The sequence below is a fragment of the Psittacula echo genome (genome assembly GCF_963264785.1).
Source record: "Psittacula echo genome assembly, chromosome: 6".
NCBI classification, from domain to species: domain Eukaryota; kingdom Metazoa; phylum Chordata; class Aves; order Psittaciformes; family Psittacidae; genus Psittacula; species Psittacula echo.
In genome coordinates this window covers 17970392-18114570 of record NC_137743.1, presented here as the reverse complement: position 1 = coordinate 18114570, position 144179 = coordinate 17970392, and the positions used below count along the sequence as shown (strand labels likewise).

At 38.7% G+C, this 144179-nt stretch overlaps 3 protein-coding genes across 6 annotated transcripts; all 3 read right to left on the bottom strand.

Moving 5' to 3' along the window:
* Positions 1 to 24475: 24475 nt before the first annotated feature.
* Positions 24476 to 27505, bottom strand: CYP26A1 (cytochrome P450 family 26 subfamily A member 1; the record flags this gene model as incomplete). The annotated part of the gene is made up of 7 exons (XM_080621720.1): positions 24476 to 25270; positions 25455 to 25607; positions 25808 to 25942; positions 26255 to 26404; positions 26523 to 26810; positions 26909 to 27133; positions 27317 to 27505. The coding sequence occupies 7 exons, from the start codon at positions 27503 to 27505 to the stop codon at positions 24929 to 24931; spliced, it is 1482 nt and encodes a 493-aa protein (XP_080477846.1). The 3' UTR covers positions 24476 to 24928.
* Positions 27506 to 28901: 1396 nt separating this feature from the next.
* CYP26C1 (cytochrome P450 family 26 subfamily C member 1) lies at positions 28902 to 36975 on the bottom strand (the record flags this gene model as incomplete). Its single annotated transcript, XM_080621960.1, has 8 exons — positions 28902 to 29281; positions 30380 to 30540; positions 31341 to 31699; positions 31982 to 32488; positions 34276 to 34431; positions 36079 to 36354; positions 36484 to 36708; positions 36784 to 36975. 8 exons carry the CDS (start codon positions 36973 to 36975, stop codon positions 28902 to 28904), a joined length of 2256 nt encoding a protein of 751 aa, XP_080478086.1.
* A 782-nt stretch (positions 36976 to 37757) lies between these two features.
* Positions 37758 to 128749, bottom strand: EXOC6 (exocyst complex component 6; the record flags this gene model as incomplete). Of its 4 annotated transcripts, XM_080620257.1 has the most annotated exons (22): positions 37758 to 38872; positions 39733 to 39845; positions 63415 to 63488; positions 70888 to 71029; positions 79973 to 80152; positions 85357 to 85491; positions 86961 to 87072; positions 88114 to 88223; positions 91713 to 91818; positions 93022 to 93119; positions 93788 to 93859; positions 95781 to 95901; positions 96277 to 96323; positions 96416 to 96499; positions 98175 to 98243; positions 98911 to 99066; positions 100237 to 100441; positions 108671 to 108716; positions 109675 to 109765; positions 109891 to 109938; positions 111228 to 111399; positions 128667 to 128749. In XM_080620257.1, 22 exons carry the CDS (start codon positions 128747 to 128749, stop codon positions 38740 to 38742), a joined length of 2397 nt encoding a protein of 798 aa, XP_080476383.1. In that variant the 3' UTR covers positions 37758 to 38739. The 4 variants fall into 4 exon arrangements, 3 of the variants coding, with proteins under 3 accessions (XP_080476383.1, XP_080476381.1, XP_080476382.1); XM_080620255.1 differs by having other exon boundaries at positions 38743 to 39845; XR_013957107.1 differs by lacking the exons at positions 37758 to 38872; positions 39733 to 39845; positions 63415 to 63488 and adding an exon at positions 76838 to 76915 and having other exon boundaries at positions 70978 to 71029.
* Between the last annotated feature and the right edge of the window lie 15430 nt (positions 128750 to 144179).

Genomic DNA, 144179 nt, shown 5'->3' with positions numbered 1-144179 from the left:
GTAAATTTGGAACTGTGCAGTTTGCCTCAGAGGAAACAAAACTTTGGTAATACAGATGAAAAGATCACAAAGCACAAAAACATTACAAGACCAGCTTACATAGGAAGGCAAAAGCCTATTCACTCATCATAAAACAGGAAATCAGAAAAATTATAGAGCAACCTTCAAATTTGAGGAATTTGATTTCAGTTGGGTACCTTTAGGCAAAAAATATGGAAGTATCGTTCATTTATTTGAAAGTCCTGTCCCATGTATGTTTTCATTCCTTACTATTAAAATGTATGTAATACGTTTTCTATGATATACGCATTATAATATAATGAGTATATAATATAAAAACTAATACACTCATGCTTCTCCAGCAGGAAATGATACCTGGATTATGTTTTAATTTTTAGAGAACAGCTCAAAACAAAATAAATGTGCCTGCACTTGATGGCAGCAACTTTACGTATTGGATATACAAACATAGGTTTAGAGATGTACATTGATTTTTCATTCTTCAGGTTCCCCACTTCAGCATGACCTTCAAAACCACAAGCCTTACACAGAGTACAATGGCAGATGATTTTACACTTTATGGAAAAGAAGCAAAAGATAAAAAGAGATGACCAGGTATGCTTTGGTATTTAATGAAAATACCTATGTATATCTTTTAATTAAAAGTGAAGAATAAGTCTTATAACAGGTGCCCAGGAATTTCTGTGAAAGACATTCATATGAAAAACTGGCCAGCTTTCAGTAGGAAATCTGGTTCTATTTTGTCAATGTTTTTAGATGCATTATGATTTATTTAGCAGCAGCTGGAGATATCATTGCTAACATGTGTGCCCCTTCCAGGGTAAGCGTCGGAAACGCTCAGCAGGCACCTCAGATACAATATTAATGTTTTGGGATGTCACTACAATAGACAGAGAAAGTCCATACTTGTAAAGCAAGAGAAGAAAGAACCCTGCACCTGTGTAGGTAGAAAATATCACAAAGCAGGAGGACTCAAATTTGTACAATTCATGAGCATTTTTCATCCAAAACCTCAGGAATTTCAGACTGTGTAGAACACTTTGTCTTCAAAGAGTTTTTGTTTAGAAGGCTGAGATTGAAAACAATCGTAAAGCCCAGTAACCACACTAAAAATCTAGTAGTTAGGTCATGAGCAGTTGAAAATCTGTGCAGGAGTATGTAATTCATCAGAAGACTGTGGTAGTTACAAAGTGAAGTATGCTGAACTATACATGAAATGGGAATAGTAACACTTTCCTCATCAAAATGCAAAGAAAATGCATTCAGACTGCAATATTCAGGTATTACATTCACAGTGACTACACACAGGACAGATCAATTTTAAAATACATCTTAGATGGTGCTGTTCAGAAACCTTAGTAGTTTGCAAGTGAAAATTGCAGAAGAATGGTTGAGCTCTATAGAGTCATGGTACAGAAGCACAGCCATGCTCACTGAATTAATACATCTCCTCCGGGTACAGATGGCAAATATTGAGGAGTTGCAAACCTCTCAAGAACCTATAAAAATATTTAACTTTAGACAGGTACCAAAACAAATTACCCAAACCCTGGAAAAAAGCCACCCTTTGTGCCAGAATGACATGAATAAAAGAGTTAACAGAATCAGTGAGCTCTTGGTAAAATCTTTTAAAAAAATAAGGAGTAATGAGAGAACAGGTACAAGGAAATATGGCACCACTTCTTAATTTTTTAAAATTAAAGTTAAAGATCCAAGAAAGAAGGAAGACCAATTATCACTTAGATATTTACTTCAGGGAACTCAGAATATATGATAGAAAAATACAATCATTTCAGTTAATGAAGAGTAGAAGAAAAGACCAATGAGACGGATAATTTTTCACATATATAAAACCACAAAGAACTAGGACATACTGTCAACACTGTTTAAAGGAAAACTCAGAAAACTTTTCCATTCAAAATTAGAATGGGGGGGACACACATTTTTTTCCAGCATTGTTCTAAACAACACAAGGACTGTCAAAAATAACCAATAACTAATCATTGTGGAAAAAGAAATTATTTCTTTCCCTCTCCCGCTTTCTCATTAGGCTAAAAGAAATTGGAGACCTGGAGATTTCTGTAAGAAAGCAGGGCTAAGAAACACCTTCCCAGTGCAGAAGGAGAAGCAGTGTAGCCTGTTGTGTTTGCTGCTGTGTGTTTGGATGCATGTGCCTTGTGGAAAGTTGACTACTATCCTTGGTTATATCTGAACATAACTTGAGTGTTGAATAGCAGCTGCTGCATGAGTGGTTTCAAAACTTTAGAGGCAACTTTGAGAAATTCCAGAAAAGGAGTAGGTTTCCTCCTCCAGCACACCTAGACTGACATGAATGTACTGTTAAATTGTGCTTTAGTCTTATATGGGATAGAGAAGCTCTTCAGAAATGATACGAGACCAACCAGCTCAAACTTTTTTTTGGTGGGGAGATGACCATGAGTTGTTTTCTTCTTTTTCTCTTGGACTTACTGGTTAACACCAGTCTTTCTCCTTTTCACTTGTGAATGAACTGTTCATTGCTGGAAATGTATGAGAAGCAGATTTTTTTCTATGCTGCTCAGAAGACCCCATTCAACACACCACTGCCTTTCTGTAGTCTTCAATAAGCATCATGTCACTAACATGGCTAAAATGAAGAGCATAGAACAATCACAGCTGAACTGTAATCTGGTTAGATTTGACAGGTTTCAATAACATACTCCTTTTCCCCCTCCTCCCATCCCTTCCCCCCCGCAATTCTGCCTTCCCAAAGCCATGTACTGGAATATGTAAAAAATTAATTGGAACAAATTTTGACTGCAGGTAGATTTTACCTTCAGTTTTGTGAAGTGATTAGAGCTATGAGCTTGGAATAGTATCTATGTTTTAGGAAGTCAGCCTCTCCCTTCCTGTGTAGCCAGTCTACAATTCAGATTTGAATTAGATGTTTGGTGTGATATAGCTGATGAGAGCTATTACCTTCCTTTGTTTCCCACCATTTAAAAAGACGTATGATAGCAAAGGAAATATTTTTAACTACATAACCTTGTTTTATCATGGTTTCAAAACAGCAATCTTTAAAATGTAGCTGGAATATCATTATTTCTGGCATTTATTCCTTATTACAGATCTCATTATAGATTATATACCACTCTGTAGACTGAAGAATACGTCATGTAGACACAAAATATACCTATACCTTTTTCATAACTATATTTTAATATTAATATGTCGTGAGGTGTCCCTGCTCATGGCAGGGGGATTGAAACTGGATGATCTTAAGGTCCTTTCCAACCCTAACTATTCTATGATTCTGTCTAAAAACCACATTTTTACCAGAATCAAATACTTTGCTCATGTAATAAAAATATTTCTCAGATCACCAGCATTTTATTACTGAACAAAGCATAAAATACAAAAGGAGAAAATTTTTTCACTTAAATGCAAAACCCCAAGTGGAAATATGCTTTCTGCCATTTTAAAGAAGGAGCTGCAGCATTACAAAAGGAACACAAATGTGTGAACTTTTTTCTTCCCTTGTCTTGCAGCTGATCTACTTAGATGGGTCATTTTGACATCCCTCTGAGAGGTATGAAACTCCTGCATCAAGGAAATTGCCTATGATTAAGGGATAATGTGAAAGGATGTTTAATCTTTTTTTTCTAGCTCACCTAACACATGTTAATGACCATCAAGATTTTGTATCCTTTCTTGTTAAATAAAAGACAAGACTTTCTACTGTCTTCTAAAAAAAAATTACCTTATCCATTGTTCCTCATGCATTTGACTTGAAACACAAATGCAAACACAAACACTAGAAAAAATACATAGTTTATCTGTTCATGCTACATGAAATTACTAACTAGTTAGAAAATATTTAGCTAGCAGTGATTTGAATTTTACTGAAGTAATATATGTGCAAAATTAAATTACACACCTTCTAAACATGAAATACGTACACAGTAGAGGCAAAAATTCTTACTGCTGTATATCTGTTTTAAGAAATAATTTGGCATTTATTTATTTTTTCATTTCTGATTTTTACTACAAAATATTAATACAAAATTAATATCTTGTAGAATGGAATATGCTAGTTTACTAGGGGGTCTAGTAAAAAAAAGGTGGAGTATTTCTTCACGTTTTGCAAGTATCCTCACTATCACTGAAACTCCTCTAATTTTGAATTAATTCTATTGAATTTACCCTAGTGTGGAATGAGTTTATATAGGTTCCCTTATTGTGTGATTAGTGAACATGGTGTGTATATGTTTATGCGTCTGATTTAATTTCGTATACCTATCACAGATCCAATTGCTTTACACTTTGAAATTAATTACAGGGAAAAATACCTTGTAAGATTTGAAGACATGAGGTAAGAGAACAGTAGCTCAGACTGAACTTCTAGGAATCCCTATAAAATTATTTTCCTAACAAATTTTGATGTTAAATTCTTGAATTCTAAAACATGGTAATGACTGGTTGTGAATGATGACTTATAAGGCACATTCAGCAACACGTAACAGGAAAAGATCAATTTTCCTTTGTCAAATGCCAAAGAAGAAAGCTGACGCTTTCCACTCACTCTGGAAATGGATTATGTAGTTAATCCATTAAAGAAATACGGAAAATGAGAACTATTGCAGGACCTGAGGAATACAGATATTAAAGATTAGTAGTAAACAATATGCTGGTACACAAATATTTATTTTCTTAAGTCAGTCAGTTGTTTAGCAGTGCTATTACAGCATCAGCATACTTCAGAAATTTGTCTCCCTCCTTCGAGAGAAAATATTCAGATTAAACAAAACATCTCCAAAAGCCCTTAGATGTGTTTTTAAATTATTTACATTCTGATTGGCTGTGTTATTAATTGTACTGTTTTCTATAGCAAATGAAGTAGGGCAAGGCAGGTATAAAACCTAATGATTGCTGTTTCATACGCTTGGTTTTAAATGTCCCTGAGTTTTAAAAGCAGGACATTCTAAAGAGAATCACTCATTAACTCCGTACTGAAGGCGTAAGACTAATATTTTGAAAACCTCTAATTCAAAGACCTGTTATCTTTGCTTGACCTTATTTCCTGTCATTGGCAAGAAGTAAGTTGCTTCTATTCACTCTAATAGCCATATAGTATAACCCTTGCTGTGAACAACTGCTATTTATGCATCCCTTTGTAGAATGCTCCAGTCATATGCCTGCCTCAGAAGGGTCATTTACAAACAGCCTCTTGTTTGACCTAAGGGATACATCACATTGCCTTGCCCTGTACTTTTTACTGTGTACACTGTACTTCCTTCCTCTCATGTTTAACACGGCACAGGTGGTTCTGTGGTTCAAAACCAGGTGTCTGAAGTCATCTGCAGAAACATTTACCATCTTATAATTTTTAGCTGGATTTCAGAAGTTATAAAAATGCAGTTATTTTTCTTTGAGGAAGAAAAAACTATTTATCAGGGCTTCTCTCCATTTTTGTAAAGAAAAGATTTTGGTGCCTTACAAGACACACTTGTCATCTGACCAAACATGAATTCAAACTACATGCTCCCTTGTCCAGAAAATCATTAATAGGTCATTGATTAAAAAATATATAGGAACAAACAAGTACTAGGAGTCTGTATTTGAAGAATTATAAACCACCTTTTCCACTATTAAAAGAATGGCTAATATACAAATTACAGAAGGTATTTTACAAAACAGTCCAAGCATGAAAATGTTTTGAAGCCTCTCTACTTTTCTATTTTTTTAGTTCAGTAGTACACAGATAGCTAAAAATGGATGGATAGAGTGGAGTTCTAAATCCGTGTGAAGACTGACTCATAGGCATGTTAGAATTCAGAGGTACCACTACACTGTTGACAAGGAGAGCATTCCAGTAGAAAGTAATCTCAGTACCTGAGTAAGGAGTGCACACAGTTTTGTGAAGTGGGATGGCCTATAATCACATGGCCATCACATCCAGTTACAATTGTCCAGTTGTAATTACTTAGCTGTTCTTGACTGTTCAGTTCTCACAGGAGATGTTTTTCCCCTTTGCAACAAGTCATTTTCAACTTATGCTAGTTTCTTTGCCAGTTCCTTTACTAACTGAGAGAAAAGAAGTTAATATAGCAGCCTTCCAGTATCTGAAGGGGGCCTATAAGGATGCTGGGGAAGGACTATTCATTAGGGACTGTAGTGATAGAACAAGGGGTAACAGGTTAAAACTTAAACAGGGGAAGTTTAGATTGGATATAATGAAGTTCTTTACTGTAAGGGTGGTAAGGAACTGGAATGGGAACTTTGGCCAGGGAAGTTGTGAATGCTCCATCCCTGGTGGTGTTCAAAGCCATGTTGGACAGAGCCTTGGGTGACATGGTTTAGTGTGAGGTGTCCCTGCCCATGGCAGGGGGGTTGGAACTAGGTGATCTTAAGGTTCTTTCCAACTCTAACTATTCTATGATTCTATGATTCTATAAGTAATTGTATCTGCTTGAGGCTGTCCAAAGAAGAAAAAGAGAAAATTCCTCTTTTCGTTTCTCAATTCTGTTGTGCTTATAAATATCTAGATCTCAAAAGAACATAGAATAATAAAATGATACAGAAATAAGGCATTAGTGTATACATGAAGGCATTAGAGTATACATCATCTCTGTGTAATTAGAAGAATACTATTATTTCTTGAAGCATGTATTTCTATAGGATAGATCAACTGTGCCAGGTCCCCATTACAAAGATTTAATCAGTCAATAAATAAAGTTATTTTGCACAACTGTCGTCATGAGAATTTTTTAATGGGCTGTGAAAAAAATTCATCATTTTGATTCTGAGTGGAGAAAAAAACAGACAAAAAAGGTAAGTCAGACAAGCATATAAAAAGAATTATCCTGCTACTGCATTTTATCCCTCTGTTATAAGAATTAGCTATTGAATAATAGATTGATGTACCACAAAGCTGCACCTGTTAACAATGCCACCATCCATGTTTGAAATGCATGTATTTTGAATTTTTCCAGACAAGTTAATGATTGGTTCATAGGAAATTGTACAGACGTAACACATGAAGTTCATCTCTACCAGTGAGAATTCATAGCACATATATATTAAAGTGGCTGAGACATTTTATGATGGCTCATTTTGAGAAAATAACAGAATTTCTGAGCACAGAAAACTGATGAAGTGGAGCACTTGATGCTATGCTTCATAGGTGGTTGTTAGTTAAGATAGGGAAGAACGAGTTGAAAGAATTGTGAGATGCATGATAATTTTGCTGGGGGGAGGTGCCAAAAAGAGGACTATTTGGTCAGAGGTGGTTAAAGGAGAAATTACTACTGTAATTTCTCAATGATCAATTTTTTGACCGTCTCTTTTCATAAGATGACAAGAAAGCAGAGAATGATGGTGTTCAGAAGATACTGATCAGAACAGCACATAAGAGAAACATGCTCTTGAAGACTACAGTAGCAAAAGTAAGATGAAAAGTAATAGATAAAGTACAAGTATGTATTTAACAACTAATAACAATAATAGACAAAGGGTCTCATTAGCTGGAAACAACAGAAGAAAAAAAAGAAGTTTCAAGAGGCATTACCTGATCTTGGAAGGACTGAGTTGTCAACATGTTATGGCTGTGAAAAGCCAAAAGGGATCCTGGAATATAAGGCAAGGTATTTCCAGTTGCAATAGTCAAATATTCGTAACAGTGGAGAAGGTGTTGTTCAAGCCTCATCTGGAATACTGTTCACATTAGTCCATTAGTCCACATTTTAAATAACTCTTTGTTCAGAATTGAATGACCAAAGAGAAGATTGCTGCATTAGTAAGATGCTGGAAGGCAGAATGAAAAGGATCATGTGGTACAATAGACTGAAGTCTGCTACGTTAGTTCTTTATAAATAAAAGAAATTCTCAATATAGGAAAAATCTTATTTAATTTTAAAACCAAATCAGCGCAAGAATAAATAGATATAATCTAGCTCTAAGCAATTTTTTTCCGGATTTCAAAGGAAGCTATAACTATTAGAAACAAGAGTTTTCTCTTAAGAATAGAAATATGTAAAATAATTCCTGCAAGGTATTGATTTATTAATATAGTTTCTCCCAAAATTAAAATCTAGAAACAACAGTCTTTCTTTCCTCCCTTACTCCCACCTCTTGCATCAGCAGATACTAAACTTGGCAAGAACCACTTCATCGAGCAATAGTGATGGTAGGACTATGTTACAAAAAAATGTTGACCTGTTATATTGAAAGTTTGGTATATGGTTACTTCCAAAAGAAAACATACCTTAGGATGTGATAAAGTGTAGAAAGATCTTTTTACAGTCAGCGTGAATACTTTAGTTTCCAGTTTTTGTGGTACATGATGATATTATGGTAAGGAGTTATCAGTATGTAGTGTATGACTTACTGCCCAGTCCTGCTGGTTTAACTCAGACCTATCATGACTCCTTTTCAGACAAGGCAATTCTTTTACATTAATTGTGCATTTGAGTAAGGAATGCAAAATTGAATCCCCATTTACTACATTGAAATAACATGAACAAACCATACAGGGTATATGAGAGAACAAAGAATTTATATTTTGCATTGATTCAGTCTGTAACACAGCTGTTTTCCAGATTTATCCCTCATACTCCAAATTTTCCTTCTACTTGATAAATCATTCAGAAAGGTTCAGGTTTATGAACATCTTTTGTTCAAATCCTCTTTCTGTCTAGAGATAATAAAGTGGACAATGTTCACATTCAGGCACAGAAATATTGATAGCCTGTTAGGAAATCTGAGCATTTCTGCAGTAAGCCGGTGTTGCTGCTTCTTGCCTCACTCTTGCCAGTTCTAACTACTATTGCCAGGATCACAATGAGCAAATACACTCTCTAGTGCATTGGTGTATACTGTCATCCCAGGAAACAATTGAACTAAATTACAGAGCGTAAGACTTGAGACTTCATGCTTAGGGTTCCCAGGAGCTTAGTTTTCATCCTTTGAAGTATTCTCCTTTCAAAAATCAAACTCAGTCATCATTAAAAAGGTTGGGTGTTTCTTATCCAATGCTTTGGCCACAGATGGCAATGTGAAAAGTGGATAGAGCTGAACACATCAACTCCACACTCATCTAGCCATTTCACCACCGCAGCAGCCAGAATGACAACACAAACTCACCCTCAGCCTAATCAACCTTTTTTCAAAATATATACAATTTCACAAAAGATATAGCCAAGCCCCCCACTTTCAGACAAGCACCCACTCCTTTGTTAAAACCCTACTTCCTGGCCAGACCAGTGAATACTTATAATCTTCCTCTGGCACAATTGTTCCAGACAAAGTCGAATTTCTCCCCTGGAGTTGAGGACTCCACCATACCGCTGGAGACTCTGAGGTTAGAAATGTTTTCTCAGCAAGGAGAGAAGCATGCCACTCAGCTAAGGTGTGACTTATGTTTCCTAAGTCTTGGATGGCAACTTTCACTAGTAGGCAATTAGATGAAGAGGAGACAGCATTGCTATTTTTCCCTTTTTCAGGTGATATCTGAACATATCTAGAATAAAAACAATGTAGCTAGGTCCCTGAAGACCTGTAGATTATTGAGCACAAAGATGGGGCAGATAATACCCTTTTAGACTCCAAGTCCATACTTCAGAGTCCTAAATGCTATGACAAAATTTTAAATATAAAATTAATAATTTATTAAAATAATAATAAAAAAATAAAAAATAAAAAATAATAAAAAAAATTATAAATATAAATTTAAAAATAAACAAGGCTAGTCTCGTTATAAGACTCCTGGATAAAGACCAGATTGTTAGAGAAGTCCTGCAATAAATTCTGGCTTTATATAGCCTGGCTTTTCAAATTCAAGTGGAGTTTTATTATCAACTCAAATGAGGTTCTCTACATATTATACCTTACTTTTTTTACATAAGATCACATGGCCCGTGTGTTAGACAATGCCATCTTGACATCATATAATTATTAATTATCAATTAATTTGATTTGACTGTTTTAGCAATTTCTGATCATGTCATCAGTTTAGAATAAAACACGTAACAGGGATTGTTTTGTTTTGTTGTTTTGTAAAAGTTGGTTAATTCAGCAAAAACATAAAAAAAATGCAGCTGCCTACATATGCTGACAAGAGCCCAGTTCAGATTCACTTCTGAATCTCCACCTAAAATTGCAATCCATCAAAAATCAAATTTTTCTTCCACTGTCTTCTGTATACTAACATGCATCTTTAATCTTTCTGGTAATTGAGCCAGCACCTAAATATATCAGAATCTAGAGTTGTAATATTTCCGTTTTCCAGCTTTTTTCATATAAGCTGTTGGATAGGGTACCATGACTTTCAGTTGTATCACATTAGATGGTGTCAACACAGTAGCTGTTACTGCCTTCACCTGAATGTTACCTATTTCTGAAGGATTCAGAAATGAAACAACTGGGTAACAGTTTTTCATCAGTAGAACTAGGCAAGCTTTTGATCTCATTATGATCTCCAGAAGCTGCTCCTTAAAGTACACTGGATGTGAAAACCATCCAGAAATTTACTTCCCTGCTTTTGAAGTGACATAGTTAGCTCCTTAGCTTCAACTTCTTCTGCAAAAGCCTTCTGCATGGTGGAGCTAATGTGCAGAAGCTGGTCAGGAGAAAGATGCAACACCATCTTTGTTCCTCAGCCTGCAGTTCTCACAGAGCCAATGTGTTTGGATGAATGACCTTGGTTTCTTATAGAAACTGCCAGCCTGGGGAATAGAAGCCATGCACTTCCCAAGAACTTGGAAAACGACCATCCTCTCTGAGGGAAAGGTTTTGGTGATCAAAAATGCTTCCTATGAATTTAGCACTGTTATCAGAATGCTGAGCAGATACCATAATCATGTAAAATTAGAGGGTGTGTTTAGTGCCTAATATCCCCCAAAGAAAAAAAGTGTCCTGAATGAAAAATAATCCTTAATCACTCTCACATACCTACAGGTGCAGGGAGAACACACCACTTGTTTAATATGAACATAAAATTCTTCTATCAAGTGCTTAGTCACCCATAATCCTGAACATATCAATCTATGTCATAACTGGCACACACCAACCAGAATGTTCATCTGGAAGAGATATATGCCACCAATTACCCATTACATGCTGACATTTTCCTTACTTCACATGCACTTTCAATTGAAAATGAATAGCCAGCTAAACTACTTATAATGTTGGCCCAATACTGTGTATCTTACTGGTTGCATAAAAGCTGTGAAAACATTCAGCCTTTTCTCTGAAACACCTGACCCACCAATCACTTTCTGCTACCATAAAATGCCTCTGTTCTGGAATTACAAGCTGAAGTCAGATCCTGTGCCTCCACAGTCAGCAGGCAGAGCAGAGCCCCTCTCCATGGGATGGAAAGAAGGGATATGTAATAATTCTTACACAGCTCCCCTTACAACAAGCTGACAGTTTGCGCAAGCCTAGGAACCATCCCTTCAATGAATCCTATCTATTATTCTTCTCACAGTTTAATGGACAGCTGTTATTGATACTATAATTTTACATTCAAATTAAAATATGTGTAAACAGAGTTCTGGTTTGTGACTCTATTTTTTTTTTTCTTGTGAATATGCATGTAAAAGACTAACAGAAGCAAAAATTTCACCTTCTCCAGGACAACTCAATACCTCCACTTCTCTGCCTGGTGATATGAAAACCTACACTAATCCATGATGGATGCTAGTATCATTGCTCAGTGCATTTCTGGAAGATGCTCAAAATGACAAGCACAGCAAGAGAACCTACACAGAACATAACAGATGAAAATCTAGCACAGAAAATAAACAGAGCTTTGGACTCAAGCAGCTAACATGAAAGAGTTGTTTGTAGAGGTTTACCTACAACAGTATTTTGGGCACTAGCTTGGCCTGTAAGCCCCAGTGTGACAGGCAATCTCCTCTTCCTAGTGCCAGGACATTCTGATAATAATTTTGAACAGAGTGGTCAGGGGCATCTGAACAATGTTTAAGCCAACTTTTTGGTCACATTACTTCATTATACACCAATGATTATAATGTCCACCATCCAGTTATGTGTCTTTATAGCTCTTATGATAAAAAACATAGTTCAAAGATTCAAAACTCTTCCTGCAGGGGCAGAGAGAGACAAAAAGACATAGTAAAGGTGACAAGTGAGGAATCAGCAATGCCAGGACAGGAACTCAAGCCCCGTCTGAGCAGTCTGGGACCTACTCAGAATATGTGGAAATCTCTTTTCTCTGCCGTAAAGAGCGGTGAAAAGGGCACACACATTTGTCAATAGGTAGTGCTGCACTCCATGTCAAAGTGGTGCTATAATTGGCATCCAGCAGCCTCCGCATAAGGCCACATAGTTAGAAGAAATTGCTAAATTATTTGACTTGTAAACCCAGTTTGAAATGCTAACTGCAGAGTATTTGTCTGAGTGATAAACTCTTTAAGGAGAAACCTTTGATCTCCAGTCAAGTAAAGACCCTTAAAAGTCCTGAAGTCTGGAGTAGCCAGCCCTAAAGACCTTTGTTTGCAGCCATCACTGGAAGAGGGGGAGGGAAAAAACGTTTTGCACAGTGATTGCCCAAAAGTTTGGCTTTGCTTGTAAAGCTGGAAGGTGAAAGGCCGTGCTGCTCCCTTCCCTCTCCCCAACAAAAAAAAAAGTTTATCCAGCTTTATGGTATAAGGCAGACCTTAACTTCAAACTAATGACTTGGGCTTAGCAAAGATTGCAATCTGAAAAAACAAAACCAAAACAAAACAAAAATGTGGTGTCCCTTAACTACCTTGCAATAAATTATTGGTTTCTAGCACTGAAATGGGAGAGTTCAATCTGCATGCTAGTTCTGGGACAAACACTTACTCACTTTATCACCGAGTTCAGATCAACAGGGCCGAAGTTTGCACGTGTGCTAACTGTCATTCTTCAGCATCACACAAACTAAAAGCAGAATGTTGGGCTGCCACTACAGCTGCCTCAGCAAAGAGGACAGTTGAACCATATGTGAACTCTCTCCCACCACCGCTCAGGCAATCTCTAGGGAAGACAGACAGCGTTACTAACCTTTTCTGCCTCCTGAGTTTATTCATGGATAATATTAATTTCCAAAATTCCTTCTGCAACAAGGAACTACAGTTAAAATAAAAATAATTTTTAAAAATCCACCAGGGATTGGTAATTCCCAAGTGCCACTCTTTCTACTTCCTCCTGTGTCCTTTCACCACCACCATTCCCTGGACAAAAGTTCACAGCTCACTAGCAATGTCTGTAAATCGCAGATCTTTTACTGCTAGCTTCAGCCTCTGCTGAGCTCCCAAAAGGAATAGTGTTGCCTGATGGGGTCATCTGTTTACTTAAAACAGGACTGGGATCAAAAGTTCATTTTCATAGACTGTTACAGGACAGTGATATGCTAACAACTTCAGCCACTGCTGAGTTGGGCTGGATGTGACTTATAGGTGAATGACACCACATGCCAGCCACCCTGTTTCTTACAATATTTGTTTCAAGTACCTTCCCTATACCTCTCAGGGAATATGGAAACAGCCATCTTCCATACCAATCTAAGAGGTGTACCTGTAGGCAATCTCTGACACATTATCTTCCCCTTAGAGGTCACTAGTGATTCATTACAGCATATTCACAGACATCCCACCAGCCACTTGGATTTGTTTCGATGAATCAGTAACACTCCATTTCTGAACAGCAAAGTCTTACTCATTTTCCACGTTTTGGTCACAAGGAAAATTCTGAGAGACTTACTGCTTGGAGAGCATTACATATTAAAGTCAGCACTTGTGATCCAATCAGAGGGTGAAAGAGAAAGAAAAAAAAATAATTAGAAAAGGTGAAAATTTAATTAATTTTCAAGTCTTTGGGCAGCAGAACTTAAAAAGTGAGCAACAATGCACATTGCTTCCAACAGGCAGGCCCCTGGAAAGGGGAAGAAATATCACAGTGAATGATTTTTGGTTTAAAAGCCTGAATTATTTACACTTTTAAATTATTTGATAGTGGGTTTTGCCTATTAGCCATAAAAACTCCAGTCCAATCGAGAGTTAAGGCAAATTTCTACAGAAGCAGAAAGGAAGACTTCCTTAATCAAAGAGGGACACTAAAAGCATGCAGCTGAGACATCTGCTGAAGGCCCAGCATCTGCCTGTAATAAAAAGCATTTTCTCCTAGAAAAGTGTGAATTTCTCTTCTTGTTTTAACTCTCATGGCACATTTAAACGTTCAAGAGGAAGTGAGGGCCCAGGTCACCAAATCCCACCCTCCTCCACACAGTCACCCAGTGCACAGCTAACTCCAACAAGACGTGGAGCCCTGTCTGCAACTTCAGCTGTCAGTCCTTCTCACGCAGGACAGGTCCTGCCCAGCTCTCCAAACTCCACTCCAAAAAGCCAAAGACTCAGGTCTTTAATGACATGTCATAAGGCCTTTGCATGGCATGTTTTGACTACTTCAGCAAATCCGTTAGAAAATGCTAAGGAATGGTGTAGACCCGTATCAGACCCTTCTTCAACTGGAGGAAAACCAGAAAACTTGGAAAGGAGAAGTGGGAAACCCTAGTGCCCTGGGCAGTACCTTCACAGCTTAAGGGAATTCTGCAGTCTGTAGAAGTGTGTCTGGTAGCACCCTTTAACTGCTCTCAGCATAACAATAGCTCCTTCTCATCTCTGCCCATCCTCCCTGTCTCAGTTAAATGAGCTATTTCCCAGACAAATAAAGACTGGAGAGACTGCCTTCACTAGGGGTAGGAGACTGGGGAAGGGAATTCAGATGGGAGCCTCCTGATAGACATGGGGATTTTGGGCCACCCTGAGCACTGCTATGGGAGATGAGGGGAAAGGGAGAAGCCCACCAGTAGGAAAGCTCGGTGTGGGGAGCATGAGGGGACATGAAACCACAATTTGCCCTCTGTGCAGGGATCTGCAGGAGGGAAAGGAAGCCACAGGGGCAGATATTAAGGATCAGGACATGCAGGAGATTAAAGGAGGATGGGGAAGGAGGAGATTGACGGGGAGGTGGCCTTGGTGCCTGCACTGGCTCAGTCTTCAGGAGCTGCAAAGTGCACAAGTGTTCAGTAAAATCAGCAGACATAGGGCTAGGTTTCTGCTCTCCTCACAGTTTTCTTAGCATACTGATATCCTCTCCATAAGAAGTTGAGTAAGCAGAATGGCAGCCACACTGGCCTTGTCCCAGGCTGGTGCCTCATCCCACTGTTACCCCTTTTCAGCTTTTGACTGCAAAGGCAATGTGTCTGATTCAGAAGCTTCTTCTGAAATCCTTATACTTCCTCCAGCCTTTGGGAAAAGCACTGTGCTTTAGAGATGACAGGGCAAACTTCAGCTCCACAGTGTATCTGTTTCTTTGCCTAGTGTAGGTAATGTGAAGATAAACAAATATTTTACATATTTGCACCTGACTTTGTATAGCTAGATGTATAATTATATGCATTTGTATAGTGTGTGTAAATAGTTCTATTGTCTAATCTGACTGTGGATTTCATGCTGTCAGAAAAAATAAGCTGTCACTTTTAAAGAATTCAGAAATGTTTTTTGCTACTTCTGCTGAAAACAACTGTTCCAAAACCACAATCAGCCACAGTGATATAGAGTAGGACTTTGGGAAGCAGAAGTTCAGTATATGAAGAAAGAATAATAAGACAAAGTCTTAATTTGTTAAAAGACATTGGGCCAAAAGTTTTTCTACAGCAATGTTAATTTTAAGAAAATTCAAACAAAACCACTTGGAGTCTGCATCACTGTAAGTCAGCCCAAGTCTGAAAGCTGTAAAGTAAAAAGCTTTGGGACCATCATTACCAGGGTATCTAACATCTGTAACTCAACAGTGACCTCCTAAGAACCTTTCCCATGGCAGCCACGCTGGGGATTGAACTTACTATTTTCTCCTGTAAGAGTTTTGTTTACAACCCTGCTCTCCTTTCGTGGGAGTGAGAAACAAACTTCTCTGTAAAGTGTAAGGTTGCACCTTTCTTGAAACACTCCAAGTGGCATGAGATGAGGAGAGAAACCCCTTTCATACTGCATGGCTACTTGCTTGGCTGGCAGAGCTGCATTAGGGGTGAGTCCTGCAGAGGAGACTCATCTTCAGGCTCTTTTCTAATGCAAGGGGAGGTTCTCTGGGAAGCAGCTGTCAGTGAGAACACTGTAGTGAAGGCACCTTTTTAGCCATCCAGAGGGCAGGGCTAGGACACATGGCGGCAGTCTGGCATGTTCTGAGAAGGGCTCTGGTTTAGTAACACCAATTGTGAGGTCTGCCCTGTTTTGCAGAAGATGATCTGTAATGTTGCATCCTGCCCAAATCTTTCCCACCAATCCCTTCCCTACTTGTGCCTTTCCTAAACCTACCATTGTCCTGCATTCACAGTCAAACTACAAAGTAGGATCTTTTGGTGTGACAGAGAGCCTGATGCTGAAAGTGTGACCTCATGAGCCACTGCAACAAAAATCCTGTTTTATCAGAAATTGTTCATTGCCATCAATATTCAGGAACTAGAAGATTAATTCACCACTATATTGTCACAACCCAAAGAGGGCAGAGAGCCTTCGGGATGACAAGGAAAGCATATTTGGGAACATTTTGATGTTAAGACCTCCTCAAAGATAATTCTCTGCTGAAAGGATGAAGCTGATCAGCACTGCAATCAGAGCACTACTGGCAGGAGCTGACTCAGACATCTCCTGATATCTCCTTCCCAATCCAGCCACTCCTGAACTCCCTATTACACATGTACTGATGCTTCTGTGTGCAGGACAAGCTTGCTTGTACACGCAGCTTTGCCTGTCCTTTCCACAGGCTGCAAGAGCAAGGAAGTTAGCTGAGGGTGTACTCACAGGAACACTTGCAGGAGAGAGTTTGCAGCTCAGTTTCCCCCTTTTCTCTTCCAAGTACACTCTCTCTTCAACAAGCCCCTTCTTAACATAGCTGCAATTTTCTTTTCCCCTTCATGGTGTAATATGTGCTGAATTTTGATGAGACAAAACCAGGTGCAGCTCATGGCATTTATTTATTTATTTTAAAGCAAATGCAACATTTCAGTAAGTATTTTGGAGTTACAGAGAAGAGTGTTAGGTCAGCTGTTTCTCTCAATCCAGATTGAGTTCTCATATTTTTATGTGATCAATTTAAGCAAATACTTGCCTTGAATACACAATTGTGGGTTTTTTTGCAAGATATTCCAGACACTTTTGGTCTTGTGTTAAAATTAATGTTAGGTCTTCATGTAATTCATACAGTAGCCACAGACACACACACACAAAAAGTTAATTTCTTAACTGTAGCTTTCCTCTTTTTATGTTTGCAATTTCAATTAACTGTTCTAAATAACTGACAACATGGAATATAAAACATTCCCACAACAATGTAGATCTAACAGCAATTACGTTGATTTACTCTGGACCATGTTAAGTTCAGGGAGTAGGATAAAGAGACAAGAGTTTAAAACTTCTTTCACACTGATGTAATAAATTCAGTACATTGCTTTAAAGTTAGGGCAAAATAGCTGGTAACTGAAAGTCAAAAAAACCCTTGTTTTGTTTTCCACTGTGATAGAAAACAATAGATTATGGGAAAGTTCTTCAGAAGGTGATCAGAGGAAAAGTTCACCAGCATCTATCATGGACTGTGTCTCTGTGGCCTGCTGGGATAGGAGGGAGGGACATAAAGGTGTCAGCAGTTGAACTGATACGGTAAATCACAGTAGGGCTAGTAAAGCGCAATGGCAGCCTAGTGTAAATGCCTTCAGACTTCTATTTCTTCCCCGAGGTTGCACTAGGGACACGTCCCCTCTTTGTGACCTTATCTCTCGGGCAGTGGGTTGTGCACTGGTTTCTCCTCTTTAGTTCAGGAGGACTAATCCATTTGCAGGTTAATAAAAGGTGAAAAGAACAATCACCAAGGAGCCACCAAAATAAACAAGTAGTACCTTTGACTGCTTAAGGATTCCCAGTTTTCCTCATCAGCTTGCTCAGCTTGTCTCCCCCCTTTCTTTCTAAATACTTCAGTAACAAATACATCTGTAAACTATTGACTAAAAAAAAGAAAAAAGTACTAACAGTATGCAAAATAAGAGAACAACAAGACTATTCCTTAAGAAGCAGATGGTTCCACTTTGCAGGCATGCAACTTGTCTCCATAAAATATACTTTCATGTGTACATCACCACGGTTAAATCTGTGATTTTTTTCTAGAAATTCTGACCGACAATAAGTGCATTTCAGTGACCAGCATGCTCTCAGTCCCAGTTAGAGGAAAGAGTCCCTCAGAAATGTCACAAATCTGAGCCATTTCATACAATGAGCAAAAAGGTCATGACATGCCATTACTTCAAGCAATCTGTTGATAAGATTGATGAACTTTTCTCTTTAACTGCTAGATTTATAATACATGTGCTAACTTGCTGCAGTGCTATAGGCAGCATTATTAACATCAATAATGTATATTTAATATAACGACACCAATGAGCAAGAGAAGTCGGGACAAGAAGGATGACACTACGTGGAAAATCACCTGTGTGTTATGCAGCCAGGGCAGTGGAGCAGCGCCAGAGCAGTGGGGCTGTTTGCCTCCTTGGTGGTTTCCCTTTGTTCCTGCCCTATCTCCTCTTCTTGTCAAAGTTAAGGACAATTCACAAAAGAGGAGGCTATTGCCAGCTTAGGGAGCAGTTTCCGTTTACTCTGTAGTCCCTAGACTTCCAAGGGAAGCCTCAGAGAGAATCTGGGTGGTTTATGAGTAAGTGTATGATGTAAACTTGTGAGTAAGTGGAAAAAACCCCGATTCATGCAGGCTGGCACTACTATACTGAGCAGGGCACTATCCAGTTCCCTCCTTCTTTTCCCATTAGATACGGCAGGTTGCTAATTCACAGGGGCCTAAATATAAAATAAAGGCTATTAGGTAAAGCATACCACAGCCCATTTCTTCTATCAGTCAATTAAGTCAGCAAGCCAAGAAACCCAAGGTCTACCATCATTCCACTGCAGATTTGGATCTAATCCTGAAAAGATGTTTGTTCTGTCGACATTTTACTCAGAAAAGCAGTATATTTCTGACATAGATAAAGATACATTTAATTAATGTTTAAATTTAAAATTTATAACACCTAAAGAAGAAGGGGAAGAAAAAAAAACCAAACAAACCCAAACACAACCAAAAAAAACGCTAATTTGGTGCTCTTCCCTCAAAATACTAATTCCTGGAGGAAGCTGTTTCATTTAAAGCAGCGTTAACTAAGATGACTTAACACAGTCTTGGTAAACCTGTGCCTGGGCACATCTCTTCCTTAAACTGTCTCAGCTGTACCTAGACCATGGCTCAGGACCCAGATCTTCATATTGACACTGAAAGTTACAGCTTTCAACCACCTCAAAGTTACTGACCTGCCTCCTACCTGAAAGAGTGCAAATGGGACTGCCTTCTGGTTAGTTTTATCTCTGGAGAGATCCTTTGAGGGGCCCTCAGCTCTGGAATTTATTCCCCCTTTGCTCAAAGACAGTCTCTAACAATCTTTGACCTTCTGGGTAAGCTGTGAGGCCCAAATCCAAGGATTTTTTCTGGGAGAGGCATAAGAAAGGTTGGCATTTGAGGGTGTGGTAGGAAAGCATGTTGTCAATAGATGATTTAGTCTTTGTTTTATAATTTTCTTGTGTTGTGGCAGTTATCCTGTAAACTCAACCCATAGAGACTTCAGCTTTTCTAAATGGTCATAAATTCGGAGGAAAAAACGCATTGAAATCAACCAGTGTACGAATGATTGCGTGTTTGTGAACAAAATGACCTAGCAAACAAGTACATCATAAGTCATTTGCTAAAATGATCCTTCTAGCCTTGCAAATCACACAAGTTCTGCATGTGTCTCTGGGGCACTAACAGCATACACAAGTAAGACAGTGTTGTTGGGACTGCTGACAAAGGCACAAATAACACTTTAATTAACTGAGAATACTTAATATGTTGCCCTGTCCATGTTGCAACCGAAAGGCAAGCTGTAAACACTTACTAAAACATCACTATTTTGTCCTACTACCAAAATTCTCATTGTCACCTTTTAAATATTTTAATCTGAAATTCTTTAAAAGCTGTCTCTACTGTTCTTACTTTTTGGATGTAAACAGATTTGTTAAATATTTTATTTTTAACCCACCCACAAAGTTTCATTCATTTACATAACTTAATGAAGGCTGCATTATTCATTGAGCTTCTCATATAACATTTTTCATAAGACATTATTAAACAAGTGAAGCAAGCCAGTCTAGTAATGAATCTTCTCTAAACTTGCTGCCAGTTATGTTTCCTTTCTCCTAATCTATCACTCTAATGGTAGCAACTAACAAACTTTTAAATCTTTGCTGCTGATCTGTATATGCTTTGCAATGCATGCTGGATGTATAACTTGACAGAGAATTTACAATACAAACCACCTGGCAAACAAAACTATCCAGATTTAACAAATGCTTAACAAAGCTACCCACTCTTTTTTGTTATAAAAGAGAAGACAATTACATGTAACATAGTACCTTTAAACCATAAATAAAGTAACTTCTTTGGGTCTGGAACATACCCTACTGAGCAGTATGTCCCAAACACAAAATTTGTGATCGCCTTTCATAGGTTCAAAAACATTGCCAAAAGTCCATAGATTGAAGTTTGGTTTATGTGAATGTTCAGCAGAGACACAGACTTCATGGGATCCTATAGCCCTGCACAGGATCCTGTTGGACTGTTAAAGATGATGTGTAGTAATTTTAAAGTAAAGAAATTCTGCAGTGGGTTGCTTGCACTTGGGCTATTTAATCTGTACTTGGGACTAAGTCAAAGTAGCTGGATTTTCAGGGAGCCTAAGCAGTGCAGCTCGATTTGAGACAGACAGAAAAAGTTGAGAATTTATACCTCATAAAAACAAATTTCAATGCTTAAAACAAAAAGAGAGAGGGATGGATCTTGGGGTCTAACTTTACGCACATTCATTTTAAATGACCAGGGCGTATTCTTTTATCAGCATCCACCCTGAACACTTCTGCCAATGTGTAGAATTAAACCAACACAGCCGTGTTCTGTTGTCAAAGATGACTAGATGCAGATTTGTAAAAACAGTTCTAAAAACTTCCTATAACACTTAGGAAAGTACCACTTGAAAGCCAAAAATTGAATATTGTACATATTACTAGTATTCTTCCTGGTACCTCTCCAAAGGTTATTCTAAATCACTGACCAGAATAAAATAAAAAACCATAATAGATTGTAATGGGGTAGAAAGAAGGACAACCTTTTTGTCAGCCTCTCATTTTGCAAGGTCCAGGAAGAGACTCAAGTAAAAAAGAAAACGTCAGAAAAGTAAATGCAAAACCTTAAGCATGCAAGACTTCAAATTACACTGTCCCTTCAATAAGTGCTTTCACGAATCAAAAAAAAAAAAAACCAGCCCTTTCCTAGCGCAAACATGAAAGTAACATGCTCTCATTTCACTAGGACAAAACAAATAAAACTGATTGAATTATCTTTGATCAAACAATTTTTTTTTTTCCAGGGAGTTTTTAGCATTCATTTGCACATTTTTTCTTACTCATATAACCATTACCAAAATTCACTATTACCTCTTCTGACCTTATGTAGAAATACTATTCCCTTTCAATCAAGAATTGATTTATCAAGCAGCATTCCTCAATGTCAACTTATACCAATATGGTTCCTTACTGTTATTTTTATTCAAGAATGAATGCATGTTGTTAAGAACCACACATTTGCATACATTCACGTGGGTGTAGGAGAAGTGTGGGTTCCAGTAACCCACCTTACTCTCAGAGAAAAAACAGCATGCTGCATATAAATAATCAGGGCTTATTCCAGGATCAAAGGATAGCACCTACTGAACTGTGTTCATTTTTCCAGAGAGAGAACTTGTCAAACACTTTTCTTTTAAATGAAAGGTCAACTATGAGGAAGAATATGAAATACCCGAAAAAGGCCCAATTAAAAGGAGTGAGCGCTCCTCACCAGATCTTGCCCTTTAATGTGTTTCAGCTTGTGAGCCTTGGAGCACAAGTGACTTTCAGCAGCACATGGTAACACTTGCAAAAGGAGAGCTAGAGCATGGCTCTAGGAGCTACCTGTTAGCAGTGGAGCAGGCTGGTGTGGCTGCTTCTTCTTCTTGCCTCTTTCATCTCTGCTGCAGCACCCCAGCACTAATAAATAGCATTTATGCAGAGAGCTAGAGAGATGGATGACCTGGTCTGCCCAAAAAGCAACTATTTTTTGGTAGACAATTTTTCAGCAAGATGAGTTCATGGGTCCATCATAACAAAAGGGATAGAAGCCAAAGGTGCAGGAGCCAGGCAGACCCTAAATAGCAGCCACAGTCCCAGTATGTGCCCACACCAGCTGCTGCTGAGCGGGCAAAGCTACATAATCATACCAGAGCTCACCTGAAACTGGTCTGCAGCCAGCATCTAAGCTGTCAAAATAACAGCTGCGTAGAGGAGATTAGCAGGGGTTGTAAAACCTGCTCAAGAAATTGGGCAAATATTTTAGCAATTAACCCACACTGAGCTCCATATTACTGCAGCTATGCTGCTACCATTTATTGGGATGGCTTGTTTAAAGCTAGCTCCAAGATGCCTAAATTACACAGCAGTGACAGACCATTTAACTACAGAGATAAATTATACAGAGGCAGTGCCTAACATCGGTTACGTTGTCATGATTTACAACAGCTGAGGATGTGCCCCCAGATGTCCAGACAATATAAAATTAAATATATGATTTTTTTTCTCTAAACACAAAAGACTTATGAAGTTGACTCAAAAATAAAAAAGGAAACAGATAAATGCATGTATGACCTTAGACTTGCACTATGAAAGAGTGTTCATATTCTCCATATTATCCGGACAGCACTTAGGTACCCATTCTTTATAAAAACAAAATGTAAACTAAAAAAGTTCCCACATATAAGACTTCAATTAAAAATAATAAAAAACAATTTAATATAAATTAAAGAATACCAGCATCTATTTGGATTTGTAGAATGTTGTAATGTTAAGGCATAAAATGTTAATGAAGGATATCAAGGCAAGAGTCTTGCTAGTCTCTAGACTTCAGGTCACCTCCAAATCAGGAACAAGGTTTGCAGTTTTATGCTACTATATTTGTAATAAGGCATCTTAAACTGAGATCATTTATCAAATCCCTGGAAAACATAATGGTACAAGAAGTCTGCATAGTAAAAATTATTTAAGATTTTAAACATTGCCAAGAAGACTCAAGCATGATCTAAAAATATCTTTTGTATTTTAAGACTACAAAAATTGAATATGAACATGTCTTGATAGTCATGCTCATACATAGGCTGTACCTAAGGTCTTTCATTAAAAGCTTATGTATTTTAAATGCTAGCTGGAAACACATCAGATGTATTCTAAAAACATTCATTTAAAAAAAAAAAAAAAAATCCAAAACCTCATATATGCTATTAAACACTTGCAGTGATTTTGACCAACTTAACTCCATCCTTAATTTTGACCTTGGGAGAACATAATGAAAAAGGTACTATTTTCCAGAAGCAAACAGAAAATTAAATTAGTCTATACAGTGCTATAAGTACGCATGACACTGAATTACATTGGTTTACTTTGTAGATGTTTATAAAACTAGCCTATGTTGTTTGACTTTTAAGGGAAGACTAATATGTGTAGTAATGGGGGGGAAGACCTTATGGTTAAGCCAAAACAGAGGTCATGCCTAGGGCATTTTATCTGCCATGCTTACACACCCCCGGGGAATTGCATCTCAACAGTTGATTCCCTGTTAATCAATTCACATTAGTGCCTCCCTTTTAGTTTTCACTTTGCTGAATTCCAGGGAAGAAGTTCTTAAACCAAATGCATGCTCTATCTGTGACCTAGTCAGAGCTGTTGCTTTTCAGGAAGAAATCAGCAGATTTTATTTGCTCTACCAACTGATAAGAGACACCTTCATAAGTAAAGATTCATAGCCAGCAGACTCAACACAGAACAAGATCCAGCGATCTGTTTACAGAGGTCAGCACTAATATGAGAGGAAAGGACATTTATAGGGTGTTTTTACTCAATGTATTTTCTGTAGCTACAGAGAAAGACTCCTGTAATACATTAGTCTTCTGCTTCTCTTTACTTTCATATTTACTATGGCTCAAGATTATGCACTCGATAAGGAGACCTGTAACACTTGCTATCACTCCATACTCTCTTCAGTGAATGCACATATGTTTTTGCATTACTCTTGCCACTTACAGGCTAAAACTTAAAAGAATTTACTATTCAGAAGTGAGAACCACACTAGGAGTGGGAGGCAGAGGAGAGTTACAAGCACAGAAATAGCAAATAGCACATTCACAAAAGCAGATCAGACTTTACAACCAAACCCTTTAGAACCATTGGTTAAGCTACTATTTAGAATACACACAGATCTTCATACAGAGGATCATCAAAAATAAACTTTATTATCAAACTCAAAATTCACACATTAAACATAAGATCTAGACACAAATAATACTGAAAACATTCTGAAACAGTAACCATTTTAGATAATTCAGATGAGTGGCCAGTTACCATTGTTTCAAATGTCTTTAAGAATATTTAATACATACACCGTTGTGAAACATCTTCAAATGCTTAGCTGGCCAGCTTTCAATAAAAAAAAAATAATAAAATTAAATAGAGAAAACTTATTTCTATAGAAATAACATTATCTAATTATGAATCAGAGACCCATAATTGTAGTGCTTGGGGAAAAAAATATCATAGCCTTTTGAAATATTTGAAGTCATAAATAACTATTGTACATTTACAAATTTAAATAGTTAAAGGCCTTCGTTACTATAAAAAGTTACTATGTACACATTAGATGCTATGGAGAAATCCAGCCAGAGGCAAGTGTTGAGCTCTCAGATTTGGCCACTGAAACCTATGAATTTGGTAGGCAGATTGTCCACAGGGTACACTGTGGGGCCAGTTTTCATTGTAGGAGGTCCATTCAGCAGCTGCCAGTCACAGCTCCGTGCCAACTCCACTGTAAATATTTTCAGAAGGACTTTTGCAAACTCTTTGCCCACGCAGCTCCTCAAGCCACCACCAAAAGGAATGAAACTGAACCTAGAGGAATCCTCTGGAGATGGAGACATGAAACGATCCGGGTTAAATTCCTCCTTGTTGGTATAGAGATCTGCCACATCATGAGTATCGCAGATACTGTAAATAACATTCCAACCTTTAGGGATCTGGTAACCCTACGAAAAGAAGGGAAAGGAGACATGAAGTGCATACTGTGTTAAATAAGGTGAAGTGTCAGTACAGGACTCGTTGGTGCACCCCACCTCTCCTCCTAGCTTCCTGCACATCGTCCAAAGGCAGATAGGCTACATGAATGCACTAGTACTTTGCTCTGAGGAGTTAAGCCCAAGCCCTGCTTACATTTAGCTCAAGGGTCTTGAGTGCAATTCGAAATCCTCCAGGAACAGGTGGGCTCAGCCGAAGGGTCTCTTTGATGACACAGCCTGTGTACTTCAGCTGCTCCAAGACCTCCATGTCCAGCTGCTTCTCTTGGTTGTGACTGCACAGTAACCCCTAGAAAGGAAGATGCTGCCATGACATTTACTGAGCAGGCAGGTAACGCTACTGGCACCCCTCAGAAAATGGTGTTTACCTGCCTCCCCCCAAAAGCAGGGCATCAGCTGGGTCAGAGGGAGCCCAGTCTGGGCCACCTTTCCTGGAGGCACCTCCCCACTGCCCCCATTCTGTGAAATGGCTCTGAGGGAGGCACGCACCTTCACCTGCAGCTCTTTCCTCACTTTCTGCAGGACATCATGATGGAGCCCTAGGAAGGCAATCAGTGAAGTGGCAGCACTAGCAGTGGTTTCGTGGCCTCCAAATAGCAGCTCTGTAGCAGACTCCTTCAGCTCCTGACACAGAGGAGTAGTAAAACAGGGCTTGAACATAGTATCTCTATCAGGCCCATTCTGCCACTTGTACAACACTGTGCATCACTCACAGACTGCAGCAGACACCCAGGGATCAGGATGCGGGTGATGCTTATGCTCCCTGTGGATATGGCTCCCTATCCAGCAGTTTGGTTGCAGCCTCTGCACACCAGTGCACTACGCAAGCTGGGAAAGCGAACACCTCCTGCCCTCTCATTTTGGCCCCAAAAGATAAGTGTAATGCTGACAGAAGGGCTGGAGGAAAGGGACAGATCTGGCCTTGGGGAACCTCACCTGCATGTTGAGCTGCCCCCCATTGCCCTGTGTGTGCTCTATAAGCAGCTGCAGGGCATCCTTGTAGCCACTCTCAGGCTCCTTGCGGGCCATCTTGGCACGGATATTCTCCTCAATCTTGGCATGGATGATGTTGCGTGCCCGCAAGCCCTGTCCAAGCAGCAAGGAGAGCAACATGGGACTTGAGCTGTACTGCCATCCCTCCCGGCCATTCTCAGCCACCCTGCTTGCAGAGGCACCACTCTTCTCCCCACCCCCCAAACCTTACCCTGTAGAGCCCGCTGAAAGGCACATCTATGGGGAGGGAAAAGAGGTTGCGGATCATCTCCTCAAAGGCAGCCACCAGCTGCTGCTCGCCGTCGGGGCTGGCCTGAGAGGGCTGGAAGCCCAGCAGGATCCTCATAGCGATGCGAAACATGAGGCGCTTCACCTCGGGGTACACCAGCAGGCAGGGCCCGGTGGCACCCAGCCACCGCACCAGGCAGGCACTCACCTCCTCCTGGATGACGGGCACGTAGTGCTGCAGGGCTTCCCGGGAGAAGGCCTGCATGATCACCTGCCCGGCGGGACAAGGAGGAAAAGGAAAGGGACACAGGCTCAGCCGCTGCGCCCGGGGCGGCCGCGCCCGCTCCCCGTCCGCCATCGGGGCCGTACCTTTTTGCGGTGCTTGTGCTGCCCGTTGTGGAGGTTGGAGAGGCAGCCCGAGCCCAGAATGGTGCGCACCGACGAGGGCCACTGCACGGACACGAGCCGATGCTCGCCCAGCAAGATATGCCGCACGTTCTCGGCTCCCATCACCCGCACGGTGGGCCGCCCGAATAGGTGAGTCTTGTAGATGAAGCCGTATTTCCTGCGCTTCATCTGCAGAAATTTACGCCTCTGTCCGGGAGAAGGGGGGGAATAACAAAATAAATGTTAAACGAAGAAAAGAAAAGAGCATGAAAAGCACCTCTTTCCCACCTGGGCACGGGAGCCCGGCGAAGCTGCTGGTCTTCCCCCTCCCTTGCAGCCAGAGGAGAAGCCGAGGACTTCTCCGATTCCCGCGGCATCACCTCGCCTTACCTGGAGCACCATCTGCAGCGTCTCCCCGAAGAAGGGGAGCCCCATGGTGCCCGGGGGCAGCGGGAGCGGGCAGCTGGGGTCGCGGCCGCTCACGCAGTACAGGTCCCAGAGCTTGACAGCGGCCAGAAAGAGCAACAGGGGCAGCAGGAAGGTGCACAGGACGCTGGCAACCAGGGCGGAGAAGCCCATGGCTAGGGAGCGAGTCCAGCCTGGCCCCCCGGGAGCTCGGAGTGCGCGGGCTGGGCTCTCCGCTGGCCGCCTTTTATACCCTTCCCAGGTTGCTGCCCACCCTACCTTGGTCGATATACTAGTTCACCCAAAGTTCATCTTTAATTGCGGATTGTGGCCTGGCTCCTCCCCCCGAAATCTTTAACTATTTGCTTTGCGCGGCTCATCCCGCCCGCCGCAGACAGCCGAGGGGAGAAAAGGTGCTCCCGGGCGCGCCGGCCTCCGCTCCGGGCTCGTTCCAGCAGCACCTCTCCCAGCGAGCGGGCAGCGGATGCAGCCGACAACTGGGGAGCGGCCACCTCCTCGGATTTATCGCTGATGCTCGCTACAGACCAGCAGGCTGCATCGAGCAGTGTCCTGCTCCAGCACCCGGGGACCCTGCTGCCCGGGGATACCTACCTCCGGAGGACACTCCCCGGCCGGTGCCGCTGCGCTCCGCAAGCTACGGAGCTCCTTCGCCCACCCGCTCTTGTCGCCGGCTGGGAGCGGCGAGCCAGCGGCCCAAGCAGCGGTCCAGTCCTGGGGACCGGACGGAGCGGGCAGTCCCCCATGCTGGGAGAGGCCGGCGGGCCACCGGACAGAGCCGCAGATGTGCCGCCACGTCGGTGGAGGAAGCTCCGCTGTCCTCTCGTTCACCTCGAAGGGCCCGGCTTGTATTTCTGCCTGCAGCGGAGGAAGGAGCCGCGGGCTGCAGTCCGTCTCAGCCTCACGAGGCAGGTTCAAGCGCGGGTCACTGAGGGAAAGGGAGGTGAGCGCGGAAAGAAAACACCGAACCCTCCGTGCCCGGCTCTTTTCCCCGGGACCTGCTGCCCGCCCTTTTCTGGGGCTCGCCGATATTCCGGGGCCGTCGGATCTGCAGCGGCCGGAAAGAGGAGCTCTGCACCGGACGGGCACCCTGCCGGCTGCCGCATGGCGGAGTCGGCGGGCAGGCACCGATGGCTGCTCTCCGGAGAGGAGCGGCGTCCGCTGGCAGGGGTGGCCGGCGGGGCCGCAGGAAGGCTGCTTTCGCTGGGACTGCCTCTGCGTCCCTGCGCAAAAGGCGCCGTCCGGGGGAAGCAGCAACTAGCGAAGAGGCGCCTGGCGCAGACCACAGCTGCAGGGTCGCGGAGGGAAGTACGGGGCCGCGGAGCTCTCCGCCGGGCACTGTTGTTAGCAATAGACTGTCGTGCTCGGTTTGTTGTTGGGGACATTTTATTTGGTTTTTTTTTTTTTCCTCTTAACTTACTTTTTTCTCCTTTTGCTTCCCTGTTACTTTTGTTTTCTTGCTCCCAGACAAGCTCAATAAAAGCTGGAAGCTGTGTGCGCGTTTGTGTAGCGGAGGGGGTGATGTCACTTTTAATTATTATTTTCCTGACAATCAACGCATCACTCGGGACCCTACCTCCTCTTTCGACGCCTTGCAGGAGCGAGTCTGCGCGCCTCCGTCGCCCCTTGCCGAAGACTGGGGTACATCCTCGCCCCCGGCAGCGCGCAGTTCCTCGGGGTCCGGTGCGGCTCCGCGGGGCCCGGTCGGCGTTGGCCGGGAGCGGCGGCCGGGCCCTGACCCGGCGCTCTCCCCTTGCCGGGCGCTGACCTGCTTGTGACCTACAACACGGACCGTGACATCTGCGTGAACCCGGCCGGCAACCGCGCCAAGTTCACTGTCTATCAAAATAACGAGATACGGTGGCCTGAGCACCGATAATTGCCACAGGAAGGCTTTATTATCTCCCCAGCTGTGTATTCCCCAGCCATCGGCTCGAAAAGAATCAAATGGTAAAGAGTGAAAGGGATAATTAAAAACATCTTGGAAGGCGGTCAAGAAATTAACAGCCTAATATGAACAAACTTGGATTACAAGTAACAATCATTACACGTCGTTTGTAAATGCTCTTGTTTATCTGCAAACAAAATCAGTTTCAAGTCCTTTTTTTTTTTTTTTTTTAACTAGATTCGTGTTACATTTTCCAGCGGGTGGCTACGGGGCTCGTTAGCGCTCGGGGTAATTGTTAAGCCCTCCCTTGGCCGGTGCTGGGCGCTGCAGGCCCTGCTCTGCCCCGCAGTCCTGCCCGCGGTGGGAGCCTGCGTCGCCCGCGGGTCACAGCCACGCCAGCAGCTCCTGCTAATTAAAGTTAGTCATTGCCACTTGCAGCCACCACCTACTGATTTCACCTCTGATAGCCAGAAAGATTCACCTTTCAGGACAAGGTTAGGAGGGGCAGAGGCTTTGGTTCACTACGGGGTCGACCTGCCAACAGCACTTAACTCAGCCCTGCAGTTCAACCTCTTCCAGATTTGACCTGTCACATTTGGGAGCCACATTTCTGCCCCAGGTAGCGTTGTGCTGGCTGCGCAGCCCTCTGACAGCTAACAGCAGCACATGCCTCGCTGCAGAGCTCCAGCATGGATGTACAAGGGGGACTGGCCAGGGCAAGATCATTTGTAGCCTGATATTGAAGCAGAACAATAACAGAGCAGCTCTCCAGAGCATTTCCAGAGGGATCCTGTCCTCATACCAGTTTTCTGCCCTAACAGGTTGAGCTGCTGCTGGCTTTTCACACAATGCACACTGTGCCACCAAGCCCAAAACACACAGGAAGGACAAGGTGGATGTTTTCCTCCGCTGCTTCCACACAGGATGTGTGACAGTGGGGAGCAGAGGTGAAGCTGAAAGGAGCTTATTAACACATTGCAGTGTAGCAAGGACCTGAGCCCAGCTCTATTCTCAGCGCAAGCAGCAGGACTCACTTCATTTTACATGGGAGAGAAATACCCCGTGTCTCAGCAAAGCAGGTGGTACTCAAAAGCCACTCTAGAAAGGTGCCTTCAGCATCCAGGCTTAGCCTCAGGTATTACCCCTGGATGGACCCACAGAGCTGCTGTCTTGGCACTTTCCCCGGCAGAGGCAGGCTGCAGAAGGTGATACAGTCAGTCTGGCCAGCCAGGCAGCATGGGGCCTATGCCACTTTGCAGATGCCCCCTCTGCAGTGTGAACACCATCAGGAACAGAGGACTTTCTGCCACAAATCAGACACATTCAGAAACGTCCCTTTCCAAGTGTTTATTCCCCAAAGCCCCATTCCCTGCTTCAGGCTGACCCCCAGGCCGGCTGCGGCTTGAGAGTCCACCCTGCAGGGACCCCAGAAGGAGGCTTCACAGCAGATCCCTAGCAGCAGCACAGTGCTGATGCACAACACACATGACTACCACTACTGGGTAAACGAGACATATCTGCTTTGTGCCAGCTGTAATGGGAAGTGCAGGAATGAGATAGATTAAATATTTACAGTAAAATACACTTTTCACCCTATTATTCTAGCTAGAGCTGGTGCTCTGGATTGGGCAGCCCTGACTTGTGTTTTTCAGCAAAGCCTCCTCATCTTCCTTCCTTTTACACCTAAAAAGCTACACTGTGCAGGATGTTGGTCCTGCCTCTACTATAACACACCCAGGAGATAACCACATGATAGAAAAGCTCTGTGAGCCTTGGCTGTGGGGCTAGGAATTTTGCACGCTCACCCCAGTGGCTGGAGATCTGCATGAGGAAGGGGTCGGCTGAGCACCTATGGAGGATGCTCCCTGCCAGCATCTTCATTGGGTTTTGCCCCTGGGCTGAGGCTGAGTCCCCACCTGATGCTCAGGGGCAGGACTCTGCAGGGCCTTCCCTACTGGCTTGCACACCAGAAGGGGAAAAATAAGACCTTTGGGGTGTTGCTCTGCAGTGACCCAGTGCCATGGGCACAGCAGAGACTGCCCCTGGCAGCCATGGAGGGACGTCAACACCAGGGCTGAGGGGGGCAGCATACCCCTGTCTCACCCCTCTCTGCCCTGGCCAGGCTGCAAGAGGTGGAAGTAGAGCTGCAGCCCATCATCAACAGGATGCACGATGGGCACAGTCTGCATGGCAGGGTAGCTGGGGGTGGCCAGCTCCCAGCGGGCTGTGCTGACCAGCTCAATGGCCAGCAGCTTAAGAATGGCCTGTGCCAGCTCCTTGCCGATGCAGCTCCGCACCCCGCCACCAAAGGGGATGTAGTGGAAGCGGCCCACAGCCTCTGTCTGGGTGACACTGAAGCGGTCTGGATCAAAGCCACCAGGGGGGCTTGGGTAGACGGCAGCTGTCTCATGTGTGTCACGGATGCTGTACATGACACTCCAGCCTTTGGGGATCTGGTAGCCCTGTCAAAAAAAATAGCGAAGAACAGGAGCATTAAATACTTGTGCAGCCAGCTGTGCTAGTGGAGAGTGAGCAGAGGGTGCCAGGGAACAGCCCCACCACATTACCCATCTGCTCCACAGCTTCTTTTCTCCCCAGCCCAGCTGAGACCCACAGAGGTTGCCAAGTGCCACCTTCCTCTGTGCTACACTTGCCAAGCATCACCACTGTGCTGGATACAGGGAGCTTGCAGGCAGCGGCAGACAGCAGCTCCCTAGCAGCCCGCTAGCGTGCGAGGCACTTACATCTAGCTCGAAAGTCTGCAGTGCCGTCCTGTAGCCTCCGGAGACTGGGGGCAGCACCCGCAGCACCTCCTTAATCACACAGTCTAGGTAGCGCAGGCGGCTCAGCTTCTCCAGGCTGATATCCGAAGGACGGCGACAGCTCTGCTCTGATGGTGCCTGGAGCTGGGGACCAGTGCAGGGACTTTTGTGGGGGAAGGTGGGCTCTGGACAGGCATTGGGCTGACGGGAACCTGCCTCTTCTGAGCCTGGTGGCTGGCTCTGGTTTTCATGAGCATCTTTGGCCATGGGGCAGGTAAGCGGTCTCTTGCTGTCCCTGCCCTGGGTGGTCAGGGTGTCCAGGCAGTGTTTCACAGGGCAGCTCTCACACTGCTGGTACATCTCATTGGACAGCAGCTCCTGCCTTATTTTTTCAATCACTGAGGGATGCTTCAGTAGCAGGAGGATCAGAGAGGTGCTGGCACTAGCCGTGGTGAAAAAAGCAGCAAATATGAGCTCAATTGCTGACTCCTGGGAGAGGAAAGAATGTTTTGACAAGTTTGAATGCCATTTTAAACTGGTTGTGATTCAGACTGTTCTCACCTTTTGCAGGTTTTGTCCCTGTGCAGGGGGCTTCAGCCTCCCCTTGGCTCTCCACAAACCTGCACCCAACCTGGGTTGGCAGAGACCAAAACAAGACACCCTTCTTCCATTTCTGTACAAACTGGACATACATTTGCCAAGTGACTAAAGCAGAAACACAGCTGAGATGAGTAGACATCACCTTAATTCAGCTCTTCTGAGCTTTCCTCCCAAATAGGTAGGGTCAGGGGTAATGTAACAAGGATTGCTCTTTTCTATGGTCCCCAGCACTATATACCGGCTGGACTAGAGGCTTTTGCCAAGTTGCAACTCTCAAGGGCATCTTTCAGCTGAAATAAAACCTCTGAAATAACAGATCCCCGTGGACTCCTATCACACCTCCTGCAGGCGTTAGCAGGAATTTTTACATTCACAAGGTAGCAGACCCAGATGAAAAGAAATCTCTCCATTCTACCACTTGCAATTAAAACCCAAGACATTTCAGTAACATGGAATAAATTTAAGGCAGGCTCTGTGATTTGAAATAACAGCCTATATGCCTCCCTGTATCAGCCTCTGACAGTGTGGCTACATAAACTGTGACATAATGAGAGATCATGTAATTATTCATGTGTAATATGCATGTGAATACTAATAGAAATTAATCAATCTTAATCACATTTTGAATTTGGCAATTATTTTTTAAAAATAATTATAATAAAAACATTCTATTAGAATAAATAATATAATAAATAATTACAATAAGATTACTTTCAGAATATACACTGGTTCTAATTGTAGCTAATAACAACAGTAAAGTCTTTCAAATATTTTCAATTTAGATGTTACACTGTTACAAAATATTTATAAAACATTAATCTTTAGAGAATTTTCCTTAGATACCTAAATAAATGGTAAAACTACTTTTAAACTATATTCAACTGCTGTACCCATGCAAAATTGCTTCAGACCTTGTTATATAAAAGCAGCGTGTCACCCACTGACACCAAGTGACATGGTGCTATGAATGATACGGTACAATTTTCTCCCAGGGTCTTTGGCAAAATACTATTCATATTCAGTTGGTAGTTTTGGCTTAGTAAGGACTACTTGGTTCATCCCTAAATCACAGTTATGTGTCATGTTGCATCATAGCAATCCACAAGCTAATGACCTAATTAATGATAAGGTGATAAGGTATGTCCTGGAATCCATCATTACATCCCTGGACCCATTTTGGTACATCATCTCAGAGATTTCTGGGCTTGCAGCCCCAAGGAATGCAGTGGCATGAACTACATGTTGCGCTATGCCAGATGCCGGGAGATGTTTGGGAAGCACACAACTAGCTCTAAAGATTTCCAGCACAGTATTTTGGTGGTTACCAAATACGCATTGACACACAGAGCCTTGGAGCTGCCATATAACCCTACCAGCATCCTAAGGCAGGCTGAAGCCTGGTGGCCATGAAGAGGAAAGGTAGAAGAGGCATTAATTCCTTTTTTAAATACCAGCTGTCTTCTAATGCAGAGGCACAATCCCACCAGAGCTTGTGGGCCTGCCAAGGCCAGGCTTTCTCAGTTGCACTGGAGATGGTGTCCTCAGAGATGGTAAGAGAAGGGCAGGAGCCAGCGGCTGATGTTGGGTTCCCAACAATCCCACTCTTCCCCCTAAGCCCAGGTCTCTCAAACAGCCACCAAGTCAGAAGGGACGCTGCAAGGTGGGGATCTCCTTACCTTTAGCTCCTGTATGGTGAATTCTTTGCCATGCTCCTTGGCACTGTTTATTATGAAATCCAGAGCATCGCTGTGATCTTCTGGGTTGTTTCTCTGCAGTTTTTCCTGTATAGCCTTCTCCATAAACTCATGGAGCATGTTCCGTGCTTTAATTCCCTGTGGGAAGCACATATAGTTCAGTAGAGCCTGAGGAACCAGCCCCCTCTACCAAGAGACAGGAGGACCCCAAGTATGGCAATCTTTAATCCCCGGATCTGTAAGAGCAAGAACTGTTTAAGCAGCCCCAGTGCCTTGCAAGAGGCAGAAGTTTAGGGGAAATTGCTGCAGATTCTGTTGCCTTGCTGTTGTGAATCAAATACAAGTCCCAGGATAACTCTGAGAAAAGGCAGCAGTAAACTCGTGGTACTGAGTCCAGAGGCATTTGTGCCGAACAAACCTACAGTTGTGTAAGGTCCAAAAGAAGTTCATCCAAAGGGACAAGAGGCAACTAAATAAAACTGAGTCCAAGCAGAAAGGCACATCTGAGACAGGAGCAAATGGGCTGCTTTACCAAGGTATAGTAGATAAAGACACATCAGTCACACCCAGCTCATCTCTAGTTGTGTTCCACTCTCAGCAAATCAAGAGATTGGCAATCATTTTGCAAAGTGGGATGGATGGAGTCAGGGTGTCTGGCTCTGTATCAAGATGCCTTCTGAAGAAGCCAGAAGGACCAGAGATTTGGGATGAAAAATGGCCACGACCAGATGTTGAGAATAAGATACAAAGGCTGAGAATTGAGGTGGGAAGGACTGGACAAAGGAAATAGGGCAGGGAGCAAGGGGAAAGACAAGGGAACCTAAATGCAAGGTGGTCTAGGGCCAGGCAAGCTGTGGCTGCCCTGAGAGAGGACAGGGAGGGATGGGGGATGAAAGCTCACATTGGTGACAACCTGCAAAAGGAAACTGGACAGAGGAAACAAGAGCTTTGAGCTGGTGGAGAAGAGCAGCAGGGAGGCTGGGGAGAACTGGAACTGGCGCGGTAAGGTGAGCTGGTGAGGCAGGGCTCACAGTGGAAAATGGAACATTGGGCAAGATCTGGCTAAAAGGGACAGGAGTCTTGAGCTGTGGCAAGGGTGGAGAGCCCAAAGCCAGAGGAGGGAATGCAGACTGAAATGGGAGAAGAGGGGTGGGACACAGGACTGATACCTAGAGCAGGATTGTGGGGAGGCAGGTAAGGAGGGGCAGGGCAGCAGGGGAGAAACTGCAGGCTGAAAGAGGCACAGGAGACTGTTCCTCTGCCATGATTCCCTCCAGGACCCTATCGCTGTCTTGCTGTTGCTAGGGGACAAGGAATCAAGGACCATAAGAGGGCCTCAAGTCCTCAGCCTGCTCTACGTGCACAGGGAGCACTAAATTGAAGTGCACTGTGCCCACCTGCCTTTGTGCCCATGCTCCCTGACCCCTTTGTCATGGGCTGACATGAGTCCAGGCAGGATGAGATGGAGCAGGACCAGACATGACAAACTAACCAGAGCCAACAGAGGCAACACATGGGGTGAGCGAGAAGAGGAACCCTGTGCTCTACAGTGAGCTGGAGCCAGTGCCCAGAGGTGCTGAAAGCCAATCAGGAGCAGGTGAGAAGTACAAAGAGAAGGGGAGACAGCTGGGATGGGCAAGACACCAGGCTCTCAGATCCAGAACATGCTGCAGATGTCCTGGTCCATCAGAAGTACACCTTGGTGGGCCTGGGGAAAGAGGATCTGTGCCGCTAGGTCCCAGGCCCCTGCCCCCAGGCAGAGGGAGCAGGGGCAGGCGGCAGTACCTTGCGCAGCCCACTGAAGGGTATGTTGAGGGGCAGGGAGAAGAGGTTCTCCACCAGCTGTTCAAAAGTTTTGGCCAGGTCCTTGAACTGCTTTTCCTCCAGGCGGAGCCCCAGCAGAATCCGAGCTGCAATGCGGAAAGTTAAGGTTTTAGCGGAGGAATAAACTGCGATGGAGCCTGGCTCCATGCACCAGCCCCGCAGCTCCCAGCTCACAACCTTCTGGATCCGTGGCAGATAGCATTCCAGGGCAGTGCGGCTGAACACTCTGGCCAGGATCTAGGAGGAAAAGGGATGGAACAGAGGCACGTGGTTAAACTGAGGGGTCCCATGTTCCACCGATGCTCATGCCTGGGCAGGAGGTGCTGCCTGGGCTGTGTGTGCTGTCGGGGCTGCTGTGAGGCTCACCTTGCGGCGCTGGCGGTGCAGGTCACCAATGGAGCCGAGCAGGGTGTGGGAGCCCAGGATGATCTGGGTGCTCTGAGGCCACTGTGTGCTGACTAGAGTGTGCTCACCCAGCAGGATCTTGCGGATGTTCTCAGCACCAGTCACGCGCACCACAGGCCGGCCCAGGAGGTGGGTCTTGAAGACGTTCCCGTACTTCTCCCTCCGGGAGCTGTGGAAGTGGGAGCCCTGGGGGCAAGCTGCAGGTCAGCCCAGGGCTCCCGTCAGTCCCTTCCCATCCGGCCCCGTCTCCCTGCGCCTTACCTGGAGCAGCCAGTGCAGGGTCTCTCCGAAGAAGGGCCAGCCCATGGAGCCCCTGGGCAGAGGCAGGGCGCTGCCGCGGTCCCGGCTGAGGCTCCAGCGCAGCGCCCACAGGTACCGGCACAGGATGACCATTAGCGCCAGGGCCAGCAGCGCCAGCGCCGCCGCCTCGGGCCAGGACAGCCCCACCGGCATCCTCCTCGAGGGCGGCAGCAGACGGGGCGGGCGCGGAGCGGCGGCGGGTCCCCTCCCCGGGGGCAAGGGCGGCCCGGGAGAGCGGCCCCGGCGGCTGTCAAGCTCCGGTGCCGGCGACGGGAGCTCCGCGGCTGGCCCTGGCGGGTGCTGCCCTCCCGGCCCCGCTCGCCTCCTGCTGCCGGTTCGCCCCTCGGCCACATTTATATAGATATTGGCCACTTACGCCCGATCCACCTTCGGAGATGACGTATCCGCTGCATATTTAAGCAGCGCGGCGAAGTGCGATGATTGGAGCGGGAGAACCGGGGAGAACGACTGAGGGGCGCAGGGCGAGCGGGGCCGGTCAAGGCAGCCCTCCTCTCCTCGGGGCGAGGGGCCTGGTGCCCCCCCGAAGCCACGGAGCTAGCGGCCACAGCGCCAGCCTCGCGGCGGGACGGCGGTCCCTCGGCGCAGGGTTTCCCCTCCGCCCCGCGTCCCACGGAGAGCCCACTCGGGCCGGCTCCTCCCGCCGCCCGGCGGAGGCACCGAGTCCCGTCTCGGGCTCCCCCGACCGGGGAGCGTCCCAGCCCCACTCCACCGGCGCCGTTGCCGCCCCGCACCGGCAGCAGGGGGAATCCTGCAGCCCGTTCTCCCCCGGCTCACACACCGCCGTCGGGGCTGCCTCGCCCGACTGTCGTGGGGGTACATCACCAAAGAGCCGGGACCTGTACAGGTCCCAACGAATCGGCTCAGAGGTGTGTTCCAGAAATTAAACAGGAGTACGGGTGAGGTTTATATTACTGTATTTAGACAGTCAATAACTTAAAAATACAGCGAAAATGGACATTATTGTTACATGTTCCATTTGGTTTATATTTGTCAGACATTCTCTTGTTGTCTAAAATAGCCAGGAGGGGACAGTGCAAAGAGACCGGCGGTGGGACGAAACGCTGATCAGTGGGATGGGTCTGGCGATAGAATGTACGTACTGACAAACAGATGCAGCACGAAACCAGCAGTGGCAAATCTATTCCTTACTGCAACCTGGGGAAATAACCCGGGATCTTACAAAAGTACAGTTAGAAATAGTATAACCCTGAGGAACAAACCCAAACCAAAATGTCACATACTAAAGAACTCAAATGGTTATTTACATTCACAACCTCAAGATTAAACCCTTTTGGAGAACAAAGCCTGTAAGTGCTAATGCTAAATAAATATTAGTTTAGTTCTCAGGTAGTTTTCAAAGGTACTAAAAATCAGATGATTTTTTCATACCTCCAGACTACAAAACCTGGTATACAAAATTATGTCCAATCACTTTAAGGCTAATATACATTTAATGCAGGGAAACGATAGGCAGCATCTGAAATGCAAGTATCTCAAGGCTTAAAAAAACATTAAATTAGGATTCATCCAGAAAACAGCAACTAAGAGATCGTTTCTCAAATAATTCCTACTCAGAGCAAAATTTTGGACACTATGTCTGTGGATATTTAAATAATGTATTTACAGTTCAGCTGTTCCATGTACAATACAATTGAGCTGGGGTTTATTGTACAGTCTCATTTGTCACCATTTGTTTACAATATACAAAATAGTATTTGATCCAGTAAAAATACGTACAAAGATTGTTTGCTGAAGACTCCATGTACAAGCAATTGACTGCATTTTTCCTTTACTTGGGCAAACTAATGTATATCAACTGATATAGTTATTTGCTTGGTAGAAACAGTGGCTAAGAAATACGTCTTGGCATGATGAGAAACAGTCGATGTAACAGGCCTATGTGTGCTGGGACATACTATTCACTAAACTCCTAAGTTGCTTTACTACAGTCTCTATTAGCTTCTGCTTGTCACGATCGTTCTTCCTGAACTGAGCAAAAATATTGTTCTTTTTGCTAGAGTCTTTCATTCTGCAGAAATAAAAAAGCAAACAACACAGAGACGTTGGAAACATAATTTGAAAAGGAAAATTCCCGCTATTTAAATAGATATATTTTTGTTCCTCTTTTGATCTTTCTGCTAATAAGAACCAAAAGATTACAAAATCTGTTATCTATGTGTTTTTAAATTAAACTTCCACAATGCCGAATTCGTTTTAATAAATATTACTTCACAAGTATTAAGCAAATACAACTTCGGCAGGAAACGGCCCCTACCAACTGCGTTCAGAGAAAAGCAAACCCGTGAGTCTCATCTGATTCCACGGTAAGTTCAGACTCAGCAAACGGCATGTTTTGTTCACCGACAAATTACCCGATATTGGCGTTGCTGACCTCCCGCACCGATGGATTTTAAAACGAAATTCGGGAAATAGAATAAATTGAGGCAACAATATTTGTGTAACAGGATAGGCGATACGTACCCTCTGTGAACTCTGCAAAACACATCCACCGCAGGCAGGACAGGAGAGAAAACACCGTTAGAAAACGCCCTTAAACCACTCCGTATCTGGATGCAGGTTTTAAAGGCAGGTAGACACTCGGCCGGCGGAAACGCGCCTTCCTTACCCTGTCCCCCGGCCCGAGCCAGCCGAAAACGCTCACACCGGCTTTACCACCGCGAACCTCCTGCGCTCCCGTTCCCCGAAGCGGCAACTCGGGCAGCCGCGAGCTGCTACCAGAGCCCCGGCACCGGGACAGCGACGCACTGCCGCCGGGCTCTGGTCGCAGCTCCCTGGAGGCGGGCAGGCGGCCCCGGTCCGGAGGGCTGCGGCGCTCGGCCCGGCCCCGCGCCCGCCGCGCCGCCACTAGTACCCACGCCAGGCACTTACTTCTCCAAGAGCGTGAGGGCCGTGCTGGGGTTGACCCGCAGGTATTTGGAGGTGGCCTGCCCGTAGTCAGCCAGGTAGGTGGACCAGTCCCACACCATGAAGAGGTCCAGGAGCTGCGGGGGGAGAGGCGAGTAAGGGCGCGCCGAGCGGCTGTGCGGGAAGGAGGCTCCAGCCCGGCCCGGGCCCGGCCGACAGCCACTTCACCTGCCCGTTTCCTTCTTTAACGCCTTCCCGCCTCCCTCCGTGAGCTGGGAGGCAGTTGTGCAGGTCCGGCCCCAGGCAGGGATGCTAATGGCTTCAGGCTTGGGTGTTTCAGAAGCTTGCTTTACCGTGGGGAGCAAGATGGGGATGCTCGTGTCTATTGCTGCTCATAGTAATTTAAACCAGAGGTGCAGGTAGTCTCAGCTAAGTAAATTAAACAGCTTCTGCTGCACTCTCCATGGTGACTGATCCTCATGACTCAGCCCAAACCCATGGCACACCTGGCATAAACAAACCTCAAACGCTTAAATGGGGAAACAAAAAGCCTCCAATCACAGCGCTGCGGTTTTGAATCAGGCCTTTAACTCACCCTCTCAGAGCTGCTGTTCAATAGAACAGCCTGCTTGTACAAGTGGATGTGATGCCTAACCTCCAGCAGTCAGCACCCTCACAGCCCTCAATGCCTAATTCCCCCTTGCCATCACAGGGTGCAGGCCAGGCACCAATGGGCACCCTCCTCAGGTTGCCTGGGGCACATACAGGCAGCTCTGCTTGGTGGGAGCCCAGGCTGGCAGGCCCAACTCCCATTGACATTAATGGTGGGTGTCCCAGCTTCCCTCCTATCTGATGCCTGGCATTGTCCTGCTGCCGAGAGCTAATGTGGGCTTGTTCTCAGGCTGTGCTGTCTTAGCTAGACATACTGTTAAGGTAAGCATGTGGAACCATTAGCAACACTTTGCCACAGCTCACAGTGTCCCTGGCTGCTCTGCTGAGCTGGGTCCTCAGCGTAATTCAAAGCCCCTGCTTACCCAGAGGCCTTGCTGCATTAGTAATGCTACATCACTTGGAAAAGTGGGGTGGAACAGGATTTTCCAAAATAAAACTACTTCAAGGAAGATAACAGACTGATGTACCATTTTTCTGTTTAAATAAGGAATCCTGTCCATTTCATTTGCTTCTGCTAAGCCAGAGCACAGCTGTTACAGCCAGGACACAACAGGCAGGCACAGCTGCAGCAAGCACCCACTTCTCTGACTACTCAGGCTACGCTAAGAAAAGGACTGAATCTCTGAGAGCCTTGCCTTCCTCAGACTCCTCAGCCTGGGAAAATGTCACAGCTCTCCAGTAATGCTCATCCCCAAAATTGTAACACCAACTTAATTACAAAATAAAAGTATATATCTGGTCTTCACAGCTTCAAATTGATATGCCTGTCCTTCAATTTTTCCATTTCCTAACCCTGTTCTTAAGTTATTTTCAAATAAAGTGTCTAATTTAAATAAATTATTTTCTAATTAATTACTCTTTCCATATTTGTAGTATAGCCTTTTATGAATACACAGTAACATTTCCTGGCTTTATAACAGACCTTTGAGAGTTACTGCTCTGTCATTCCAAAATCCCCAGGGACCATTACAAACCTCAGTGATGTCTAGATTTTATATTTAACTATCTCGTATGGGAAAAAGGTGTGTAAAAAGCAAGGAGGCTATTGCACTTTCTACTGACTGCATATTCACGATAGCCATCAAGGTCAAATGCAAATGATTTTTTCTCACAAAGCATTTTCTCAGGATGGGCACCATCAATTCTCCTACTGGGCTGAAGACTACATTCATTTAGTCAGTAAGCAAACAGACTTGAGAAGGCTCTGATAACTCAGGAATTGGTGGCATCTGTGAAACCCACAGTCTTAGTTGCTACTGCATGTTACCATCACTTCTTATTATCTGTGTTACAACAGTGGGTAGTGCCCTATCCTCATAGAAGCTGTATGATATATTCAAAAGTGTGATCAAAAGAGTGGGAAGATAGGCCAGGCAGATGCACAACACAAAGTGAATCCAAACTATATAATCTGGAGAATTCATGCTCCCTCTGTCTTACAGAGAAGCAAATAGAATGTATTCATAAATTACTACTAATTATAATGCCACTTGTCAGGAGCTCCATGTGGAAGAAGGCACTTAAGGAAGGACCATGTCAATGCTTCTGCAGCAGCTGTCCTCAGCGAACCAAAGGCAAAAGATTTTATTTCTTATCCCTATTGTAACACTGAAATTGAGGATTCTGGGTAAATCCTAAACAACTCCAAAGCTCTGTACCCTGTTAACAATGTGCGGCCCCAAGCCATTGATGTCTGATACAATTACAGTGCTGACAAGTTTAAAGGAACTTTCTTGCCAATATCATATGAGGAATTTTCATACCATACTTCCAATGCTTGAATCAACCATCTGATTGTGTCATGGTTCTGGGACATCTCAATGATAGTGATGGCTGGGGTGGAAGATTACACCTCATTTGTCACCTGACCAAGCACAGGTAGTTATGCAGGGCTCTAAACAAACCATGGACTCTGTTGCTTTTCAACACAGTGTCCCAAGAGAACATGAAGTATATTCTGTGCATTTCAATACAATCCTGGCTCTGAAGACTGAACACCCTGAGGGACATTACTGGCAAGCAAGATGCACCCAGAGCCTCTTCCCTGCTCCACACTTGGTCAAAGAGCTGCACACAACCAGCCTCCTGCCAATAAATCTAAGTTAAAGCAGACATCATGACGTGATGCACGTAAAACAAAGGACAAGAGACATGCAATCAAGTGACACATGCCACTCAATTATAGCTCCCTTCCCTCCTTTTGCACACATGTTGAGGAGCTGCAGTGTGACAAACATGCCCTGCTGCTGCAGTAAATGGGACAGGGAGCTGCAGACACTGCTGGAGACTGGACTGCTGCTGTGCACAATTACACATTCTATGTTTTGTCCTCCTCACAGCTGCAGTTCTGCACTGTCACATATTACTGCATGTAATGGGCTTTGACAGCACATACTGTATGCTGTGGGTGGGCAAGAGCTGCCTGGTGTGCAGCTCTTCGGATCTGTGTCCTGGCCATTCATACCACCTGCATCTGACTTGGCACTTGACAGACATACAGTCAGTGCAGGCACTTTGCAAGAGGAGCAGGCTGGTGAGCAGTCAGCAAGGACAGCCTAGCAGAAATGATCTACTGGTCCAAGGACCATCACACATGTATGGGAAATAACCTCCATTTACCCATGCAAAGCTTCCCAGGAGCATAACACCAAATTCACCTTCATTGATCTGCAGTCTGCTTCGACTGCTGTTATTCTGTTTCTTTCTGATTTTTGCTACAAACAGGTGTGCCTTACTGAAATGAAGCACTTGAATTTCTCTTCCTTATATAAAAAGAACTCTACTAAAGTGTCCTGGCCATAGTCATAGAGTCAGGAAGAGAGCCCATCCCTTCAAAGATGCAGAAAAATATTAGGGCTTCTTCATGTGATCTGAACATACTGTTGGAAAGACAAAGCTGATAATGAAGCACTGGCCTACCTAATCATTTAGTAAATGCTTTTCAGTAAAGGATAAAGTTATCCTGAAATTTATCCGTAAAGATTATTGAAAAAAGAGAAGAACATGAAGATGCAAAATGTCTGGGTTTCTAATTAATGGAAACAGATAGCTATATGAACTTCATAATGAAAACTTGGCCAACTCTTTAATAGAGAAGAAAAGAAAATTAAACAACATTTTCCTTATATTTTTGCTGTATTTTAATTCAAAATAGATACATATTAAAATGATCTTATAATGTGACAGGGACTAGGTGTGTGCAAAACCACAAGAAGAGGGAACAGCCTTTGGTAACTTTACACGGTACTCAAAGTGAAGATATAATGAAAATACTTTGTGGATTTGGCTTGACATGCTGAGGTGACTCATACTGCAGCGATGTAATATGTGGGATATGTTAAGTTCCACTGAAATAAAAGAAGGTTGCAAATCTCTGCAGTTTTAAATACTATGATTACTACTAACGTGGAAAAAGAGAAATTGTATCAAGGGCAAGTCTAGTCATAAATGCATTCATTTTGCCAAAAAACCTATCAGCTACAATTAAAACCCAAACAAAAAAATATTTAGGAGATTTAAGTTCATGTGAGCTTGCCCCATGGCTTCTCAGTTGTGAAGCACGAAGTACAGGAGAATTTGCTGGTTCTGTGACAGCAGTTCATGTTGTGGCAACTAAAATCAACTTATGAAAGGCCAAATTAAAGTAACATTTCCATACTACTATTGTTTCCACTAAAACTGTTGCTAGTACTGAGACAGTAACTGAGAATGAGATGCATTGTCTAGCAAGGAATGATCCACACTAACATGCACTGTAGCAAGAGAAATAAATGCACAGAGTATGTACTGGCAATAAATATTTTCCTGCCTGTAAAATCAGTCAAAATCCATTCAGTGTAGCCCTCATGCTGGAGCTGCTGGCTGGGAATTCTTCAAGGTTAGAAATGTTCATTGTTTGCCTTGAAATCACAATAGGAAAAAATTCTTTTGCACATACATCTTTCCAAAGTTAACATGTATGTGAAATACCTCAAACCAGCCAGAAAGGCAATTTCTCCTGCTACTCTCAGAGTCTGGAGGCAGTGCAGACTCTTAGTTAGCCCCTCAGCCCCACCTAAGGAGACACCCGAGTGTGCTTTGTCAGAACCAGCTTATCATGCAGCTAAAATACTGTGAAACACCTAATAAAGTAGATATGTACTCTACTATGCAAGAACAATGGCACTGTTGTACTCTCTTTATCCCATAACAACCGTGAAAAATAAGAATAAGTAAAGACAGGCAATGCTATACCTGCAAATTTTATAATGAAGCACAAAATGCTTCTCTAGGAGCAAGGGTAACCTTTCTGACGAGGAATAATTTGCAAAGAAGTGTGTGTACCTGTGTATGAGTCATTAAAAAAACAAAACAAAACAAAAAACCACCTAAAAAGGAATAAGCTTTATTCTTTCTAGTACACCAGATAGAGAGTCCAATAGACTGCCCACTTACAATTACAGGAGAGATAGGATAGACAGGATAGACACTTCTGCTTTATTTAGAGGATTTTCCTCTTCTAAAGGTGTGATAGAAGGGGAACTTTTATCCAGCATCTTTGAACCACCAGTGCTGATGATCAGAGCACTGCAGATTCCTTTTACTGTACATGAAATACTGTTGCCTTTTCAAATCATCACATTATTAGTCACAGACATACTTGTAACATTATAGATAACAAGTTACTAGTTGCTGTTCTGCACTTGTATTTTGAATTATGCCCTACAATACTTTGGCTTTCTAACTTTTTGTTCAATTCCATGCATTTTCTAAATGCCTTTTATGTCTATGTCTCTTTTTATGTCTATGTCTCTTTTTATGTCTATGCTCTTTCTACTAAAAAAAACACTACTTGGAAAAAAAAAAGGTTTTATATATATTTACATAAAAGGCTATAGTAATCTCTTCCATTATGCAGATAACTGTTATTTTTAATTAGAAGACTTTAATTTTAGATACAATAATTTTATTGTAAAATATACTGTGTTATTTTTTGGTTAAAAGGACCTACTTTAAGACCTTAATAGCTAATAGCTTTGGATAACACAAAACATTACAATATTGATGCTACAGGGAGGAAAAAGTTCTTAAGATTTTACGAACCAAATTCCAGTTTCAAATAGGACACTTGCACCTATTCTTCAACATCAGTATTCTTGCTTTTTCCCAATATATAGGCAGTAGAGCCATGGTTGGGTAGAAAATACTGATAATTATTGCTCAGTAAAGCTTTGTCTTATATTACCTAAAGTCCTGAGCAGCTCAGCCGTAGTCCGGATGTATTTAGGCCATCTTGTAATTACGTGAGAATTTTGTGCACTGGGAACTGCTGGAATAGACCATCCGGCCCTGTCAATACTGTTTGAGCCTCTTGTCACATCCTCAAATATCCTACAGATGCCTCTTCTTTTCTACTTTTGGGCAACTGTCAGGAATAATCTTGGAAGAGAACAGAACTTTGGGAATTAGCTATGCACAGAGTCAACAGCAGCAGAGACAGAAGGAGATGAGGACTTTGAAGATGGAAATGGGGGCAGTGTCCATTAGACAATACCAATTCTGTTAGTTATACTACAAAAATCCTAATTGTAAATTGTCAAGGTAGCTTAGTGCAAATTGGAATGGTGCCATTATCTCTTCTGAAGTAGCAAGAGTGTCAGCAAATAGCTTTGGTTGTACAACAGGCACCAGTGATTCAGGAACTGGAGCTAAAAACCAGGAGTTGTACACTTGATATCCTGCTTGCCTTTCTGCAAAGTTAAATATTCCATCAAAAGGAAGGTAACTCTTTAAATGTATGGCTGTTGGTTATGTCCTTCTGGCCCACTCTCCTTACTCACAAGCTGAATATTTCTGATGCTAAACAGTTTATTAACCCCTAATCACCCAGTTACTTCTGGACTTGATTGCATGTGTAATTACCTTTTGTCAGGTACAATTTGCCTGATAAACATGTCAGAACACTTGCTGCTTAGTCTGTTGAAACAGATAAATGCTGTCTTTCCACAGCCTTGAGGCATAATTAACAGGGAAAAAAAAAAGACAGTTATAAAAACACACAGAAGCTGATTCAGTAAGTCAGGAGTTCACAGTATGCAGCCCGCCAAAGCCCATTGCCTGGTCCGCTATGCTTGCCTGAGTGCTTATTGAGTTCCAGCCTGCTGTGATAGGGCAACAGGGGCAGCTCTCAAAAACTGAGATTTAAAGTAGGTTTCTACGTGAACTTCAAAAAAGAGTGGGATGATGCCTGCTTGGAAAGAACAAAACAAAACAAGGAGCAAACCATCAAAGTGAAGCAGCAGATATTGAAACTGGTAGAGCCCCTGTCACCGTTATGTGTTACATGCTCAAGCAGAATCTCTGTGATGGGACCAGGAAACAAAAAATTAAAATAAAGCAGAGAAAAAAAAAAATCAGGAAAAGCAAAAAGGGAAAGATTAAAAAAAATTAAAAAAGGAAAGAAAAAAAGTTTTGAGGCATTCTTGGGCTCACTTGCTTCTGATTTCTGCTCTGTAGTGTTTGCAGGTTATGTACCTATGCACTACAGGGAGTGCAAAAAGAGAAATCCTTACCTGACCTCTGGATAACCCAAACAGGAGATTAGCCCATTTCCAAGCAAAGCAGGTTGTCACACTGTTAGGCCAATTGCTTCTATTGACACTTTGCATAAACATCTTACACAGAGTGATCAGAAAGGACTGTTATGCCATTAACGCTCTTTTTACTTTTTTATACCTAAGCCTTACAGAATAAAGGCCTTTCTGACTAAGGGATAACAAAAGGGTCAAAAGGTCACAAACATTCTTTTAAGTAGGCAAAAATCAAGGAAGTTTAGATTCATTGAAAAGTGCAAATTGGAACTTCTTTCCATCTTGCAACATTCCAACATACTCAGCTTTTTCTAATTTCACTTCTAGCAAATTCATTAATCTACTTAATTGTGCATTTTTACTTTTATTTTTAAATAAGAAAATGCTACAATCTTCATTTTAGGAAATAGCAAACTGTCTAATCTTCTCAGATAATCAGTAATCTAAACAGATCTAGACATTACTATTAAAATCCTCATGAGGAACAGTGCAAAATACATACCATTTTTTATTGAAGTGGCATGACAGTCTGTCACGTGCAATTTTCACCTATAATTTACACAGCATGTGGCTTGCACTGTGTACACCAAAATATTCTATATTTTTCTTTGTTTTGCTTTTGCTTTGATCAGACATGGAAACAATCTCCCTTTAATAGTATAAAAGCCACCTGCTGGGCATCGCAGACTACAGCTAATTGGTAAATTCTTTGAAATTTTGATATAATGGATTTTGACCTCTTTAATTAAAAAAATCCCAAAGCTTAGAATACTGGTGAACTCTTCTGGGAAATGAACAGTGCTAAGCATATACAACTGCAAGTTACACCCAATCTTTTCTTAGGAGAGTACAGAAGAAACATTACAATTTTTCCATTGAGGATGTGTGGCTTTTGACCAAGAAAAAAGTGCCTGTGACTGTTGTTAGCTATGTATCAGTTAAGTAATTAAGATAAAAGAATAGCAAATATATTACTGTTTCAATTATTGCTATTTTTATTGGTGTTTCTGGAGCAAAAATCTCCAAAGATAGAAGGGACTCTTTAATTTTAAACAGTGTTTGTTAGACACTTATGTGAGTAAACTCACATAAGCCACTCACAATCTTCAACTCTTCAGCATTTCCCGGCCCAAGGAGCACACACTGTACCTATACACCACACCTCCTATTCAGAACAATTGGGTTCGATAACCTAAGAGGAAGCCTGTCAACCAGAATCATTGTTGTTTCGTAATTCCTGACATAATGTTAACCTTTCAATGGAGCTATAATTTCATCGGTTTGTGAAATCTGAGGCAGCACTGTCTTCCTTTTGTTAAAACACGTATTTATACTCTGCCCAACATAATTGGGCCATGATCCACAACTGGGACTTGTAAGCGCTGCAGTAACACAGCTACACAACGACGACACTTTTTTACCCACTTTCTTTTTAGTCTCTGCTTATGCTTCATGCACAAGTACACATGCATATACATTGCACAGGTATACATTACTTCCAACACACACACCCCCCCTCACACACCCTGGCATTAACATGAAGTTAACACCCTCATGAGTTCACCAAATGTTACATTATCTCCCTATTTATTAAAGCATGCACAACATGAAAGCACTTACTAGATTGGAACTAAAACAAGAAGGACCAGAATCAGAACTGGATAAAGACAAGTCTTGTTCACTCTAAACATTTCCTGGTCCCAGAGTAACAGCAGTATTTAAAATATAGATATGCAAGTCCAGCTTACAAGGTAAAAAAAATAAGTCATTTGCTCTGACTGTAGAATAACACTGTACCAACTAAATGCAATTATCACTTAATCAGTAGGTGTTTGTTACTGCTGACAAATATCTTGTTAGCCTAGTTAGCAAGTCTGCCTGCCACTTGCCAAAATATTTTGTTTTATTTACTCCTGGTGATTTATTTTGTGAATGTGGTGAATTTTAAAATCCCCCCTACTGATCACATGACTGGAATAACACACATTGGTCTCGTATTTCGAAGTGTAAATTGATCTCTTGATCTGTGAATGCCTCCCTATAGCTTACGCTACCCTTTTTCTGGATTGGTACAACAAATACGTTTCCGAAGTAATGTTATGGAGACTTAGCTATGCAATTCCCACTAGTGTCAATGGGGGTCGCAGGCTAAATTCCTAGGCAATGCTTTGAAAACTGAGCCCTGGATTTTCAAACGAAGGATAGTTTGTGTTGGAAAGGCAGTATCTTTCAGTTTTTAAGCCACTGCATTAAAACACGCTTTTTTTTTTCTTTTTTTTTTTTTTTTTTTAAGGCAGTATGCATTTAGAAATTGTGCCTAAATTTGGGACATTTACATGTTCACAGGAATGAAACAGTTTTATATGTAGATGCTTCCATCTGTTTCAAATTTATAAGTGAAAACCATATCTGTCACTATCTTGAACACCGGGATACAATCTTTAACACATTCATAAAAGTACAATGTGTAAACTCAAAGGTTATGACAGCTGAACCACTGGGAATTATTGTTATGCTAAGAAAAAACAGAAGTTATTTGTATTCAAATAAATTCTTTATAACCTAAATTCTTCCAAAAGGCAGAATTCTTTCCTAAAATCCAGACCTTGAGGTACACTCTGAGAGATGCCTTGTCTTGTTATATTCATAAGCAAGCCCAAATCCTTTTTTTATTATTATTCTTTGCACTTCAAATAAACTTAGGCCTGCCTACAAACTAAAATGCTTGCTGTTGAAGTCATATGAGCAAGCTTGTTGCTGTTACCATAACCAGAAAACCACTCCCAACATATAAATTTTACAAATACCATTAAAACTTCAAGCAGCCCAAGATGTAACATCTAAGAAAGTCACTGAAAAACAGTCACTGAAGCAAAACATAAATAGCTAGACCCTGTGCAATACACAATATAGCAACAAGTAATACCTCTTCAAAGAAGGTTTAATTACAGTGCAAATGTTTATTATGAAGTGCATTGCTCTTCATCATTAAAGAATAAGCTGGACTAGTAGCAAAAGAACTGTCTTTTCGGTCTAGGAACAGGGAAGAGTTTGAAAAGCTGGAGCCTGGCAGACAGTCAGGCTCCAGAGGGCACGGGCTCCGGCCAAATTGTTCCTGTCAAGCCCGTTAGCCTGTACACAAAGTCCCTTTAGACAAAGCATAAAACTATGTCAATGGTAAAACTTGTGTGGATTAAAAATTGTGTATTATGCAATGGCCAGGTCATTCACCTTTATTTTTTCTGGTTTTGAGGTTGTGATGCAAAGGCATACACATTCAAACGGCTTGCAGGATTGACAAGTGCAGCCCCCCAAAACAGGGCATCTGCCTGTAACCTGAATAAGACTTTGAAAATACAATTTTCAGCTGTTAAGATTATGAAGCATTTAAGATAGTACAGTTAAATTTGTCATTTTCATTTGACTTCTGGTTTTGTTTTGGTTTGTTTTTTTAGACACAGGTTTGCCAGTAGTCCTTAAACACTGACATTTACCCAAACCATTATTAATTGAAGAGGCAATTTTTACAGTGTAGTTTATTTAAACATAAATTCTCTATAAGCAGGTCTTTCAGCTGCATGAGAGTTATAACTGGCTTGCTTTAAACTGTTTGTTCATCTATGAAATAATGCTATAAATAGCACTTGATGTGTCCAGTACCTTAAAATAAGTTTCTTGGAGACTAGAGCTGTATCATTTGTCTTGATACTTTCTGTAAAAATCCATTTGAGGTGTTTCACTAAACAGATACATTAAAAAATTTCAAAATCTAACATTAAAATTAGATTTTAGCCACCTTATCCGTTTGGATTAATGAGTTCAAACTAGCATTTGTCAGATAATAACTTTTCGTGGTATCACCTCTGGTGAGACCGCATGCATCTAGAGTTACTCACATGGATACTGCTAAATACTAAATACGACAAGTGGGACAAGAGTGTTCGATTCCAAAGCACAGTGTGGAGTAAAATTTAAACAAAACATATTCACTTCAACTTCCATACTGTATTTAGTATTTAATATTGAGCAGTACCTATGTGAGTAACTCTAGATGCATGTGGTCTCACCAGAGGTGATACCACGAAAAGTCATTATCTGACAAATGCTAGTCTGAACTCATTAATCCAAACTGTGTCTGTATATATGCATATCTAATCTATAAAGTCAGGCTGCTGTACACTACAATTAAACATCTGTAGTGGTCTGCCCAAGCATAACTAAAATGTGACATTTAAATTTCAATCTGATTACATCTGGGATTGAAGGAAGGAGGTTTAGATACATGGCCCTGGCATACAAATGTTAACAGATGCCTATGGAAAGACAAGCAAATATGGCAGAGCTCCACAGCATCAGCCTTGTGCTCACTGAAGAGGCAAAGACTTCAGCTCTTTGTGTGAATCTGCAGCTCACAGAACTGACCCAGGAAGCTGCCAACTTTGTGACTGGGAACTAGCAATTAAGTGACAGAACAGTATTTCCTTTTTCTAGCTTTCCAGTTATTTCTTGTCATATTCTTACTTAGATCAAACACCTGAGGAAATTACATCTAAGAAATATACTAAAATGACATTGTTACAGGGATTGAGGCTTCCAATCTATCAGCAGGATACACATCAGGTCTATAAGGTTTGTAAGTGTCTTTTAAATCTGCAGCATTTGGCTTCCACAGAGGTCCATGATGCACTATGAAACACATCATCTCCACTGAGGTAACCTGGAGTTCTACAGGTAACGGAAAAGAGTTTGATTCAACACAACTGAACAGCCTGATTCAAGACAACAGTCTGTTTTTCAATCTATGACTGGTTTCTTTGGTTTAGTTTTAAGATTTGAGTGTTTCTCAAAAAAGCTGCAGATCTAAAATATAAAAAGCAGCATCTTGGTGCTCCTGATTCTTCTCTTAAGTAGTCATCAAAGGCCTCAGTATTTTATTTACAAGGCATCTCTCTGAAAAGCCTCTGCTGGAAGCAGATAAAAATATAGCAACTGCTCAATAAAGTATCTCAGCTGATCTTGGGTGGCAAGTTAGAATACGTGGAAAGCCACTGAAATCAAAGACATAATAGGCCAGAAACCAGCATCATTTTGTTTGCATCCAGAAACAAAAATCCAATGCAATCCATAAGGCACAGACACTTACAGATGTGCCCATCATGAGTTCACTGTAAACAGATAGTTATTTCTTCCAAAGTAGTGCATTCAGGCTATGGCTGCACAACCACCCTTCATAGCAGATGAAGTTACATCTCTTAGGGAAAGCTATGCTAGACCTGGGAACCACTGGACAAGGAATTCCACAATTGGTAGCTCAGGAATGTAAATATAGACAAGTTAAAAGCAAAGCCAAAATCACTAAACAAAGTTTTGTATTCTTTCCCAGACAACATTCACTTTTTTTCTTCAGCTACTAGAAGATGTTTACTTCCACATTTATTCTATCAAATGACTCTAAAAACGTTTTATCAAATACTTCAGCCCATACAAAATCCTTAGACTTGTTCTTGTTTTTCTTGTCTAGACAATTTGGTTTAACAGAGGCTTCTGAGCCCATTAAGTTGCACTAACAGGAAACCCAGATAACTCAGAATTGTTTTTTGTTGGCTTTTTGCAAAACTTCTTTATTCTCCTGCTGCTATGTTTGCAGACATATTAACAAAAGCCCTTTTTCCTTAATGTCTTTTCTAAGAAACTTATCTTCAAGAAATTATTCTCCTTAGAAGTCAATCTTTTTCCTTTAGAACATGCCTTTTCTCCTCACTTCTCAAGTGACAATATTTTCTGAAAATGTTTTACCTGAAACATTATTTGTTACAGTGCTCTGCAAAACAGAATAATTCCAAACTAGTAATATGTCATTTGCAATCACTGCTCTTCAAGTTTTAGCTCCAACAGATCCCAATATATGTCGAACTTCTGCTGCGTAACGATAGCACAATTCAGCCTCTAATGCCTCCTGCAATTTGAAAACATCTTCCTCTGATTTTACTTGCCACTTTGAAATGTTATCCCTCTCTGGTGAGTAATCCTGTGCTAGATTCTTTTGCTTCTTAAACGAACATTATTCTCACCCTTTATTGACTGACCACATCTATTATCACATGTAAGCAGTGTTAATCCTCTAGTAATTAACACCCTTATTAAAGTAATTTTAACTCAAAGAAGTTTAAATCGCATTATTGGTTTTATTTAATTAAGCGACAAGGTCTGGTTTACACTGTCATTTGAGTTTTCAGCTTTTGCCTTTCTAATCTACCAGTTACACAGGTTCTCTGTGTACCCCCCGTTACCTGTGTGTTTCTGTCTAGGAATTATTCAGTATTTTTCTGTTTTGCTGTGAACTTTCAAAACTATCCTCTATGTCTATGGACACAAGACTTAGGCACTATACTGAACATACTACCATTCCAAAAGCTACCATCTGGATGTGCATTTCAATGATATTATGAAATCTATCCTTCCACAGGGCTCAATATGTTGTTAGTGCTCAAAATGAAAGAGCCAATTTTAATGTCCTTCTCATACGTCCTAAGCAAGGGCAAAGATTTTTATTTAAACTTTAGACTGGCAAAAAGAAAGGAGAATCTGAATGCACTGAGTTGTCCCATTGAAAGGCTGGCTCAGCACTTTTTCCTGTTAGTTTTAAAAAATAAGTTAGGTTTTAAAATCGTATTTTTGTGTGTGTCTACTACTGCATATTCTTTTCTATGGGAAAATACCTGATGGCCAAAGTTCTCTTGCAGATCTCAGGTAAGCTACTCAACTGACATGTTTGACACAGGGTCAAAAGATGAAAACTGTCCTCTGCTTTAACTGCATCATGTTACACTGTGCACTTTGGAAGAGTGTTGGCTAATTGTGTGTCCTCCTGGAACAATTTCCTGGAGGCACACCGTGGAGACCAGGAAAGCTTGTGCTCTCCTGGGAATAAGGCAACCCAATCGTTTCAGGGACTTCATAAACCATTAACTGTCCTTTCTTCCCTCTGGGTAAAAACATTTCTTCAAATTTCTACTGTCTAAAAAAGGAATGTTCTTAATTAGTGTTAGCATAAACCATGGGAAATTATAAATGTAGAAACAGAAGGATTAGAACAATGAAGTACGTTTATAGATAGGAACTGAACTTTTTTGTCTTTCGTCCCATATCTTTAAGTTCTTCTTTTCTCCCCATAATCTACTTCTTCCATCTACTCATATTTTTACTTCTTTTCCCTCACATTTTTTTGCATTTCAGTTCTTATTCATTCAGTTTTTAACACCACCACTCTTTCTATGATTGAAGGGTCTTCTAAGTTGCACTGCTCTTTTGCTACTACTGCACTAGGGAAAGCCTTTTCCAGGACTTTTCCTTTAGGTTCTAAAACATAACCCATGTGTGAATCTTCTATGTAAACTTTATTTGTTATTGCAATGTTCTTTTAAACAGTGCAACTTGTAAGATGACAAATTGCTCCAAACCTGACACTCCCATATATATTAACATTCTATAAGCCAGTATAATATAAAACTGTGCCTAAGAAAATGCTGGTTCAGTCATATTGCTCATCATACTATTAGCTCATTCAGAAAACAATTATTTACATAACAGTATGAAATACAATTGTTTCTTTTGCCAGCTGTTAGTATCTTTGTACTAACATAAAGAAAATGTGAAGGTTCCATCTCCCAGATTTCACTGACTGACCTGAAGCAATCAGTCTGAACAATAGTTTTTCTGCAATGCTAAAACACCCAGCTGAAGATCAGCATCACATTATGGTACACATTGTACAAACACTTTTGAAGGTATGTTCTTTTTTTTAAGACACTATGATCTAAATGAATAAAATTTCATGAACTACATTTCATTCACTTAACTGCTTGTTATACTATGTCCACACAATTCCTTCTTTACTTTGTTATTGTTCTGAAGCCTGTTTTCTTGTTGCAAATCATTCCTTTGATTTTACTGGATTTTACAATTGTCCCGTAGTGACTTCCAAAGAAGAGATGGACTACCTTTCTTTTTCACAGAAAAAACTAGCAAAAGTTAAAAAATGGGGTATTCTGCCTGCTGCCTATGATGGACAGCTAATTTAGAGAATAAATCTTGATTGCTACAACTGAAAAAATAATGAAGGCAAATCTGTAGGGTCAAGGGGCTAGAAGTGTTGCCTGATACATACTACATGCCAGTGATACTACCAGCTTAGCTAAGGCTGAAGGATATAAGCAATTTTGGGGCAAAAAATTATTGAATATGCTAATGCAGTTAGAAGTCCCATGGCTCCCTGATGGGGAGACTAGGACTCATAGATGTTAAGAGAATACAAGTAACAAGTAACTTGAAGGAAAACAATAATTTTTTTCTTTTGTGTTTTTCAATAGGAACCACATACCACCCACAGGATTCAGAGGAAGTCCTGTGGAGCTGGGGGCTCTGAAACTCAACTCCATCCATCAGCTTAGGGCTACAGAAGGGCCCAGACACAATGGTAGAGATCCTGCAGCAACCGGCTGCCAGCAGGAAGACAACAGCTTGATAGAATGTATTCACAAACTTCAGGAAAGCCAGGCACCCAAATCTTCCTTCCTTGCATTTACATCATTTCTGACGTGACAAAGATAAAGGTGAAGATCAGATAGAGAGCAAAACTGCTAGCAGAAGAAAACTACAGAGGAACTTCATACCACTAAGTAACTTCCAATGAATGGGATGTATATCAGTGATCCAAAGAAATCATGACCAGGAGTTTGCAAATACGGTAGGCACATGGATCAATTTTTTCTAATTCAAGCAAGAGATCTGTTAATTGAGAAATTATCTGAAAGTGAACCTTCTGAAACTTTTCGACCAAAAGGTCCTTCAGCAAAAGAATAAAACCTTCACCAGTGCCTTCTCTCATAACATCCTTGGAAATGACTGCTTCATAAATAGTCTTCTTTATACATAGCATGCCAATTACTGAAGAAATTTAGTGTCTAGCCCAAGAAAACTAAAGCCTTTGGGTTCTGGTGTTATGGACACGGCATAATCGGGATAGGCACTTCAGCTACTAAGGATATAGTTTTAGTGCCATTTAGGTCATGATCTTAGAGGAATTTCCTCTGTAACTATGGGATGAGCTTTCTTGAACAGAAAGGCTTTCCGGAGATACAAAGTTTCCATTGTAACAACAGGTCAACAGGTTTTGAATTAATTGATTAAGTATTTCTTGTGAAAGTACTGATGACTAAGAACTGAAAGCTGATTAAACGTTACAGTTGGTAGTATTCAGATAGGGATTCAGATACATTCACCTAAATAGTCCTGACAGTAAATTTTGCTTACTTTTATGTTTGGGTTTGGTTTTTACAGTTTTTTTTGTAGTGCCTGATTTGGCCAACCTCTCCAGTGAAACTTTTAGTAATTTTTATGATTGTAGCATTTAGAAGCTAGAATTCCCCTGCACTGCTCTTAAGAAGTCAAATGTTTCACCTGCACATGACAAATAAGATCAATAAATACCATTTCCCATCTCAGTTCAAAAAATTATAAATTCACCTAACAACCACAAAAAAACACACCCTTTTGTTCAAATAAGGCGTATGTTCTTATGCAAAGGCTGTTACCTGCAGGTCTCTAAGTCAAAATGAGCCACTGTTTAATGAGTTCTGTAATTTCCTAAATAAATAAATTTCTTGTCAGGTCATCTAATTCTTATGTATACCTGGTTCAGTAAGTGGATAACTAAGGGAATTTTATCCCTTAAATGAACTAGCTTAAACAAACAAGAAGAAAATTATTCCTTATTTTTGGTAACTTCCATGGTTTAGGTACCTACAGCATTCTTTATTGTCAATTAGAAGATGGCATTCAGTTTAAGCATTATACCTTTCACCACAGTCTTTTGTGCACAATCTACTATACTTTCCTCTGGAGAAACTGGTACAGTTTTTTGCCATAGATGGAATAGCATATATTGTAGTTAAAAAGCTATATATATATAGTTTTAGTTAAGTAAGATATTGATAGGGCTACTGAAGGGAAGTAACAGCGTTTTGTAGACTGAGTTCTTCAAACCTGTTTTCAGGTATGCTCCGTTATTGTCAGGAAGTGAGTATCTAGAGGAAAATGTAGTATGCTATCAGCATGTTATTTGCACTTTTCTACTGAAAAAGGTGCATTCAGATGTTGAACTGGATATAATCTGTTTTGCACTGAATCTGATGAGTGATTCAATGTCCCAGAGAATACATACACATACATCTAATACCTCTCACGTTCCTGGCAGTAACAAGGTAGGAATACCTACTGCCAGGAAATGACTGACTTGCCATCCTGCTTTGATTCTGCAAATCCTTATTAAGATAGTGTATCCAAAACCATGCTTGTTTTTGACTCTCCACTGATAATTTCTGTGCATTTGTTTCAAAAGCTTCCTAATTCTTACCAGCTGGCAGGTATAAATCCCATCCCAGTAATGAGCTGGCTTGTTTCTGTGTACAGAGCACTGATTGAGATCTTCCTCACAAATATCCATACACACAACTTGTGATCTGAGCCTACCAAGATTATCTACAGGCTTCACAGAATCTAGTTGAAAAGGAGAAATCAAAAGTAAGAGATTCCATTGGGAAATATAAGTACTTAGAAATAAATTGTTATGTTTGTGTGAAGAATTTTCATTTACTTGTAAGAACATAACACTTCGAAAAGACATTGTGTGTCCCCTGCGAGCCAGATAACACACATTTAGCATGCAGTCATACTCAAATAACTTTGCCATTTTGCACACAGGTATGCATATGCATGTTACCCCTGTATGATGCAAATATATGATATGGAGCCTTGAAGTGTCCCTGTTCTGCTCACAGTGTACCTCAAGCCCTCCTTCTGCTTTAGAGCAGAATCAATTTGTGGAGAAGAGAAAGGCTATCAAGAGCATTGCCTTCCTCCCCCAGCAAAGTGAGAATCTATGGTCTGAAATCCAGAGGGGTGCAACTTGTGTTTTGCTGCTGCCTGAAATCTGAGCTCCTTTTCTTTAGCTGAATAAGCAGCATTGCACTGAAAACTAGAGAAGCACAAATCCCATTACATAGCACCCTGAGGCTGGGCTTCATGTTACAGATGTAACATGCCCCTCTGCTTGTTCAGAGAAGCTGGGGAGTGCATGGAGAGGGGAATGGGATCAGTAAGCATTGTGAAAGAGCCTCTGTGAAGATGAAAGTCTCAACAACCATTTCCCTCAGGAAGCAAAAGATGAAATATTCTATACTACTCGCTAATTAAAAATTCAAACTGTTGCCTTATGAAAGAGAGGCTTACTTTTATCTTGAAACTCTGAAGTTTTTAAGACTTACTCCTAAACAAACTGTTAGGGATTTTTCCATCTTGGAAAAGTCTCATATTTTTTCAGCCTAAGATTCTTCTCTGGAGTAGAGGCTAGGGGTGAATGTACCTTACTAATTTCAAAGCCTAGGCAGTGTGTGGGCTGGCAGTCTGTGAAGGAAGCCACAGCACACGGTCAGGGCCTTACATCTCCAAGAATAATGGGGGATAGGTTCGGCAGCAGCCTGCAACTTATTCTCTGAGGTCTATTGAAGGGCTCAAGAGCATTCTCCACAGGAAACACAGGTGGTGAGAGCTTCAGCATGCTGTATGTTGGGGGAATCAGAGACAAGCCAGAGCTGAAACGCATTTATTACCACAGGAAATGAATTCAAATTAAACACTGCAAACAAAATAGTGGGGAAGACTGAGCTGTCAGCCTGCCTTTAGTGGCAGACAATCCCATGGCTGGGATTGAAGCTCAGTGATCTGTTACACAGTTCCTACCTACAACGAGTTACTTCTGAGTTTACCAGGACAGTATCAACTCTCAGTGATGAAAGAGAAGCAAAGAAGAAAGAGATGGAGTATATTATGTACTAGTATGAATTTTCCCCTTCAAATAAACTTACCCCTGTTTTATGCAGCACTAGAGCTCAGAAATTTAGCAATATTTCTCACCAACAACACACCAGAAAAATGTATCAGAAAGCAAATGGACAAGCAACCCAAGAAACTATCGGTATAATCTCCATTATGCTTTGGAATCAGACAAAAATGTATTATACTCTTCAATATCAGGTATTAATATTTGGAAGGAATAACTATTGTGTATCACCAATAACTTGAGCTCATAGAAGTGCTTATCTATGTACTTATTTACACACATCATAAACAAAAGTCTGACAAAAATATATTTTCTAATGTTTCCATGGTACATTATTAATCACACTGATCACATTATGACTTTATGTCTAATTCATCCCTAACGTTAGCAAAATGTTAACAGAAACCACTGAAATCATCAAGAATTTTCTCCCATACGTACTCAGAATTTAGGGATCTTGTCATTCACAGCCCCTGGTCTCCCAAACTGGGGGACACTATTATCAACTTGTAAGCTCTGTGTTACCATGTGGTGGAGATAGTTGCTTGGGTTACCAACAGCATATGATTATGTTCACTTGAGACACCTGCGCCTGTTGCAGGACCAACACTGACAGCAACTGGAAGATTGTAACAACATGCACTTAAGTGCCAAAAAACCACAGATGAGACATAGTTCTCCTCACCCGTGGTAAAATAAGGCAATTCCACAACTGTCAAGCTAGCTGAGATCAGACAATAGAGGAAGACGATCTGTTTGAATCTGAAGTAGTGCTCATGGCAGAGAAACACTAGAAAAAACTTGTGAAGTCAAAAGTGAAAAAAAGCCATGCTGCATCTGCATCTTAGGTTATAACTCTGCAGACAATTTTCATTTTCAAGAAAAGGCATTTGTTACCATTCATTTGGTTAAGAATCAAGTAATTTGCTCTAGGACAGCAACTGTTGACCTCTCAGGCTACCACAAGGTTATCGGTCCTGACTGCAACGTACTACACTGTCTCTCCAAAGAGTAAGGCACAAATTGTAAGATTTAGGCCTTTTCCTCACAGTATTTTACTGTCCTGTACATCCAAGAAACTGCCTCACATTTCAGAACTGTAACCCTAGTCTTTAGGCAGTAAAGAACAGATCACAACCAGGACAAAACTTATTCATGTTGTAGGCTGAGCTTCCTCAGAGACTAATTTTAGTAGGACAAACTAAGACCTGTTTACTTTAGAAGGTTAATTCCAATCAACCTAGGGTCTGAATTGGCAGAAAAATCTCCAGTTTATTCCACCTCATTTTGGGCCACTGCACAATTTACCCAGGTTCCCTATATAGATAGTAACAAAAAATTATCTTCAGAGAGTGATGCAAGTTGCAGGAGAGCTGGGTCATCTTCACAAGATGCCAGAGACCAGTCTCTTTAGTGCAGCACATGACACTTTGATAACCACCTTGCTGAGGTGGCCTGACCCTCAGTGACTTTAAGCGGGGTGAAAGCATGCACTCAGGTCATACACTAAGACAAGTGGCATGAGGCATGACACAATTATTGCAGCTGTGCAGAACCATGAATCTATTCCAATTTTCTTTACAGCTGCTTGCTGCTTTAGAAGCTGCTAAGCCATTTGGAGCTGCAAGTTTCTAGATGATCAAGGCCATGTGATTCTCTATCAGTATACATTATACATTACATGTGATTAGCCCACCACACCAAGTCACCACTGTAAGATGCTGAGATACTATGGTTATGGGAACAGCACAAAAATCTTTATTGGCTAGAGTTTCTAGAGATTACTAAGATCTTTAAGGAGCATGTTAAGTATGACCAGAGCTTAAGAGGGGATAGTATAATGAGAAGGAGGTGGCTTGTTAAAGGGGACATTGGTAAGTGCCTGTCACTTTGTGATTTCCTGGCCTCTTAGAGCTTCCTACTCCTAACTACTGTTCTTTTCTTAGAAGCAAGTCTTTCTCATGCCAGCTGTTTCTCTTTCTCTTTGCTCTTCTATGTCTGTGGAAGGAAGAAGGATAGAAGTGGGCTTGCTGGGGACAACATGCTGTCCATACATTGTCTTCAGAGAAAGACAGGATCAGGAACTGTTAGGATGAAAATACCTATGGCAATTCTTTTCAAAGCTGCTCCTCCCCCCATGGTAATCATCCAAGTGTAGCTCTTCCCTCTCTGTTTTCCAAGCTGGCTCCTTGTAAGTGACTTTACTTCTTTAGTAAAATGTGCTACAATATTCTACTACCCAATCCTCATTAATCTTACACATTGCCCTAATACAACACAGAGTAAGCTGTTGTTGAGATAACTGGCTTCCATTAGCAACCATGTGATTGGCAGGACGATAAAGTCTTTTCCCTTGCAGGTCAGCTGCTTTTTAAGAAGAGGGCAATCCTGCTGATCCATCTTTTAGCTACAGTCTCTCACTGAGTCCCAAATCTCCTGCCTTTTAGCTTTGATACGGTTCAAGCTTTCCCCCTTGTATCAGCCCCTACCTGTCATCAGCTCCTCTGTACCAAACAGGCAATATCAGGAGTCTGACCTCAGGGCACAGTCCGGGTGGGCAGGTAAAACCTGACCACTGGACCTACTTCCTTATCTTTCATATCCTGCAATTCACAAAGAAGTATCAAATTCAAACTAAAGAACAGAAGCATGACCTTTTATAAGAACTTTCTGAAAAAGGCTCTGTTGCCTTTCTAAGTATTCTTGAAAAGAACTGTCATTCACCCTATTAAGATAGAAATGGATCACAAATAAGGAAGAGAGGGAAAACGCTGCAAATCCGTACGAAATTGTAATTTTTTTTAATGTGTGCTTGCAATACCTTTTGGTGAGGCACACAAAAATATAGTAAAAACCAAAACAAATGTACTAGAATTATTCTATATCTATAAGCTCCAGTTGCAACCCAATAAAGACAGTTGCCCAGACTTTCACTGTTTATAAAGTATCTGAAATTGATTAGATTCCCACAGTATACAGAGCATCCTCTATAAAGAGTTACTTGCACCAAGAAAATTCTACACATAAGTTGCTAACATAAACTGAGAGCTATCATAAGCAACATAACCCCTATTTATGTGACATGCTTGATAGTTGATGCTTAAAAAATAAAAAAAAAATCTTATCTACTTCCTGTAGCAAGCATATACACAGCCTCTCCTCCTGCATAGCTGGAAATCACATTTTTCCTTGAAACAAACATAGGCTATGCAAGGATTTACACCACTTAGGTGGATGACAGAAATGGTGCCAAAATCTCTCAACATCCTTTCACCTCAACTAAACTGACTTAGCACAAATTGGAAGATGTTTAGTCACTTCTAACATTGATAATAAAAGAGGAATAAAAAAGAATCCAGAAGAGGAAGGCTGCTAGTCAAGGCAAGACTTGCGGTATTTGAAGTCTGGCAGAGTACATCTTTACATGTTGAATTCTAGAACTCTAACATACAAGTATCACATGAACAAATCCTATGGCCACAATCCTATATCCTCCTTGCATAGCCCACGCTTATCCCATTGTGGATATTGTTCATCATTATATTACTGTGAGCATATAACAGACAACTCCACCTTCTAACATTTTTATTTAAAAAGACACTTTAATGAAATCTGTCTAACTATTAGGAGAAACTGGAATGCTTTTGCCTCAGGAATTTTCCCTTCTGAAATGCCTTTTCATAGTCTTGCTGTGAAAAACCTACTAAGTTATTAAAAGCAAAAATATTCTTATTATATAGATAATTTTGTATGGAATTATTTCTACATTTCTCTTCTGATGACTTTGACAGGCTCATAATGGTGCTGAAAAATATCACTAACATCTGCAGAAAGCTAAAGACCCTCCATGTGTAGTTTATGATTCATTTCACTATTTAAATGACACTTATGCTCACAACCTTGTGAGATAATAGATCCTTTCTAAAAGCTTATTTCAAATATGAAAGGGTTTGAAAATGAATTTTTATGGGTGGATATAGTGTCAGAATTTAGAGAGCAGGGAATAGAAATAACTATGTGAAATTAAGATAAATAGGTTTAGTCTGGAAAAACCTTCCTTTTGGTAAGTACCATGGAAAAGTGTTTCCAGTATTAAAGGAATTTAAAATTAATTTTTATATAAAGATCAGCCAGCTGTTTTCTAATAGTTTAGAAGAATTCTATGTAACAAATTAAGAAAAGGAAATGCTAAATAATACTATGCCTGATTTTGCTCTCCAGGGAGTAGTTTTGTAGACAGAAGCAAATGCTCAGAGTGGAAACAGGCCAGCATGTTACATGTGCAACATGGCACACAGGATCTTTACAAAATTGTCAAGGCCAAAATTTTATCTTACATACATGTAAGAGTACCACCAGTAGCACAGTGCCCCCTAACAACACACTGGAGAAAGAGTTCTATGCTAAATTACAGGGAATAGTGCCGCTAATAACAATTCAAATAACCACTTCTCAAAACTAATTACATGGGAATGCAAAACCATGAAAGGTTCTTGAATGTAATAACTTCAGCATTGGTCAAAAGGGGAAATTAGCAGGATAAAAAAACAACAACTAGTGTCTTACTTGTCTGAGGTCGATGAAAGCTAACTGCAGGGTGTCTCCCTGGAATCCCGGCACAGGCTCAGAACTAGCAAACACTGCAAAGAAAGGTTAAAAATATTACAGAGGTAGATTAAAAAAAAAAATCTATCAGGAAATCAAGCTCTATGCAATATAAATGCTAACTAGCATTAAAATAAAACTAGTTTAATAGAAACAGATTAGAATAATGGAAACATAGCATAAACTAATAACTCACAGTGATTAAACCCAGCCAAACCAACATACAACTTTTCCATCATTTTTCCAATACTCCCCAAGAATAATAGCTTTAGGAGTATTATTAGGAATTTTGCTTAAAGTTCTAACTCAGTAGTATTGCTACAACCGAAGAAACCAACATCTTTTATTTTGGCCTGGGGTAAATGATTACTGAAGAATTTCAAAATAATACCAATTCAATGGCTGTCAACATATTTTCAAACATCTGCTTTTGTTACAGCATCCGCACTATAAAATCCCACCTCTGGCCAAACAGCAATAAAAGACAAACACTAAGGTGGGAGTTTGTTTAATGTGCAGACAACAGGTAGAAAGCTCTACATGCCAAAGTCAGAGCAGAGCTGAAATGTCTGTTCATGCCTTTTAGCCAGCTTATTGATAATGAACTTCTGCTCTTTTTGAACCCAAAAATATCCTGCAAAATTGGAAGGCAATACTATGCTAAAAATACAAAAAATGGTAACACTTATGTTAATGAAAAAGGATAGCTGTTCGTTTAAATTAGGAAATCATTGATAATTGTCAAACTTAAAAAAAAATAGTTTTTGTCTTTCTTCTCCAAGTCACATATTAATAACAAAGACACTTGCAGAAACACCCACTGCCTCACATCCCCACAGATTCAGTGCTCAACTCTACTCTGCCGCAAGGACTCCTACTCATATTCAAAAGTAATATGAAATCCTTAATAGTTTGGGTTTGATTGTTTGGTTTTGGGGTTTTTTGTTGGCTTTGGTTTTTTGGTTTGGTTTTTTTTTCTTTTTTTTAATGGTTAGTTAGAAAATTTGGACCATTGAGTGGAAGTAACACCCAGAAAGATACTGGTGTCTGAGCCAACATGACAGTAAAATAATGGGCTTAGTCATTTACTTCTAAATGTATGCTTTCAACTTAAAGGAATCTAATGAATTCAAATAGACTACCCAAGAGTCTAAAAATTATTATACGGAATGCAACTCTAAATGAAAATAAAGATTCTTATGTAAGTGGTACAAGAATCTACTAAGACCATCTCAGAATATCTATGGTAGCTTAGTAATAGATTAATATAATATCAGAGTAACAGTTATACCAGTAGAGGCAGAATTTATTACTTGTATTATGGTAATGCAAAAGAGAAAACAGTCTGTACAACTACCAGCCTACAGAAGAACAAAAGATCTCCAGGCCTATAAAAGCACCATTCTGAATGCCCTAGGCTAAAGGGTTGGGTGTCTTCATGGCTCTCTTCTGCAGATATTTCATGGCCACTGGGATCACCCTTTCTTCATAGACAGACAGGCTGTGATGGTGGCCCCCTTGGTCAGTCAAACATGTTATTTAAAATAGGAATACCAAGCCCAGCCTCAGGGTGCTATGTAATGGGATTTGTGCTTCTCTAGTTTTCAGTGCAATGCTGCATGAATTCTTAGCAATGCCCCATATCAAACAGCTAAAGAGAGATGCATGGGTTGTAAGCTGTGGCAGCACACCAGTAAGGAGAATAAGCGTGATGGTCAGAAGGTTTTTTTTCCACATCCCCTAAATGAGGAAGGAGAACCTATACTATTCTTGAAAGATAAGGCTTATCTGTATCTGATCCTGTATAACTGTATACACTGAGACCTGCTTCTCTCACTAGAATCCAGCTCCTCCGCCATGATAGCACTGGGAGAAGGAAGCTCTACAGCAAAGGAATGGCTTCAGAACTGAAAAGCGAATATAACTGAAAAGTGTGACCTGCATCAAAATGTTTCAGTTAGCTGCTGGCACATTATACTTTGGTAGCTACTTTCCTATAGTGGAATACTTCTACCTGCCACAGGACAAATATTTGCATCCTTTCTGCAGCTCGTCAAGCTTTGAATTTGGAATTTGCCTAATAACGCAGTAGGATTTAGTTTGCCTATACAGTACTTACTAGTACCTACTACTACTGCAACTATAGAACAAGAAGCATGTAACCATGACAGAACCAAACTTAATTATTGCATCAGCTTTGTTCTTTTTAACTACAATTTTATGTTATGAATGCATTCACAACACCAGGGACATTCATTAGAGGACAAGCATTTATTCTCACATTTGGGTCATTTTTGACAGGTGACTACGGTAGAATTTGTTTCACTATTACAATTTCATGAGTTCAAAGGGCAAAAAGATAATCTACTTATGGTAACAGTCAGACAGTTCCTCCTCCACCCTCAGTTCAGGGCTTTTAAGTTTTGTTAACAATTTTACAAAGCTAATTAAATATTTTCTACTGCACAGCATTTCAGGAAGATATTATAAGAACAGGATTAACATTCTTAATGTCTTTGTCCTAAGGGTCCTTTTCCAAATAGTAATGAAACATTGTCATGTATACATCTTTTAAAATATTCACCCTCTACATTCATTCTAGGCTTAAAGAGGATTTGGAAGAGTAGGAGGCTGGTTAGTTGGTTGTTTCAATGTGCATAAGAGCATTCAGGAATTTTATAATATATGAGAATGAAATGCAAAGATCACCATTAAACTGTCACATATAGGAGCAAACAACTGGCTGCTTCGCAGTTTGAATTAGGAACTTCAATGTTTTTCAGGAAAATAAGCTGAAAATACACATTACATTAATCTGTTATTCACAAGGCTTTTGTTAACATCTTCTTTCTCCTGCACTTTGCTGATACTATGTAGACTTTTTCTGGGTATATAGAACACGATTTTTGGCACAATGTGTGTCCACTATATATATAACCTCAATCTACTTCCTACAACAGGCAGTTTGGGAATTTACAGGAGGTAGGATCTAATGAATAAAGTATGTAATAATACAAAACCAGGCTGTGAGATAACACATATATGAGAATGGTAAATCTAAATATTGTAAAGATTACTTCAGTCCATTTTCTTTTGAATACTTTGCTTTGATCTTTTCATTACATTTTGTATACAGAGGATATGTGAATTGATGTATATATGTTAATGGATATCTTAAGAAAAAGGCTGTGTCTGCCAAAATAGAATTTAAGACATCTTTAATTGTAAATTGTACTCAATTTCCATGCAGTTCTAGATTTATCAACAGGTCTCTTCATTTTATTCTCTCAAAACCCCATCTTTTAGCCATCATCTGGTTGTGCCTCTCTATTGTCTGGGAATTCAGTACCTGATCCCTGATAAATAGTTTCGCTGCTCAGAGTCCTGACTTCAGATGAAAAGCTAAATTAGGACAGTTTTGCTTCATCCTCATAGCAGTGAATCACAGGCAGGGCAGCAAAGCTACAAATGTATTTTTAAAGGAAGAGCGGCAAATCGGGTGGCGATCTCAGCAGCCGTCAGCCACTTTGCAGCCCTGTTGGATGCTCCAGCTGTTCAAACACGCCTGGAGGGGAGCCTCCCTGAGGGAGCTGCCAGCTGGCCAGGCAGCAGCCCCCAGCCCTGCCCCCAGAGAGGTCTCACTGCTTCCCCTCACTCCCGTGCAGCCATATGTGACTGGCAGATGAAGGATGGTCTCAACTGAGTTAAGTTAACCTGGCTTCCCAGACGGGAGAAAAAGCAGGTAAAGTGAGTGTGCTCCAGAGAAGACTATAGTGCCTTTTCAAGGAAAAATAGTATTTGGGCTCCTCAGATTCTGGCATGCCCACCTGGAGATCACCTTCATGCATGCTCAACAGAGAGCACTTGGGTCAAGACCTCTCTTGCTCTTGGATACTACAGTTCTCCACACAGTGGGTGAAAAAGCAAGGGCTGGCAGGAAGCCCTACTAGACCTATTTAGCAAGGTACATTGCATCCTACTTTGCACTAATTCTTTCCTATCCCACGCTCACTAATAGGCAGGACCCAAAACCTCTTCATCCCTGCACAGATTCATGTCTGGGTGAAGAAGGATGCCCACTCAACCATACCTCCTTCTGCCAATTAATCCTGTTTCGCAATTCAGCTATGTTAAAACCCATAAATGATGAATATTACTTGTAACTCTTCCATCAATTAAGAATTTCTGACGAGTTCTAATTCCTTGATAAAAAGCTGGTATAACGTACCTAGATTTGGATGGTATAAATTACAAAATATGTAGAAAAAGTAGAGAAATACTTCAATTAGAAGAGGACAAACTGAAATCAAACTGAAAGCTTTTGGACTTTCTGGAAAGAAAACAAAAAACTTATAGAAGCAGAGAAAAAAGACAGTAACTTGGTTTGTTTTGTTGTTTGGGTTGGTTTTTTATTAATAAATCACCAGAGAAGACCACTTCATACTATTACTGTTCTTGAGCAAAAGCAAAGAAAAAGCAGCTGCTTCCAGACTTTCTGCTCTGTTTTGCACAGAAATGCAGTGCAGGATGAAATCCCAGCATTCAACACAAGATCATCTCCTTCCCTTCCACCTTCCTTTCTTGGAAGTTCGCTTACTATTCTACCTGTTTGCTGTGACTATGAACCTCAGCAATTGCCGATTTTAACATATCACTGCTCATTAACAAATGTTGGGTTGTTGGCTGGACTGCTGATTACTTTTTAATGGAGAAGAAAAAAAAAAAGCTGACAAGTAATCACATTTTCCTGCTTTCACTTAGATCTCTTCATATTATAAAGGATAAAAATGCAATGTTAAAGATCAGAATAAATACCTAGAATATTGCCAAGATTTAAAAAAACCACACATATCTGACATACTGTAACATGTTTTACACATACCTTATCTCACATAACTTCTTAGTTCAAAATCCATCTGAGTATACTCCACTGTATCTATAAGTAAAATGCCAAATCCATGTATACAATACAGTAGGAAACTACCCAGCAGTTGAGAATTATTCGCACACTCTAAGCACTAATTGAAATGTCACTGTCATATCCATTAGTCTCAAAGTGCCAAAGAATAAAGCTAGGGGAGAGTGATGAACAAGAACATAAATCACAGGCACACAGTGAGGCCTCAAATGTGCCGCCTGTGATGGACCTTATGAATGAAACCACAACAGCAAAGAAGTCTGAGCAAAATCTTGCATCGATCCCTTATTCCACAGATTGTAAGATATTACGTGTTGCAACATACTATTATGACAAGCTTCCATAATTATCTTTAAGCTACTCAAAGGATTTCTGTGCAAAAAACCAAATTTTTTTCTAACATGCTTTAAACGCTTTGCAGAAAGGAAGAATTAAAGTTTGTTGTATTTGCATCTATACAACCCACACCAGATGTTTTGCCATGGTGGAAAGAATACATTTTTCAGTCTTTAAGTTACTAGCTTTTTGAAACTTTCTCATTTTGGCTGAAGGTTTTCCATGTCCTCAATATGCTCAATATAACTGCTACATATAACAAAACATGCTGTCTCAAGGATATATTTAAATCTTAAAACAATGAAACATTATCACATTAGATTAGCTAAAACTCTCCTAAGATTTCTTCACTGATTGAAGTTTCCACTGTGCAGCAACAAAAGATGGTAGAAAGAGCAGTAATAGATATGAGAATGGTATACTACAGGCAAAGGCTGAAAAGAAAAAGATCTGAAAGCAACTCAGAGACCAGACAACAGACAGACTTTATGGGACTTGTCACTACTTTGCTGTGTTCATACTGTGAAAGCCACCTGCAAGGCATACGTTTTATCCCCTGTACTGCTAGAAATCCCCAAGTGAAACGGTGAACTGCTTAATCTATACAGTGTAGTGAAGTACTGCACTGTTCACAGATGATATTTTAAATACAAGTAACAGAATAACATGGTAGTGGGCAATCATTTTTCACTGCTACACTATTTAGGCAGATGACTCTTTAGTGGGTGCACCAATTCTGCTCATCTAGATGAATGATTATGGTGTCAATACTACAAATACTATGGATTTTCTGTTTTCACAACTAGGATCTTTTTTACATCTAGAAAACTACACAAACGCACATACCTCTACCCCTACTCACCTTCCTGAAAAGAACACCACTAAATTTGCAACATCAAGTGTACTAAAAGTAAAAAAAAAAAAAAAAAAAAAAGGAAAATAAAAAATCAAACCATTATCTCTTTGGCCAATTTCTGCAATCACAACACAGACTTTAATGTCATGGTCACATATTTTTTCAATTGGACCCTGATAATCCCATCAATTTATTTCACACACAGAAAAGCCTTAAGGCTGTGCAATGAAGAACTGTCAGAATGATGTTACAGTTTATCTGGAATGTAATAAATGAGGCAGGAGAAGGAAAGATAAGCATATGGTTAAAATGTAAAAAATGCCCCTTAACTCTGTCCCTGGACTCCCACAAGAACCTTTTGTGATAGCAAACAGATTGCTTAAAATCAAATTTAATTTCCCATAGATGGCTGCTATTTAAGTAGCCAATTTTTTCACGTGTCCAAACTAAAAACCTCAGGATGTGACTTGCAGAACTCCCCTATTTTACAGTTGTTACCAAAACTATTGAGATCCATGCTTCAAACATGTAAGAGGAAAGATACTTTGAAAAAGAGAGCATAAGTATTGAAAAAAACATGCATTGAAAAAAATGCTAGCGAGCCTTTTCATTATATCTCAGCCATCAACTATAAAACCAGGCCTAAAACCTGTTCATAACACAATGACATTACGGAAGTAATTTCCTTCATACAGATTAACAGCTCATCCTCAGCAGTGACCTTCATGCAAAACACTGAGGAAAGTAATCTTGCCTTCAGTGCTGGATTGAACCAGTTTTATAAAATAATTCTGATGCCATGTATTGAACAGTAAGAATAAAAGAACATCTGATGTTTATTAAATCAGTACTATTATTCTGGAGTGTGAGTAAGGCAGTAATAGTTCTAGGAGGGAGGAAAACCTATGCAACAGCACATTTGAAATTTGTGTCATCATAAATAAACTCAAGAAGGAAAATTCAAATTTCACAGACATTTGATCTTTTTTTCCTCAGCTATAACCCCATAATATTTATGTGGTGCTTTTGGGCAATTTTGTACTATTGTCTTTTTCGTAGATATAGCAATTATGATCCCATTAACAGTAACAACAGATGCATGTCTCAATCAGATACTTGAGTTAAAAAAGGTTTCATAAAAAATTTCCCAGAAATGTTAACATACTGACTCAGAAATACATTTACAAGAATATGGTTTTTTCTTTTTTTTTAAGGGCAAAGCTTTAGCAGATTATGGAAAAAAGATCTGTATGTGACTTACATTAAATAACTTTTTTGCAGTGTTAAGACAGATATAAATAGGAATTCTGGAACATCTACTTACATTCACACTGTATCACATCTAAATTAAACTGCTGAATTGCTCCCATGCTTATTTGTTTTAATTCATTGTCCAGTAGCATCTGCATTAGGGATGTTGAAAGATGCTGGCAAGCTGACATGCAAGCTGTCTGGGCCACTTTTCCCTAGTAGAAAGAGCAACAAATTTTAAGATAGAAATAAATTATACATCACTACAGAACTGTTTATCTGGTTTGATTTTAATACACACTGAAGCGTTAATGATGTAGGGCTTAGATTAGAAGGAGAAGGATCATACTTGCTATTATTTCTTTAATCTGTTTGCTTTGTTTCTGTTAAATCAAACAGAGATCTAAATTAAATATATGGTATAGCAACAATTGATATTTCTTCCAGAAATCCAATTGTCTTCATGAATACAAGGACATTTTTAAAATAATAACAATATAAATATGAACAGTTTCGTGGATTTATTTTAATTTTTTTCACCCAAACAATGAAAGTAAGAATGTAATGCAAATAAACATGCTGCATATATTTAACAATAGCCAGAAAAATAAACCCAAACTTTCTATAAATAAAAATCACTGCTTTCAGTTAGGCCATTTTTCATAATAGCATGTGCTAATTATTGGCACTTTAATTGCTTGAATTCCATCTCAAACTTCTTGCCAAAGTTTTACAAATATTCATGGTTATCCATCATCTTTTCAGGTGCTTAATAAGTGCTGCCAGTAATCAGCTACTGGCAAAATGAGATGTAGCCCTCTGCTGTACAAAGTAGAAATCATTTTCCAAACATAGCCTAATTAGTAACATTTCTCTTTACAATGTATATGTAATTGAGACAAATCATTTTCCAAACATGAGACCAAAAAGCAAAGCACAAAATCAGACTTTAATCTGATAAAATATTAAAAATTAAAAAATAAAAGAAAAGGTGAAAGATATGAAAATTCTAAATTAAAATTAAGAACATCCATTAAGACTAGATAACCAATCTATTCACCATTCTATCCATAGCACTGCAGTCTTTTAGAGCAGAGTGATCTTGGCTTTCAAATGTGAATTATATGATCTTTGTAGCTTAATGTATTGAAACTATGCTTTTCAACCAATATCTAAGTTACAATTGTATTAAAACAAAAACAACTATTAACATGCTTACACGAAAGAAATCATAATTATATAATAAATCTACTAGGGTACACACCACTATTGTTTTACTTATACCCATCAATAAAGCAATGACACCCATTTCTCTAAAGCAATGGTTCTTCAGCTGTTTTCTGCAAAGTTAGGTTGATCAATTCATTGTTGACTCACAGAAACATATACAAGCAACGAAAAATGGTAAGGATAGACCGCTTTGATCTATCCAGTTCACTGTTCCCAAGAGTTTGGAAAGTTCTGCTCCAACATCTGTATAGCCAGACCTTGTCCTTAATAAGACAATTTGCTCATGTCATTTGAATTTTCATGTATATATATAACTGAAAGCAAATTTGGCCCTAAATATTTTTAACTTTAAAAATTCATTCTTTGTTACAACATAATTAAAATGTAGACAACACAATGGAAAGCATTCACTCTCCTCACATGTCACACTGAAACATTAAATGGCTTTTGCTAATACCTCGTCAGCATTAAGACACCTTAAACAGTTAGGAGCTTTATATCTAAAATGAGATGTCAGGTTTTTAATTGAAAATCTCAGAAAAGCAAATAACATTTTTTACCTAAACAGATGAACTGACAACGAGGAATGTATGAAACAATGCAAGAACAGCATGCTTAAAAGTCTCCCAAACCCAATGGTAATTACACTGGGAGACATGCAGCTCTATTCCCCAAGCAGAACAATATCAATATGAATGGGAAAAAAAAAAAAAAGAGGAAAAAAAAGGGGGAAAAGGAAGGAAAAAAGAAAGTGAGAAGGGGAATCAATGGGCCACACTTCATTTAATTACAGTGTAGTAGGTTTGAAATACTTAATGGAAATGACATTTTGATTTAATGGAACAACTAGTGCATCTCTGTTTAATGTACTTCTCCATCAAATCAGCTCCATGTCCTATTTATGCTGCCACTATAATGTAATAAAGTACAACCAGATTAATAGGCTGTCAAGAAAAAATTTAACATTTAATTTATTTTACATGTAAATAATGTGTACTCCTATAATACTTTAAATAAAAGACATAATTTTATATTTCTAACAAGCATCTGTAGTTAATTGTTGCAGTCTGGCAAATATCAATAATACTGGAGCACAAGATAATGGTTACAATGCAGAAATGACATGGTAAAAGCCACTTGGACTTTTAGTATCACTACATGTGTGTTTAATGTTTATTTTTAAATTTCATTAAATGGAAACATCCTAATATTTAAATTATTTCCAACTATGTAACTTGAACTACAGGCTTATTGTTCACATGACACATCAACGAATAACAGTTTATACTTCCTCAATACACTCAGTTCTCTTAAAACTAGAGAAAAAACAAACCTACATATATCAATCAAAATGCTGAATTTTAACTGAGAGAAATGTGAACTTTACTGTTATCCTCTTCAAAATACAGTGCTTCCCAGTTCAAAATACATTTGATGTACAATATTCAGAAATAAATTAAACTCAAATTCATGTTTGACAAATGTGAGGTATAATTAAACATCAATCTCCAAAATTCCACCATCCACCAATTAATCGTTTGCTATTTTTTCATAAAACATTTTGAAGAGGAAATTTAAGGGGTCATGAACTTAGCAGTAAAACTATTTTTCCAGAATTAAACAAATTTCTGTTATTTTTAAAACATTCATAATGTTTATTATTTGTCAGGTTTGGGTGTTTGTTGTTTTCCTTTTTAAATTACTATTATTCTTTTCTAGTAAGGTGGCTGTGGTTATTGTATCTAGCAAATAAATACTTATATTCAATAGCATGCAAATATCCAGCAGGCTTCTCGCAGTCACTCCAGTTGCCTCCCATTTGGAGACACTTACTATTATCTCTGCTTTGCCCATGCTAATTGGTGCTATCTACAAAACCTATTCTTCCACTCAACCAATGTAAAGTTTAGGAAACAAGGACCCTATTCTATAAGCAAAACCACCTGCTAACAGTGTTAAAGGCAACTGTTTTTTCACCCAGCCTTTACATTTTGCTGAAATACAAGTTTGTAAAAAGAGAAAACCCTCAGACAAACTTCTTATATTTCAAAGGAGCTTGTAAAGAGAATCTGCTGACATATTAAATCCTTTTTTATAGGACCCAAAAGCTTTTCTCCTAAGAACAATTGCAGTAAAGAGACATTTGGCTCCTAGGAAATTCCCAGAGGGTCAGCCATATGCATCCTTCCATGGCACCTTCGCAATACTCCTTTCTAAGACTCATGCTAGCTGTCCCAAAAGCAGTTTTCATCATTCACTGTGGTGTCAGTCAATATGATTTATGGACTGCATTCAACAAAGTCAAAGCATATAGAATGAGAAATATGACTACAATCTGCTAATTTGTTTTGTATTGAGCTACTTAGGAGTCAAAGACCTGATGTCAGGCTGAGACCAGCAACACAATTAACCAACCAGTGACAGATTCATCCATCCTCCCTGCCAGGTTGTGCCAATCAAAGACAGCATGAAGCGACATTTGGAGGAATCAGTAAGAAAACCCATTCTTTAAGTAGCCCGTGGAGGCTGTTGATTGACAGCTTTTAAATATAGCTGCAGAAAACCACCACCCCTTCACCCTCACTGCAAGCTGTGAAATTAGGGTTTTGCTGCCAATCATGGAAACAATAAAATAACACAAACTGCCATCCTCAGCATAAAAGGAAATAGCAAAACTTATGTTAAACCTAAGAAGCTGAGGAATTCATTTAACAATATGAAATGACATAATGAAAAAATTTCTAAAATTTCAAAGAAACTAAACATACAGATTTTATTAGTCAGAGTAACTAAAGCATTATATTACTTAACATCAAGACTAAAATCCAATTTTTGAATTATTGTTAATATACAAGTATAGTAAAAAACAATAATGGAATTTTTAAGAATCAATTCTACTTCCAGTCTCTGCCCCAAGTTCTACTGAAATAATAAAGAACACCTACTTGAAAGTAAGTTGTTCAATACTAACTTTATATTGACAAAGTATGTCAAGAATAAAAGTTCAGCTAAGTCTAAACTTGGATTAAAAACACTTACATACACACCCTTTATAATTTCAATTTAACTGATCTGAAAATAAAAGGTAAAATTTTTTTTCAACTGTTCAAAATAAAAGCTAAAAAATGCAGATATTTAATAACAAATTTGATCACCCAACTGATTTTATGAGATTAATGGTTGTATAATGAAATTTCAATTTGCTTTTTGATTCAAAATATCTAATGGAACTATAAACTGCAATATGAAATTAAAAGGCGATGTAAAAAAAACCTGAAAACAGAAATAATCTTAAAGACTAAATTCTTGTGACTTTTTAGAAAAGAGAACCGTTAATAACTGCATGACTCTCAAATTATAACCTCCCAAAAGGAATGTAGCCTCTGTGCTCTGCATTGCTGAAATTCTGCTAGTGCTTGGTTGTGACATAACCAGCACACTGATACCTATTCTACATTAACAGGAAGTATTTCCACACAAAACAATCAATATTCAGTGTTCAAAACACCTATTAGCCTGACAGCTCAACATCAGGCTGAGTATCCAAATCATAGAAATGTTCACTGGAGTAAACATCAATGTCACCTAGTCCAACCTCCTACCCAAGTGCGACTGTTACAACACAAGTTCAGGTCCACTGTCCCTTATTCTGGCTGAGCCTCCAAAACAGCCGAGGGGAATTCAACAGCTTCACTGGGTAATCTTCTCCACCACCACAGTACTCTCTTTTTGCAAACTTTTTTCTTAATGTCAAAGCCTCATCTCACAAGCTTCTACCTGTGACCACAGTCACATGTGGATTTGTCTGTCCTACCAGGAAGAGTTTGGGTCCATCACCTTTGTATCTGTTCTTTAAGAAGTTGTAGGCTGCCACTGGATCTCCCTCTCCTCACCCTTCTTTTTAACAGACTAAATAATCCACCTCCCTAAACCTTCACTTGTAACTCATGTGCTCCAGGGTTCTAACAACTTAGAAGCCCACTGTAGATCCTCTTTCCAGATTCACAGAGCTACTAGTCAGCCAACTGTTTTTCAGATTACAGCAATGAACAGGGTTATTCACATACTGTGTACTTTAAATGACGTACAATTTGTTCACTTAAACAGTGAACATCACAGTATACATTTGTTGCTGTACACTGATTAAGTGAACAAGATTCTACCATATAATAAGAAAAAATACCAAAAGTTCAGAAATTCAGTATTCAGAAACACTCTTAACAGAATAATATTAATTTCAAGACTTTCATTATCATGGAAATGTTTACGCCAAATCAAAATAAACTCTTCATAAAAAAATTGATGACCTGAAAATAATCAGGGCACAAAAGAATTCTTAAATGCAATTCATCATCTAAGAAAAAATTATAAAAATTGAGTACACACATTCCCTTAGCCCCAGACAGATGCAGCAGAGAAATGATGGAACTTTCACTGATTCTTTATTCTATCACTTTACCCTTATTCTGTATGCAGGTCTTATAGCTGCATTTTGATACCTGACCTTTCTTGCAAAAGGCCTCCTAGTCTTTTCTAAATTATCTCATTTGGGATGCAAGGCACACCACACCAACCTTCTGCAAGATTTTTAGGGCTCCTGCTGTTCCAGTGTATGAAACCCCAATGTTAGTCCTTAACTTGATCCCTGCATTCAACCACACAAGGTATGCAGTAAGTCATCAGCAAAAGAGAAGGATCTTTTTATTAAATGATTAAAAATTGAAGCAATAAGCCTGCAGGCAGTTCATAGTTTTTCAGTTCACATGCTTTTTCTTCATCTTGCATCTACTTACCGACATAGCTGCATGGTCATTGTTGTTATTCTGAGAAGGAAACCAGTAAGGCAATCAAAACAAAAAAATTAAGATGTACTGTCAACATCAAAAAAAAAAAAAAAAAAAAGAATAAAAAATTGGTAGCAATAAAAGGTAATAAAAAACTTCCAAAAAGAACAATTACAGGTACATAATTCCTTAAATTACTTTTTTTTAACCTGTGAAATCATACAGTATTTTGTTGAGGCATAACAAAAATATTAGAATTTTAAAAATACTAATCTGACAATAAAATGTTTTCTGTAACAAAGAACTGTATGCTAAAACATCACAAATTACAAAGTGTCTGTTGATATGCCTTTAAGAAATCACGTATTCCAAAATACTTAGATTAAAAAATGCCATATTCACTATCTTGGCTTACAGAGGCTATCTGTATGTCATTAAGATACTTTGTTCAAGTAATTCTTAGAATGGCTCTGGACAGTAAGAATCTAAATGTAATACGACCCAATCAATTTTAACATAAATCTAATGGCAATATAACTGCAGGGTGGAATAAAGCTATTTTCTTTTCCCCAACTGTTTCTTAAGTGCAGTAAACAAGCACAGGAGAAAACTAAGATGTAAAACTTAAGAGAAAAATACAGAAAGCTTCAGAGACAGAAGACATTTCCAGTGAGTCAGTAGAGATATCAGACCCCAACTAAGTTCTGACACAAAGTGTGCAGGTTCAGTAACATTGAGATCACAGTCTACATGATTAAGATCTCTAATGTTCCAATGAACATAATACAAGTTGTATGAAACAGATACGTAACACAAAATAATTTTTAAAAGTTATGTCTACTTTGGTACAGAAATACTTCAGTATAGTCCCACAGAGAAGCACAAAAGGAGATACATCCCTGTGCATTTATGCAGCTTACACATAAATCTAAAATTCAGCAAGACTCTAACGACAGGAACACAATGTCCACAAGAAAAAAAACCACGTTAAAGCACATATTATAGCACTTCTACAGGAAGGCTTCTCTTTGCAGAAACTCAGTGACCCTTGAACAAGACTACAGAAAACTAGTACAGCCAAACTAGTGCCACTAGCCCTAGCACAATGCCCTCTAACGTGACCAGATATGCTAAGGCAGGAGGAGCTGAGCTTCCTCTACTTTTTCTCCTCTTTTCCTTACTAAAATTATGGTGAATGGCTAGGACTTTTGTTCTTTGATTTCTAATTACAGTAAAGGTTCTAAGAAACTACTTCGAGCAGTGGGATGTTTCTTCCAGCCACACAAAAATTACTACAAAAATGACACTGTGACATTAATGGCATAATCCATTAATGAAAAAGAATACTTAAACTATTCCAAATCTCAACTATAGCAGATGACAATCTAGCTTAGTTTAGCACTTCAAAGAGCCTGCTATTTTAATGAGTTATGGAACCTAGTTCTGGTCTTATCTTTGAAAATGCTTTTGCTATGAATTTTCTCTTAATGAAAATAACTTGCTAATACATATCTAACCAGAATCACCATAATGAAACTGTATATACATTTTCATAAAACCTCCACAGCTCACGCACTATAGCATTCATAGGACTGTATGTTTCCACAACTCACCAGGCCAGAACAGAGAGCAGCACACAGGGTAAGTAAAAAAATTACCAGAACTCTCTTGCCAGTCCAGACTAGTTGTCCATATAGTTCTACATCTGCCTGTTACCTGACCAGGGTGTGAAATTACAAAATAACCTCTTCATGGGAACTAGCTTTCTCCAAAGGCTGACTTGTGCACCCAGGCAGAAATTTCTATTCCTTTCACACTTTTGAAGTCCTAATGCCACAGCTGGTTCTTTCCATCCCTCATAACACATTATTTCTGAACATCTGTATCACAACCTACATTCATGAAAGACTTCTGTACATATTCCTCTAGAAGTTGCACACCCCTTAACTGTTACATGTATATGACCATTGAGGAGCAGTGCCATTTGTTCACACTGCTTCATATGTCAAGTTACAATGAATTTAAAACTATCTAACAAACTTGCTATTCTTTATCAAAAAAATCTCAACTGATTTGCCGCAGAAGTACATGTCTTACATGTCACATTCACATCAATATTATGTGATACATTGTGAGCGGTTTATGTCTTTGAGTCAGTAAAAAAAAAAGAGACGGAAGAATCACAGCTCTTCACGTGCGATTAGAAGACCAGATAAGCCTACACTGCCAGCAGCTTCAACACCTTGCTGTGCACATAAATAAATTATCTTTTACTTCAGTCTGAAGACTCAAAACTTTCTGTGCATTGAGGAATTATTATTATAGGCATTGCATATGGGTAAAGCATTCAGACATCATCAGTGTGGCAGTAGCAACTAAGGACTGATGAAAAGCAGATGTAGCTTGAAAGACTTACTGAAGTTACTCCGGACATATAAAGCTGTAAACTATTATGATGATAAATCAAACTAGAAATACTCTTTTTTTGTCTTAAAGCAAGTGGAAACCAGACAATAACCTTTTAGCTGGGACAAAATAATTCAGGATAAATTTGAATATGAAGCAGGATTCACTTCAATGAAGCACAGTTAACTAGAATCACATTACTTTTAATGACCAAAACTATTTAGCTGAAAAACCCAAATCTTGGAGAATACAAGACCTCCATAATCTTCTGCACAAATGCAAGATTTGCACCAATTCTGCATTGCTTGGATCAATGCATGTGTACAGAGAACCAATATGGTTAATTGAAAAGGCCATCTGATGCCTTACAAAACTGCTTGAGTTCTTATACTATTTGTAAATTAGCTGTTGTTAACAATATTACTAAAGTATTTGAAAATATTTTCTAAGTATTATCATGGTTAAGCATCATCAACATACTGAAACACATCTGAAAATACCTTTGTTCTGAAAAAGAATTTAAAATACATCTGCCAGCATGTGCACAATTCTTAGTACAAAATCTTAGTACTTTAAAATAAAATAAAATAACCTTATCTAGGTGTTCCTGCTCTGGCAGGGGGATTGGACTAGATGATCTCTTGAGGTCCCTTCCAATCTCTAACATACTGTGATACTGTGATACTGTGAAAATAATGCTCCAATAGTTTGAAATTAAACTTCATTTTGAACACTTACAGGTAAATGAGTGAAAACTTGAAATGTGCTTCTTAAAAAGTTAATAAGGTCCATTAAGTACCCACTGGCTCTTCCATCTGATTCAGACATTGTCCAATCATAATCAGCAATCTGAATGAATTCATCTATTTTTTGGTTAAGTTTTGTGTATATTTCTCCTTCTGCAGCATGCCTTGCATCCTGAAAAAAAAAAAAAAAATCGTGCAATTCAGAATTCGAAATATTATTAGAATGCAGATAAAATTATCCTCATTGATGAAAATGAAGTCTTGTGTTTTTCTTAAAATCAAAAAATGTTTTATTGAAATCAATATTTTAACTTCTGCTTTACAGCAAGTCTGAGGTTGTGGGTTTTAAAATACTCTCATAATGTATAAGAGTGTTTATAACAGAATATATCTACAGAATAAGCTAAATTCTCAGAGGCAAATTAAATTAATTTGAATTTGGAAACAAAGTAGTAATTTCACACTCTTCACAACAATCATCTTTAATTCAGCCTTACAAATTTATCAACCTTGACACCAATTTTCTTTTTCAGAAAAAAAAATAATAAAATAACCTAATTATTTTATCTGTTATGGTTAGAGGTCCAGCAGTCACATGATTTTTACGTAATTAATGTCTTAAAGCTTCACATTTAAAGAATACTCATAGTTTTTTGTCCTCCTTTAAATTATCCTTGTCATCATACACCATGATTCAGAGCACTCCCATACTTACCTTCCATCCCTACCTTTTTTTCCTGCCACCACATAGATTCTACTTTTTGAAACACGAAAGAGGTAAAGTCTAGCATTTACTGTGAAGTGAGTTTATGATGCTACCTATCTGCCTTATTTGTTGTGGGAACATCCTCATAGATGCAATGGGATCTGTGTACAGATGCTGATGAGGTGTACCTTGCTGGAAAGACATACTTTTGCCAGCCTGGGTTTTAAAAGGTACTCAATAAATTCTGTGTTCTAATTTGGTCTCAAGATGACACTTTCTTCACTGATCTTGAGAAACAATTCATGTAAGACATTTGATTTAAAGTGAACTGGTCAGTTGCTGAAGGCTTTTGGAGAGTAAAAGTAGGCTGGATATACTGGAGCAACATACAAGTAGACAAGATTCTCATTTCTAGCTTCCTCTGGGAGAAAGCAGTCCAAAATGATGGCACTTCAGAAAGGTGTAAACAAGAAAGGCCAAAAGAAAAATGAGAAAAAAATCCAGTAAAAATTATCTGATCTTAAAGATGACATCACAATGAGTTTGTCAAATTCACTCTTTAGTCAGACCCCAGGTCATGAAGCACTGCAAGAGGAAGCAAGAAAGAATATGGCCCTGCCATGTATACATATCAAAGCACAATTTCCCAAAAGTAGTTTTTTACTTCCAAACCAACTTGTGAAAGTCCACTGAACCACCCTCCCAATCCAGCACACAAGAATCTGTCAACCTGTTAACATGTCAAATAAAGGAATATGCTAGCATCCACTATTTTGTAGATGGCTATGACTATAAATGCTTCAATCAAAGTCTAGTCTATATTTAAATTTTCTAATTAACAACGGCACCTCAATCTGAATTTACAATCTATAACAATGGGAGTTGCCAATATATCTGCTTGGCTTTAGTGCAATTGCTTGGATTATCTGTTTGCTTGGGTCTGGGTTGGTTGGTTTGTTATTTTGTTTTGGTTTGGTTTTTTTGTTTAAAAACTAAGTCATTTATGGAGCAGCTGTACCATCTTTAACAATTAGGATGATTTACTGGTGATGGTAAGACTAATCTTTCAATTTTTGCTTTGGAAGCCTGTTTTTGGCTACCTTGTATTTTGCTTTGGTTATTGGTGTACAATTTGAGCAGTGTGCTGCTGCTGCCTGTACTTCAAACAAGGCACATTGTTCTGCTCCCTGAGAAAACCATAAACAGACAAGCATTTGGATTTCAAACCCAGAAGTTACTTCTGAGAAGCAGCACTGTGAATCCCATGCTTAAGTCAAGAATGAGTTAGCAGTATTCAGATTTAGGATGCCTCGTAGAGGCAGATGAATCAACTCCATCTCTTATAAAATGGTGATGGAATTGCATCAAAGCCTTTTAAAGCTCACTAGATTCCCCACCCCACCCCACCCCACCCCCATTGTAAAGTGAAAAGGGCAAACTATATGGTTTTGTTAAATGGCTTTTTTCTCAGATGTCCTGAAGCCTTGCACAGGATTTAATGTGCTGTATCTGGCTCTCCAACAGCCATTAGACAGCCTAATGCTGAGACCCTGGGCCCCCAAAATGTCTATCAATTAGATCTGCAAATACATTCATTTATTTTTTGTATGGCTGCTGATTTAAACAAAGGAAAACAATAGCCATCCAAAGATGGAAAACGTGGCTATAAATATTAAAAGCGACAGAATTTTTTAATGCGATAAAATGAAACAAGCTTTGGTGGACTTTTCTGGGTTGTTTGGGGTTTTCTTTTTGTTTTGTTTTAATTTCCACCCATTGAAACAATGCTTGGAGAGTTTGAAGGACACCTTAAAATGAGATTTTATATACAAAAATAAAATGAGTAAAGCAGCCCTCTAAAATAGTAGCCATGAAATAGGTCTGAAGGCTTCTATTAAAAAAATACGGTGTAGATGTACTTCTAAGATCACCTAATGGAATGTAAATGTGATCAATGCTGCTAATAAAAGGAGATTTTTGACCACTCAGAAAGAATGGATGGGACATGATTTGCCACCAGGAGATTAATTTAATAACAGTAGAACATACCAAACTCTCTGAGGGCCCAGCTGGGGAATTGCAAGCAGTTCTTCATCAATATGGGGGTGTGGGGAGGGAAGAGGGATTAACGAGAAAAGAATTTTCTACTATAAGTGGAGAACGTTGTGTTAACAAGCTCTCCATGGAAAGAGATGGGAGGGACACCATAAAAAAAAATTCTTATATGTTTGACAGCATTCATTCTGTATTTTAACAAAATGCATAGATACCAAGCTCTCTCAATGCAGATACTATATACTGTGATTCCCTTCAATAGAACTTAGTTTACAGAATAGTTAAACATAATTTAGAGCATAAACAATCAGCACAAAATGTAATGCAAACTTCAAACTGCATTTCTTAAATTCAAGAATAAAGAACATCTTACCTTTTAATGAAATCAAAGACTATGGCTACATTAAGTGTTTTGTCTGAATGTTAAAAAGATTATGGATTGTCCTTACACAAAAATACTTATAGATACTCAAATTCAAAGACACACATACACTATCAGTACACAACAAGCAAACTGGGTAGCTTTGAACTTAAGGACAGGGCAAAATTAGTAAAATTACTGGTAAGGCAATGGTAACCTAACAACAGTTGCTAGGCCAGAACCTTTCTGTCTTGCCCTATTCATTAAATCCTTAGCAAAACAAATGATAGTTAATGGGAAAATTGTTGGCAATCAACTGGAAATATAAAGGGACTTGCAATGATGATGTCTTATTTAACCTCACCCACCTTTTAACATCTGTGCCAGAGGGGATATCATAATAGGATATGCTACATATTGCAACAAGAGGAAAAATGAAGTACAGAAAACAGAACTACTCTCAACAGGATTAGTCCTCTTTATCCCATAAATACAAGAAATCACCCTCCTTTGTTTCAGTGTACAGTGAAAAAAAAACCAAATACATTAAGTTTAAGTTGCAGCTGCTTTGGAATCCCTGATGACTTTTTGTTTTGTTTCTCTTAAAAAAACTTTTTGTATAGAAACCCCAAGCAACTAAGAAGGCAATGCATTGGCTAAATTAATGACACAAGGTTAGCCTATACAAAATGATTCTTCTTTGAGAAAGTTTTCTTCAGAAAGAAAACCCCAAACAAGCCCCCAAGCACACACATTTGCTTCAATTCTAAACAAAATAAAAACTACTTAGCCAGAATCGGTCAATTAAATAATTTCTACCATATTTTATGTACATAAATGCCAAAACTTGGTCCTTTGATGTACAGAACCACCTGATGCTTGAAAAAAGTACCTGGTGCGCAATCAGAACATGAAGGATCTCTCGGCATATCTACACCTGTCCCCAGTGCCACAGCTCAGGAGGGTTTGTGGTGTGGGGCCATTCAGTGACCTGAGATCAAACCACTTTTGCACTCAGCATAGCTAGTCAAGCTATTGCGATCTTGGGTTAAAGCTTACTAAGGTCATTACGACATATACCTGTCCAAACAAGGATCAAAATTTTGATTAATTTATCTTAGAGATAAGCCTCAGTCATCTTGAGTTACCTGACATTATGTGTATGAGTTGTATTCAGCAATTTAATTTGTATGTGCAGGTTTCTCGTTAACAACATGTCTGCCTTATAACTGAACAAGGACTAAGGCCTTTTGAATAATGCTGTAGAGAGAGACTTCACAGACAAGGGTATGGCTTTTGCTCTGCAAGGACATCAAATATGACTATACAAATACTTGGTATTTTTGCTTTAGTTTCCTCTTTTCAAAATCCTTCAGAATTTTTATACAGACAAATGCAAGAACAACTAGGAGAACTTCACCTACTAATGAAATGAGAGGCCATATATAGAAAGAAAACTACAACTTTTTTTATTTTAGGATTATTTTATACTTGGCTTACAAATGTTGCCATGCTAACTGTTGAAATTACAATTAGCTATGCTGGGTATCCATCACCTTTTATTTGCTTTAATTTTTTGAGATATAAGCTTAAGTACTTCTGCCATTTCTGAAAATATCAGAGAAAATACAGCTGGTAGAGATAAGCAGCTGCTATCATTAGAAACGGCAAGTTCAGATGATCATTTTAATAAGTATTATTGTGTATAGACAGGACATGTAAATAAAAAAGGAATTCTATAAAAGATAATTGAATAATTTATGGCTTGTAGCACAGCCTTAATATTGCTTTTATGTTTCTGCTTTTATAGTACTAAATTACACAATTTGAAAATTAAAAAAAATTATATTGTAAAATAGAAATAAACAATAGAAACATTTTAGATTAAACTAGCTGGTTTGCTTGATTCCATTCAGAAAGGGGGGATGTTACACAAACTGGAGCTTAATCTATTCAAAGTTTGTGGTGCAGTTAAGCTTAATTTGTAATTTTGTAACTTAAAGATGCATCTGAGAAAGAACATTGATGCTTCTTACACACTGACATATTTCAGATCATACTGAAAACACAGAAAATAGTGTTCACCTGCTCCATGTTACAAATGAATTCTGAACGGTTCAGAATTGTTTTAGAGTAAAAAATGAGAAAGCATGCAGCTTTGCCTTCACCCCCTTTTGTTTTAAAATGCTTCATTTATGGTGATTTCAATGTAACTTTTCAGACATAGTCATACAACAGTTGACACATATCCTACCTTAAATGTAGAAAGCCCATAAAGTCTTGCAGTGTGAACTGTCACTTGTGAAATATTTGTAATGTTAGATATAAAATCCTCAAGGTATTTACAGGCTTGTTCCAGATGTGTTGTGTTTATGATGATTTGAACAAGCTGCAAGAGAAAAAAAATTCTTGTAAAATTCCCTTTTATCACCCACTGTCCTTTGATTTTGTAAATTTTCAGAAAAAATTATTTCAGAAACAACTCTGCTAGAAAATAATTACAGTATTTCAGGATACCACATATTATCTGTTAGTTCTCAAGTTTGCTTTCAAATACCATTAAGGAGTAATACTATAGTTTACATACAAATGCTGCCGTTTAAAAAATTAACACTGCAGACACCTGCTCTGAAATAAATCCAATTGATGTATTAGAGTTAAAAAAGGAAAATATGTTGTCAAAACCAAATCACTGATCTGTACCCTAAATACATATTTCTTAAAAAAATACTGCTATTAAAAAAAAAAAGGTATTTCACTATATTGTCAGCAAAATGACACATTCTGAAGTCAGGGAATTTAAAGAATAAAGTTGTCAGCTCCTTCTCCCCCAGCAATGGTAACAACCTGCCTGTAAATGGTACAAATGTGTTTATAAGCACATTTGGTTTACAAATTAGACAATGTACATAATGCATTGTAGCTGAGATACCAGCATATGGTATCTTAATTCTCACTGCATATTCTCTGCTTTAGTGACACTAATGTAATGCTTGGTAAATTTAGGTTTCTCTTTTTAACATTTTTCTTTTTAAACATATTGACTTGGTAATAAAACACCTCAAAAAATACTAGTGAAATTATTTTCGTATCCTTGAAAATATTCCTGTACTGACTTCAAGAACATAAAAAACTACGTCTCAGAAAAATTGTATGACTTGTCTTACTAACGCAGCAATATATGATTTATAGAGCTTTTTTCTCCGCATCATCACCTCAATTTCATTTATACAAGAGGTTCTTGCAGTTTAAAAATGACATTCAATACAACTTAATACTGCTCTAACAGCAATAGTCGTAAGTCCTCAGCATGTTTGAGTAGGTACCTGCTGTCTCCTGACGTTGCATGTACCTGCAGTGAATGTTTAGAGTGATTCACTGCCTCATCCTGTCTTATTCTGTTAAATAAACAAATTAAACCAAGAGTCGTGACAAAAAAAACCCAAACCATGCACAAACCTACTAAAGTATTCTAATTGCAACTGCTATAGAAAACGTTTTGTGTGTTACATCGAAATTGAGATTTTAGATTTCTTTATCTAGTGGGTTTAATCTGAAACTTTACAGTTTGTGTTCTCCACATACGTTCTTCTCCTCTCCTCCCTTCTTTTTTTATAGGAAGAAAAGAAACTCAACAACATTGTACTAATTGCTATACAGGAGCCTAACACACAAACCATATAAGCAAAGTAACAGTCTTTGCCTTACCTTCTTGCAAATTGCTGTTTATCATAGAGGATACACTACTTGATTTTATTACATAAATCTTAATACCACAGTATATCTACATTTTCAAGAATAGTTTTAGCACTAATTGTCTTAAAAAGCACAGTTTTGAGTACATGTTTTAAAACTTACCTCTGTTAAACCTATATGAGGTTTTTTAATTAGGTTCTGTAAACAACTACTTAGAGTTCTTGTAAGCAGCAAATTTGTAGATTTTCTGAGCATATCATCTATTTCTGTTGAACTGAAAAAAAAATATTTATTTTTATAACTCTGCTGTACATGACAATACTTTGACAGCAATCATTACTATTTAATTTTTTTTTCCCCTGCAAAGGGAACTTTTCATGTTAAGAATCCCTATGTGCATTTCTGGTTGCTTTAAGTCTTCTGTGATCTAACACACACAACACCTCTTTCACTTACGAAATTATCCATTAACTAAATTTCAACACAAGTAAAATCTGTTATTTTTAGATTCTGAACATGTTTACTAACAAAGCAGTTTGGAAAAAGTAATTTGTGGGTTTTAATGAGTTACTAAGAAGGTCAACATACTCTCATTAGTACATGTAAATTATAAACAGTATCCATTAAGAATGTCTGAAAGTGAGTCATTTACATCTTTAACAGTGCATAAGTGGGTGACTGGCTACAAATACCTTCCAGACTTCAGATCTATGAATGTTATTTTATGCAATTAAAACTGTTTTTGAAGGCCACAAAAAGAAAGGAAATGGGAAAACAGTGATGTTTTCCATCAGAAAAAGGTGGGATGGAAGAGGGAATGAGCATGCAGACAGCATGTTTTGTTGCAGGAGAAATAATTGCTAAGGAAACTTCAAGCACTGAGAAGGGAAAGACTGAAGTAATCAGGGATGCTACTGAATTATTTATGAAATGGTCAGTATTGAAGGGTATTTTTCCAATCTTATATGCTTTGTTAAATAAATAAAATATCTAGATTATGTGAACCAGTCAATACTGTTTAAGAAAAACCCAGTAGTGCTTTAGACTGCTTACTGTGCCAAGCTACACTCACCCACACAGATGTAGACATATTGTATACAATATATATATGCACATATTGAATATTTATTATAGCATGGGGAAGAATAAATTAAATAGAAATAATTCTATATGTAAATTATATGTAAATTATGAAACAGCTAGCAAGTACAAAAGAAAATGTATTTTCATTTTAATACATAATTTTTAAGTCACCTGGAAGTTATAGGTACATATATATTTACCTATGGTTGCATTCCTGATACTTTAAGCTTACCTGCGGTGAAGCGACTCTGAAAATTTAAGGCTTGCATAAATAAATTCCTTAACCTGGATATAAATCTGAGGCACTGACTGAGACATTGGAAGCTTCTTTGGAAAGGATTGCTGTGAAAATAAAAGATAATACTATCTTACACTTGAAACTGATTCTAAGGAGAGCTTGATGTTAAATGCAAAAATTAGAAAGCCATTTAACACTATCAGTATTTTAATCTAGTTTAAGCTTTTCTTGTTTTCATCAAACAGTGGTATGCATTGAGTTGATTTCTACATCTGTTTAAATAGTTTATACGTGACATAGAATTTTATCACTTATTTAGATTATGATAAAGACTAGAGATTTTATGTAATTTAAGATCCTATAGAAAGCAATTTACAAGCACGCATTAAAAAAATGTCTGAAATTGCTTTTAATCTGAATAGATAAAATAGAGGTAAGTGGGATGAGAGATTAAAAAATGCAAACTTTTTTTCCTAGGAAAGCAGTGAAAAAAAAAAAAAAAGCAGCATTTGAGAAGTTCAATACATCTGAGGTTTTCAAAGTAACTTGAGAATATTTAGGCATGTATATTTATGATCATATATTTACTTTCTCCTCATGGTTCACAAACCTAAAGCAGTTTGAACTATTTTCAACCACTGGGATTAACATGTGCTAAATTATAGTGTTCTATTGCAATTTTAAAGCTGAGAGCTGATACTGTATTTGGGAGGACAAAAAGAAATAAATTCAATTAAATCTACACATACCAAATCGGTTTTTCTGCACTGAATATGCAATTTTTAAATCTGCAAAACAATTAATTTTCTGTTTAGGGCTAAGGCATAAGAAAAATAATTAAGAACTGGTATCATCCCTGAAGAATTACACTATAAAAAATAAAAAAACATTAGCCAACAGCAGCTCAATGCTTATGTATTTAAAACAAACAAACAAACAAAAAACAAGACAAAACAGATTACCTTGACATTCTTCTATTCATACCTCTTTATTTAAGATTAGGTGGTGTGACAAGTATGTGGTGTAAGTGCCAGGCTTTCATGTCATTCCACAACAGCAAACATTTTTTTAACAAGAAAATTTATTTCAAATACGTGTTCATCTGATTTAAGCAATTAATTTTTACAGATAGAACAAGTGCTATTACATACAACTATTTTGGATTATTACAATATTTCGTCAGCAGGGCTTCAGTTTCAACCTTCATCTATCCAATGATCTAGGAGAAGTAATTCTTTATTTTCTACAGTGTCTGGCCAATATAAGAGGACAAACACTTTCTGGCTGATTATGCGGGTAGGCAGCAGAAAAGAAACAAAAAAAAAAAAAACAACAAAAAAACCCCAATAAAAAGCTACAACCAATTGTCTCACTTTTAAATACAGAAAAGGAGTAAAATTAGATTATAGAATCAACCCATGATAGTTCAGCACATTCAGTCCAAACAGCACAGTGAGGACAAGACTGGTTTGTCCACTCAGATTGGATTTGCTATGTTAATTATCTAGTAGATCATAATTCTTCCTAATGTGCTGCAAGCAATTCCCATGATAAACTTACCTGTAAAATGTAAGTGTGATTCATCCTAACCTACAGTTAAAAATGAGACACTCACTCACATCCATCTCTTTTTATACTAAATGTAGAGAAACAGACATTTTCGAAAGTGAAATTCCTCTTAATCTGTAAAACGCATCAGAGATGCATCAAATGGAATTAGCCCTCTGGGGTGTCTATTCCTTTCTATGAACTAGCCTGAATCTACACTTTTTTCTTTAAACATCAAAATGTAGATTAAATTAACCCATCCAATAGGACCTCCCAGTGTCTTATAGCCTGAGGTAACAACAGAGAACTGAAATGGATAGGATTATAAACGGCAACCAGTAGAAATGATGCTGAAGCATTCATAAAGTTTCCCTTCCTTGAGGATTCCCGGCTATCTAACAACACATAAGGTAACACTGCAGTCTTTCTTTCAACAAGGATACTTAATGATTCTTCCTCCTCTATTTCACTGCCTAGTTGACAAAACTTTTAGGAGCTCAGTTACCTGAGATGTCTGCCCCTTTGCTGATTTTGTCTGAAGTCAACTAAACTGCTACAAAAATTGCTAGGACACAAGAAAAAAACCTCACTGCCTGATTTCTAATGATGACTTTCTGCTTTATATACAGGTTTCAAAGCTCTTTTCAGAGATACATAAAAAAAAAATGTTTTCCATGCTTTACAGATGAATGAACTGGCACAGAGACATGTGAAGTGACTTCATAGCACCATACAGCTGGTCAACGATAAAGTTTGGAACAGAATCCAACCTGATTCACAGCTTTACTCTCGAGTTCATCAGTCCAAAAATTAAACATCAATGAAATTCTGCACACAAAATACCTACAAAAAATGCTGCTCACTACAAATTAGAAACCTCTCTGTGTCATAAACCAAAATTAAAATTGTTTGGTACAGAGAATACATTTTTCTTCTCGTGAAATAAGAGCTAAAGCTTTGTATTAATCATACATACGTGTAACTAGATATACTCTTGCACATTATGGCCATGCACACATGCTAATACATCAGAATGAGAGGAGCTAGCAGATAGAATTATTTAGTGCAAGTTTAAAATCTCTGCAATTCATTAGCAAAATATGTCTTGGTAAATAATTCCAACACTGTAAGGGATTTCCATTCTGTTTATCTTATTTTAGTATTATAATGGCCAGGTAAATTAATCTGATAGTGGAAAGCGTCCAGAAAGCACTCTGGAGCCTTATTCAATAACTGGCATAAACCTCACCTTTAATTTTTCATCTTCCCTGAAATACTGGATTAATAACATGCATGCTACGTTTGCTTGATAGATATCCACTGAATCGTAAAATTAGAATATCTTTTTGCTTTTGCAGGTATTTGTAGCAACTCTAATTAGCTTCCTTTTGCAACATTTACTTCCACTATCATGTGGTTCTTGGATTTAGTTCCCTTCTACAGACTCCACCATGAGCCTGTTTTCTTCACCGGTATTACCAAAACCATATTTGAATAGTAGAAAATATTAATCACCACTGAAAGAATGGCTGAGGCTGTGAAAAATGATCCTATCGGAACCCTAGCACACCAGAAGTATTTTCAGTCTGTTCACGTTTATTTTGCCCCACATGCACAAACACAAATAATCAATTTAAAAAGTGAAATATGAAAGTTGCTGTCTCTAACTGATCCCTGTTTTACATGTATTTTTGCAACACTACAGCACACAATATGAGTTATTAAACCAAATGAGTTGCAACTAAAATTTATCTAAAGACAGACTGTATTATAATTACATAAAGACTATATGAATTAAACTGTATTATTAATTTGTTTACAAACCAATGGGTTTCATTATTCACTCACACATCAGAGCAAACTACTAAGATTTAATTTGCATATTTACTTATGACTAGATAATTACACACAAAGAGGGTGATGTAGCTTCTTAATCTACCTAACTTCTCAAATTTTAATTGCTTTTTAATTATAAAAATCATTACTGTCCTAAGTAACCTTAACTGGATTTCAGCAAACTTTAATAATATAAAACTTTTCCTTACCTTATCAAGTTCTGGATCTTGAAAAGGAAATTTGCTTATAACTATTTTGTATTCTTCTTCATTTGCCACAGGAATAGGGCTGTAGTTGTCTGCTTCAAAAATATCCCTGGTGAATTAGTTAAAGTGGAAAAAAAAAATCAGACATGTAACTTTATTTACAGTATTTTCCAGTGTTAAAACATGTAAATTAATATACATTTTATTTACTATGCTTAGGCGTGCAGCTTCAAAAACTTAAGAGCTACACTTGTCATAATTTCAGACAACTGAACTATTTTTAGATAAATTTGAAAGTGCCTTGTATATACTTTTCATGTTGTGTCTAATCACAGAAAAGTAGCTGAAAGCATTTTGATATGTATGACACAAAGCATAATACAGTAAAGGAACTTGAGATCAACTTCTCTACCCCAGGGTAAACCATAATGAGATACTTATTAACTATGGTAGCCTACACTTTGCTTACAATAAAGCAGATATTCAGCATGCTTCACTTAGGTAGCAGAGCTACATATAGCCCCATGGAGATAAATTAGAGAACTTTAACTAGGCATGTGGCCACAGTGTTAAGTACCCTCTGGACTCTTCTACTAGTCAAATGACTATGTTAGTCATTTGTATTCTAGACTTAAATTCTAGAGAGGTTGAGAATCTGAAGTGCTTAATTTAATTGTAAGGCTTTCTGTATTACAATGTAACATATTTTATGGTAAGCAATTTCTGGACATTTAAGTCATCACACCCTATCTGCAAACGGGCTTTGGTGTACAACCCCAGGCTGCTGTATTCCTGGATTTACAATTTACTCTATCAAATAATTCCAAGGAATAGGTGGAAATCAGTTTGCATTTTAAAAAAAAACAAACAAAAAAACCTCAAAAAAAACAAACAAAAAAACCAAACACAAAGTCATACTGGGAACATCAGTAGTCTGCCAGTGAGGTACATATATCGGCTAGCTGTAAACACTAAGATGACCTATATTGGGACCCTAATGCCCTATTGCAATAGCCTACTGTTATTAGGTTCCTAACAAAGAAAAACAGATAACTTTCTCCTGCATGTTTCTTCAGTAATGTCCCTTTGGAGACCTTCCTTCTCTCCAGTAACTACAGAAGCAGTACTCAGTGGCTCTTCTAGATATTAGTTACGTGTGATGAATATCTTAGTCCTGTCCAACCTGAAATTCATACACAATACTGAGTTAATCAATTCTTCCAGAATTACAACACTATTAAAAAAAAAAAAAGTAAGTTAGACAAAAACAATAGATGCAATACAAAAGGCATAATTATTTTGAAATACCAACCTGAACAATACAGACCACTTTTTAAGAAGTGTTTCGTTGTATTGGTCTCTTATCTCAAATAAAAGATCAAATAGTCGGTTCACAGGAAAACCATAGCCCTAAAGCATAAAAATGAAAAGAGTAGATAGTTCAATAACTAACACACTCAATTCCTATCACATGACTTCATGACTCTGAGATGAAGACAAGACTTCTCATTCAATCTTCTCAGTTCTATAAAGCAATTATAGTACTTCAAACACAACAGTATAATTAGAAGATTATATATTAAATTCTTACCTAATACTTTATCCTATGCTTTCGGTTTCCAAGCAGAAATTTGTCCTATTTCTCTTCAACATTTTAACTTGCTATTTATGCACATAACCAATCTTTTTTATCAGTCTGTTAAACATTGTAAGAATACTTGCCAATGTTGTTAATTTGCTCTTTTGGCTAAAGAGTTAATGGTAACTGGAATGTTATTCTTGCTTAAGATCAAAAGTAAAGCATTTATAAAAGACAAAATGTAGACAGATTATAAAGCTAACATTAATTGTGCACCGTTATGAATAACTGGATGCTAGCTGGATAGCTCAGAATGCATACATTAACTCAGTTCCTCCTTTTCAGTATTATCACAGCAAGTAATACATATTTTTAAAATGCTATTACGTACTTTTCTTCTTGATTCATATACATGATTGAGGAAAAGCCAAAGCATTGCGCTTACCTAAAGGAAGAATCCAACTAAGAATTTTAGTTAAATTACTACTATAGTATGTACCTGCAAAGTATCAGCAAATACTACAATGAGATTCTTCAGTTCCAGAACAAGGTCAGGATCACTGCAATAGGACTGAAAGTGAGAAATTCTGGTTTAGTTAAAAGGATTTAAAGTAAAGGACATATGTTTTCAAAGAATATTAGCACAGAAGGTTAAATTCTTCAGCCTTATCTCTTTACCTGACTGACCGCCTTAGTAAAAACCAACTTAGACTCACTTGCCTTCATTTAGGCTAGCTACGTAAGAGTAGTAGTTAGATTTCTATATGAACTATCAGTAGTATAAAAGCTCAGAAAATGTAAACTAAAATACAAGATTTAATAAACATCAGTATGTTGTACTGAGATTCAAAATCAGTGAATTACACTTATTTTGGTGGAATGTAAGCATACATCAAAACGCTTTGCTAAATCAACATCAAAAGTTTTTCACAGGAAACACTTTTGAACACTGAGCCTGGATCTAGCTAGTGCTAACTGTGCCACCTCAGACAGTCTCCCGGCCGTAAGGGTAAAACACTAGAAGTTTCTAAATAAGTTCAAATTACAAATTTGATGGTGAAAAGTCAAGACTCAGTAATTTACTAAATAACTTAAATTTGATTTTCAGAGGTGTAGAATCATACAACTCAGGATTTCATCTTAGCTTCACTATTTGCAATACTGGATAAAGGAAAAACTTTTGTATTAGAATAATCTAAAGCAGCATAAGAATACAGTATTGGTTGGAGTCTATCTACCTGTTTCACCTTTCTTTAATTTTTGCTTTCAGAATACTTTATTAAAGTAAGTGTTTGGTTTATAATACCCCATAAGACAACATACAGTTACCTAAAAATTAGTCTGCACTAGGATTATGTTAGGATGAGATTATGACAGAACTGATTTTGATGAGAGTTACACATTTTGAGAATAGTGTTCAACTACATGAGAAGATTTTGAAGAATTCTTTAGAGATTACATTACTTTCACTCCTTAAATTACCATATTCTTACTTTTCTGTATAAATCCATACATAGACAATTAACTTGAAAAATATTTAGCTTAAAAAAATGCTGAATATATCCCCTCAAATGAACTAAAAACTATGAAAACATCTTGTGTACCACTGATCAGTAAAGGTTCTATGATAAAATTATGTGAACTTTTTCCCTATTTTTCCTCAGTATATATGAAATGTAAAATATTCCTTGAATTAAAGATCAATTATAATAAAAATTAAAATAACCCTCCATAAATGAACTGCTACTAGCAAATATTAAAAAGGGAAAGATAAAACTCTTCTATTTTTTCTGATAGTAAATGTTATACCAATAGTAAACTCTGAAGCAATTTACTATCAGTCAGAGTGAACAATGGTATACATCAGTTTTCACAGAAGAATAAGAAACAGCATGCAGCTATTCAGCATCATTGGAGCTAAGGCAGAAACGTAACTTTAGGAGACACTTTGAATGCACTGAAATACTCAGTTGATACAGATTTTTTCTAATATCTTTATTTCAACATAAACATATTACTAGTATAGCATTGAGGAGATAGCTCCAAGGGTTTTGCTGGTGGAGCTTATTTTGGAAACACTGCATTTGGAATGATAATTAGGAACTATTTCCTGGTGGTGCTTTCAGTGCTGAACTATTCAATCTGATCTAATGAAGAGGTCAGTTGAGACTAATGAGGACGGATTGCAATAATAACAGCAGATTAACTCCGCATATTCTAAACTGCTGGACTAAGAGAAGGTTTGGAAGACCCAGTGAGTTGTAAATCAGTGAAGGATTATGCAAATAGCCCATGGCTGCGGATCACAGCCTGATACTGTTGGGAAAAACAAAAGCTTGGCAGGTTCCCTCCCAAATCCGAGCAATTTTTAATCACAAGGAAAAGAAAACATGACAGGGGTATAATTTTTCACTTTGTTACTATTCCAGCTTTAAATATACAAAACTCTGAAGAGAATTTAAACTGCAACACTGATAAAACTTCTCACTTACTGAATGTGTTCTAAGAACAGCAATGATCTTGGAAAGGGCCATGTTCCAGAGTTCATCAGTATATGTTCTTGTTACCAATCCTTGGGTTACATGTAAAATGTGGTCTTCTACTACAAAGAAACTAAACCAAAATAGTGCTTAAATTATTGTTTTCTAATATTAGAGCAAATTCTGCCCTTTCACACACAGTCAAATTCTTCCCCATTTGAGCAGTGACACTTTGATAAGTCTGGTGTTCTGCTTTGCTCAGCATGAAGTCAAAATGTGAAAAGTTTATTTCATGCCAGCTGGAGCTCAGACTGCTGGAATGTCCTTATGGGGCACTGTACTAGTAGGATCTGGATTCTCTTCCCCATTCAGTCCCAGAAACAACCACCCACACGATCTGTGCAGAAACTAAATTTTTCAGAAGAAAGTTTTTGGACTATGGGAGAACAGGGGTGAATTAAGAATCAATACAGTAAAACTGAAATCAATCTTCATGTAGGAAACTTACCCTACAATTTGGCTGAAGTATCTTCTATAGCCTTCTACTGTTTCATGCTTGCAGTGAAAAAGAAAACAAGTTTAGGAATAAAAATACCATAGGTATCAGCTACAACCCAAGTCAATGCAAAACCAAAAGTATTGGTTACCATGCTTGACTGCGGTTGCAGAACTAATCTTGCTTGTTTCCTCCTTTGCTTTCTGTAGTAATTTTCAAATATTTCTCCATCACCCTAAATGAAGACAAAAGTAGTTAAAACAAGAGCATTGTTTCAGCACGGAAAAGGCACTTCTTAAATTAAGGGTAGAATTCTCTTAAACTAAGCCACATATTTTGCATTTATTCCACACACAGACCTCCAGCTGACACCAGTGAAGTTTTGTGTGCATGAAATATGCAGAAATCGCCTTTTTATTTTTTAAAGTACAGGATGTACTGTAATAAGAATTTTGCTCATGTGGCTACATTTTGTCAACCAGTATTATGCATTTTAAACAATATTTATGGCTTTATACTACAGGTATTTTACCTGTTACTCTGTAACTGGAAACCATTGCCTCCTAAAATGTTTCTCTACATTATTCAAGAAACTAATTGTAAAGCTGTATCGTAAAGTTAAGTCACCAAAACATTTCTATGAATATATGATACATCTGAATGCTCCCCGCATTAGTTTTGCCTGAGAAAAAAAACACATGAGATTCAATATTTTCTTATTCTCTTTGGAATTGATAAACATAATGAGTGTGGATTTGGACTTTTCTCCTATCATGGTCCTTAAAATACAATACCCTCTCTGCCTATTAATTACATTGTGAGGAATTCATGTAACATCCTACTCATCTCATTAAGATGACCATTCAGTAGAAACCATCTGTTCATTTGAAATCAGTTGATTTCATTGACTCATCTACCTACGAATGCAATGTAATTTGTATGCAAGCAGAATAAAGCAGCTTAGCATTTTTTGAAAGGTTTATTTTAACTTCATGAGCCTATTATTAGGCCAGTGCTATTTAGAATTCCATTACTTGGACTTATAAAATAATCTTCAAATCAAATTATTACAAAGATTGTTACTTACCTAACTCCTCTATAAGATATAAAAAGAAAGTTTAAATTTAGCATTTTAAGTTTATAATGACAATTTCATCATATTTAGAAATACTGCTAACCTAACAAAATCTAAAAGTGAAAAAGAGACTTTGCTTAAAACCAAAAAAAACCCACTTGAAACTGAGATGCAAATTTGCTAGAACATTTTCAGTTGCAGCACAACTTTACACAGGGTGCTACTAACACATGCTGATCAAACATACTAACCATTCACCTCCAGCCTAAATATTCAATGCAGTTTTCAGATGCATAAAGCTATTACTAAATTCTAATTCTAATGCCAGATCTCTGCTCAGTCTTGACATAAGTGAAAAAGCGTAGCTGATCTCAAATCCACACCAAAACTGGAGGTGTAAAATATGACACAGCCTGTCACGGTCTCCAGGTTTTGCTTGCTGTTTTGCTCTACTATTCTGATTTCTAAAAGATGCAGACTGAATATTCCTACATTTTGTAATATTGATCATATCCCCCCAAACATTTGGGTAACATGAAACACTTGGGGGAACTGCAAAAGCAGTAATAGCACTATTCAGGCAGACATGCATATTTTTACATATACATTTAAGAACACTTGAGTAATTAACATCTTGTGTGTCCCTTATTAGGCATATAAAATAAAACATGCAGTCATGCCCTGAGTATCCATACTTTAAACATCTCAGCTGGTTCACCCAGAATTACTACTACTAGAAGCAATATGCTTGTTTGCAAATTATTACAATTGAAGAATACAGAAGTGAATGACTCCAAAAAGTAAAATATCTTTTTGAGGTCACCTTAATACATACCAAAACAGAGTAGATGTGCAAACACCTATAGACTGGAGAAAAGTCTACAAGATCTTGGGCAGTTAATACCTAAAGAAGGAAAGGAAAAATAAAAGTACATAAAGCATAAAAAGCATATAATCTGCAAAATGTGATATATTACTAACAGAATGTGTCCAATTAATAAGTACCCCAAGATAGATAGGTTCTATCACAAAATTAATTGCTTGCAAATTAACTGCTTGACTCTTCCCTCCCTTTGTACTACAGTACTAGATTTTATTTGTGTTACAAGATCGGAATCCTTTCACTGTTTTCAAAGTACCGGATTTAAAGGTCTAAATACTCACTGTGTTATTCAATTTATGAATACTAAATATTTGGTAGCTGAAAGAGATCTAACACAAGCTGAATTCTTCAACACAGGAATGCTGGCTTTAGCAACAGCAGAATAATTTAGTGGGCCACATATCATTTACAGTGGGCAGGTAATGTGTAAATTATAACTGAACTCCCCAATAATATAAATTCTATCCAGTTGAATGTCCCCAAGCATGATGAGCTAGCATTAATACAACTAATATTTTCACACTATTTTTAACCCTTAAAATGCTAATCTAGACTGGTGCCACTTGAAGGTGCCCTTTGGTTCTTCCTGACTAATGGTGACCATCTATAGGCAGCACACTGCAAGTTTTGTTCAACAAGCCTACAAAATTCACTTCAAATGAGACATAATGATTCAGTATAAAGTTACCTCTTCTTCATGTTCATCATCTTCTTCAAACGTTCGCTTCAATGTAATTTCATTCTTGAATTCCAGAATTCTGCTTCTACCTAAATGCATATTCCGACCATAGTTTACATTATTCTGCTTCTGAAGAGAGGTATTAAAGGTTTTCTGCTGCTGAGCCTGTTTTAAGAGTAGTACCAATAAAGAGGGATGTAATGCAAATTTTATCACAGATGAGTATATGCTATGACATGAAAAACAGGTGGTGCTACTGAACACACATCAATATAACTGCAAGACATACGCGTGTCCTTAGCCTACACCAATTATTTTGTCTTTAATCATTTTGGGATGATAAATGGGTCCAATACCTTATTTCTGCATAATTTTTCCCTAATCCCCAAAATATAATTTTAACAGTAGAAAAAATAAAAAAGTAATGTCATTTTCCTGATCCTAAAGTGCAAACAGAGAATCAATATTTAAATGAAGTAGTTATCATGGATTTTTCAGCTATTTGTTGTCTTCAGTTAAGCCTTAGTGAACAGCCAGCTGCAGAAGCCAAATGCACTATATTGTCCTATTACTGAAACAAATGCAACAAGATAGCATAGTATAATCTTGCACTTAAGTTTCATTTATAATAATCAATACTTCTTTTTACAAGAACCTTGGATGACAAAGTGGCAACCTAACCTGAAATCTACCCCAAAAAAAATTAAACCAAAAACTTTACTTGCTGTCCAAATACATTTAAAAAGCATTAACTTCTTTAAAGCTCACCCAGTGCCAGATTATTTTGTGATGGAACAGGCAAGGGCTCCAGCTGTCCCAGTCTCCTCCTGGCTCTCACCCCAGTCCTCTGTATTAGTGGTACTTTAGAAAGAACTAGGCAGTTATCTCAACACTTCTTTTAGTCTTTCTCATCTTTGCCAGCTGGCCAGACAGGCTGCTCTTTGTTTTGGTGTAGTAGCTGATGAGTCTAGGAGTTGACTACTTGAAGTATTTCACTATTTTTTGTAACTTAAGATACACAGCATTTCTCCTTCCTTTTCCAGGGAGGAAACTACTTCTTGTCTAGGACACAGATACAAATTTGGAAAGAAAGTTTGATGATACTGAGATGTCACAGTGCTGCTTCCTGTGTTAGCTAGGGAACACCAGAATTGACAACTTCATGTCCAGAAGATGTTACCCAAGATGTTAGCAAGCATTTCATGGTTCATCTTTACTCAAAGGTCTATGTGATGATGATAACCCTTAGATAAACGTTTGGGCTAACCCAAGACTATCAACACTGATATTTTCAGTAGATAATAGAACTGAAGTGATCCTGTTAGGTCATCTTACCTGCTTCATGGCAGTTTCCCCAATTCTGTCAGAATGCTTTCGAATACTCTCTAAGAAATCCTTTAGATCTGACATTGATATTTCTTTTATTTCTTCACGCAGTTTTGGAAGATTTTCTATCATTATCTGGCAAAACCGGTATTGGCTAACTCTTGGAAGATATAGATTTTCTAGCTGTTCCATTGTTTTTAAAGCGGAATAGTATCTACAAAGAGATTAAAATCAAATTATGTAGCTTCTTATAAAAAAATTAATAAAATATTTGTTTATCAAATATAGGATACTAATAACAGGCATGCGATCAATATTGAAACTAGTATGTTCTTAGAAAAATCAAAAAAAAAAAAAAAAGGTGATTCTTAGAATGCTTTAGTTTGGACAAAAACATTGAACTGTCAGAGGGACTCAGTCAAGTCAAAATTTTAAGTAGGCTTCTATGGTATTAGTTGTTCCAATCAACAGAGTCACAGAATCATGGAAACATAGAATGGCTTGGGCTGGAAGGGGCCTTAAAAATCATCTATTTCTAACCCCTGTACCATGGGCAGGGACACTTTCCACTAGACCAGGTTGCTCAAGGTCCCATCCAGTCTGGCCTTGAGTCCTAACACCACGTGAAGCATCCTGCAAGACAGAGGCACTAAAGTCATAACAATTTCTTCCCCTTCTATCTTGAATTTATTTGGATATTTTATTAGTTCTTTTTTCTGAAACACAAATTGCCAGTCACCCAACATTGCAGTACATGCACCAGACAATGACAAAAATTTCTTAAAGTGTGTCTGCACGTATCTGCCTTCTTTAGGCAGATTACATGTGAACGTGTAACACACATCCATGTCCACCCTCTTTCCACCACCCTTAGCTGGAAAAGACATGTATACACTTAGTTCATGCAATATTTTTTCCGCACATATTTTGCTGTAAACCATGAATCTATTTACTTTTCTGACAAAATACAGCATATCCTACCAAGAAAATGACTACTTTGAACAAGCATTAAGGACAGGTTGGTTTTTGTTTGGTTTTTTTTTTAAAAAAAAGAAGAAAAGAAAACAAAACAACAAAGACTCCATAATTTTCTTTATTCTTTCGTGTTCTGTTAGCATACAGACTTATTTATAGCAGAAATACGGAAGATACGGCCTGACAGGGGTTAAAAAATGAAGCACCAAGAAATGGTACCTCTCATGTCCACACACTATGCAGATGTTGTACAGCTATAACTACGTTGTGAAATTTCATGCAAGGGACAATGAGTTTAAACACTCAGAACTAAGTGTAAAAAGTGATTTAACTGCAATAAACAAACAAACAAAAAGTCTCAGTTCTGACATCAGAAACCTACCAAATACAGTTATTTACCTGTCTTTACTCTTCTTTCACAGATTACAGGGACTGTGGGGCCAAGACTTACTTGCTAAAACCATTTACCAGCTTCAGGCCTGTAGCATATAACCAAAATTTTTATGCTTTCAGTTAATGTACAGAAACATTTAAAGAAGGAAATTTTGACTGAGGGAAATTGGTTTTCTAAGCTTCCTCTTACAGAGAGATGACCAGCACAAGGAGATGATTCAGAGTTGAATCAAACTCTTATATGCCTGTTCTTGAAGCCAATATCTTTCTCTATTTCATTTTCAAATGTCACATAGGCTCTTAAGGAATGCTTGAGAAAATTTTTACTTGATTGAAAAGATGAAGCAAAATAAAAGTGAGCCAATTCTGAGATAGACAGCTAAACTAAGCAGGCAATAAACAGAAATACTATGATCAACAAATCTTTGATGTCAACAACATTTTAAAGAGAGGTACAGGAAACAGGTTAAACATGAATAGGACAGCAATCAGTTGTGGATGTGACAACAATTTTCCTTTATGTGGTATTCTTACCAGCTACTCAGCCTAGGCGGCTTTTGGAAAAATGCATATAGTTTTGCTTATTAGAACAGAATAAGAAGAAGTGATGTCTTCTAGCTTGGTCTTGAATGAAGTGGAAAACCTGAGATCAGACTGAATTAACTTTCTGATAGTTTCAAGCCTTTCTTTTCATAAATACAGAGCAATATCCTTAGCCTATTATTTAGCTTTTTATGGTGTAATTTTAGTTCCTTTTTCTTCCTGAAAGTCCTACACAATCAGTGGAAAATTATCAAATCATTTTGAAAGGAAAAAGCAGAACATGAGAGTCCCTTCAAATGTTCAAGAAAATTTGGAAAAGTGTCCTTTGCAGTTCTGCTTCTGAATATTACTTTGTAGATATGGTGAGTAAATACTTCCAAAGTGAAATAAAATTCAAGTTGCTGGCTCCCCTTCCATAGACAAGCATTAATAAATTATTAATACTACAGTTGTGACTCTTTGTTCCACTCTGAAATCAACACATTCTTTTGAATTTTCTCAATAAAGACATTTCAAAGCTGGAGGATGGGGGGGAAAGAGGGTGGAGGTGGAGGGAAATCTTCTCCTTTATTCCAGAACACAACTGCTTTCAGGAGACTGCAAATAAAGAGTTTTCAAGTGTAAATTAGGAGCTTTTGTTTATTATATACTTGCTTTATATAAAATATACATAAGGCATCCGGAATGTTGCAGATAAGAGGGGGTCTGGAGGTTTTATGTGTGGGGGTTTTGTTTTTTTAAATAGTAAATGATCAGGAGTGCCACATGGTCAGACTTCTGGGGAATAAAACCCAGAATAATAGCATCAAAATAGTATAAAAGGGTTTTATTTAAATTATAAGGATCAGCTTATCAGAACACTGTTAGTTCATCTGGAAGGTTTTTGACTGCTGTCACTAAGATCAGAATTAACATAATCCATTTAAAATCCATTCTAGAGTCCCTTACAAATTATATATATATGGAGCTCAGGACCTTGCCCTTTTAACATCTGTTCTGATTAAGCACTGAGGTCTTATTAATTTGAAGGTCATCTGCAGGTCGTGATTTAAACTAAAAAGTTTTGCATATCATTTAATGGAATTATGTATTTGCATATTTTGCTTTAAAAACATTCCACAGATTTAACTCAATGCTGAAGATTTTGACAATAATATTATTAGTTCCTATCATATATTATCAATTATATAGGTGAAATTTGCCCACTTAACTACAAATGAGTTAAAAATATATTTTCAGTGTTATTTCTCCATAGAAATATAGGAGTCCTGTTATTTCTTATGAGCTAATCTTGTAAGAATATGTGCCTCAATGCAAAATTTACAATGTAGACTTTGAAATTAAAGACACAAGTTTGAAACATCAGTCGAGATCATATGATAAGACTATCCAGAACTGAACTATGTTGTCATCAGAACCAGAAAACTGTAAGATGGATAGATGGATTTTACTAACATCTCCAAACTATAACAGTGGAAATTTTTAAAACTAGCAAGCAGGACTGGAGGGGTGGAGGGGGAAATAAAAAAATTAAAAGGAGAAAAACACATACCACACCCCCCAAACAAAAACAACAAACCCTAGAAATTAATATTAGTGCTTTAATCGTCTTATTCTAAAATTGAGATGGTGTTTTACAAAATGTTTAAATCCCACTAATAGTCAGGTCTGTATTAGAATTTGAAACATTAACACAAAAAATCCAAAAGCAAAAGGAAGTGACTGTTACTTTAGTGTACATGAAATATTGTTATATTTTAAATGACAGAGAGAACTTTCAAGATTTTTATCAGTAGAGTGTCATTTGGAGGCAGTTAAGAGAAATACCATAACGTACTAAAAAGCCCCATCAAGTTAAACTAGAGAAGTCAAGAAGCTACACAGGACAGGAGCAAGATTACCTCAAAGGCTGTAAATTTTACTGAGAATAACATATTTGTACATAAGCCTTTTGAGTAAAGAAACACATAGTCATGTCCCAAAATTTCCTGCTGAAAAAACAAGAAGAGAGATGATAAAATTAAAATCCTCATTTTAATTAAAGAAACAAACTTAATTTACAGAGAAAAAATAGTCATGTTCTCCAACTTTTGTGCTTCCCTCAGAGGCAAACACTGTATACTCCTGCTTACTACATTTCTGTTGAGTAAATATAAAAAATGTTTTATACTGAAAATCTTTGTACACCAAACAAATTTAAGGGAGTTCATTGGAATTTTTCAATAACACTGCAGGAAATTCACATTCATAGATGTTGAAGATGATATACTGAAATTGCAGTTAAAAATCTTTCACTGAAGGAAGAACAGTTTATTTATTTTGTTTTTAAATCTAGTTGCCTTAACATTCTAAGTGTAATTTTTAAAATTTCCCCAGCATAACAAATTTATCAGTTACCCAAAAGGACCATGACCTGAGAACAAGGCACTATTAACTCTGAAACTTCAGTAAAGCGAGTCAAAAGCTCAATATTTCTGAAAATCAGATTAAAGTGTTGCTGTGTGGAAGAAAAAAAACACAACTAAAACCAACAACAACAACAAAAAAAACCAACCCACAGGAAAAAAAAAAAAAAAGAAGAAAAAAAAAACCCAAAACAAACACACAAGATCTCTGGAATTTTTAAAAACAGCAGTTACTGAATAAATGGGGTTGTGAGCATGGCAAGAGGTGGAGCAGCTGACAGCTCAGTATCAAATATATGTTTTGATGGAGTTTTTTGCCAGAAACACAGTATCTTTGTGAAGTATTGTTTTACAACTGATGCTTCATTTTGACATAGTTCCAAAACAATGCAGAAGATCAAAACACCATCGGTTTTATCTGTTCTGAAATCACTCCATACAGATATGGGTGGAACCAAATTATAAAAATCACTAATTTTCCTATTTGCATCCTGTATGTTTTCAGGTTTATTTGAACGCTTGGAAGGTTCATGGAGAGAAAGGCTGCATGACTGTCTCAGTGAGACTTAGTAACCTAAATAACTAATCAACTCTGTCTTTCCCACAGTTCAGAAGAAATCTTACAGTAAGGTCAGAAAACAAATTCAAGCCTTTCAGGGCAAAAAGCTCTCTCTGCAGCACCATACTCTTTCTTTAGTCTTTCTCAGAGTAGATTCAAGAAGATTCAGCAACAACCTTAGCAGGTGGATTTGTTTAATTACTTTCAATGCATGGTGGGTTTGGGTTTTTTTGTGACACTTATTGTGGAAGAGACTTGTGAAAACACTGGTTCTAACAATTCTCAATTAGACCACAATCACTTGAAGCAACTGGGAACTTTCTCCAGAGACATGTATCAAAATCCAATGCACAGGCCATGGTAACAGAGCTCTATAAAACGTGTGATAATCTTATCTCTGACCAAAAATTAAAGACTGAAGCAGTCCAGTCTAAATGCATAGCCCTCAGTAGGTGTTTTGGAGAGGAGTAGGGAAACCACACCCCTCCCTCATGTTTCCTACGCTAAGACTTGAAACCTCCCGTAACTCTGTCCAGCCAATTGTGTCTATTTAGAGCAGATTTCCACAGTTACTTCCTCTCACAACTATAGTTCTTGTCAATTTCTGTTATCCATGGCTCAGGAGACAGATAAATAGGACACAGAGCCTTTCACCTCCAGATCATCAGTTCAAATGTAGCCCATGTTGGTAGGGACCAAAAGTTGCTATCAATAGATGTCTTTCTGGTCTCCTTAGTAAACCTGCATTCCATCTGCATAAACCAGTATGTATTTCAGAGCCAAAATCCTGCATTATCTTAAAAGGTGTCCATCATAGCAAAAAGGAAATGGAATTCCAATCTTCATCGTAAAACAACTGTCCCCCTCAAATACAGAATATCCACACTTCTGTATTCCCTTCCTCTAAACATTAGAAATTCCAGCTTTATTCACAGAGCAAAACCGTAAGACAACAGATTTATGAAAATGTATTCTAAAAGGCTGCAAGCAGAGAAAGTTAAAAGAAAAGAGATCTTTTTTAAAAAGACAATGAAAGCTTTGCTGCATTAACAAACCTCAGTGAATGTTTATGGGAAATAATATTTTTGTCTAAAATAAACATTCATTATGGTTTTGTTATTATAGGGATTGTGAATGCTCCTCCCTCTGAATCTTCTAGGAAAGCTTCACAGCAAAACTTCGAAAGGTTAGTTTTGAAATTCCTTGTATCTGCACACATCAGCAATCAGGTCTTTGTACTGATGCACGGATGTCCTTGCTGTTGCTCAGTCACATAGTGATAAAGGCCAGGATATACTCACTTTTTAGATTTCTTGCCTGCTAAGCCACAAGGAAATTACCATTTTAATTACTTGCAAGTTCCGCGGGATATCCACCTCTAGGCTGTACTACAGGGAATTGTAAGTCACAGGAAAGTAGCAACTCTAGCTAATGAAACAGATATCTGAGCTGGAGCAGTAGCCTGCAGCAGAGTCTAAACCTTCTGCTCTCCATGTGATTTCAAGGTATGGTACATCAAAGCTATGGCATCTCCCCTCTCTCTTAGATCTTTTTATGGTATGACAATGACATGTCCAAACCTCTCAACTCAGTATATCACGCTCTGACTTTTAAGACTTCCTGCCTGGTAACTCCTTCCACAGGGAAATTATCAGATGTGAATCTCTTAAATAATAGAAATTTACATTTAGATTTAAAATTTCTCAGAAAGCACATTAACCATCAGTGGACTCTACAAACCCACCAGCAAACATGAAGTCAAAATGTTAAAAGCCATCTGCAATTTTATCTCACTAAAGTGATCTTTCCAGTATGATATTAGGAACTATAACTTGCCTTGCAATTCTAAAACTGAGATGGTGTTTGCCTGACAGAGCAAGAGAACAAGAGAATGCAGGCTCTGATCCCAGTGTTTCCATATTGTCAACAAGCTAAACTTAGCACACTCTACGGACCACCCTGCAGAAAGAAGCAGTGATTCAGACAGCACACCCTGCAGCCTGCTCTCTGATCAGAGTAGCAAGGGCATTGGGCTGTTTACATCTGTCTGATGAGCTGCTCCGAAAGCACTGCAACAACATGCTTCTAGCTGCTCTAAGCAGATGTCAAACTAGTGTCTTTTTCAGAGGAAATAGCATGTAGTAGTCAGGCTGGTAAGATCTATCATGCCGGTTTACATCTAACAAGTTTTTATTGTAATAAGAGGCAGTACAGTGCCATAGCTATTAGGTTATTCTTAAAGCTCTCACATTTCTGCAGAAGACCTCCCAAACAGTGTATGTGTACTGGTATGTAGCACATATACCACTGTCAAAGATATATCAGATTGGCTGCAGTGCTGACTGATATGATGCATACAGTTGATCAGAGGCATTTTGGACAGGTCTACCTGCAGGCTTTAGAGCCAATTTACTCCTACACAGTGGCCATCACTCAGAATTTTCAGATGTCCAGCAGTATGGCAGGAGGTGTTGCCTATCCAAACAACAGAAATCCAGACAAATAGTTCAAAAGTAAATCTAGATTACAATGTAGCCCTGTAGACACATGACTATGCAGAGCTAGTTCCAAATGGAAGCAGTAAGGTCCAGACAGACTTGTTAGCAGGAGCTCGCTGCAGCAGTACCAGGTGCACAAAGAGGCAACAACAAATGTCATAAATCCAGCAAGGGAAGACACAGAGCAATTGGTGTGACTGAGACTGTACAAAAAGCAGGCAGGGATAAACATGTCAATGATGCTGTAGAAATCAGTATGAAGAAAATAGCAGCAGTGGTATTCCTAGGGTGGGTATGCATGAGATGCAAGGCAGCAGCAGCCCCAGCAGGACAGGATGGCAGCTACAGGGGGTAGGGACAGCCAGACTGCTACAGAGACAGAACTGGAGATACTTGGGTTACAGCAGCACTGAGTGGCTCTTCAAGAAGTGAAGATGCAACAGAGGAAAGATCAACTGGTCACATACCAGTTAGAAACCATTATTCTATAAATTTATTTTTAATTATGGTTTTATTTAATCATTTTTCAAGAAGTCGATTTGTCACAGACGGGAAAAACCCAAAACAACAATACATTTTCTGCAGTTTATTCTCATAGCCCCATGCACATTAGCATAGAGCTACTTGATAGGTCTAAAGAAAGGTATATGGAGGGAAAAGTCGTTTTTTCTTGGATTATGAATTTGATTTAAATACATCATGATAGATTAATCAGGTTTTAATACACTCTGAAAGATCTTTCACCTTAAGGATTTTACTATTCTTGCTTCTTAAACTGTTTTAAGTATTAAAAAAATAATACACTTCACATTTTATAACCATAATTTCACTGCATGTGATGCTTACTTAAGTAAACATTATTTTTCATGGCAATCACTAAGCTCCTAGAAGTCTATATTTAATATAACATTTGTTCACTTGTAGTGACATTCTTGAAACACAGACAAGGTATTATGAAAAGACTACACATACGAAGCTACAGGACTTAGAACGGCAAACCATTACAAGTAAATATTCTATCAGTTCTCTTACAAATGTTACATTTTACTCATAGAACTAAGTTCACTCACCTTTTTACATTCATCTGTTCTTTTAGTTTGCTGTACATTTCCAGCACTGCATAAAAACAAGCAGATTAACCCATGTATCTTACTGTGGCTTTAGTTAACAGAAGAGGAAAATGCATACTGGAAAGGACAAAATGAACCATAGAAAAGGATATGCTAAATTTACCTTATTTAATTCCTACTGTAACATAAATGCAATTAAACTAGCAAAAAAAAAAAAAAAAAAAAAAGTAGAATGCAGCTAAGAAAGCCAAAAGAACTGAATTATTAACAGCTCTTTAATGAAAAAGATATAAGATTAAACAAAACAGTAGACACTATATACACCAAGTATATTAATTTACTTACTACATACCATAACCTTAGCCGCATTACCAGTCTATGCCCTGTCTCCATTAAATGGCAACAGTACCACCTACTGTACTCATAACAAGTCAACAAGACTTTACAAAGAAAAATTCTCCAATCCGTTCTATGCCAATATCACAAACAGGATAAAATCCTTACAGTGTGCAGTTGTAAAATATTACCTCTCTAAAACATCATCTAGAGCCCTTATGTTCTACATAAAAACTCCTGAACTGTTGTAATGACACAGAGCTAGAAGTTGAAGTAGAATCATTAGTATCTTCCCTAGAATTCAAACAGTAAAAAACACTCTCTTAAGCAGCAAATTTATAGTTTATAATGTTTAAAAATATTACTTCATTTAAAGCTGTATGTGGCTACATTGTTTGCATCATTTATATCTGTCTTACTGCATATATGTCTGACTATATATACAGACTATAGCTCTCTTCTCACAAAGTGTCATAACTGCTCTATGTTAAATATTGTAAAAAACATGGGACCTGCATGTTGACATCCTTTTAAAACCCATTCAGTTTTTTGTTAAACTGGATGTTCCAGTTTAACAAACTTAAAAGTGATTTATAACTTAAAAAATAAAATTATTTTCCATTTTGATTGTTGTAACTTTATTCAATATTTAATTAAGGGTCATGCACCTGGAAGACACAACTGTAGTTTTTCCACAACTGTTGTAATATTCCTTTGCTGAACTCTACATCGGATGATCTCCTCTGTTTGGGCTATCACCTTAGAGATTAAAAGTAAAAAAAAAAAAAAAAAGAAAAAAGAAAAAATCAGAATTAAATTATGCAAATAAATTTAATTTGCTACAAATATTCACAATGCCCACATAGGAAGCACCATTTTCTCACCTCTTTCCCAGCATCCTGAAGCCTTCGGTTGGTATCAGTAACTTGGACCTTAAAAATAATTTCACCTTTGTTAGACAAATATGCATATATTGCCCTGATGTGACTGCTCACCCTTGTAATCAGATCATGCTTCATGAGAAATTTAGAACAAAGAAATGCAAATTCAAATTAACTCTACAGCATGAACTTGAACTTTTGATCGCAAAGGGCTTTTCTTAACTTCAATTACTTATGACAGTTCTTTCTAACAGATTCTGTGGCAAACTTCTCAAATTTACTTGGGATTTTTGAACTTTCCTTGTTTCTGTAGGTCTGTCAAACAATTCAAATCATTGACCCAATTGACCACTGGTCCCTTTTTGATAACCTCAATGAGCTCTATGGGCCATTCATTGTCTGTAAGAAATGGTGATTGCATTTTATGGTAATTAAACATTCATACTTTGCTGAATGCAAACACTGGGTGGTTGATTAACATCAAACGTGGAAATCTCCAAACCACAGCAACATTTTAATGCTGCAGGTGCAGGCGAAGCTCGACCTCAGATTTTCCCACATAGTAAGTGACTCATTAGGTCATCATAATAAGGAAGCACATTCTAGTTTATTAAAAATCTCATTAATTTCTGAACAAAGATGCTCAATGACCTCATTGACGCTGTATTTGGTCTCTTGTTATCTGAATATCCTTTATATAATGCTCTTCTAATCATAACCTCTGATGAACTATGCTCATTCTGTCTGGTGTGCATATTTTGCTCTCAAATGTGTAAAGAGAGCTAAAAGGGACAGATCTCATAATTCACTATTTTGCATTCTGATTTGGTAGTAAATCTTAGTTCTCATTTCTAATGAAAACTACTAACTTCACCTACTCCTCTACTCATTACAAAGTAAAGAAAATTTAATTTTCATGCATAATTGCAGCATTTTTATTTTTATAATCAAGATTTTAAATGCTTCTAAGGTCTGACATCTAAATGCAGGATTAGAAAAACACCTATGTAAGAAATATCGGCTTTACCATTTGTTGTTCTTTATCTTCTGAGAAAGCCTTTAAAAAGGGCAAAATAATTCTAGTAATATTTTCTGAAAATGTATATATATAAAAAAGATATCAGAATTAGACCTAATGGAATATTCAGCTTTGTAAAAGTAAATTAGTAGATCAGGCAGCATAGCTCTAACCACAAATCCTAAACATACCACCTTTAAAAAATTATTGCAAACATCAGAGTGTTTGTGATAATAACTAAATTCTTAAACTTCAGTAGAAGAGTCAAGTTTCTTCTTTCAAAGACAATAATATATGAAACCCTGAATAACTAGTTTCTTACCTTTAATTTTTCTGCATCAGCCCTAACTTTAAGAAGTTCTGTAATGGCATCCACAAAGCCCTGATGGTGAAAATTGCACATCTTTTCTATCTCCCTGTCATGGTTACGTATGCAGGCATCAAGTTTTTCCATAAACCTCTGATGTGCATTTGGTTGGTCATCATATACAGATCTGTTAAATACAAATAAGAAAATCAAAGTTTACTTTCCTTCCCAGTTAAAAATAGCATGCAAGGATCTTCATTGAAATCTCTCCCTTAAAAAGAAAGTGAAAACACACAAACTGGATGTTAGCGTGGCATCGTTCATGATCCATTCCACCAAAATCAGCATTAAAAGAAAGAGATGGCACAAAACTGAGAACTGAACCCAGCCCTTATGGCATTAATCCAGGTGCTTAACCAGTTACATCATGCATGACCTGAGTCTCACTGGCCTGTTATTTATGCCCTAATGCTCAAATACGCATACAAAAGAATCAGTTTCTCCAACCACCTCAACTAGCATGGATTGCTTTTCCATCAAATTCCACTCTTTACTAAATATAAAGAAGTGCAAACATACAAATTTGCTTTTCTGGTATTCCTAACACCAGAGTTATCCAACTAAATCAGGGTTGGATGCTTCCAGCCAGAACGACCAAAGCACGGCAGCAGCAGCTGGGCTTCTGGCAGAAGGCAATCCCTGCTGCTCCCTGACTCCACCTGCCCACGTTCAACATCTCCCAGAGCAAAACCACAACATACACATGCCTAAGGCTGCTACCTCAGTGGGATCTAAGTTTCAGGAATGGCTAAAATCAGATCTTTTGGTTTATTTTACTAATTGTTTGAATAGTATGCTTACAAACCTTATGCAAGAAACAGGACTCCTGGGGCAATTACCAATGTAGCTTATTGAGCTGCATCAGAAATAGAAAGCTGCGTGGAAAAATGCTCAAGAATGAGAGTGAGCAAAGGAGACAGGGAGCACTTAAAAGCTTTAGACTACAGTAGGGGAAGCAAGAAAAGTGGTATCATAGAGAACTGTACTGGAAAACAAAGATATAAAATCTTTCAAGAAAGGTAAGGCACAAGCAGTTCCAAAATTTGATTAACAACTTGATAGAGCAACAACAACTAAGACAGATAATTTCTGAAGCAGCTTTTTGGATAGAATGAGAAAGGCAATATAAGGATGATATAGTCATATATACACAAACATGTTTATACTGCAAATTGCAAGCATTCAAAAAAAAATCAGGACATCAAAACACTTTAAATTACTTGGTTTAGTCTCTAATTTCCTTTCATAACTACAAAGTTTTCCCCAGAAATCATAAAGAGAAGCTGCTTATTAAAAAAAAAAAAAAAAAAAAGTAAAGAAAAAAAAAACTTGATAAGGGGAAAAACCGAAAGGCTAAAAGGCTGAAGTCCCAGTGATCTCAATGTTGCTTGTACAAGTAGTCTTAAGTTCAAGACCCAGGCAACAGTTAAGTCCAAGCCTCCAAAACTCTTAGTAGAGAGAAAGTACTTCTCTCCCAGTCTTTTTCAAGAAGCATGAGTTCCCATATTCTTCAAGATCCTCTTTTCTAACCAGACATCTGGGTTCTGCTATGATCTGGGGTAATCATAACCCATTCAACAAACCTATAGCTGAGTGTCTGACAAGAACTTGACCTTTCAAAAAGAAAAGCATATAGAAGAGATTGGAAAAGAGCCTTGTAACTAGATTCTTTGTCCTTTTTGAGTTCCTTTAGACCTTCAACAATATACTCAAAGAAGCAACTGAAGTTAAGAGATACGAGAAAGGTAATGAGCTGTCATACATGCCAAAGGAAGAAAGCCAATTCCTGATAGCCTGCTTGCTTATGATAAGAAAATAAGGCTACAGTACTGAAAGGCTGGCTCTTTCCTCCAAAGCGCAACAGGCGAAGAATACAAGATTGTTGACCCATGAAGTGGTTCACAAAGGGAAAAATACCCCTCACTCCTTTCAACACTGCAGTTTGAAATGAAAGCTGGAAGGAACAAATGTGTAAGTCTCTCCTCCTGCGGTTTAAAGGGCCATGGTGGAAGACCATGAGTGTCCCACACCTGCCAGTGGGAAACACCTGCACCCAGAATACGGTGCTGGCTGGAGGGAGAAGCAGCAACCTGTCCTGTGGGGGAAGACGGGTGCAAGACACATAGTCAGCTCACTGAGTGAGCATAGAGCGCCATCTACTTGTCTCCAGAGTTCCTGAAGAAGAAATAAAAGGATTAGGAGGACCAGAGGCATCAGATAATGCATTCACAGATATCAGGCACGGATGAGCTTCCTCTGAATATGCTGGCCTTACTAGCTGTACTGCACTGAATACTAAAGCAAAAACCAGAAAAAAAAATTACTTCTTCCTTGAGCCTTTTATTTAAGGGTAGAATGAGTCTTCAAGTTTAGTTCTCCTTACAATGTTCTGAAAGGGAAGTGAGAAAGAAGTATCACTATAACAAAGTTAGGAACATACAAGACTTCCATCTATTGCTGTAAGTTGTGTAACATAACCGTAAGCGAAAACAGTAATAAACCACAGTAGACCAAATATACCTCAAATGAGAACAAGAATGTAAAAAGATGGCGCAAGAGGAACTCCACACTTGAGTTTGTATCACCAAACTTTCTTTGGTGGTAGCAATGCATTGTCCTTTTGGACTTAGTCATTGCCTGATGATTTTAGGGTATCCAGTAGCTGCAGTTCAGCATAACTGTCTTTATACCTTTTATTGATTTCTGATCTGCCAGCACTGTCAGACATGCTGTTAAATACTGACAGAAGGAACTAATTTGTGATCAGGAGATTCCTCTTTAAAATGTTACCAAACAATTCCGGACAACATAGCCAGAAATTACAGAACCACCTACTATGTAGCACAGGCAATACATTATTCACCGTTATAAAAAAACAACAGTATTTATTATTTTTTCTCAATACTAAAGCCACTCACACTTCAGTTTAATGATAATAAAAAACAGACAGATTGATAATTATCAGGGATATTTTCACAATATTAAATTCAAAATCATACAGGGAATAAATGTTTAAAATTGGAGAAGTCAATACTGTGTACATCTCAACAGGCTGCCTTAACCACAAGATTACCCTACCTTATTAAGACAATAGTTACCATTTTATGTTCTACATTGTACCGTTTTCTGCAGAGATGCTAATAAAATGGTGATCTGTGATCTAAGTCAGTATTTTGACAGAGCTCTTTAACATTCGTATGTAAACAGCTCCATCTTGAGGGAGCAATAACAAATCAACCCTCTTCATCACACTAGTGAAAAAAATCCTGAGACAAAACTGCTCACTTTTAAAGAAATAAATCATCACACTATGTAAAATAAATTCACACTTTGTATCACAACTCTGATATAGATGAGAAGTAAGATGATAAATCAAACAAGTTTACCAACTTCCTTAAGACACTACGCCCTTAAGGCATGCTATTTCAGAGGCTTCAGAAGGCAGTCTGACCTAAAGCACTGGCCTTTAAGCGTACTCAAGAGAGCCATGCCATCTCAGGCCAAGGACAGAAATTGGGCTTTTTCTCAAAACTGCAAACACAACTGAGGTGATGCATGCCTGATTTACTCATTATAGAACATCACACATAGTACACTACAATTTATTTCTGATGCTGAAGCTTATTTTCCATCCATACATTTCAAAGCTTACCTATACTAAATATTTTATTTATTTACTAAATAAAGTAAATTGCTAGCTTTGAATAATTATCTGAAGGTGTACATTTCAACAGATTATGGCACTGCAAGCAATGCTGCTAGTAATTCCGCACTTTTCAGTGTTAAACTATCAGGCAAACAAATCATCATACTGCAGTATCTTGGAGAGAGACACAGAATCCCAAAAGCATCTTTTAAATTACAAGACAAAAATAACAAACTTTACAACTCACAAACACACACACAGAGGATTCTGTTGGGAAGAGGATGAGGAAGTGATAACTCTTCCAGAGGCATTTCTTCAGGAGATGAGTATTACATGCATTTATATATACATTTACCCTTAAAATCTGTTTCACTTTAAGTTGCTTCAAATACATCAGTGGGAAGTGTCATACAAAGAGGCAAACATGCCTAGGCTATCAAGAGAAATTTTACATGTGTAATATATAGTTCTTTCAATTTCTGTTTACATTCATACACTTCTGAATGTAGAACTCCAAGGATCCTCTTCAGCTTTATGGGCTCCTGAAGTAGATGTTGGTGGTCTGAAATACAGCACAAACCTGAGCTGAGCCAAACTGAAAGACATGCTTTCAACCTGTGATCTATCTATATAGGAATCTACAGACAACTAGTTGTTGATTTACACCATGAAAATTTGAAGAGCAAGTTTTTTCTCAGTATGAGTCTTCAAACTGGAAAAAAATAAAGGAGATGATCACTGATGTTGGAGACAGAAGTTTGTATTTGGTTTTGGCAATTAAAAAAAAAAATAAAATAAAATAATGAAACAAACAAACAAAACAAACCCAAACATAACATACCACTTTGATTTTCAATCTGGAATGACAGAACATTAACTTGAGTGACTAGTTAGACATCATCACTGCATATCAGTGACAGGGCAGGTACTATTTTCATTCCTAATTGATGTGGCAAGCAGGGCACCCATGAAGAGCACAAGCAGAGCTGAAGGATTTTTCTGGTAATGTGTAGCAGGTTACTTATCTACATTTCCCAGGACTCTGCATATAGAGAGAGAGACTTTTTTTTTTTTTTTCTGACTCAGCCCAACAACTGGACAATATGAGTCATATTAATATCAGTCTAGGTAAACACAAGATAGTGAAGAAAGCACCCAAAAGAGGAAAAATAATTAACTGGAAATAGTCAGAGATAGTTTAACCTAAAGGAGAAAGATGTCTCAGTCACTGGCTCAATTTTATGGGATATTTTCACCCTGATCTCTTCTTACCGCCTGGGCTGAAGGGAGAAAGACAAGCATAAACAGATCTCAATTCAGGTCTCAATGAAAAATGAAAGAGAATTTTCAGATACGCAACCATTTTCCAATTGAAAATAAAACAGATTTAATTTAATACCATAAAGAACCTCCCCAAAATTTTTATTTTCAAAACTGAAACACAATATGAAAAATACGTATTTCATAGGTTTTACTGACAATTCTCGTGTTCACATGCAAAAATCTACTGAAGCACCAGAGGGCACCATTCTACACACAAAAATACAAGCCGCTAAGTAAAAAGGCTCGTCTCCAGAGAGCTAAAATTCAGCCAAGAATGGTAAAATCTAACTTGCCATCAGTTCCACCCAACCCTTCAAAAACTAATAATACTAATAATAATTAAAAAAATCAATATTCCTCAAATCATCTGGTCCATTCCGTAATGACAGCTCCATACATACGTATCATTAAATGCCTGCATGCAAATGGGATTAAAAGACGATCAGCACTTCCCTAGGAAGAGGGGGGAAAAAATGTTACAAGGAAAAAAAAAAAAAAATCATGAGCCCTGAAATCAATTTACTACATTGACCAGAGTACTGGAAAGGTAAGCAAAGTAAGTGTATATAGACTAGTAAGTGTAAAAGGAGAGGAGCCTAAAAACACTTTTTGAGAGTTCAGCAAATACCCCAGTAGAAAATTAGAATAATCGGAAACCTGAACACAACTTCCACTGTAATCTACTTGGTGGGAGTTTTACACAAAAAAAAAGTGAATTGCAAGACTAATCAGATGAAGAACTAAAGAAATTTTGTCCCTTTTATCTATGGCAGTAGCTGTAATTTTGCATGGTAAGCAGAACTGCTTAGGTACTCAGGCTTCAGGCAAAAATTAACTTGAAGAGTTTATTTTATTACAAATAAAAGCTGCATATTTTCATAACAAAATAATGATTCAGAAGATAATATGAATTGGTAGTTGGCGATAAATGTCAATTAAAAAACATTACTAAAATGGTCTATTAGATAAAGAAAAAGAAAAATATATAACAAAGCCCTTTTGGGTTCTAAAAAAACCTATTAGTTGATGAAGGGTTTGGGCTTTTTTTTTTTTTTTAGTGTGTGTTTGTTTTTTTAAATGGGCAATGATTTGATTTTTCACTGCAATACATGTTCAGGAGAAACATCTCTGAGCTTACAGAGTATTACTGTAAATTTTCAGAAAGAACAATTCTCTTCTTAGTAATAATTTATAATAAGTTCTACAGCAGCAAAGATTTTAAAACAGGTCAGCTATCCAAAAAATACAAAAAAAAAAAAAAAGTCAGAAAATAAAGAAAAAACACTGATCTCTTTACAGGACAAAGTAGCTCCTCACTAATGAGTTGTTACCTTTCACACACACCCCAAACCATCCTGGTTTTTTCCATTTCTAGGACGAATTGCAGGTTCCCCACCCTGACTATATTGCCACCAAGTCTTTCATTTCCTGATTACACAAGACATATGAAGCAATTAAAAATTGTATACACACATTCCTTCCAGAGTACTGATAACCACTTAGTAAGCGCCAATCAGTTACATCTCCATGAATGCTGTGATGATGATGGGAATTGCACATATCTGGCACAATAGTTGTACAAGTTTGATATGGAAGAAGTTTGATATGCCTGACCATGTAGTTTATTAACTGCAAAGGATGCAAGAGAAAAAGATTTATTTGTAGAGCTTCAGATTTAGAATTGTGAGGGAAAAGTTAATTTTTAATTGACAATTTTGATCCAAGTCAAAAAAAAAAAAAAAAAAAAAAAAAAAAAAAAAAAACCCACCAACTTGGACATACAATTTTTATTCCATTTTTCAAAGCAATATTTAAAACAAAGCACATACAAATAAATCAACTCTCAAATGAAGAAACTACTTGTGGAAAATCATGTTTTTAGAATTAATACCTTGCTATCAAAACCAATTTTGTAATGAGGCTAAAGATGCTCTCAATTAGCTCCCATAAACACATTGCAAGAAGTGGCCCAGTAGATGTTTGTTCTCTCCCTCCACTTCTCATTTGACAAAAAAAAAAAGAAAAAAAAAGAACACCAAAAAACCCAAAAACACAGTTATGAAATAAAATAATATTTACAATTCAAGTTTGCATAACAAGTTCAGTGGGATCAATACAAGCTAACAACACTGATCATGCAAATTAAGATTCTGCCCAATAAAACAGACCTGTCATTGTGACTATAACCATGGCATCCCTAACCACGATACTGTATCACAAACTCCATTTAAGCTGCAATTTCACAGGAAACACTGCAGAAACTTCCTTTGTCCTACAATATACAAAGATATTTTCTGTTTACACAAATGCCAAACTTTGTAGAGATTTTTCCACGGAGTAATTACATATAGGTTGCTGCATACACCCTAAAAGGCTTCATAAAATATTGCCCAGGTGTTTCCTGCAATTCAACTGGAGTTATGGTAATAAGCATATTTCTTAAAACCTAAGCAGCCTTTCTATGCCCGGTGCCACCTAGGGTCCAGTTCTGCCATCCTTTTTCATAGTTACACCTCACTGCTGTATTTAAAAGATCACATTACCTACCAGAACAATGCAGAACTCAATGTAGGCCTAATCTGAGAAAAGATTTAACTAATCTTCATTTAGCTGTTATGCTTTGCTTGCCTGGTTTTCCTGGATGTACAATTTCTGTGAATTGTTCTCACTAATAGTATCCTGTTTCTATGAGCAGGAAAGGGCCGAGTACAGTATGTTAGTTAACATTACTTCCTATAAGCAGGGTCCATATTCTGTAGCAGCAGCACTACAGCAGTCATTGTTCATGCTGGATAAGCAATGGATCACGCTGATAGCTGTTAATGGACATCCTCTGCAGCGAAACATGAACTGATAATCAGTAAACCCAGATTTGCAATAGACTTCCTCCTTCCTGTTTTTACACTGCTGACCAAGGAGATGCCTCTTCCTGCTAAGCCTTTGTGCGACTTACTGATGTATGAAGCAAGAAATTGAAAAACAAGTGCTGCACTACTATTTTTTTTTTTCTTTTCTAATTTTGTGTTCTAATAGCAGATAAAAAAGACAGCAAAGAAAGTGCCAGCTTCGCTCACTGTGGTACTAGCTGTCGCCACGTAATAAACTTTCAAGTTTGGCCAGCTATTTCATATACCTAAAGGGATACAGTGGACATAGTTGGAACCTATAATATTTCATATAAAATATGTTAAGAAACTGAAGTCCACATAGCAATATTCTTATCTTCCCTTTATATTTCCACAGACTGAAATATAAATTGTTCCATTTTAGAAGCAATGGATTCATCTACGAAATTGTGAGCTTCTAAGTTCTTTTTAAAGAATTGATCAGATTTCCATTACCCATGTCCCAGAAATAGGTAGCCATCTTTTACAACTTATACATAACCTGCCTTCTTTATCTGGGGCCCTTTAGACATACTCTTCCAGATAAATATGTACCAAACATTTCAGTAGAACCTTCACAAGACACGAAATAGAACAGAATATTTATGTCACAAATGTCTAGGTCTTATTTCAATAGGCTTTGAATACCAACAATACGCAGATGTAAATATACGTAATTTTAGAAATCAAGAAGTTCAAGATTAAATAAAATATCCAATAATCAAAGTTTTGAAACCAATTGGATTAAGAACATATTCCATTAAATACAGATCAAACCAGATGATTCTTTGATGTGTCACACTTCTCTGCAAACATATAATCAAAGCATATATTTTACAATAATTTTTTATTATTAATTTTTGTTAACTCTATGAGCTCACATAGACAATACACAGAAAATCATCATGCCTTTCCCTCATGCAAATTAACAGCCTGTTCTATATTTTCTTTGCGTATGCACATCTCCCAGGATCACTAAAGAAAACGAAAGATGACTTTTTAAAAAAAAGTCCAGTTTTAACTTAAAAGCCCAACTGAAACTAACAGTATTTCTCTGTTGGGAAGCAAAAAACAGTGTTGAAGCAACTGACTTCTACTACTTTTTGTTACCTTTCTCCACTCCTTTACCTGCTTGATAAACAGACCAAGCAGCAGAAGCTCTGTTCATGCCTTAGGGAAAGGGGACACTCCAGCGTAACACATGAAGTTCACATTTCAAGGGGAGGTAGCTTACATTGGCTACTTTGTTACAGTTTCCTAAGTTTATGAAACAAAACAGAAGAAACATATAGTATGAAACAATATCAACTATGTTACTTTTTTTGTTGAAATTAACTAAAAACAAAACTCTGAAGAAAAAGTTGCCTTGCTGAAGGTCACTCTACACATAAGGAAGTGTGAAAACTGTGAAAGTCCCAGTGAGAGCTGCTAGCAACAGAAGTATCTGAATGCCTGTAACAGAAATGAGAGTAGTGTATTAAAATTGAAGTAGATGATACTTGAAACTTTAAACACTTATTTTTAAAGCTGAAATATCTCAAAAGTATCTCCCTAGGTACATGCTACAGTATATGCATCATTAATTTTGTATTACTCTGATTCATGGGAGAATTGCAAGTTACAGTCACTGCAGTTTTTAAAGCAAATTACTTTCTCTGAGACATAGTGAAAATCCCATTCACAATATTAGAGCTGAACAGCTTTCTCATGCTATAAAAAAATCCCAGCACTCTCTGCAGGTCTCTAGTGCAGAAGTGTTCAAAGGCATCTTTTAGGTCCTTGTTGTCAAGCCCCAAGTCTTTCCATAAAGGCTGATGCACTCTAAAATCTGCATATTTCCTTCTTAATACTTCCATCAGTGATTAAGTTTGCTACTAGTTTGGTATTACTGGCAAAGGTTGAGGTACAGGAAGGGCTTCAGGCAGGCTCCAGGAGAGACTGTTAACTCCTTCCTGCACAGGACAGTTTGCCAGGCATACAAATAATTGCTCAGTAAACATGTACAAAATGAGGGAGAAGTGCGTTGCAGAGCATACTCAAAGCTGAACATCAAAATGAACATGATGGCATTGTTATACCCAGATCTGTGGTGACAGGGATTAGGTCTGGGCACTTCAACCATCACCAGAAAGACTGGCAACAGCTAGATTTTATAACTAGCCATTGTAAGTCCTTCAGTAAGATAAAATCTAATGTGATTGCTTGATGCTGATGTAAAGCTAGGTTGACGGTTTTGAGCGAGCTAGTACTTAATCGTTTACTACAACCCATATACTTAGAAACAGTTCCCTATTTGTGAACCCATTCCTGGCATTATCTTAGAAGCATTATTTAAGAAATATCAATCCTCATAGATTTTTATGAGCCCATTTTAGTAGTATAATACATAAAATGCAAGATGACAAAACTTGCTCAACTGGAGTTTCTGCAATTTCAGCCTTGTATGTGCAACATTAGCACTTACAGGTCAAAAACAGCCTTATACTGAATTATGCTAAGCCTTCTCAGGTAGACAGCTGTATTGAGGAAACTGCAAAGTCTCACAGCAATGGTTCAGCACACAAAGCTAGAGTACAGTGTATGCTGTTGGCTTCCTCCAAAAAAAGCCTGCAAGAAAGTAAGTACCCATCTGATTGGCATTTGTGAAGGATGTAAAATTATGCATTTCCTATGCATACGGCACATCCGAAATCTGGGTCAACAGACACTACTTAAAATCAACTTGAGGAACAAGTCAATGAAGAAATGACATGAATAACAATTTGTTTTCCTAAACTTACTGGATGTAACGGTGAACAAGCCATTCATACGATAAATAATACAAACTGAATGAACCTCCTATAAAGTACACTATTTTGGATCTCTTGGCAGATGATCCTTATTTTAAAAGCTTTAATGTATTTTGAAACGTGCTTCCTAAACACGGGAACAATTTCAAACTCTGGTAATACTTGTGAAATTGGAGAGAGCTATTTCAGAAGTATTATTCATGCAAGTTATCAGTTAGGTTAAAGCTTCATTTGGCAGTTGCCCATTTGGAAAACATCACAAGAACTGAGTCAGAAGCTGATGAATGAACACTTAGAAAGATCAAGATAACCTGATTTGCAGACATATTTCATGACAAACTTAATCAGCATTAAAGCTAAGGATTTTTTTCTACAATAGAAAAACGCAGTGCAGATATGACTACCCACAAACAGTTTCAAGCTTTGTAAAAACGTAGAGAAGTACGATGTTGAAACTTGCAGCAATGGAAGTGAATCCTTACCTTCTTCTAAAATATTTTTTGCAACCAATGGCAAATCTGCCTAAAATACCAGGTTAGCCTACAGGAAAATCAGAACTGCAGTTCTACTGCTAAGTATATAAAATGCCAGATTAATCAATCTACAGCACACACTCTTCTTACGCTGTTCTGACCATATGTAATGGCCTAGCAATGAAAAAAAGTATTGCTCTTTCATAGAAATATACTTGGGGGTAGACTCGCTCACATAGGTGCTTCATCTGACTGGTGCCTTCCACCTTAAGTGCTCAGAATATCATCAAATCCTGCACCAAGTAACAAAGCTTGAAACCAACACTGCAAGCCAAACACCGGTTTTTCAGGATACACTGTTCTCAGCGAGCATGCCATTCTCCTTACTCTGGCAACTCAGTTGCAAAATAGTTATAAGCAGTTATAATAAACTGATACATAAACATATATCTAAGCATACTCTGTGACCCGACCCAAAAAGACTGCAGCTAACACACAAGGACTTTCTAGTTACTTCAGGCTACTTTGTAACTTCAATTTAAAAGGGAACCAGGAATGAAACACATTATTTTGAAAACTGAGCAGTGCTTGAAGGCAGACCATTAGTGAAGATACAGACTACTGATTTTTCAAACCATAAAAACATCTCATGACATTGTAAAACATTATCATGCTATTTGAAATTGAAATACATAATCAAGCATTTCAATTTTGGTTCAAAGCATTGATTTATAATCTCAGAGTCCTCTTACGTTTACTCTACATTTAAAACAAGGCTAAGCTATAGACAAAAATGGGAATTGCTGGCTCATGTTCCAAAGCCAAAATAATGAAAACACAGAAAAGAGCCTTTAGACAATCATACCTGACAAGTAAGACCACAGAGCAAAAATGAGGGCAACCACATTTTGCCACTGGATAACCACATCACAAATCCCAACAGCCCATAAGCAAGTACTCAGAAAAAATATTTTCCAGCCTGCAACTGTCAGGGCTGTACTATCTTCCCATGTACAGAGAAGTCATTCACACTGCATATGCTACTGCTTACTAACTTTCCCACTAAAGATAGAGAATAATATGACTAAAACAGGCCTGCTAGTAATAACAGTGTATTCTTTTGATAAAACAAGTTACATTGAGGCTTCAGAGCACCTTGTCATACTCTACAGGGTATCTGAGGCTCTTTGTTCACTTGGGTTTGAACAGGCCCCCTCAGTGGATACACAAATATCTCCAAAATATCAGTTACAGCCCCAGCCTGGGTAAAGCACCTGAAGTTACAAAGTGTGCCACAATTCAGTAAAAGCAACAGAGGTAGACTCTTATTTCACGTTTCTCCCTCTGAATTTTCTTAGAAACCTTGATCAGGAAAGGACAAAACAGTCTTTTTTTGATCACTATTTCTACCTTTGCTTCCTCAATTTATTCCTCTAATGATGTCTAACTAAAGTGTGCTCTTTACCTTCAGCTTTTCTGCAGCACAAAGGGAAAAGTTCAGGATTAATAGTCATCAGTCACTTCTAACACTTTACCCATACACATTTGAGACTCACAACAAATCTACATCCTACCTCCAAACTCTGTTCAACCTCTGTTCAAAAAAAAGCAGCACCATGCAGTAGTGATTTTTGCTTTGCAGCTGGGTGGCTCAGTGCTGCATCTACCAATGCAATGCAGTGCTAGGTCAGTGGAAGGTCACCATAGCATATTGCGGCATCAGACAGAAACACATCAAACTAATGGCACTTGTTGGTGTGATTCCTGTAGCCAAAGACAACATACCAATGAAATGTCTTCATAGGAGGCCCTCTAATAACTCTGCAGAGAAATTTCATGGCCAGTACAACTTACAGCAACCTAGAAGATACCAGGCAACAGCCTGGTGATGACAGATTTCCGGAGTAGAAGAATAAAGAAGTTGCTTAAAAGCATTTTTACGCTGACTTTCAAGGAGTATCTTCTGAGCTGCAACTGTGGGACAAATCCATGGAATACATCCCACTTACAGATAGATCAACAGACAAGGCATGTTCTTATCAACTGCACCTTAGCTACAAAATTGCCATCATCAGTTCCCCCATAATTTTTAAATTTGATTTTACTTTTGTATTAGTTGTTTAGTCAACTGAGGGTGGGCATGGAGGCACTCCTCTGACAGGCTGTGCGTGGGGATGACAGAACACTGGAGACTCAGTGATGTGAAACTCATGAGAAATGTTCAGAAAAAGTCTACCATACACTCATGCAATATATTACCAAGCTACAGTTTAAGAGTTAAATAATTTTGGGGTTTTTTAAGAACATTGAAATATTACACATTATCACAACTTTGAAGAGACTTGTAAGTATAGTATATCAGGACACTGGCAGAAAAACATCTTCTACCCTGTTGAGGTCCACTTCAACCTATTTTGACCGACATAAAGCTAACTAACCAGCATATAAAGTCAATTATTCTCTACTGAATAGAATTCATCTTATTAATTACCCTGGCATGTCAAACAGAGTATTTAAGAAGTGTGAAGACACTCTCAAAAACTGACTCTTAAAATTTTGTTTATATGTTTTTGTATAGAGTTCAGTGAGAGTCTGAAAGTTGTTGGGTTTGGTGTTTTTTTTCTGGAGAGTGATATGGGAATTGCCTTTCTTTCTTTTTGTCCTTTTCCTTTATAAAGATTAGAAATGCGTTGACAAGTCTCCCTGCTTTTGCAAAGCCCAACAGTATGTATATGACATGAATTATAAGATATTAACACATTATATAAGAAGGTGAGAGTGACAAGCCTTTAACAGGTGCTGTCATTAATCTCATTTAGTTGGCCATTAAAGATAGAAAGATGTTGATAAAAGTTTCACAGAGTCTGCTGAAAAAAAAATTAATCCTGGCCTGCTATGCACAGTCTGCCTATTTAATGAAAGGCATGTTATACAGTTAATTTAAGGCTCATTTATAATGACTTAGTGTGTGCCACTAAATTTAGAGATGCAAGTTAAATACCAGCAATTTTAAATCAATAACCTCATCTACTTAAAATTCAAAAAAAAAAAATTAATTTAATCAAATACAATATAAATTAATCAAACTCAATCTCTTCATTTCATATTTCTGGAGATGCAGAGCAATCTTTAGGAGCTAAGTTGCTCTCCTAAATAGTGAATAATCCCAACTGTACTAGCTGTACTTTGATTCCTCCTATAAAGGACCTGTACTTCACATTCCTATACATGGGTGGATCTCAGCAGTAGAGTATCACCTGCAGGATCAGCCTGTATGTTGTTCCTTATCTATAAATTTTACACAAAACATTACATATTAATGTATGCTACCATTTTTTTGTATCATACACACAAGTGCTGCCTCTCTTCTAGCAGGGCAGGAAGCAATACCTCAGTAGACACAGCTATACCAAACTAGCAAACAAAACACTGAAGAAAAACAAGAGCAGAAATATGTTTCCATGGAATCTGCATACAGCCCACAAAAAAAAATTACACTTCCTATGTGAAGAATGGATGCATTGGGGAGATATTCAGATCTTGATATGAACAATTAAGGATAGTTAGATCTTGCATATCCTATGATCTTCAGCATTCAGTCTTACCTCACACTACTTATCCAAACCACTCACCTCATGCCCTTTTGTCCTGCTATTTGAGTAGGAATATTGGTACTTCACCTCATGTCACAATGCTATAAACATTCTCCAAGCATTACAGACCATAGATTACAAAAACATTCAATTTCACATACTGAAATTAATGGAATTTCAGTCATTACATGAGACAACTGGCATCAATGACTTCCGCAACTGGAAATGGATGGATCACTTTACGTTGCAGCCTTATGCAACTGCACATGGAATTGTTCAACTCATTCCCTTGATTTATGTTGTTTAGCAAGTGAAACCTAGATCTTGTGCAGAAAATAATGTTCCATTTTATGTTCACACTTTTGTTCATTGAAATAGATCTCATGATTAGATGTGGGATTTTACACTCCTCAGTTTCACACAGCAACTCACAAATTTTCACAGGCATAGCTGAACAGACAGCTACAGTTTTGATTTTAAACATTGCTGTTCTTAGTAGCAGCATATTTCTGTGAGGCTGGTTGGACTTCTTTCAAAGACTCAGCAGGTGTAACCATCATTTAGCCTAGGGTTTTTTATTTGTATATGAACATTAGAGGTTAAATCAGACTAACATAGCACTTCCTTTCTAAAGATTCTGAAAGTCAGTGATCCAAAACTCTTCTAAAAAGTCAGCAAGATAACAAGATAGGCAAGACAGGTGAGATACAGATAGAAAAAGAAAGGACAGGAACATGAAAGAAATTAATAAATGAAATGTTCACATTTATAAAAACTTAGATATGTTTTAAATTCTCAACATGAATAAGAGATTTATATTGTCCTTTCCTCTGGTTCCCAAACATGTCACCTTCTACTGTGCAGCCTAGTTCTCTGTATGTCCTTTACATAAGTTCCTCTAGTATAAGCTCTATACTGGAGATGATAGCAAAACTTCAATTATATTTAATATTTTCTTGCTAATTTTTTGTTTGTTTTGGTGTGTTTTTTGCAGGCATCAGCTCCAACCTGCCTGGGCTTGTTAGTTGAGACATGGCTAAACTGCCTCCAGGGATAGCTCAAGTGGGAAAGCATGTCAGCTACTTTCTCTTAACCAAAGCTCACAAACTCGCACAGGTTTCTCTCTCACTCCTTGTGATGCTCAGCTTCAGCACCTCCACACTGTACTCCCATACTGGCTGTGTCTAAGGGACTGTAAGGGAAGATGAGAGCACAGTTTGCTCTGAGCTGACCTCCAAGACCCCACATGCAGCCCCTGTGTGATGTCTGGGCCTGGCCACCCTATCATACACCCCCTTTTGGGCTCCTTGAGGACTGCTTAGCCCCAGCTTTGCACAATGCCCAGGCTGCCACCTCCTACACAGCCTGAGTGCTGGGGGCCCACTGCAGACACAGCACAAAATCATTCTCTATGAAGTGCAAAATGCACCATTTCATAAGCAACATGCATTTCTCTTCCGACAGTTCTCAATGGCAGGTTCTCCACCCATGTACCCTGTGTTCATCCTTTCCCAGCGCTCTCCATGCTCTCCAGTGGGTACCACAGAGCGCATCCAAGGAAAGCCAGCAGTGCCTTACAGCATGCTGCCACACAAACCGCCTTTTCCAGTTCCCTAAGCACAGGCTCTCCATGCCTTCCCAAAGAGATAATGTGTAAATTCACAGTTCTCTCTCCCAGTCTGGCTAGCATCCGTGCTTTTTGACTTCTTTCAGACGTGTCTAATCAGGGAAGCATCAGCACAGCTCCAGGATTCCAAGATGATGATCCCCTTTCCCCCTGCACCTCCTCCACACCCCAATTCACTCCCTCCACGCCCTGCCCTTCTCTCCACAGCTTAAACTGAAGGACACGGACACATTTTTCTCCAACAAGAAAAACTAAGCAGCATGTAGAATTGGGGGGGGGGGGGGGGGGGGGGGGGAGGGGGGAATAGAAACATTGAAGTAATAGCATTTCAGAAATGCTCTGAAGACTGTCACATTCCCAGAAGGAATCTGGTCGGGGCAGGAGGTTTCAGACTGCATTAGAAACGCTGTATGTAGAGCAGCCCTGCAGTTACTGATGCAAACACCCGCCCACAACACGGTTTCGGTCCCGTCCTCAGTCCAGACCCGGCGGTACCGGAACACCTCAGGGAGACACCCCATGTTCAAGCGCAGGGCAGGAGCCCTCCCTGCCAGGGCGACGGAGAGGCCAGCACCGGGTTACGGCGGGGCCCAGCCCCAGTGCCCCGTTCCGAAGCCCCACTCCAGCCCCGCCTCGCCCACCCCGCCGGAAGCCGGGCAGCGCCCCGCGTTCCTGGCAGACAATGACAGAGACCGGCCCGGGGCTGGGGCACGGCTGCATCCTCTTAGCCGTCTTTCCGTGTCAGCGCCGCCGGCCCGCGGGTGACAGGCGCCCGCACCTCACCGCGGTGGCCCCTTCTCCCTCCACCACCCCAGGACCCGAGAGGGGAGACGACGGTCGAGCCTCTGCGGAGCACTCCCGTGGGCTGCACGTCCCCTCCGAGGCAGCTCTGGCCGGAGGCGCTGCGAGCGGCCCCGCGGTGTCTCTGGGGAGGAGCTGTCAGACAGCGCGGCCGGGCCTTGCCTGTCTGGTCCGGGGCTCCCCGGGCGGTCGATCAGGCAGCACGGGTCGGAAAACCCTCGCCCGCCGTCAACGCCGCAGCCCCCGCCGCCCCTCACCTCAGAGTGGGTCCCACGCAGGCTGTGTCAGTGCTCTCGATCTCCTGCAGGATCCGATCATGCTCGGGGAGACTCTCCGCCATCTTGGATGGGAGGGATCCGGCGGCCGCGCCGCTGCGGGAAGCAGCGGGGAGGGACCGAGGGCGGAGGCGACCGCGGAACCGGGCGGAGGGCAGCGGGAGCTGCCGGGGAGGCGGCTCGGGCGGGGGTGAGGAGGGAGGGGAAGCAGCGGGCAAGGAGGAGCAGGTCGTACCAAGCCTCGCCCGGCCGGTTTGCCCCAGGTCGTGGATGTTCCGCTGTCCTTGTCAGGGTGAGAGCTGAGCCGGGAGCCTGGCAGAGCTCCTCCGTCCTCTGGGCATCTCTGGGCCTTACTGTCTTGTAGAGACCGCGGGCAGCTACCCCCGCCTGGAGCCACCAGCGGTGTCCCACTGAGCCCCCTGTGACAGAAGAGGGACACCCAAAATCCTACCCGGCTTCCTACTGTGCTGCAGACGGACCAGGTGCCCTTCCCGCACCGCGCTGCGGAGACGCCTTGAAGGCTTTTAGGGCCAAAACCAGCCTTTTCCTTTGTGCTAGTCCTGGTTTGATTCTTGGGGTGGGTTGTTTCTTTTTCACTTTGTTTTGTTTTGCTTTTAGCTGCTCCCGCTCTCGTCCACCGGGGCCGCGCTAGCCACCAGCCCCTGCCGCGAAAGCGATAGAAATTTGAGGTGAGCGTAAAACTAGATCAGCCAAAAAGTGCAGCTTTTTGTTCATCGGCTTGCTGTATTTCATTAGAAACTGGCATATTTTTCCCTAGTGCCCTCGAGTGTATGTACAGCAAAGCTTCATTTTTCAATGAAGGAGCAGTAGCCCATTTTCTATTTAAATTATATACTTTGTGGTTTGTGGCCAAAGATGGGCTAGTCCTTGGGTTTTGCATGCTCAGGAGACAGGATACACCTGCTTTCAGGGCAAAGTTATCTGCGTACAAGTGGGAAGCCAACAAAAAGAAATAGACCTGAAGTGCAAAACTTCAGGGTGATATCTGGCTACTTTTCCAGTGAGAAACTCAGAGCAGTTTAAAACTGTGAATGCATTAAAGTCTAAACACCAGCCAGCTACAACTGTTTTGGCATCCTTCTAATTATTGTAATGAAACTTGTCTTCTCTCCTGCCCTGGTGCATCTATACCTGGATGCTGGTTAACAAATGACACCAAAGACTGTGCATATCTTGTCTGTGCTTGTGGCTTTATCATATTCAGTGTTGATTCAGATGAATTTATTGATGACACATATTAAATCAACAAGGACTTTTCCAAAGTGCATGCTGCAGAAAGAATGTAGGAAAAATCCTGCAGGCTACAACTGCAATAGTATTTCATTCAAGAAATCATTCAAATGGAGTAACAATCTTCCCACATTCCCTTTTTCTCCTCATCACCAAATTACTGAAGTAGTAGATTGACACATGTATTTTTATGAGTAAATTTTCTTTCTTTAGCCTGATAGTCACTGCAACCTGATGCCTACAGTGCCAGGCAGGCTGTTTTTAGAACCCTTCTACAGACACTGACAATATACTTAGACACACAACATCATAATCTTCTATGTATTATTTTTTTGTAGGGATGAATACAGGGAGGAAACTTTTTTTCATTTGCACTTTCACAATTAAACAGCTTCCATAAGCTGCAAATGAAAAAAATATTAAAATATTCAGATATTTAGGAATATCAACAATGAAACCTTAAGTTGTTGTATTCTTAGTGACTTTTTAAAAATTAAAATTATTAATACTAAATATTAATATAGTAATTAATGTTAAATATTAATATATTAATTAATATTAAAAATAATAAAAACATCAGACTAAGAATGCTGCTACACAAAAGAGCAAATTTCCCTGTGTTTTTAAGAGTAATTTCTTTCTTCACATGGAAGCTGCAGCCAGCCTTCAGCAACAGCTAGCTTGGTTCTGGTGAAAAGAGAGAATTCAGTAGGTGACCTTGGTTTGTATTTTTCCATTTAGGGCCAAGCATACTGAAATTAAATTCAACTTTCCTGTAGATTTCAGGGTCAGGAAAACAAGGTTTCTAATATAATGGGCTGACTGAAAGAAAATCTATAGAATGGAACAAATCCATCATGAACAATGTAATATTATCTAAAAGATGCATACCTGAGGGTGGTTCCAAGAGGCAGCTCAAAGGACTGGATCTCAGCAAGGGCATTATCATATATCTGATCTTTGTTTTCTTCCAGACACAGTTCTGGCAGATTTGTCTTGCTTTTCGTTGCCATAGGTTAGCATAAAACTAGTCTAACTTTAGGAGAGGGCTTGTATTGTGATTATTATCGTTCACTAAATGACTCTGTAGTCAGCAAAACCAGGCATGAAAAAACAGATCCTGCTCTAACCTCGTGACTCCTGAGGACTTTGTGTCCAAGAATGGTGCACAGCTGCTGTTTTCCTTTCACTGCTGGTAACATTTGCCTCGTATGCAGTACCCGGCCTGCACAGTCTTTTTTGTCTATGCATCCAATTTATTTATGTTAACAGGAAATTTACTGTCAAAATAATATTTTTACCTCCTTGAAATATCAGTAATATATATTAAGCCTGAATTTCAGTTATCTTAAAAACACATTAAAATCACTTCAACAGTTAGACATCAATGCTCAATTTCTCGATTAAGTTTTATGAGATTAAAAATAATGGGTTTTTTAAATATTGTATTTTTCCCTTTACTGTATAAAAAGCCTGCACACACAAGAAATGATCTCGGTGTATGAAGCAGGTTTATGGACCTTCTAAAGCAGACTGGAAAAGGAGAGAAACTTTAATGTTCTCATCTTTTTCCTTTTCAAAATTAGTAGATGGTACTTAAAATAACAAAGTGAAAAGAATGTTCTGGGATAACTGTGGGGTTTACATGAGTGTGCAATAAATAAAACTTTTACTACTTCATGACCTATCTGGAAGAAAAAGAAAATGGATAAACTCCTACAAATGCTGAGAGTGGCGTGGCTATCGAATCATTGTCGTTACCATGTTGGCAAAGAAAGTACCTCATACAACTGTCACCAGTTAATTTCAGGCAGTCATTTGAAACACAAGACTGGAGTTCTAGATCTTTTGATTTAAACAACTTTTTAGAAGCCTAATTAAATAGTATGTGTCATAGTCAAACTTATTATATTTGGTTATTTTGCATATTTCAAAGGTTTTAATCAACAATTGGCTTCTATCTGAGTACTGCTTCTGTCAAAATTGATGAGTCTTGACACTCATGGTGTGGTCAACAGTTAAATGCAGGAAAAGAGAAATTAATCATTTCTGACCAGGGTGATATATTGTTTATTCACTTCTCCATACCCAGCAGGAACATTGAGGAGATGAGTTCACATCAGTCATGGTGAGAAAGAGCTTGAAAGACTACAGTGAGTTACACACATGTACAAATTTGTAACATGTTCCCCTTGAACAAGCTGCTTTAATCACCTGTTTATTTTTAAATCAAAATTAAGCAGTTGTTCTGTTAGCATTAATATCCAACACATTTCCAGCCTTCTTGTTCCAGACAGAATTGTGAGTCTTTTTTACACCTTTCACAAGAAATGGGAGCCTGTGATTGACCCATCCAGCCACTGGATGTCACACAAATGCAGATGAAAGGATATCTTAGCTACTCATCCTAATTTTACAGACACCTAATTCAGTGCTATTTTATAAATTATGAGGTGACACTATACAATTAAATTGGAAAAAAAATATTACACTGAATAAGCTGCAACTTAAGCTTTTTCATATGTTAGCCAAAAGTACATCTGCTGACATCGTGGCAGAGCAGAGGCAGGCCAGATAAATGAGAGACACCTTGGACATCTACACCCAGCTGTCAAACACTGTGGCTTGCAAGAAAAGTAGGATTCAGCAATGGGAGCATGATGTTTAATACAGAGTGCTTTTGTGAAAGTTTTTGTGTGATTCTAAATGAGTTTGGTACTTACAGAAACTTTGGTTACAATTTCCTCTTCCTTCTTTCCCAGAAACTCACACAGAAGCTTTCTTTAGGAATAAAACAACCAAAATAAACAGTACTCTAAATGTGTGGTGTAAATGTTGTTGTAGATATCATGGCTACCTGGAAATAAATATGTTTAATAGCAAAGCAATACAATGTAAAAAGAAGCAAACAAACACAAAAGTAAATGGCCAAGAAACAGGCAGGTGTTACAGTCAGTTCATTTGTGGAAGTGGGTGTTGAGGTTCTATGATCAGGGTTAGACTAAATTGCACCAGGCCTGGCTGCTTGGCTCTCTGGAGTTATGTATAGTACACTGAACCTGTTGTAAAACCATGACATGTGGAGAAGGATCTAATGTATAGAGGTAGATCTGTAGCTGACCTCAGATCTGTGGGCAGGAGTCTTAGTACCTGCCAAAATCCCTTTCTGCTGCAGATGATTCTGCTTCTCCCTCATGCTGTCTGTCCGACTTGCACTCCTGCTCTCTATTCATGTCTTCTGCTCTTCCCACTTCTTCCATCCCTGTGCAGATTGGACATGCCCCAGGTCTAAGTCTTTCAGTCATACCTGAGCTTTTCCTTTTTCCAGCTGAGTTCAGGGTCTCTCCCAAAAGGCTTTAGGGAACTGCCTTGTTGAAGGAAATAAAATCTTTTTGCAAAGAGACAAAAGGACAAATTCAGTACTGTGACATGACACAAACTGATGCATTCAGCAACTGCTGGCAAATAGACTACCAGAAAAGACAGTGTTAAGTTTAATTTTTTTCTTTTTATGGTATTCCCCATGCTGAAAAGGAAAGTAGAAATCATCATTTCTGAGCCATCATACTTGTACTAGATGGAATTTAGTTTCTCAGATCAAGAAGCCTGAGAAACTATTCATCTGCTAGAAGTCCCTGACAGAAAAAGGGAAGATACATTCTGTGCTTGTTAAATTCTTGCTGTTTCTGTGAAGGAGGTATTTCATTGCCTGAACAGGCAGAAACCTCCATGCCTAGGAGGTGTAAAGACAGCTGCTGTCATCTTTCCAATCATCCTGAGATTCTTCATTTGTAAAAATATGCCAAAGCACCTACTTTTTACTGAAAGTGTAAAAATTATTCACAATTCTGTATAGACAAGAGGGGAAATTGAAGCAAATATCAACAAGATTGTGAAGCAGGATGCAGAGGTTTATCTAGAGCAAAACCACTTTTGTCATGTTTTTATCCCCTTTCCTTCCCTAATTCCTACTCTTCACCCATGTCAGTGGGATACCAGAAGGCCAAGAACTGCTAGTTCAAATCTAGCCTGCCAGTGTTAATGCTTTAAAGATATATTTTACACACATGACAACTACAAAGAGAGTAACATGCTGTAGTACAGACTCATCCCTACTGAGTATATAATTCCAGCATAGATTACTTTTTCTTTTAAATTACCAATGCAAGATTAACAGCATCAAGTCATCAGAGGTTTGTTTAATTTTATTTCCCAGTTGGACTGGAATCCATTTTGAATGATTCATGGAAAAGAAGGAAGGGGGAAAACGTCCTCCCTCGAGTGGAATTACTAAAGATAATTTTCACATGCAATGCCATCCATAACAAATTACTTCATTGGTCATTGCCCAGATATCTCCTCTTTACATCCCTCCACGAAGACAGCAATGGCATTAGTCATTTCTCCGGCATCTCCTGCTCTGGTGCTGCCTCCTTCCCTGGGCTCATCCCCAAACTGGACCCTTGCAAACCAGCTCATTCTCAACAGAACTTGTGCCAACTGCTCTTATTCCTCTTGTGCCTGATTCTTTTCTGGTGGCCAGACCCACTTCTGCCTGCCTCTCAGATGAAGCATGGTGGCAGATGTGCTTTGAGAAATCTTATTTTACCTGTAACTTGAATAGCCACCTGAGCTTCTTGATGCATGCTGCCATCAGAGACTTACCAGGAGGAAGAAGAAAACTAACTTGTTTCTCACTCCTTTCTCTACGCACACCACCCCCACAATATCAGTAATCATCAGCATGCACTCACCTGTACCTCACCATCAACAGTACAGGTGCATCTAGCTCAGCCCGGCTTATTTAATCAGGACAAAATTATTTTTCCTCAAATATACCGTTGAAAGTTTGGGATGGGAAGCTCAGACTAATACTGTTCTCAAGGCTATGCTGCACAAGCAAATATAGCAAAAGTAGTTATGCAGGAACAGATAACTCAGTATAACCAACGCAGTAATAACCTCTGTACAACATAGGCTGAACTAAATGGAGAACTTGGAGAGTATCAGCTTGAGCTGGCAGCAACACATCCATGACAGGTATCTTTTCTCTATAAAAAGGGACTTCAGATACCTTTTTAGGCCTCTTCATTCATTATATACGTAAAAGGCATTATAGAATCATAGAATTATAGAATAGTTAGGGTTGGAAAGGACCTTAAGATCATCTAGTTCCAACTCCCCTGCCATGGGCAGGGACACCTCACACTAAACCATGTCACCCACGGCTCTGTCCAACCTGGTCTTGAACACCGCCATGGATGGAGCATTCACAGCTTCCCTGGGCAACCCGTTCCAGTGCCTCACCACCCTCACAGTAAAGGACTTCCTCCTTGTATCCAATCTAAACTTCCCCTGTGTAAGATTTAACCTGTTACCCCTTGTCCTATCACTACAGACCCTAACAAACAGTCCCTCCCCAGCATCCTCGTAGGCACCCTTCACATACTGGAAGGCTGCTATGAGGTCTCCATGCAGCCTTCTCTTCTCCAGGCTGAACAGCCCCAACTTTCTCAGCCTGTCTTCATACGGGAGGTGCTCCAGTCCCCTGATCATCCTCGTGGCCCTCCTCTGCACTTGTTCCAACAGTTCCATGTCCTTTTTATGTCGAGGACACCAGAACTGCACACAATGCTCCAAGTGAGGTCTCCCGAGAGCAGAGTAGAGGGGCAGGATCACCTCCTTCGACCTGCTGGTCATGCTCCTCTTGATGCAGCCCAGTTGGCTTTCTGGGCTGTGAGCGCACACTGAAGCCGGCTCATTTTCTCATCAACCAACACCCTCAAGTCCTTCTCCACAGGGCTGCTCTGAATCTCTTCTCTGCCCGACCTGTAGCTGTGCCTGGGATTGTTCTGACCCAGGTGTAGGACCTTGCACTTGGCATGGTTAAACTTCATAAGGTTGGCATCAGCCCACCTCACAAGCATGTCAAGGTCCCTCTGGATGGCATCCCTTCCCTCCAGCATATCAACTGAACCACATAGCTTGGTGTCATCGGCAAACTTGCTGAGGGAGCACTCAATCCCACTGCCCATGTCACTGACAAAGATGTTGAACAAGACCGGTCCCAACACCGATTCATGAGGGACACCACTCGTTACCGGTCTCCAGCCGGACATCGAGCCATTTGCGTGCGGCCATCCAGCCAGTTCTTTATCCACCGAGTGGTCCACCCATCAAATTGATGTCTTTCCAATTTAGAGACAAGGATGTCATGTGGGACAGTGTCGAACGCTTTGCACAAGTCCAGGTAGATGACGTCAGCTGCTCTGCCCCTGTCCATCAGTTCTGTAGCCCCATCATAGAAGGCCACCAAATTGGTCAGGCAGGATTTCCCCTTAGTGAAGCCATGCTGGCTGTCACCAACCACCTCCTTGTTTTTCATGTGCCTTAGCATGCCTTCCAGGAGAATCTGCTCCAAGGTTTTGTCAGGCACGAAGATAAGACTGACTGGTCTGTAATTCCCTGGGTCATCCATTTTCCCCTTCTTGAAAATGGGGGTTCTATTTCCCTTTTTCCAGTCGTCGGGAACTTCACCTGACAGCCATGATTTTTCAAATATGATGGACAGTGGCTTAGCAACTTCATTCGCCAGCTCCTTCAGGACCCGCGGATGGATTTTGTCAGGTCCCAAGGACTTGTGAACGTTCAGGTTTTTAAGATGGTCTTGAACCAGATCCTCTCATATAGTGGGCCTACGGTCTTCATTCTCACAGTCCCTGTGTCTGCCTTCCAAGACTTGGGTGGTGTGGTCAGAGCATTTGCCAGTGAAGATCGAGTAAAAGAAGTCATTAAGAACCTCAGCCTTCTCCAAATCCAAAAGTCTGTTATTAGACTTTATTAGAAAAAGTTATTATTTAAAAATAATATTTACTCTCAGGTGTTATATACATACATACATACATGCACACCATAAGCCAAGGGAAATGTATTAGGAATTGGTTTAGTGCTCAAATCACTGTCATGACTAAAAATCTGGATTTCCCAGAACTGAATTGCTACAATCTCTCTACAGTGCCTTACTACTAAAATATCTCTTTACTGAGCATCTGATAAAATACATTGTTCTAAGGCTGCTGACTTTCCCAGCCACTCCACAGTACCAGCAGGGAAATGACGTTGTGTTTTCAAAATGTTCAAGTGAATTATGCTTCCTGAATTGTAGTCAAAATCTGTAAATGCATTGCTTTTTTGGTTTAATTACATGGGATTTAAGGATTGTACATTGTATATAACAATCTTCACCAAAAATTGATGAAGTAACATTCTACACTTATTATTTTTATAATAAAGTTTTCAAAACATCATACATCTCTCCCATTAGGAGGGCAGAGCATCACTACTTTTGACATTTCAATGACATCTTACAAGTGCCTAAAAATATCAGGGAGACTCTCAGCTGGTGCTGATGTTATCTTTGTAAAAGTCAATAAAGCCACCGAGACTACTTGGCTGAACAAAGGCATTTCTGTCTGACAGCAGCAGCAGAGAGAGAAGAATCTCTCTCACCATACGTGTTTATATAATACTCGGTGCCATTGAGTACTATTTCATTTTCATTGCAAACATACAGACCATGAAATAATGCTGAGCCTCAGCTCTGGTCACACGCAAGAAGTAATTAATAGTTCAGACTAAATCAATACACTTACTATATTTCAACACAGCATTAAGTTTTCAGATTTGAAGTAGACACTGCTTAATAATATTGGATAAGAGCTTACAAAGTAGCTTTTTTGTTGTTCTCCAGAACAAAACACTGATGCATAAAAAAACCCTTCTCTGTGCTTACTAGTGCTGTTAAGGAACAATTGTTAATTAAAACCCTGAGTCAAGGAGTGCCCTAAGAGCCAGAGGGCTTTGCTTCCTTGTAGGCAGTGAAGAGCTGCGTTATAGACATCCCTCTGGAGGACATCACTTTTCTGGGACAGGAAGGCTTTCTTCCTTCCACATTAAGAGCATCCATATAGGTGAACACCAGGACAAAGTGTCTGATGGACCAGTGACTGACAGACACTGTGCCCACTCTGTGCCTGTCCTCACTGCAAACTGAAATGCTTTAACTGAAGCCACCATGAACAACCCACTCAGAAGTTTGATCATTTTTATCATGGCCCATATTCTTAAAAAAAAAAATAAATAAACTAAATACCTTGATATAAGCTTGGATCACTTTAGCTAACAATTAATTAAACTGAATGTTTCCGTCAGCACCTTCAGTCTCTCATGTTCTGATTTCAGTTTAGTTAGAACTCCACCTAATTCATTCAAATGAAATAACTCTGCCTTAAAAAAAAAAAAATAAAAAAAATTATCAAATAGCTTTTTGCACCAGTTCTCTGCAGGTCGGGCTTATGCTTCCGCTACATTCTTCTCTTGTGCTTCGCTGGAGCTTGTGAGAGGGAATAATTAACATTAGCTCACCACTGCATGATGGTTGGTATTTTAATTATCCTACTAGTCAGACCTGACCAGAGGAAATCTTTAGAATTAATTTTGCCGAAGAGCCCATTCTTAACTATTTAGTAGCGTTAACAACAAGAAAGTTTAGAGGAAGTATCTTGACAATATCTGCTACTTAGATAACGTGCGTTTATTACTGTAAAAGATAAAAAAAGAAAAAAACAAAACCATTAGCCAAATAGTACTATACTTAAAGAGAAAATATTCTTTTTTCCAGTAAATGAATGCAGGAATCATTACTCACAGTACCACACTCTAGTAGCTGCTTTTTGGTAATATTCCCTAGTGACATTCAATTAACATAGCAGGTTAGACCTTGTAAATCAACACTAATAGCTCTGAAAGGAACCACTTGGTTTTCTTAGAACATTCCAGTCCACGAACACTTTTTCCAGTGAAAACTGAACAATTACAATAAGAATCTGATTTGGTAGGAAAATAGGAAATGATGCTAAACAAAAGGGAATGTTTATTTAGAAATTCCAAGGCCATTAATTTATATCAAGAAACTGTGCCCAGAGACTATAATCAAAAGGCGATGTGAATCATTGATCACAAAAGAACTTCATAGATAAGGGGCAAGTGCAGTGCTGGGTGATTGTATTATATATTAACAACTTTGACGAGCAGCTTTTGCTGATTCATTTGGCAGGAAGTGAGCTGCCAAGAGAGATTTCTAGGGGAGGAAAAATCAACAATATTTTCATATAAAATAACCTCAAGTTACTGTATTGTTCTCACAGCATTTGATAATGAATGCTTTCCTGTTTGAGAGAAAAAAACATAAATCACAAAAACAAAGGCAGATCTGGTTTAGTGTAACATGGCTATAAATACACATGCAGTTTAGCAAAGTAAGGGATGGGTCTGATCAATTAAAAAGTCGGAAAGCTGGAAAGAACTTGTGAAATTGCCGCCCAGTTGCAAATTAAAGGTATAGTAACTGCTATTCTTTTTAGAGGAAAAAAAGTCTGTGCCTTTATCTTCTTGCTTGGTAGGAAGTTCACTGACGGTGGCACAGCTGGGATTTCCTCCAGAAAGCAGTACTTAGTTTCCATTCCGTAGACTAGGACACCCAAAGCTGAGTGATATTGGGGACTAGCTTCATGCTGAGTAGCTGTTACGAATCATAGGGGTGCACAATGCTTCAGAAATTGAAACTAAATCACCATAGGCAGACCCAACACAACAGGACAGATCCAACACCCCAGGACGCAGGTAACACCAAGCCAGCCAGGCTGGTCCCAGAGCACACACCATGGCACGGTGTCAACTTAGCTCTATGATCAAGACAGCTACAACAGGAGCACAGCAAGCAAAACCAGCAGATCCCAGCCACTCTTCCAGGTTGAGGAGGGGCTGGTGGTTGTATTATATATATTGCACAGTGGGTAAATATGGTGAGCCCACAAGCCCTGTGATATCTGGCCCATGCTAGGGATGCTTTGTCCACAATGCCAGCAGTGGTCATCCATTTTCTCAAACTCTTTCATTTCTACCATTTGTACCAATGGTACAAATAGACAAAATAATTACAAATGCCTGTAACTAATCTTAGTTATAACTTGATCTGTGATGGGACTGCCAAACACAATGCATCTGGGAGCATATGGTGGAGAATAGTTGTGTAGCTCTTCAGCGCAGACTTTCCTATTATAAGATTTTCTACAGTACTTGCCCTTAAATGTGTAGTAATTAACAGATACAGATTTAGGAAGCAATCTATTAGAATGACTAATAAAGGTTTTAAATAAATTAAGGAGGAAAAAACCAGCATCCAAATAAGTCAGCAGTTGTGGATTTTCATTCAGCACTGCACATGTCTAGGTTCTGCTTCAGTATCTTTCTTTTCTCATTATAAAACATATAGCTGTTCTCTGACTCAGAAAATACTAATTAGGCAACTATGGAAATATACTATTGCAGAGGAAAAGTGCCATGAAATAAAGTGCTGTGAAATTCCACGAATTTTACCGCAAAAGGCCATCAGAGAAAGTAGTGATTGTCAAAATCAGTCCTGTCAGTCAAACTTATTAAAAAAAGATTCTAAAGAAAGCATTTAGAGATTTTTTTATTATACCATCCTGAAGTGTTGTTATTAGTCAGAAAAACTAATATGCTTAGCTGGAGTTCAAAATCAAGATACCTCTTTCGTACAGTTAATGTAAATACAGACTTCAGAAAATGGTTTAAAATAGCAGACACTGATGCTGAATAAATACTTACATTCTCACTTCTGCTGGTTGATCTCAACCTGAGAACACAGGCATCACATCTCTCAATAACAATCCATTACAAATTTTAGGTTGTCCTGATAATGTTGCTCATCCAAGTGACAACTCAACCAACAAGTGCTGCCCAACCAGCACTGCAGGGAAGACAAGCTTAAATAATTATTCATGGCAAAACACAGACAGGGGGAACCTCAGATATTCCTGACTTGGAAATCAGTTGTTAATAACGTGAAATATTTGAAACCATTCACATGCAAATGCTATAACTTATCAAAACAATGAGGATGCGTTAAGCAGAACAAAGATACAGAACTGCAGGTCAACAAATTGCATTCAACAATGTAAACAGATTTTAGTAACTAGAAATCTACTATTTAAAGTCAGAACAATGATATAAATTGTATTTCCCCCTTACATACAGCAATGTACCTGACATAGAGACATCAATAAAATCTCAGGAAATTTTATCTGTTCAGTGGAATTCATAACAAATACAGAGATTTAACACAACCTATCTCAAATTACCCGGGAAAGAAAATAAAGATATCTGTGTCATGTTAAGAATGCAACCAAATCATTTGTCACATCAGGCTTTACAATAAACAGGAAGAGGGATGCACTGAAAAGGTTAGAATGGTTTAATTTTTCTATTCATTAGCGGGAGAGGTACATTTATAAGACAAACTGATTAAAGAGATAGGCAAGATAAAATCCATGGAAAACAGGGCAGTACTGAACCTTCACAAGTATCAAAAGGATCTAGATTTGTACTGCACTTAGACATTCTAAAGAAGTTGAAAAGGAAACAATTCTGTGTAAGGATTTATAATGACAAGTTAAGGATATTTTTATTTTCTCTCCTCTTTATTACTAGTAGAAGAAACAGTCCTGCAATCAGATAGTCGTATTGTTTATTTAAAAAATTGCCAGGCTGAAATAAAGGGTGATATTTATATACACATAGTTTTATATAATTACATTTATAATTTAAAGTAGTTATCAAATATATATATATATTTTCTTTGTATTAACAGGAATTACAGAGATGTTTAACTATGGTGGTTGTCACTTTATAAAACAATTCATGCCTTGCTTTGTAGATTTTGAGTAAAGGAGATACATGCCTTCCATGATCTTCTCAGTGACTACTTATACCTGGAGACGCTGTCCTAAAGAAACCGGTATGTCAGCCATTGCCTGCCACCCTTCTCCGTCATCTTTCAGTCTAACTTAAGCTTTATACTTACGGTTCTCTTTTCCTCTTAAAGGCCATGCGTCATTTTCTGAGGTTATGAGCCCGGCAGTGTAAATTTTGTCACCTGAAATGTAGCGTTATTACTTTGCCTCCACACTGTCTTGAAAGCCTTAGGGGAAATTTGATCAGTAGAAACACAAATTAATTGGGGCTTCAGCTTTTTTTTTTAATGCTTTGACTACAGACTTGTTTTCAAAAGGCACACAGGTGTTTTCCTTGCCCAAGACAAGCTACAGACAGACCTGGAGCCCACCACAGACCACTGCCCAGGCACAATGGGAAGGAAAACCAGCCTTAACTCTGAATTCTCCTGTGTAAATCAGATGCTTAATGTTGGTTGTTTTTTTTTTTTCTCTGAATGTAGGGGTTGAGTTTGAATAGTACTTTAAGCACTAAACTGTCTCCTTAATGTTTGGAGGGGATTAAGTTCAGAGTTCATTGTGTTGTCTGTCATTTTAAAAAGATTAGATAGTTTAGTTCGGCTCCTACTGGCAATGCGAAAGTCTCTTTATTTATTGACTGTCTGGAGTCATTATCAAAGCTTCTAAAACCAATCGACACCTTGTAAACAAAAGTGCCATTATTTCAGTGATCCTGATAAGATTTACATAGTATCCACATTTTTGTTATGATTGATTGAATTGTTAGAGGTATTCATACTGTAACATTATGTGATAAATGATTACAAAGTTGATTAACAAAATAAGCTTTACATTGGTTTGGAAAATGTGAATGAATGCAACCTATCCCAGTTTATGTCAGGTATAGTTTGTAGTTTTGGGTTTCGATCAGGAAAATTATGCAAGGTTTCAAATATTCCTCCAGGGAAAACGGTCTTTTCAAAAGGAGAATATGTTATTTTAAACTTGGGGATTTTTCTGGTGGCTACTAGTAAACTGAGAAACAATACCACATGGAGGAGATTATATTAATGCAATAGGAAAGCTGTACACCATTCGACTACTACTATATAATTGTTAAATTTCATGAACTATTTTATTTCTCAAATAACCATACAAAAATCAAGTTGAATTACAGGCCCAGACTTCAAAGAATCATTCTCAAGAAATGACTGAAGGCTTTTAGTTGGTTTATAAAGTGGCAAACTAAATGAAAGGACAGTTAACTGAACAGTCACATTGTAAATATTACCAACATAAGCAGTCCTGTTGATGATGGGACTTGCATTTGTAAGTCAGATATAAAGACAACAAGGCAGTGCAGCGTATTTCTGAAACAGAATAAAGCATTCCACTGCAATTCTTCAGAAGATGATGGATTATGAAATCATAAGGAATAACTGACAGATTAAGCAAGTTCAATTTGATTAGAGAATTTTTGCATTTTTATACCCATGCTGTCTTGGCAATATTCTGTTCACCATGATCATGTAAGGAGGTAACTTAAAGTACCCCAGGAGAGGTAAAAGCTTTACTTAAATATAGTTGGTCAATATATATATATATATTTCTCAATATCCAACTTATGCTGAGAACATCATGCAAGGCTCTGACAAAAACTGGTTTTAAAGAAAGCCCGTTCCTGTTGAACTTCAGCTCACATTATGCAACAAGTCATGTTTTATGGTGATCCTTCTGCTGAACTTTTGTTTGCTGACATTTGATAAATACTTGCTACTGCAGATGTTAATCAAATGGTGTTAATAAATCAAATCAGTTTGTTAAAACCTCATGTGTTGACAGTGCCAAGGTATCCTGTAATCTATGACAAAAGGATCAATAGAAGCACATGAAAACAGTACCACTGTGGGACACTATTGATTTTTGTCTTAGAAATACTTACTTAGCTCCTGAAACAAATCATTAAAATCAATGGGAAGTCTCCCATTGACTGCACTGGGCTTTGGGTCAGGTTTTTAGACTGACAATTCTTTATTCAGGCACTAGTTTAAGTTTGCAGGTATAGAGCAGAATGGCACCCTGATCCTTAATGGCAAGTTCCAGGCATGCCCATGATTCAAATAAGAAGTACCACCCAGAGGGACGATTCCATTATGTGGTTTCTTAGGAGAAACAAATTTAGAAGGTCTGCATGATAGGAAAAAATTTGATCTCTCTATTATTACTACTTCAGTTTGTGTGACTTGGTTTTTCAAACTTAAATCATGCCCTTTTTCATCATATTTAAGCACAATGCTCTAAGTAATGTCCCTTCCCATTAGAGTAATTTCTCAAAGGATTTATAGCCTTCAAGGTAAAGGTCTGTGTAATGGGATTATAACCATAACAACTACACAATAGCATCATTAAGGGCACTTCAGTTGCATTTACT